The following is a 142,716-nucleotide window of genomic DNA, read 5'->3' as shown; positions in this document are numbered from 1 at the left end:
CCGCAATTGTGCAACTTCCCGCCCATTTCGAATTGTATAGTAAGTCGATACTTTTCCCCACATTTATTCACGCTGTATTTTTGGCCGGTGTGAGTGAATTTTTAAAAAAATTACATGTAATCACCGAAAGCTAAACTTCCACCCATCAAAATCAATTTCATATAATATCTGTTGCAAATTTTATATTCCTTTTCCTTTGCTTTTCTGTCAAGTCGTAATTTACCATTAAGATGTGCAAATAAAAAAAAAGAAAAGTTTTTTTGTAATAAATCAATTACGCTTCCCTGATAGCATAAATATTGGTTATTGAATTAGCAAGCAGCTGATTATTTATTAATGAATATTAACGATGCCAACTGCGTATCAAAATATTCGTAGGATGAGAAATATACCGTTTTTTTTTTTTTCTTTCCTACGAATTCTTTTTTACACGACCAATTAATAACCTGACGACTAATTCTGACCTGTATAATAAAATCGAAAGCGATGTTTACTACTCGACGATTCTGGCCTGCGCTAAACTCAATTATACGTATCAACTCGTTCTCTTCGCGATTTTTACAGCATAGCTGCGTAATTGATTTTGAATTCAATGCGCCGAGTGTGTAATAACGTTTCTATCGATGAGAAGCTCGTTTTTTTTTTTTTTTTATTCTTTTTCCTCAACGGAACGTATCAACGCTTCGCGTATATAAAACTATGATGACTGTTTTGTAAGCGCGTTAAATTGAATAAACTCGTACGTGTATCACATACACAATCAGCCGTATGTGTTTAAACATCGACGATTGGTAACCAGGAAAATTTAATCGGTTAATTGATACGTGCACAGATTTAACTCGGTTATTATACGACATTTTTAACATGAATAAAGTTGGGACGGGGTTGAAATTCCGAATTTGAAATGTTCCGAAAGCGGCGAAAATCCGAATTTTTTTTTTTTTTAAGGCGAAACTTGAAGTGAAGAAATCATTCTGAATTAGGCGCTCTCCGAACTTTTCAAATTCGGAACTTCAACACCACCCGATAAAATTTCGGAATTCGTTTTTCGTCCTCGAAATTCAAATTTCTCAACGTTTAACAATGCGCTTTGGATTACTGATATCAGTAAAAAATAGGCAATTAGTGAATTCTCTTACCTCGCGAGGATGATCATGTTGCAACCTGCAGGTACAGGATTCTTCCTCCATTGTGAAAACAGTACAAATATAGCAGACTATTGCGAGAGTCTTTAGATCGTGTTAATTGGAAACACAGCATTTCGTTTTGTTATTCATTTTATGATTATCATTAGATGGTTAACTTTTATAACAAACTTCACTCATGATCGCTTTGTTATGCAGGCTATTGCAGTTACCAGCATAGTAGGGAAAATCTGTAACAAACAAGAACAGAAAAAAAATCATTCGCAAAATCTGTCGTTTACTTTTTTCTTTCATCCAAAAAAATTGCCGAAAACTTGTTCAATAAAACGAATGATAATATATATTTAAAACACTATTCGGTGTAAACTTCTCAGCGTTTCTTTGATTTTTCTAATACTTCGTATTCTATCAACATTGTTTCAAAAACAGCAAATCTTCGATTGAGTTTTCGGATTCTCGTCTCGTGGCATAAAGTCGGTGCAAAGTTGTAGCATAAATCGAATCGAATGATGGATATACGCGGCACTGTTAAAGAGCATTGCAAAAATAATTCTTATCAAACGTCGTTAGCATTTACGATAATCGGATGCACGGATAATAATAAAACAAACATCCGATAAGCAGGTGTCCTACTTCTAATCCATTCGTCCCAACAACAAAGCAAAACAATTATTCGTGCGTATAATACAAGTGCATTCAGATTGTACGTAGCCCCGAAATTGCAACGTTGCAAAATTTCATCTCGCATCATCTTGTACCTTGTATTTTGAACCCGAATACGTCACTCTGCAACTCAACGTTTATCTATTTATTTACTCGTTCGTTTCTTCGATACCTTTCTGTCGCCCCCTTTTTTTATCGCACAAGCTGTAAGCGTAAATCATTTCTGAATCGAGTAGATAGATATTGCGAATCAAATATTGCTCGACGTTACGATGTAACGTAAATATTAAATCGTTGGAAATTTTCATTAGATGAAGTGGAAACGTCAATTAAGAGATAATTTGTAAAGGTATAGATATATTACCGGTACAGAGGCAGAAATGAAAAAAAAAAAAAACGGAAACGAAACTGACGTAATACGAAACAGGAAAAAGAAATAAACACGACAGTTTCTCTTATTGTATTATTATATTAGGTATCTTATCGTACAAAAGCGTGGCAATTAATTTCCACGTCTCAAGCCCGGCAGTGTCGAAGAAGCGTCAGAATCGTCGCAGCGACGAGGAAGCATAAAATTATTGATAACGAAAATGCGAGTAGATAACGAAAGGAGCAATGGCCCGTCTCAAGCTGCGTAGATATCGTTCTCTTCTCTAAAAATAAATAGAAAAATGATGATATTCCGAAAGAAAGCTCGTTGAATTTTCTTAAAATGAAAATTAATAAAAAATTACAGTATGTAATTTATTCACCGAAAGGAAAACAATGCATGCATAACCGAAGTTTATCATTTTAATGGAGGAAAATCCCAATACTTGGATTTTCAAATTACTGATGTCAGTTAAATTAATTAAACATGATAAATAATTTATATAACTGTTTGACCAACTACGCGCGAAAAACGACGAATCTCAATAGTTTTGTATAACTGTACGAGTATGAATACGATAATATATTATATATTAAATAAGTTTAAACCGATACTAATCAATTTTATACCGATAAACGAGACTTGTGTGATTTTGTGTGGATTGTTTATTATCTGCAGGTAACAACCGAGAGTTGTAATTTTCAAGAAATTAATTGTATGCATATGAATGGCCAATATCATTCTTGGTTGAATATATAGACTCGTGTGTTCCTTGTACGGGGAAATAATTTGACCACTGTGTTAAGTTTCTATTTCTTATGACGCATACAATAAAGAAGAATTTGAGGCGCTGAGATAAATCTGTTGAAAAAGTAAATTCGAATACTGAATAAAATAATGCAATAATTCAATCTTCGATCAATTTATAACGGATTGGATTCCAATAATCGATTTTCGTCGAATCAGCAGATTTTCTGACCTCTAAGCCGATTTCGACTCGTTGATTCGTAAGAATTAAGATCGTTTTATAGATATGAGAAACGCGTGCTGACCAAGGAGACTTTGAAATATGGGTGATCCTAACTGGCGGAGCAAAAACGAAACCAGGCCTCTTATCCGAGTCATCACATCCTGAAATTAGGTCCACGTAAATTACCGAAAGTAAGAGCATTCATCTTCACTCGGGTTAACGATCTTCCTAATGAAATTCGTTTCGCCTTATACACGAGCCGATTGATATATAATTTTTATCAGTTTTTCATGAATCCGTATATTCGTCTCGCTGTACATTGCGTGTAATATAAATTTAATACAAATTTTTATAAATTTATTAAAACATCGCAGTTCTTCGTTCAAACGTTTTTCGTAATTCAAACAATATTCGAACAGTTTTTTTAACGATACCTGGCTTACTGAATTTTTCTAGTTACTGTAACAATTGAAATTTGAAATTAAAATAAAAGGAAAATCGAACCGAAAGTTGGTGCTTCGTCTCGTATATAATACAGCACATAATTCGTATAATACAACTCAAATTCATTAACTTGCATTCAATTTAGTAATTTAAGCTGCATTGTGTACACATATTTACACGCTATGCGTACACTGGTACATGCGTATATGCATCGAAACTCTACGCGAACCGATTTTCAATCAATCGCCTCATGTAACCGGAGCGAGTGCATGCGTGTAATATCACATAGGTATATATAGATATATAGATATATATATATATAACCGTTTTCTACTACTCACTGTGTACTCGTTTATTATTATTACTGTTGAAATTGTCCCTTATACTATTTCACTTCAATCGTCCATCTCGCACTCTTGTCACGCTTTTCACTCCTATTTATAATACGTATGTGATGGCAACTTCCAATACACGATTTTATACCCTAGTATACCTCTGTACGTTGTATAACGGATTACTTTTACACTCCGTCACATTCTTCATATCATATTTGTTTTACGGTATATATATATATACATACATATACATTTGTTGATATATATATTCATATGAGAGAGACATACGGGTTTATGGATGAGTACCATATCTGTTTTCGATGTTTTCGTTCTTTACCGAATGTCAATTATTCTATTATTAACTTCAAACAGTCTGCACAAAATGCTGAAAATTCAACGATCGATTAGATAAACTTTCCACTATAAAATTTATCATCAACATCGTCGCTGGAATTGTGCTGTATTTTTTTCAAAACACACAAGTCGTAGTTCAAATACGCTTCGCAAACACAAATCGCGGCGCTGTATCAACAGGATACACATGTACCAAGTGATTGTAATGTTACAGGTATTCAAATTTACACGTTTCGTGCGGAATAAAAAAAAAATAATAATAACAAATACAATGTAAAAACAGATGCGATGCGAGCAATATGTGGATCATTATGTATGAAAATATTTTAATAGTTCACACCAGCTGATGATATCGTTAATATTGTATATATAATACTTAACATAAGTGATGCAATCGCCGCGCAATTGTGCTGGAAATTTGCACGATACTCGTATTAAAGAGAGAAAAAAAAAAAAAACAAGATGGCAAGAAATCAAAAAGTAAAATGAAAAATTATTAACGTGAAACGGTAGATTATTTATATGCGTAAATTATAATTCATTACTTTTGTACACATACATTCATATATATATATATATATATATATATATATATATATATATATATATATATATTTAATATTCTCGTATCTCTCGACAATTTTGTTCTCTGGATTCTAGAAAATCAACTACTTCCAGAATCTCCGTCTCTCAAAAAAAAAAAAAAAAAATAAGAGAATAAAACGCCAAAGTTTCAGATCGTTTCGTACAATTCTCATCATCTGTAACACAATATCTGTTAAAATATCAATTAATATAAAAAGATAATTGATATTGTAAGGCTGCGGCAATACATAGATTTGTGAATATTTAAATTCACCTTACGTATGTCAGAAGTTAATCTTTGTCGACGGTAAAATAATATGCTTATCAAATTGCGAGATAAGACGGATCCGGGCAATTCGCGTGTTCGCGCGATAAAGAAACGGCAATCATCATCATCATCATCATAATTTTCTTATTCCCTTATACACATATATATGAATATAATATATATATATATATGTATAAGGCGTTACATATATACCTACATCCAGATAATAGGCGTACATATATCTCATTCTTCTTAACAGCATCGTTCCATCTTTACTTTTTTGCCCGTTTTTCCGTTTTCCCCCCTCTCTCTTTCGTTCGCGCGAAACGAATTATATTCGGCGCGGGAGGAAATTGCTTATAGTTGGCATCTCGCGCGATGATCATCAAGCGCCGGTTGGGCTGCTTGCGAGCTTGCAATCACGCGATATGCTTCAGCAGCGGCAAAAGAGCCTCCGCTATAAGGCTACGTCATGGGGATCGCGATGAAGACGAAATAATGCGATAAAAACCGACGATATCTATTATGCGCTTTTTATAATACCAATCTATTTTACCCTCGTCCTTTCTCTTGTACTTCGTAAAAATCCGTCAAAGATAGAAATTGGCCTGAGGTATGAACTTCTTTCGCTTCTACCTAGCACAATTCGTTGTCTGATATGCATCTGAAAAATTTGTATACAATATGACTAACAAATCCGTGCAAAAGTTGCTTGAAAATGTTTATCAACTTGACTTGTCTCTGTTGGCGTAATTTAATTTTTTTTACATTTCTTCAAAGATGCTTCAACGCTCGGTTAAACACTTCCTTTTTGTTTTTTTTTTTTTAGAGATATCGAAATAATGACGATAATGATTTTAGTGAGGTTTCAATAAAATATTTCAATATAAAATGATAATGATATACAAAATAAAGGGTATGGTGTAATATCGAGTTGGCAAATAAGCTGTCAAATGGTTATAACTTATTACTAAAAAAATAAGTGGAGAAAAAACGATGAAAATACGCTTCAAAATAATATTTACACGTGACAGCAAGGTCGAGTAGGTATTATAAGATAGATGTGAACTCGATACCGAAAAAGACTAGAGATTAGGCCGATGGGAAGATTTTATTACGTATAATTTTCCAATAAAACTCAAGGTTCAACGATTTTATATAATATACTAATATGTATAAAATGTGTTCGTTGATTATTTAAAATAAAGCAACATAAAAAAATTAAAAAAAAAAAAAAATGTAACCGGAAAAGTAGAAACAGCTGTTTCGTGAATTGAACACTTTTTACTTTCCTCGCTCTTTTAGGCTACGTCCCCATTTCTGGAATTGAAACATATAATTAACGTGGATCGTTTGCTCGTAATTGCTTGTCCATTTGCTACGTATGCGCGTAATTACTTCTTTTCACTCTTGAACAAATTTTTCCACAAAGAACGTACAACTAATCAGGAGCAAGCGATCCAAGCTGAAAAATGATTTTGGTATAATATACATATTCATAAGATAGATAACAAGCGTTTGCGGTGCTACACGTATTGCATATATTATTATAGCATGCGTAAAAAATAAGATTACAAAGTCAAGACCGTAGTGCAAATAATTCAGATATGTAAACGGTACGTAGAATTTATAACAAAATTTTGGAATAAAGAAAAATACAACGAATGTCCAGGCACCTTTGGGATTTTATTCTTTTATTTTCTCCTGATGAATATATGATAATTTCATCGGTGTTACGTCGTAGCAAGCGTGATAAAAAATAATTCACCTGGGTAAATACAATGATCGACTACGTGATGTTACGATGATTGAAAATTTTTATTTCCAAACGATAAGAAATGGCGATCTTTCAGGTAGAGCATCCTAAACTACTAGTAACATCATCGTTACACCCTCGCGCATAATCATTTACCTGTTATATTATTTTGCATAACCTCTAATTGTGAGCTCTGTTCCGCCCCTGCACGGCTCCGCAACTTGATAGATATATAGATGGATAAATATGTATATAGATGAAAATGTAGATAAGTAGATAGAAAGTTCAAAGAAAAGATTGAAAAACAAGGTACACACGTACGTAGGTAGATAGATAGACGTATGCGTAGGTAAGAAGATAGGTAGAAGATAGACAGACGGATGGGTAGATATAGAGATGGACAGGTAGATATGTAAATAGAAAGATAGATGGATAGTTAGATGGGAAGGGGGGCGGTTAGGTACTCCGTATCTCGACCTCGCGTCTCTTACATAAGACTGTCGTTGACTGTCGGAATTAGAATTTAGCAACGACACTATTTTCGAGATTCTATTTCCAACCGCGAGATTCTCGTTTTTATACCTCTCTTCGCTTTTCGAAACCTCGGGGCTATCTTGTACTTTCCATTAGTCATACACGCGTCTCTTCCTCTCTATTGTAATTCGTAAATCATGCCCGAACCAGAATCATCACCATCTTGTCACGTACGAGTCTCGAAACATTTCCGGACGTGTTAAAAATATTTACTCTAAAATTCACACCCGCCGAATGATTATTTGAGTTTTTTTTTATGACAGGTTGGTCAGAAAATGGCTGAATAATAACACTGCGGTAAAAAAATTCCAACCTATGTATGTACCAAAACGAATTGGTCTTCACTCTTCGTCGTCGGACCCATCGCGGTAAACAAGTTATTGTGCAACAGTTGTGTATCTTGTATACAAACGTGGAGTATTACGATTAGACGTGTGTATAAGCTTGATTTATAGTATAAACATCGGGGTACATTATAGATTAGCGTCAGAGTCACGAACATCGTAAATTGAAAGTTCGGCTATCTACGCAACAAGATATGGCGGGAAATTTAAACCGGACCGACCGTGAATGATCGGATCGTTTAGCGGAAAATCGACACATGCCATAATATTCGAAGCAAACTCGTAGTTGAGAAATTGAAACAGATCATTGCTACGAATAACAAGGAAGAAACAAAGAATTTATAAAAGCAATTGAAGCAAATAAAACATATGCCAATTGTCGGTATTTAACCGCATGCAGGAAGACGCTACAGATTATTCGCGGTTATAAAAAATCAGGTTTCAAAATCGAATTGTGGACGTGCCAGATGCGCCGAGACGTCACCCAGCTTATACAGTGTTGCAACAGTCGCAATAGTGTGGAATATTTTATTCGAATACGTGATCGTAGGATACGACGACGGTAAGAAAACTCGCGAGGAATAGTCACGTATTCGAATAATACTATAATGCAAGGCGTAGAGGGTAGCAGCGTTGCTTTATCATGACGATAAATAAAGAGATAAAAAGAAAACATTCCCAAGAAATGTCAATATGTACCTGTGAAACAAACGAATCGCCACTTTCGACGCGGCAACCTTTTCACCACTGCAGATATATTTTTAACGAACGTACAAACTGTTGTTGGGAATCCTGTGTTGCACTGATATTTTCACCTATACACGACACGTGACGCACGTGGTCCGAGAGTTTTTTTGCAAAGTCGGCGCAAAGCCGTGCGTCTACCACAAGAGCTCGATGCTCACTAACTTCGCGGTGGCCGCCAAACCGACGTTCACCCTTCTTCCCCCCCTCCCCGCCCCTTCAATCGACACTGCGCTCCCGTCTCTACGCCAAGTTGTTATCGCCGACGCGCGGCTTGTCTACTTTCCGCCCCCGTGCTGCTGCACACTCTGTTACACTCTTCGACTAGCCGAACGTTACATCCTGCACTTTTCAACACAACCGTGGGTCTCTCGGGAGCAACTGGATGCGTCTACGTATAGGTATCCTGAATTTCGCAAGCCGAATTCTCTGGTTTTAGAATTTTCACGAAGGTGAAATTAACGACGTGTTATTCTTGCCGTCGTCTTCTTTCCCTCGATGACACGCTCGACAATTGGCACTTGATGGAAACTATGATGTAGCAGAAATAAAACTCGAAGCGTATGGTCAACGGTGGCCATATTGATTTTTTACCAACGGTTCAATCACGCTATTGGCACCGGCACATTTTTAATCAAGTTTACTTGCGGATTGCTAAATTTCTGTTCATGGATCATGTAAAAAACACGTTTATACTCGATTTGTAAAATAAGAATCGAGAAAGATAGATTGGTATTCGTACACACACGAATGCAGTTTATCACTGCGTCGAATTGGGCAAACTTGACGCCTGACATAATTCGTTGTAACGAATCGATTTGGGATTTTGATAAAGAGTAATCAACGTTTCGCTCACCTCGAATGCACCGTGTTACATGGTCATCGGTTCATTGCTCAGACGAGTTAAAAAATGTGATTTGCCCGTGTTGGAAGCGCCTCGATCAATTCACGATTTTCAGGGTCATGAATTTCAAAACATTCGTGCTCGGTGTTTATTAAGTTTAATTAATACGCATAATTAACGCAGCAGCGTACGCATGTACATGTGACGCACATGGTTACGTATATCTCCGACAACGGTAAAGCACGAAACGCTTCCACCGCGAGGATATCGCACGTTTTCGTAATAACACGTTCTAGGACGTGGGCGATTTGAAATAAACGCGAGGGGAGACCTGGAAGAAGGCAAGAAAAAATCGACTAGTCGGAAACAAAGCGATAAACAAAATAATAAATACACACGAACGAAAATTCGGCATTGCAGGTACCTATCATAGATATATACCTTCAGAGTCAAGCGATAAGTCTGAAATATACCACACGCGTGCGGTATCATGTTTCATCGAATGAACCTGTAAGGCTGTAAGTATTACACGCGACACAGCGGCTAATGAGAACGCGTGCATGTTCATGTATGGCCGTAGTCATAATTAGCAGGCTTTGAACTTTTGCAGCGGTGAAATAATGAATACATTCATGGCAATGTGAGAGGAGTTCAAGAATCTTTCATACAAATCCGCATGTATTATTCGCGACGTATTCTTCTCTGTTAATTCTGTAATCACAGTTGTGATATAAGTGAAAAGAAACGTTGTTGTTTTTTTTCTGTATATTTAACAATGCACAAGAATAAAAAAAAAAAAAAAAAAACAAGATACTTTCGCACGGTTCATTATCGTTGTATAAACAAAACTCCGTCTATTCATCAGTACTCGTGACACGTACGTTTTTTTTTTTTTTTTTTTTAAAAAGCTTTCCCGCATTTGTAATGATCGAAATGTTACTTGACGAAAAAATATTTCTATTACAATATACGTGAATAATATCAGCAAACTAAAATGTTCAAACATCTGATACGCAGAGGTTTGATGTAATTACACGTGGCAGCACATTGCAATTCGGGATTGACATTAAAATTTCGTCGAAACAACTCGGTTGTGGAACGGAGTGAAATTGCCCGTGCGACACGTTTTATACGTACAAACGGTGTATACCTATGTCCTTTGACCTGTAGGAAATTATTATATATCTTTCCTGCAGGTATAAAACGGAGAGACTTTCATGTATCCCTGAGGATTTCTAGTTGGGTTATACGCGTCCGGTGGGACAACTAGACATAAACATTTCCGTGTATGTATATATACGTACACGTAGTGTACAACACGTGTGAACAAGGATCACCTCGCAGCTTTAAGGCAATCCCGTACTAATTCTTCTTTACCGACTGAATTTACCCACATTACTTTTTTTTTCGTTTGTTAATAAGAGACCATTTCTACGGAAAATAAGACACAAAGAATTTCATGCCAGATTCCAAGACTCTATTTTTTATCAATTTAAAATAAGCCAAAGCAGGAAATAGGAGTAAAGAAACGGTTTAGCTTAAATACGACCATCTAACAACAGATCATCTTTTCTACATTTTCTGCCATCAGATGGCGTCCTTCTAGTTCTAATCTTCAGATATCCAATAACGCAAGTTCTAATAGTATAATCGCCGCTTTTAATTTATTCTGTCAATTGCACATAATCTTAGTTACTGATAATTAGCAGTAACTTGTCTCTCATTGTGTCATATTTACAAGACGCCTTAAGAGAAGTCAGTGTTTATCAACCGTGTAAAATATGACCAATTTACAGTGTTACGCATCACTAACGTGACGAAAACTGATATCTGATGAAAAATGTTATTTTACACAACAACAGCACTTGAAACTGTGTTTCTGTAATTGAACTATCCCTAATAACTAAAATGGATTTTCTCGCGATATTCTCGCGTGAAACAAAAAAGTTATTCGACATATTTGGTCAGCGCTATAATATACGTATACAACTGCGCTTATTGGCCTGCGCTATCGATACATCAATGCCGATTACGGGCTCCAATAATAGTTAAAATGAGCGACGCTCTACCCTGTCGATAAATACGAACCATAGCATCCCACTTAAGACTGGAAACGGAATTACATTGAAAGAAGTATTCGACACGTGGTGGCCACGTTTCTACAAGTACGACGATGCAGCTCGGCAGCCACGTTCGTAAGGAAAAGAATTTTCCTGGTTTAAGTTTGAAGGAAAATTTTCTTGTTTGCCCAAACGGAACTGAATACCAAGCAGCCGTGCCTTCGCACTTAAAGTCAAATTCTCTTACATACGAGCGCTGCACGTATGATTTAAACGTGATTTTCTCTTCTCCTATGTATTTTTTTTTTTTTTATTTGTTTTCACTCGATTCTTTATTTTCACTCGTCGTCATTTTTCATAGGCGGATCCTTTGACCAGGTGACCATGGAAGCTGGACGCGGTCTTTGAGGCCGCGTTTCAAAGTTGTTGATGCTCTCTTCAAGTCGCAATCTTACGCGATAAAAATCGCTTTGAAACGCAGCCCAAACGAAGCCGGGGACACGCCGAGGCTCCGACGGACATTAAATTGAAATTGCTCAGCTAGCTCTCATGCATACATATAGCATATATACGTTTATATACACAGCGTACTATATAAACATGTTGTGGCTTACAAACTGTTACATATATCAACGGGACGGGAAAACTGTAGATTTTACAGAACGTGTCATCAAAAAAGGGAAGAGCCTCCTCGCTATACAGCCATAAAACTGCGCGCCAAAACTGCTGTTCTTTGTTTTATACAAGTATCTATATCGTATGTATGCAAAACGTATTATGCCTGTTTATGTGTATTTATGTCGTTTTGTCTCTATTCGTACACTACTTTCAAAGAAAGTTTCAACGATGGTTATCCTCGTATATGCTGTACATCGCCGTTTGTCGAAATCTTGAATCTCGTATCTACTAAACTTCGATTTTCCCGTTGTATTCTTCAGGGATTCTGCACTCACGATCTTATCATTTTTTATAAAACTTCATATTTTTATACAGACTTACGATAAAACTTCTCCGGTATAAACCAAGTTTTAGGCTATCCAAAACTCATTCTAGTTTATTCGTTACTGACAGTTTGAACATAGTTCACTTTACGATGAACAAATGTAACATTTTTTAAAAATAATTATGCAAGTAAACAGTAATGTCTTTGAAATTTTCTCTGCAGTCTATATACGATAAAAGTTTTTCTTTTCTTTTTCATTTCGACGGATGCTTTGTCGTAAATTATAATTATGACGTTACCGAATGCCCATTTTCCCCAATTACTAGTCATTAAAAAAACTGAGGAAAAATTACTACATTCAAAACAGGGCAAATAGAAAAAATTCGATGTAGCCCGATCGAATATTGTTTGAATATTTAGGTAATTAGGAAATCGTAATAAAATTCTTAAGCCCGTTAATCCGACGATTTAAAAAATCATCCACCTTGACGAGATAGAGGGCAAACCGTGTTTATTATCGTTGATAAGAATCGTCAGTTATCTGCGGGATTTGCACTAAGAGACTGCAGTGCTCGTTACAACAAACCCGTAATTTTGTACGCAATGCGCCTGTATAACATTATCAACGATGAAGAGCTAAACATTGCGTATTGCAGCAACATTGCTATTGCGTGAGTGATAAAAAAAAACTATATCAAAGAGTTTGTAAAAAATGTAAGTATCTGGCACTTGAAAACTTTCGTAACTTTACGTGTAAACAGGGATCATTGTTCGATTAATATTTGATATTTCACCAGCTGTACAGTCACTGTATATCTAATTATTTCATATTTAAAGCTGAATGAGGTTAATTTACTTCCGGTTCAATGCTTTGAAGTAAAATTTCATAATATATGTCAATAAACTTGTAGAAAAATTGTTTCTGACAGTATCCAATAATATTTTCTTTACTTATTTTTATTTTTATTTTGAACCAAACTGCATAACAGATAAAAATGAAAAATCATGTCTTCATTAGCACCGTGTAAATGTTATTACAATACCGAACGGTATAACATAAATATACCCTATTGGGAAACCGTTATTACAGTAAAATTCTGTAAGTATGATGATAATTATATCCAGTAACGGTTACGACCGCGGTTCAGATGCAGAAACTCGCTAACTGCACCTTGGCGAAATCCAGGAACTATTAGAAGTCCCGAGAGCCGGATGATAATAACGACTTTTAAATAAATGGGGGTATTCATTTCGCCAAGTCGTCGCTGCTGCATCTGTTTCTTCTTCTTCAGCTATTTCAGAGTAAGCGGAATTGTCGTCTCGGGTACCAGACTGTGAGATGAATGATAAGTTTCATCCTCGATGATTTATTAATGAAGAAAATCGGTGCATGGATCTGATTTCAAATCGAAGATCCAAGACGCGGAGCGAGCAGATTTCGAGCCCGCGTTGAGTTAGATGGTATGCAAATATACGAAGATAGGGATCGTGCGCCACATGCGAAGCCGAGTGGAAGAAATAATGAAAAGTGGAGAAAAAGAAAAAAAAAAAAAAGAAATAAAACGGAACACAGAAGACGTAAGAAACAGACGCGGTTGCAAAATCAAACGGTTGGCATCACCGATGCATTAGATATACATCTTGAAAATCTATATTTGTTGTACAAGATGAGTACATGGTATATACCTGCGCATTTACGTAGATATATACACATTATACAAATAAATAAACATATACTCACGGGATTTGAAAAGATTCGCGGCGTGAGGAAAAGTTGTAAATTTCAAAATTATACATTCATGCGCTTTGTATCTAGGATATGTATGTATATTTCGTATGTAGATACGTGCGAAGTGCGACTGATCTATGGGTTGCGAAACGAGTGGAACTTGCAATCTTATTTCAAAGAAACAAGCATTTTACATATACCTTGACGTCTAACGTATATACATATACGTATATTTATAAACATAGCTTATACACGTGGTCCTCTTGACATGGCCATAAATATTTACCGTCCCGTACATACCTACGGACGTATAGATGCGCAGAACCGTTCCGCTGGTATGATCACATATTTTAACGATTTGCGTGTTGCTTTGCCGCGGAATATGTCATTTCACCGCGACCTGTTGTTTCGTAGATTCAAGTCGTACCCTGCAGCGTGACGGTTTTCGAAAGAACGCTTGAAAGACGTTTACATCGTTCCGATAACGTCCTCGTTATGATATTCCACGATTATCACATTGTTTGTTATACATATTCATCGCCATTCATGTACGCATCGCGCGTGTTAACCCGTTCGTTTGTTACACCAAGAAACAGTTGATAATTACCGGTTGCACATATCGTATGATTATGGTTAGAAGAATAATGAATTATTCTCGAAATAAAAACACCCGCACTTCACAATGCCTGAGCATACACAATGCAATCGTGTATTCTATATACGGTGTTACCAATCATTACGAATCTTGCGGTATAAAAACATTGTACACGTAATATCCGTATCGTTTGCAGAACGCGTACCGCTGACTGAAAATATATGTACTGGGTAAATAAAATTCAATTCACGGTAGACAGAATATCCCTTGTATGTAAACGCAACAAATCCGGTTAAATTTCACAATAAACATTGAACGGACAGGTGTTCATTTCGCTGTAGATTCAAAGAACGCGCTAAAACAAGGGTCGAACGTGTCGTGAGCCAACTTACCGACGGAAAAAAATCCCGCGATGTTTTTGATTCTTCTCCGCAGGTGCCGCCTGTGACTAAAATCAGTGACGTCACTGGCGTAGCCCATATCTTTGTCATCGCGGGACATGGATTCCAATGGGTTCATTTCGTGTAGTCGTCTGATGGCGGACCCGATGATTTTGATAGTTCAAAAGTCATTCTGAAAAAAGTATTCGGTTATAGCGCGGGTTAACTAATTGTGTAATGTTTACGATATTCATCTCTCACAAAGTCGCTTATTCCCAATGAAAGAAGTAAATACGTGAATTGAAAAACAAAATTATTCGTCATATATGAACTGACGGACGCACGTCAACTGATCGATATATAAGAACTTCGAATTGAGACCATGATGACAAACTTCCACTGACAGAACCTACGTACGTGCTCTAAGTAGCAAAGGTACTCATTTGTTTGGTTATTATTATGCAACCTTGATTGTACACAGAAAACCTAAGATTCGCTCACATATTGCATCCTCAGAATCAAACTATTACAATACTTTCCTTTATCAGGCACTCTTCACTTTACTCTCTTTGGATAATTTGGAAAAACTGCCTCTTTGAAGATTAAAGTATCTATTAAATCAAACGATGGGATCCGAGCAGAGCTCTCAAAGCAACGATATACCAGGATCAGAGAGCAGCAGAGCGCGAGCGGTTCAATTGCGGCGTGGAAAGAGCGTTCCGAACCGAGATGGAATCCCTGAAGACACACCACCACGATGTACGAGTCCCGGACCAAGCATTTGCTCGGATTCAGATCTGCCTTACATATCGTACACAGTGAACAGGCCAATAGGAGATTCACCCAAAATGACGAATAAACAGGCCCAATTGCAGCGAGGAAAGAGCCTCGGAACGCAGGAATTATCCAAGCGAAAACCAGGTATTGGTGCCATTGGGCACAGAAAAACTCTCTCGGACAAAGCACACAACATCGTAGTCGTCAAGCCAGCTATTTCTGAGCCGACTGCAGACATGGATGCTGATCTAGTTAAATTGCATAGCATACCGATGTTTCTACCCATTATGAGGGGAACTTTAAATTTGCCACCTGGAGTCAGAGACCCTGAAGTCTTGGAACGACTGGATCCCATCGGTTTGTTCAATCTTTGCGCCCGATATCAACACCACTTGAATACAAATGCACAAATGATTGCGACTGAGCAGTCCACACTCAACACCACCCTCGACGTCGAAGTTGTACGAATATTCAACATGGCTATAGACAGGCAAAAGAGATTCACAAAATTTGCTGAACAGCTGAATAAGATTCATCATATCAGCCAACAACTGGACAACTGCCACACCCAACTTAATTATACTTTAGAAAGCCTTGAAAAGCTCAATAACTACCTACCAGTTAATAATCGACTTGAACCATTTGTTTGGACAACTGGATAAGGATTTAACACCCTTTCATCAAATACACTTTTTCAAAACTATTTGCTGTCAGCATTTGATACCATATCAAGTAATCAGCCGTTTCGTGGCAATTATTTCATGCATTCTATAAAAGATAAGTTTAATTCTAGAGTAAAATTATAAGTTGCAGGACAGGAGAAGTTCGTTTGCGATAAAACTGTAAGTGTGGATAGTCTAAAGCACATGAATTTTCAGAAATCGTGCTCATATTTATGCTTGTCAAATATTTCAATTGTTTAGACATTTCAAAGGATCTAAACACTTGGGATTTCACAAGATAAGAGACTCTTATTACTTGTTTTGTTGTTTACAGCACTGTTATTTTATTTTAGATTAGTTGAAACCGTTTGCTTCATGTTCATCATCGTCATCAATAACAAGCAAAAACAATCTATGACCATTTAAATCGCTGTTTTACTGTAGCAAATGCTATTCATTTTGTTTCAATATTATCAATGACAATTTTAGCAAAGTGTAACCTCCCACAGTTTTTCCAACTACTTCTCTGCCAAAGTAGAATACCGTAAACCTTAACCTCTATATTATATATACTCTAATGTAATTAAAAAAATATCGTAAATAAATTGATCAATTTACACACACATTTCGTCCTTCTATTCTCTGCTAAGGCTCTCATATGTACAAATACTGATCACACGGCCATTGCCCATGGTCATAAATCAGCAGCTTTCCGAGACTTCAGGTTTCTGTATGCAGTTATGGCTTCTTTCTGTCGTTCCTCCAGTTGTCTTCTTTCCCCAACTGGGAGATCTTTGCGTTTTCCAGATCTATTGACAGACTTAACGCCTGTTGGGTTCTCGGCAGATTTGTCATGGCTCTTGAAAAGCGAATCAAGAAGAAGACGTCTTCGTCCAGGCTATCGGAAAATCATCGGTAAAATTAATCCAAAAAAATACAACGCACAACAAATCAAATATTGGTAAGGTTTTTACCCGTTCGGAGTGAGAAGCGTCTGCTTTTTTCGGTTTGATTTTTAGTTCTGGAGGAGCGTGGACAACATCTCCAAATTCAATAGTCTCCTTGAAGACCTTGAACTCGTCTATATTGTCCTGCAGTTTTTTAGTTTTTTTCAACTCGAGCTTGTGTTTCCTTTTCTGAGCTTTCGTCAGCCTAGTCGTCTCGGTCTCTTTCTTCTTTTTCTTTTTCTTCTTGGTATTACTGTGCTTCAATTTGAGTCTCATTAATTCATCTATCTCATCCTTCGATCTCTTAGACAATCCTTCGATATTACCAGTACTTGGATCTCGCTTGACTTCCACACCATATTTGTCTTCAAACGCAGTCTCATTTATGAACGCCTGAGTCTCCGAGTTCACTCGGTTCAAAAAAGCCTTTCCACATTCGTCTGGTCTTTGCGAAAAAACAGGAACAACTTTCTCCGGTCTTGCCTTGGGATGAGCAATCTGTGGATGGTGATTGCCCATCACGATCAGTTGATTTTTCAGCTTCGTTTTTTTCTTGGTATTTTTCTTCATCATCTTACCGTCCTTCACGCTTTGCTTCAGCTTCATCACGCGCTCAAGACTCTTCGGTATCGCCTGCTCATCCTTGTCCCTCGGCGGCGCGTTTATCACTTTGTTTAACCTAAAATTTGACACGTTACGATGATCAACTTAACCTATAAAATTCAATCACACAACTCCACGCAACGATATTTACTCTGATAAACGCTTCTTTTGTTGCTTAGTTGGGTCCTTCACTCCTCTGTGTTTTTTTCCGGGTATCTTGCGTCCCATTTTCACTTTATTTCATAACTTCAATGTTTCGGCTGTACTTATGTACTAGTTCCAACAGTACGCACGCTTCGAATTTGGACCAACCAAACTTATTGTTTAGCCACGGATCGCAAATCCCGACAGTGCTGCACTCGTGCGGAGTTTTGACGAACGATTTTTGTGCGGCAAAATTTAAATTTGGTGAATCAGAAATCTTGTAAGCCCCCACCGGTGGAGGCTCCGCCGGCCGCGGTGTTGAGGAAATATAACCTAACCTCTCAGCAATCTCATAACCTCGGTGTGTAACCGATATTACGGAATGGGATGTTAAACATAGAGGTTTTTCAAAGAATATCAATTACACATTGCATAAAATACGAATATCGTTTGACCGGCACGCGGATTTAAGCATTACGACTATGATCGTGCCTCCGTTAATTTGAGAAATACAACAAACCATTATACCAAGTAGCAATATGACATCGATAATAAGAAGATCGTATGTGTTGCTCAGGGTTTATCCAGGAATGAGAAAAAAGTTGATACTGCACGACCTGAAAAGTTACCGACCAACAACAGCTTTGCGTTGCATATCTGTGACCAGCGCTCATCTGTCTAAAGACAATAATAACAAAAAAAATGAAGGTAGCAAGGCGGTGAGTTTTTACGGGTTTGCACAGGTTAGAAGTAAAGAGAAAAAAACGTACTTAGACGTACTGCGAATGTTCGTCGACAGAGACATTCACAGGCGAGGTCACGTCGAATTCATTTACGCAGCAATGAAGCACATGGAGGAATTTGGAGTCGAAAAAGATCTAGAGGTATACAAAAACTTGATCAATGTACTACCGAAGGGGAAGTTCATTCCGGAGAATACGATACAGGCTGAGTTCATGCATTATCCAAAGCAGCAGCAATGCGCGATAGATGTCCTTGAACAGATGGAAAACAACGGAGTTATACCAGACAGGGAAATGCAGGATATCCTTCTCAACATATTCGGTAAGCTGGGATTTCCGCTGAGGAAGTATTGGAGAATGATGTACTGGATGCCCAAGTTCAAAAACGCGAGTCCATGGCCTTTGCCAGAAGTTTTGCCCAATGATTCTCTCGAGTTGGCCAAACTGGCCATAGAGAGAATTACTAGCATCGATTTGCTCCGAAAAATCACAATCTTCCAGGCAAAAGATCTCGAAGATTCCATCGACGATACTTGGATTGTTTCTGGAATGAGTATTGGTCAGAAAAAACTGCTTAACAAGCATACTTCCACAGCCCCCATATATGTAGAAGGGCCTTTTAGACTTTGGTTAAAAAACTTGACCATTAATTACTTCATACTGAGGGGAGATCCTGTTCCAAAACCTGACCTACCACCGCCTGACGACGATGGTAAGAAATATTCTTCTAAAAGTGATTTGTTGTCTTTTTCCTGAAACTCTCTTCGCCAATCTAATTAACAATAATGATCTTTTCCAGATGTTAGTAAAATTGAATTGCCATTTTTGAAAACAAAAAAATCTGTGGTACCGACTGAAGATGAGACGGCGATTCACGAGCAAGAGGATGGCACGATATTTGCTGTTTGTGCGACTGGAACCTCTAGTCGCGACTCTCTATTATCTTGGATTAGATTTTTACAGAAAGAGAATGACATCTTAGCTAATATTCCCATTATATTTAAGCCAAAGAGTCCCTTAGGTGACGTTGTATTGGCCAATAATAAATCTGACAAACCTAAAGATGAGGGAGTAGAAAATAAAGTTAATAAAGATTAGAATTTCATGTAAACAATTTCACCTGTACATAGTAAATAAAAAATCTGCGATCGTCGCTCAGCAATGCTTGAGCTATTTATTAAAAAAATAACATTGACTTGTGTGGTTTTTTAATTTTCCTGTAACTTCAGTTCAGTTTATTTTTTCTCTATCGCAATATTCTTCTAAATATTTATCAAGGTTTACATTTCAATGATAAAATCGTCGTAACTGAATGCGAAGTAAAGAATTTGAATGAATCGGAAAACTTACGCTGAAACTGTTGCCTGTTTAATTTCAATTACACGATCGCGCTGATCGAATGTCAGTTGAGCAGCGCTGTTTTCAACGAGAAAAAAAAATCAAATCCCTATAAGAATAAAAACCTTGTCGCGGACGTATAAAAAAAATTAAACGATTGGCGTGAATTAATTTTCTCCGAGTCGTAATAACGGTTTAAAAATCTGTTCAAAACAAGGATAACTATAACGGGCAATGAAAGTATTTCTATGCTAACTGTGATAGGTAAATATCACGTATGTAGAAAAATCACATCACCCCAGCAGCTGATAGGATAAGATGGCCGCATGTGATACAAACAAATAATGGCGAGAGATCCACAAAGTTCGCGGGAATAATGCGGGTGAACGGTAAGTGGCATCTCGTACATTAGGTTTAAAAATATTCCGTAAAAGTTTGACATTTCATTCAGAAATAGACTGTCAAAGATAATCCGCGCGCGGTCCTCGTTCACCGCCTTATCAATGTCTAGCTCACATCCTACGCACGTATCTTGACCTGCTCAATAACTTGTAATTGAAACGATGCTCAGGACTGCCTAATAAGGGTGGACACTGTACAGTTGAAGTTGAAATACTAGTATTTCATTATTATTTCGTACGGCGAACTGCGAGGCAAATTTTTATCCATATCGGCGTGTTTTTTCATCGATAGAAACGTTCTAATTTCAACGGTTTCGAATCTGATTAAATAATTACCTGTCTCGTTTCAATGTACATATTTTCACTTCGTACGCACGTAGGTATGTAAATATTCACAAGTACTATATGCAGCAAATAATAAATATCAACGCATTTTTCCACTCCCGTTTAAAACTAGATCTTTCTACGTAATACATACGAGATAAAAAAATGGCCACGAATTTATTTTCGGCCGTTCATTCTCACATAAGAATTATCAACACTTGCAATTTTAACCACAATTACTGAGCGTATCACCCTTTGCTTGAAATTCATGTCTTGAAATCGCGATTAAACCTGTCTTTGAGAAAGTTTGAAACGATCAATGCGAGGACAAACTTTCACAAACAAAATTTTTACAAATAAATATCAAATGTTGTATCAAAAGTTTATCTTAAGAATATTATTTCTTTACCTGTTTGTTCATTCCTTGTTTTTGACTGTCTTCAGCGCCCGATCTACGGTGGAAATCCAGATGCACATGAAAATGACGTATGTTCCGCGTAATGCGAAATATTTGACTGATATTCAATCTAACATGACTGGTTACACGTATCCTGGACATGCTCCACCTCTGGGATCCCATAATCAGAACACAGATGAAAACAGGAACGAGAATAGCTGTGGAAATAAGGAAATCTGTCAGCAGAATAATCAAAATGATACACAGCAATCGTCTGGGACGCAAACCGTACAAAAAGTAGACGCTGCTACCATGACCGATCCACTGCAGATCGACTTTAGACTGACCTCCGAGTACTTGGCACGATGTTCAAGCACCTTAGGTTTGCCTTATGTCTTTAAATATGAAGATAATAGCAACAACTCGTCTCATAACTTTCAAAATGTTCGGCCAAAGTTGGAATTTGAAGTTGAGCCGCAGCACATTAACGGTGATTTATCCTTTTAATAGTCATCAAGAACCCCTCTTTTCCTTTATACGGAAGTAATGTTAATGCTACTCCACAGGTATGCTAGTATATCATTGCCCAGAGTGTGCGTACAGGTTTGACAACCGAGATGCGCTGCACGAGCATCTAGAAGATCACAGGCAACGGCCACATATCTGTGATATTTGTGGAGCTAGTTTGAAGCGCAAGGAGCATCTGGATCGACACAAGCAAGGTCACAACAAAGACAGGCCTTATCAGTGCTCAATGTGCTGTAAGGCTTTCAAACGTAATGAACATCTTGCTCGACACATGATCATTCATTCAGGTAGTAAAAATCAAATTTGTACAGAATGTGGTAAGGCATTCTACAGAAAAGACCATCTTAAGAAACATCTGCAAAGTCATAGCGGCACTAGGAATAAGAGCAACTCAAGTAATTCTCAAAATAATCAAAATGCGCAGAATTCAAATGAAGAGGGACTCAGCAATTTTGCAATGATGATGAGACAAGCTGGACCGCCACCGTTTTCTATTTTACGCACTTAGCTGTGACTAGATCGCTTTTGTTCATTAGGCACATAGTTTACCTAGAATTCATGACTTGTATTTGAATGATATTTCTTTTTTCAATATGATGATGATTTTTCACCCTTATTCTGCGATTTTTTTTTTTTTTTTTTTGTAATATAAGAATTCAACCATGGTGCTGAGTACTGTTTGAAATAAATAGGATTATTCTCGTTTGTTATATTTGATTGTGATAAAATTAAGTAACAGGGAATTCGAACAAAACGCACTAAAGATACCATGAAAAAAAAAAACATAGTAACTAAAAACGTTAAATTATCTTTTTTCTCACAATATGTGGTAAATAAAATTTGTCATTGGGATCAAAGTAAAATATATCATAGTTATAATGTGTTACTAATTTTTGTTCTGAAGCTGTGCTGTTCGCACAATATGATTCTAATGAAGTGCCGAGTATGTGGATTAGTTCCAATCCAATTTTATAATCCTAGTACTCGATAATTCACTAAAGAATTCTTTTTCACCCATTGTAACTTGAGAGTGAGTACTTTTTTCCAACTCAGAGAAACAATGAGATGCTCTTCTTCTGTGTTGACTTATAGTGATGAGTATCATAAAATATTGGTATAATATGAGTTTCATCATTCTTTGTATTTAAAATTGTTAATTAAGGTTGCTGTGTGCTTTTATACAAGCAATGCAAAGCGTTATTATGTGAAAACAATTTTCTACCACACAGCATACACCTAAAAGTGATGCAGCTAATGCAAATACGTAGAAATTAAGGTATTGTTCTAATTTGTTAGATCACTTTGTTGTAATTTAAAATTTTCGAGATGAGTATGTACCTGTGACAGATAAATTTTCCGAAATTTTGAAAACTCAACGCAACACTTCTGTTAATCTATTTAAAGGAAGCATGTAAAGGTGTTGATTGTTATCGAGTTACACAGTTTCAAAATTCCAGTACTAAATATTTGTTATTTAAGGTTTGGCAGCGTTACTTATTATTATAATAATAACCTTTGTATGAATTGAGCTAATCATGGATCACCGTCATAGCGTGTGAATGATTATCCGCTGCGTATTAAATTATTCCAGCATGATAAACTTGATGCTGCAGTTAGTAAAAGAATATAGGACCCATGATGAAATATCAATATTTTAGCAAAAAACGATGCTTATTTATGATATTTGCATATATACACACACCCTCACACATATGTATATATAATAGATACAAAAATCAAATTACGTATCTTATCCACTAAAATTTAGTATGTAATATTTACAACCCTCTATAAGAGTATGGAGTTGCCACGTGTACCTTTTTTCTGGAAGGGGTGCATTATTGCAACACTGCATAGTGATTTTTATATTTCGTTAATTATTGAGAAAAGTGCCAGAAATTTTCTATACGTACGTGTCTTTTGGATAATTGTTTGCTATGTTGATAAATCAGTATGTTGAATAAATTAGCTTTTTGCTACGATAGCAAATAAACAATGCGACAACTTTGTTTGAGAGAATAAAGTAACGGCAACTCTATATCTGTCCGATTTCTATGTATAGCTATATATCATGTATAATATTATTCATACAAAAGAAATGCATGTACACACATTGTTGTCTATTCGATCTGTACATTATATTTATTATTGAAGCTAGACGAATTTATTGTATTGGTTCAACTTCAGTTTTTAAAAAACAATACTCACATATACTAACGTTTGTTATTTACTGTAGCGAACATATTTAAATTAATAAATCATTATTATATACAATTATACAATTAAAAAATATATACTATATATATTTGTCTACTCATTGATTAGAATTGTTCAGGTTTTTAATATCTGAGGAAGTTAAATTCCTACCAGCAATATCCTTGTATTGTGCACTGTTGATGGTAGTTTTTTGCAGAATGAGCTTGTCTGCTAAAAACTGTGAACATCGACCAGTCTACTTAGCTTGGAAGAAATTAAAGCGATATTTTTGCTTTTACTTACCTTTGGAAACACATTACTCATCATCTCACGAGCACCGCTTTCAAGTAGGTAAGATGATATTTATTGAACAACTTCTATCAATGCTGGGAGATGTTAAAAATTTGTTAGCGCTTCTTTTCATTTCGTGGCCTACATTCATTTATTTATTGTTTTCTTTGCTAATGTTAATATGTTTATGCAATCTAAACAAAAAAAAAAAAAAAAATTGAGAGCGCCAGAACGGTTAATTAATAAATTATAAAATGTTTGATATCAGTCAGAAAAGAAAACTAAACCAATATATTGTGTATCACTTATAGTTACACCTATCTATGTACCCTGGAAAAATGGTACATGATACAGTGATACACGAATGCTATGAAAGTGTAATAATAAAACGCAAAGTACAACTGACATAATAAATAGCGGTGCTTGCAAACGATCATTATTAGCCATGTACCAATAGGTAAGTTGTTAAGACGATAAGTTCCAGTTCAAAATAATTTATCACTGTACATACAAGCAAATATTTTTCGTGCATTAGAAACTTTCAACTTCCTGTAATATTATTTCGACAAAATAAAATCAATTTTAGATTTTTACAAAACGATAGTGTAACTTCTTCATTGACTATTGTCAAATTAAAAGGATGCAAACTTAGATGTGATCGAAACATAGGTAAGACATAAGTAAGTCATTTGCACTACTGTTGACACTCACTATCGGAAAAGTTGAAGATTTTGTACTATGTCGAGGATTTTGTATATTCATATTTTTATCTTTATTTAAATTTATTTTTTGTATTTTGCTTCTCTCTTCATCACTTCTGTGCTGGAAAATAAGTTTTAAATTGCTGCTTCACCGATTACCTTTACGCACGTATAATTCATTCACTTTTGTTCTACATAATTGATTGGTTTTAATACATGAATAATTCCTAATCACGTATTGAGATATTATTCAAATTCATATAATTTTAGTGTTACAAATAAATTTCAACACTGTAGAAAAATATGATTTTCGTTTATCATTTTGCATTTGATTACAAAGTTTTGAATTTCGTTCACAGATTGGCACTGAGAGACGTTAAGGTTTTAATATACGTATCAAACATTTCTATTAATTTTGATTCGCTACGTATCAGATGATATTTGATACACTGATTTGAGGTAATAAGACAAATTGATTCACAACCATGGGTTTTACAAATGTCAAGCATTACTGGACTTTTATCCGTTGCTAGTCGTATGTTAGATAAATTAAAACAAAAAAATTTGAGTACAAAGAATAGAAGAAGAAATTCATATATAGAATATTACTTCTCATTTTTGAGACCATTCATTTTATTTCGTCTATCAGTGTCCAATCTCCATGAATCAGAATAATATTCAGAAGTGTATCGAGGCATTGAGGCTTTAGCAAGAATGTTGTGTACACATATATACTTTAAATATTGCTTTATGCGCTTTTTCTGAAATAAAATTTGATAATTATTATTTTATATTTCATTTTAGGCGCACGAAATTATTATACGTTCACTCTACGTCGTCGGCAAAACTCATGTAATCTGTTCTGAAAATAACTAATATTTGGGTTTTCTTTTAATTACGCTTATACTCAAATTGTTACGAATACTAATTATATTTTGTGGATAAAATATAATATTAGCTCAAAGTTATATATGTATATATATACATATATATGTGTGTGTGTGTATATATATATATATATATATATCGATCATAATGTTACACTTACATATTTCCTTCGCTTAGGTATAGTTACATTACATTTTCATTACCATTAAATTTATTCTTTCATATTACTAAAAATATTTCTTTTTCTCAGTTCGAAGCATTCCTCGATAATTTTTTTCTCTTTTCATTCTTTATTATGTTTTTTTTTTTTTAAATCTTTCTTTAAAGTTAGCAATCGCGTTATACAAAATTGTTCAGCCACACTTTTCAGCACAAAACACTTCATATATGCTGAATTCATTATGGCGACCAAAAAGCAAGCCAGCTCAAGGCTTTACAAAACTTTCATAAATGAGTACTTAATTACTACAAAGTTTTAAATACCGTATCTAGTCAGCCTTAAACACTTATTGTTTGATTTCAATACGATTTCGGTAATAATAAATAACATTTGTGACAATTTTACTTCTACACAGAAGAATAAAAAAACTGACGAGACTAATAATAATTTTTTATGAAGGTGAATGAAAAAATTGAAAAAATTATTATCATTTATGCAACAGTACGTGTAAAGTCTGAGCGTATTTAGTCGCCATAGAGTTTTATGTGTAGCTATATAGATTTTAGAAGCCCTCTTCAATTATATCAAACTGTATCATTTGACAGACTTCGAACGTGCAGCATACTTTGGAAAATTCTTTATAAATCGTAAAGCTATTTTTATTTTTGCATAGTCTGAGTATCTTCTTAAAGACCCCAACTCCCTAATGTTTAATTAATTTTTTCTTTTTCTTTCTTCAACTTATATCTCAATATTTGTATACAAACTTACTCGCTAACTTTATCCTAGAGTGTACTTTTATGTTTATCATTATTATTATTTTTTTTTTTTGTCTTTACGATTACTAGTACGTGGCGGTGGAGTATTTTAATACAGTTCAGTTTGTTCTTGCCTTTTTTCTTGTCATGCACACGTATACTTATACTTACATACACACACGCACACATTCTCACTGGGTGTATTTATATAAAAACCACATATTTATATATATATGTCGTATATATTTATATATATATATATATATATATATATATATATATATATATATATATATATATATATATATATATATATGTAGTTTAGTACATACTGTATGGTTTAGTACATACTTATACTTGAGGTCTGATAAACCTGAATCTTCCTGTTACTTGCTACATATTTAACCAATAGTTACATGGGATACTGCCGAATACTAAATCAAGATGGAATACTTTGACGAAAATGATATCATGTGAATTTATTTGCTAATCATTTTATTTACTACCAATAATCATTTAGCAATATCTAATTTCATGGAAACTAACAAATTCATTGTATAAATCATTTAGTATTCAGCAATCCTTACTGCATGCTTAGGTTTACGGCGTAAGCTTTTGTTCATATAATCTACAATCATATTTATTGTTGCTTGCCGCTGCACAATATGACAGTCTCATAAACTGAATTTGAGATAATTAAAGATAAGACTCATAGAAAAACGTATGGCAAAATGCACAAACCATTTTTAGTAACGAAAATTATAAATGCGATTATGGCAAGAAATTACTCTGGCATGATTCAATCTACGTACAAAATGTAAAATCAAAAACCAAAAAATGTAATGGCACGCCTAGAAAAAAAAAAATTATACAGTAAAATCATAGCTGCTAAAATTATCACAACTAGTAAAATAAGAGATTGCAATATTTCTATTCATATTTCGTCCTTTCAAAAGGCTAGGATACCAAATCGAAAACAATAAAGATAGGTAATTTGTTTTTGTACCTAATAAAATCTACTCAATGGATATTACAAAGTGTTCGGATACGTAATTGGAATCCGAATTTACATAATTATACTAATAATGAAAAAAAATTCAACAGAATGTTTGCATAAATATAAAACAATCGTAATATTACTATAAAGCATTAGCAAGGAAAAAAAAATACAAACTCCAAAATTTGTCTATTGTAAATAGTACGCTTCCCAAATAATAATAATAATAATAATAATATTACTAATAACAACGAATTCACATAAAATAAATTTAGATTTAATGTATAAAATACTGATAACTTTGTTTAAAATTGAAATAAAATTCTTTCTCTCAGTATTGCCACATATTTCTATACAGTACAGTGGTTAAATGCCTTCTAAATTGATACAAGGATTCAAATTTTTATGAATCAAACTTATTATGCAACGGAAAGTACAGCTCAAAAGGTGTGTGAATTTATTTTGAAAAATTGCGGAATTAAGCATTATCCTACCATACTTTCTAACGAAAACATACGTTTATATTTGCGATTTTATTGATGTAGGCTAATCCATAACCAACCTTCAATGAAAAAAAATTATATTCTTTATGTAATATGGCAAGACTCTTGTGTCAGACGTTTTTCACGCCTGCGTTTTTCGACATAAAAAAAAATCGCTTTTTCATGCGACAAAGATTTTCTTGGACTTTCTGGTTACAAAAGCATCACAAACATAGATATAATTATTTCACAGAAATTTGATAGGAAGAAAATATATTTGTACGTGTACACATTATGCGTATTACGATTTGGTTTAAGAATTACTGGGTCAATAACTTCACCAATGTCATCAATGTCTTGACATCAACTGTCAAAACTTGTCAGTTTGAAAGTACACTACTTTGACTATCAACAGTTCGCCCAACTTATTAGTCAACATGTATTTCAGGACGATATATTTACTTAAAACTATTTGCAAACCAAATTAAGCAAAAACAGCAATCTATTATTGAAACTATGGTAATCGAATGGAAGTTAGGAGGATAATGTAAAATTTAACAAACCGTAATACGAAGAGAATACCTAGATATATAAATATTCTTTACAGACATTTCATGACATGTCCAACAGTTGCGTCATGATATTTTTCGTTTTGTATGAAAACGTGAATATTTAATAATTATGGCAATCTTCACTTGCTGCATATGGTACTCTACGCTTTGCGTGGTTGACTATTTAAATATCAAATCCAACCATGTTCTATGGTCACAGAATCCTATATTTCAACATATAAGTAAGTATATTTTATAATTTATAGAGCTTTCTGGCAAATCACATAGCGTTAAATGTGAAGGACTTTGATAAACCTCAACACAATTTAATTTGTGTGAAAAAAAATTACTAATACATCACATAGTTACCTAACAATAGAACGATTAAGGATGTCTCGAATTACTTATGCATATGTGGCAATTGTCCATGTTTCAATCAAGTCAATTTCCCATTTTGCAACACCTCTTTATCAATTTTGAAATGATAAGTCGACATAAACACAAATGTCTGTTCGTGATCATCGCACGAATTGTTGCCAATATTTTGAGACTCCTATGAAATTCATCCAACAATGCCTACCACAAATGAAAAGTTGAGAAAAAAAATCTCACATAGATCGAAAATTTAAAGGGCCCCCCCAAATGTAAGTCATGTTTTGATTCTACTATGTTTATCGCTCGACCGTAAAACCTGAAAAACACAACTGTACAATGTATAACAGCTGATCCCATCAAATAATACGTTTAATGTCATACAAGTCGTATTATTATGCAAAGAAAAAATCCGCACACACGTGAAACACATGGATCAGCAAAAAAAAACCCTACGATGTTCGCCGATATGCCACGACCATGTTCGAGTTACCTGACAGTACACATCCTCTTGACAGAGGTAGTCACCTTATCTCAGAAATCTTTGACATGTCCTAAAAAACTCAACTCATGTGCCTGGTAGTGGCTGGCAGCTGCTAACGGTGTAGTGCTTGACTGATGCGCTACATTAACAGCTGCTAAGTGGTGATGATGTAATGTGTGATGCGGAGTATGCGGGTGAATAATATTATTTGGGTGGGGAACCTGGAAGTTCCCAGGTGGCGGGGCTCAGGATAAAAGTGCACCTGGATGTCCCCCTGGAAGAACTGACGACGCTGTTACCGTTGTCGTCTGCATGTTAGATGCGTTGTTCTGCTGTTGGTTTTGTTGAGTACCTGTTAGAAATTTGTTCGCATTCAGTAATTATAAAGTCCTACATCAGAATTCGAACTCGGCTGGAAAATTCATCTAACAAAACCATACGAAGACGATAAATCTTATTGCTATTAAATGAACATTTTTTAGCAGCATATGATAAAATGCTCACTTATGAGCACCGAAACACGATAAACATTTGATAATGAATTCAGTTTCGAGCTCACCAGCGTTCTGACTGAGTTCAGCCTTGACTCGTCTTGCAATATGGCTTCTGGTATGCTTCCTAAGATGATCCTTTCTGTAGAATCCTTTTCCACACTCGGTACAGACGTGTCGTTTCTCGCCGGAATGTATTACAAAGTGTAGTGTGAGCTGCTCCTTTCTTTTGAAAGCTTTCAAGCATACTGTACATACGTACGGTCTCTCTGGATTATGACTCTGTTTATGACGGGTCAGGTGATCTTTGCGCTTCAAACCGGCCCCACATATATCGCAAACGAATCTTCGCTCTAGCGTGTGTCCAAGTAAGTGCTGCTCCAGAAGTTCTCTTTCGGGATACGCCATGTGGCATTCAGGACAACAATAAAGTGTCGAACCATCCAAAGCAGTGGTCAAACGAATTTCGCCCGGTTTAGGTCGTGGTTTTTTCTCCTTTGGTGCCTTCTTCTTTTTCTTCTTTTTATTGGTCGGTGACATCATGATGTTTGGTGTGGTCGTCGTCGCAACAGCCACGGATGTCGTCTGAGCCATTTCTGATTCTTTTTTGATACTTTCAGCGGAATACTTTAAAAAATGGTGCAGACTTAATGGTAAAGTACTTGCAGGCAAGTGACTCAAATAATCTGCAACCGTTGACCCAGGCGTTGCTAGGGATTGCCATGTGGCAGGCATCGTTGCTGGTGTTTGCGTGTGTGCGTGCTGCTGATGATGTTGATGCATCGTATAATCTTGTTGAGAACCGTTCGTAGTAGCTTCGCCGTTTCTTTGATGATCCTCGCTCTTCTTATCCTTGCTCTTGTCTTTGTCTTGAAGAAGATTGCACACGTCCTGCTGGTTTATTGTTTCTGTTGTCTGAAAAATGACCAAATGATTGTGGATCAATCACGTGAAAAATAGCAGGACGAATGTCAGATTTATCTCTAATTTTATTGGAGTGGCAATAAAATGACATATAATTATGTAAAGATCGATCAAAATCATTTCTTACCTGATGATAAGTACGTTTTTCTTGCATGCCAGGTGAGTTTGTTGGACGTTGTTGAACCGGCTGACCCTGGGAGTATGGAACGTTTGGATAATGGTGAACATTGCTATTCGGATAACTAGTCTTATTGTTCATCATAACTTGGGACTGTGAAGATTGAACTCCGTTAGCTTCTGATCTGTATTTTCCCATAACCGGCACTCCGATTGGAGGCTGGTTGGGAAAATGATTGGCGTAGCGAGCACCCGCGCCTCCTGAACTATCGGTAGCAAATTGATGGATACTCGGAATGGTACCAGGAAAATGGCCTCCAAACGGCGGGAAATTCATTGCAAATCGTCAATCCAATACCTGAAAAACATAATTGGCATTTTCTCAATCTAGTATAATTTCGATACATGTATGCAAAAACGCTTGGTAAGAAGTTGCAATGAAGGCAAATGCCTTGTCGCAAATTCAAGATTATCATTTACTACAATTTTTTTGAAGTCTCGATTCGATTACAACTTTGAATAGGTATAAATAGTAATTAATATCATCAATTACATCATACAATCCATACATTTTGTACGAAAGTTGATTATACCGATGGACCTAATATAGAGACAATGTTACAGTTGTAAACTCATAGAGATGTCCGATTATGTGTAGACAATGAAATATTACGGTACCAAAATAGATTTATAAAAAAAAGAATATTTCCGAAAGTAGAATGAGTTGAAGATCGACGACATAACAGACATCGAAAAATACGACAATAAAAATTTCGACAATTCATTTTTGAGTTTAAACCTATGTAATACGAATATGCAGATATAAACGCAAAAAAGGGAAAATCCAGTAATGCGATTACGAATGAAGTAGGGAAGATGTTTAAAAAAAAATTATCTCTAATTCCCAAAGGATGAGTTTGGTGCATAGTTTTATCAGAAAATTGACAAATTACCGGTAAATTTAAACTGTATGAATCGAAGCAGTACGTATCTGATGGCATACACACATACAGAGTAAAATTCGAACAATGAAAACGCGTTGACTTGTATTTCATTTTTAAATCGCTGCGTATCGGATGAAGGATTTTTTACCATAAAAACTAGACTGGCGGTAAATAAATGATCTGTGAATAACGTGTGGACAGAGCGGTAAGCCATAATAGTGAAGATGATAAAATTTTTGCTGTTCGCGAAGACTATAATTTTGCGTAATGCTTTTTCGCATGATACGATACGTAACACAGATACGTCAGGTACACGGATAGAGAATTTTACATGCTGTTTGGCTGTCACAATGGATATGTAGGTGTATTTAATGCGGATTAATAGAAATAAGTCGATCTTACTTACAAAAATCTCTCTTTCCCCATGTTTCGGGTCCTAGGGTTGATTATTCAGTGGGCCTTGTACGATAACACGCGATAAAAATGCAGTATTTCGCCTAAGCCGTCAGTATTTCGCCGATAGACGCAGGGGTGGAACGGGGGAAAGCGTCCTTTCCCCCCTCATACCACAGAGCCAGTCGATACGAGGCCGAATTCGCACGAATTTCAACATAAAATGGCCGTTCGACGGCTGAAAGGTCGGCCCCGGCATCCTCCGGCCCTCACAATTTATGTAATAATTATTAATAACCGCTTACCATTTATGATTTCGATGATAAATTCGGCCCCGACGAATAATCGTGTGTAAAGATTCGTGCCGTTGACACCTGTCCCTCAACTCGGCACCCCCACCCCACCGTCCGCCCTCTACTGTCCCAGCCTCTTAACTATTTTTTCTCGGGCTAAGCGAAAATGCCCGAATACCCGGCCATGCCGGGGTAACCGGGGTACACACACCGGTTCCAAATCTTCGTTTCAAAGGCTGCGCGGCAATGACAATGGGAAAAATAAATTGACCCTCCCCCCTCCCCCTGCCCCTCGCCCCGCCCCCACCAATCTCAATAGGCAGCATCGATATCGATCCCGATCCCAATTTATTCCTATTCCCTTGATAACCGGGCTCATTCCGTACCGACCATAGATCCAGTTTCGTTTTTACTTGAAAACCAAATCCATTGATAATTAAGGGGTGGGAGATTGAGAATCCCGAACCGGATTAACAACTCGTCATCTTAAATAAATACGTGTAGATATACATAAATAAACGAGTCGTCTTGAACAACGAGATGTATATTAAATGTACGCTTTATTTTAGATGTTTTTTTTCTTTTTTTTTCCTTTTTTTTTCTTCCAATATTTATGTAAGTAACAATGAAAATGACTTACAAACTATTCGTTATAACTACAATATAGTAATAATTTTATAATAGCTAGACCCACTGCCTTTAAAATGTTATACCTATGTAATTAAAAAATTATTTAATTGTGGGTATATTTTTTTTTTTTTCCATACACATTGTAATAACTTCCATAATCGTGTCATTTTAACGGCTTAGCTGCCGTTTTACTAAAGGGAAAATAAATTTTGAATTAACAGTTCCACTGTCGATCAGCATACATTTTTCGCGCTTTTGCGATGCATGGAAACGAGCCTAGAACCTTGAGATGATATAAGCTTGTGTGTCGCGAAGAAAAATTAAATATATTTATATTATAGTTAACGTTTGAATGAGTACAAATTATGCTGAAATATAGGATAATTACATAGAGAAAATGCTGGAAAAAAATGTTTTCAATTGAAAATCATATAATTACTACCATTTTGTTGGTTTGTTTTTTTATTTAGGTTTTAATTGTTTTTTTGTTGACTTTTTTTCTTCAAATATATCTTATTGATAACAAATTCCATACGTACAGCTATGTATTATTAAAATTATACTTTATAAATACCATCTCCAAGATTTATGAGAAATATAAGGCTAACTACCAGTTAGTTACTTAGATTGTACATTCGAAAATAAATTTATATTTAAGCGAGCCAAGTTCGCAGGAAGTCGAAGCTGAGTCTATTATTCGTTTAATATTTCATTACCTATATGATAGTTTACTTGATTTATGATTTTCAACATTACCAAATGTTCTGTAAAAGTTAATAACGTCATTCTATACGCGGAAGACACAAAGAAAAAAAGTACCCAATGTTTGACACGCTTAAAAAAAAAACTGACATCTTTCTCTAAATCTAAATTTTTGTTTGAACACAGCTCATGCTAATATGTACTGAAAAATATAAGCTATATAATTATCCTATATTTATTTGACATTCTTTATTACGTCAATATTATACTCATTATAGTTCAATATTATACGTGCCACATGTGTCAGATATTGCCTTTGTAAAAATATACAGCAATCTTTGATTTACAACGTGTATGCATGCATACATATATGTAAAAGTTTGACGTCGCAGAGTTATTATATATTTGTTTCTTGATGTCCTTTTTTGCAATTCAATGCAATCAGTTGAATTTCCTTACTGAGAATAAATAATCATATTTATTCTATATGCTGCAATGTTTTTTTTTTCAATTGGTACTTATTCGTGTTGATTATTTTTATTTTTTTTTTTTGTCAAATTTGTTTAATGAAAAATCCTGTATTTACAATTGGTTATAAGCATTTTTCTATCAAGGATTACCATGATTTTAATTCTGCAAGCTTAAATTCAATTATTTTTACCCCTAGTAATTCCAGATGGTGCTTTAAAAAATATATTCACTTTGTTTTAATCCTACTTGCACGTTAGAATTACGTCAGTAATAATTTAATTTTAGCCAGCAATAATAGCTCCTATCAATTTCTGTTTACATACTGCTAATCATTTATGCATAACTTATATAAGAAATGAACTAAATTTAAAATTATTTTTAGTATAATTTACATTTCGTATCCGATTTGCTTCAACAAAACTAATAAATTGTCATATTTCATACATATATTACTTTCCCTGCACAAATGCAATAAAATACAATCTGTGATGTTTTTTGCTAAGATTCAACAGATAATGGCAATCAACCTACGAAAACGTCAAGTGATACATTCTCACTGATCACATGTATTTCCTGTAGTTAACAATCCTCAGAAGAAATCCGATATAAGAGAAAACAAAAAAATGATCAAGGTTTGCGTAGCTCATTTGCTGATACCACATGATGATTAAATCATATAAAATGTCATAAGATAAATATAAATTGGGGAAAAATTATTGTTTTTTGCCCACTCAGGAAAAAAAATCATGCTCCCAAAACGAGTAGAAAAACTTATCATGATTGCTTACTATCGTCAGACAAAACGGACTGATTTTAATTTGGAGAATTTACATCCCATGAACCTTAACAATCCTACTATTGATCAGGTATATATGTGTTATATGGAAAATTTGAAAGATATACAGACTACGACAGAAAACGATGTAACGAAATTTCATTGTCAATTTGTAGATTAGATTGAAGCAGTAAAACGGCAACTTGCTAACCAAAATATTCTAAAATCTTGATGATGTTCCGATGTACCTGAAGTTATGTAATCTCAATTAGGATAATTCTGCATTATCTTACGTTAATCTTTTTAAAACCAGATACTCGTAATAAATGTTCGAAAAATTTTTATACATTTTGCTATTCAATTTATGCAGAAAGACGATCATAACCTCTGGTGTAGTGCCAGATACCATTGCATATGATACTGAGAATTGAAAACTAAAGATAACTTGGACTCTAAGTATTAAAAACCATTAATAATATTGGGTTGTTTGAAACTGAAATAACAAAATAATACAAAACACTTTCCATGGATGTAATTCAAATGCTACTGGAGAAATTCGTTTGTACTCAGATGTTAAACCAGAGACAAACAGCGTAAATTAAATACGACGTCTACATTGTTAAATTTTACAATTTTCAACACTTAGAGTCTTCTTTTATTTCAATTATTCAATTATTCTGTACGTTTTGCCTTACTCTTCCCTTGGCCTGCTCATGATTGAACCGAAAATACCGCCCCGTTTGAATATGGGCGGTAGGCTGTTGCTAATGCTGTTGTTGCTGATGATGCAGCATGGCCATGGCACCAGTTTCAGCCGCAGTTGGTAGAACAACTGTAGATTGTTCGCTAACAGAAATTTGGTGAATCTGGGCTCCAGATCCCTGACCAACTTGAATTTGAATTTGCTGTAATTCGGGCACATTATTTTGTTGCTGCTGCTGCTGCTGCTGTTGCTGCTGCTGTTCCTGGTGCTGTTGTTCCTCATGCTGCTGATTTTGTTGCTGATTTTGAGAATTGTCCGTAGTGTTCAACGGGTCGTCCTTCACTCTCTTAGCCAAATGGGATCTAGCATGTTTGCGAAGATGGTCCTTCCTGTAAAATGCCTTACCGCATTCCGTGCATACTTCTGTTTTCTGACCAGAGTGTATGACAAAATGAAGGTTGAGGTGTTCTTTTCGTTTGAATCCCTTCATGCATACAGAACAAATGAACGGTCTCTCAGGACTGTGGCCCAACTTATGCCGTTCCAAATGTTCCTTACGTTTCAGTCCGGCCCCGCACATGTCGCATATGAATCTCCTTTCGATTTTATGACCGATTAAATGTTGTTCTAGTAACTCTTTCTCTGGATAAGCCATGTTGCACTGAGGGCAACAGAACAGCGTTGTTCCATCAAGCGCAGTAGCAATCGTCACCTGGCCAGGTTTAGGTTTCTTTGGCTTTGGCGGCTTCTTCTTGTACTTCTTCTTCTTTTTTGGCTTTGTGCCAGGTTCCGCGGCTTCTACAACGTCCGGAGTAATCTCCGTCTCTGGACCCGCTACTGTAATGTGAACGGATTGTTCTCCAGAGGCTGTAGTAACTGGAACCTCTAGTCCGTCTGCGCTCAAGGGACTAGATTCAATGGTCTCCTCTCTCTTAATTGTCTCCGCAGAGAACTTCAAAAAGGAATGTAAGCTTAATGGTAGCGTGCTCGCCGGCAGTCTGGACAAATAGTCAGCTACAGTGGATCCAGGCGTTGCTAAACTCTGCCAACTAGCAGGCATCGAAGTTATCAATTCTTCGTTACTTTGGTTACCCTGGTTTTTGACAGTACCCCTCTTTATCAGTGCTACGGGCGTTGTACCCTCTTTGACATCCTCTTTTGATTCGTCCATACCTTCTCTAAGTATCAAATCCTGTGGAATTTGAGCCACTACGGTTAGGCCTTCCGGAGCACCAGGAAGGTGGACGGTTTGCTGAATCGTTTGCTGCGACGTTGTCGTTACAGCTGTCGACGTGCTCTGAGTCGTTTGATCCGATCTGTAATGAGAAAAACTTCAATTCAACATCACGGATATCAAGATCATTCCAAATATGAATTCAATTTATCATTATTGAGTAGAATTTACAACTTTCAGTAACTTAATTATTTGCCAGCCAAACTTTGGTAAATTTTACCAAAAAAGTAAATAAAATTCTTCGATTTTTTTTTACTCACGTTTGGGTTGTAGCAATGGTATTCTGTGGTTGAACCTGTATTTGAACACCATCGGCATCCTGCTGACTGTAAGCAACGGTCAATACGGTTGCCGCACCCTGAGGAAACTGGCCCAAAGAAAGAGGAGCCAAATGATACTTGGGCTGGTCCCCGCTAGTCCCACTTTGAGTAACATTCGGATTGACGACCTGGATCTGAACCGTTTGCTGTTGTTGGGTACCATCTTTGCCAGGCACGGTGATAGGTAAAGTAATGATTTGTGATTGCTGATTATTTCCACCCTGGGCAACAGTAGTGAATCCATTTGGATCGACGGGTCTCAGATAATGTACACCACCCTCGCCTCCAGACAACACGCCGACAACTTGACCCCCAGTGGTCAAATTTTGGGCAAATTTTGCAGTTGCAAATTGATGAACCGTCCCAGTGGGTATAGACCCGGTTGTAAACCCAGGAAACGGTGTGAAATTCATTTTACACAACTTGTCGTATCTGAAAATGGGCAAGAAGAATTTCAAAGTCAATTTTAACATCCTTGTTGAAAATACTTAATCCTATTCAAGATATTGATCATTTTTCTGGCTGCATGCACATGTACAGGGAGTTTCAAGGTTTGCGTCTGGATAATCGTTACAACCCCCCACCCCGACCTTTTTCCCGAATTTATCAAAAAATTCCGTCGATCGTTGTCGGTCAATCCCCCAGTTCCCTCCCCCCCCCTCCCCGTTCGCGTTTTCCCCCGATTTACTCGGAACGAGACGGATACAGCGCGTTGCCGTTTCGTCGCCCCTCCACTCTGCCCCTACCTACCAAACCCGTCAATCGTGTGCCGCATCGCGACTCAGGAGCTCCGCGGTGTGTATATATATATATACATATGCCTATGTACATTTTTCATTCTATTTTTGTTCCTCCATCTCCTTTTTTCGAACTTACAACCGAGCCGCCCTCTCAACATTTCTCGATATACAGAGAATTCCGTTCTTCGCGTGTTTACAAGCCTAAAAAACTCAGGTAGATACAGGCTTTCGTTACCAGATACAGAATGCGCATAAATTAAACATTCTCATATGAAAAAATATCAGAAGTATAACTTCGTCTCATATACATCAGTCTTATTCTTCTCAGACGAAAATAACAAAATTCGGAGATTTCTTTATTTTCTCTAAATTCTTGTGACAAATAGCAATTCTGATTGTGTCTGCCCCGAGGAAAAAATGGGGGTGAAATCGGGGGGGGGGGGGGGGCGGAGGGAGAGAAAATAGGGGTCAAGTAACCCGCCGACTTTGATCTTGACCCGACGAAGGTACAAGTCAAAGTGTCACAGCATGGATTCGGTAGATGTTCCGTGTCGAGTGGGGGTGTATGGTAACAGAGGGGGAGGCATCGAGGGGGGGAAGTCGGCGAAGCCGACTAGTGGCACGGGATCTCACCCCACTTAGACGCCCCCACTTGGCCGTGGGGGGGTTAAAAGGTGGGGAGTAGGGGGGGGGAGCGGTAGGTGGGAAACTGGGAACCCCGCGCGAAATAGAACTCGCGGGGCGACGACGATGGGGTGACGGGTACCGGGGTAGGGGTGAAGAGCCAAGAAAGAAGGGAGCCTGGAGAGATGAGAATAGAGGAGAGTAGAGGAGGAGAGGAGCGTGTATACGAAACGATGGGGGGAGAATTGGGAATGGGAATGGGAAGCGACTCCCGGAGAGCAAAGTGGGACAACGTCCCGCCCTTGATTGCCTTACGGGATAAGAAAAATGACGAGGGGGGCACACAGCAGTCGCGGACCCAACCAAGTGCAAGGCCACGCGCGGTCTCTTCTCGGGTGTCGTAGTATGTATATCAGAAATAGGTTCGGCGTTCAGGGGTAATATGCATCCGCAGCCTCAACTTCCTGCCACACACCGGCAACGAGGAATGTCATTGGACCATGTGAGTTTCTTACAAGTACGCAAGAGACATAATTGTGCCTTGTAATTATTTTTCAATGTTACATAACGCACGTAAGTTACGATATCGATATGATGTTTGTAACTACACACAGCTGTGTACCGAGGAAATAAGGTTGCACATATATGCATGTACATATATAACGTCTATGCATATATGCACGCGTGAAAAATTATATACTTATAACAAGTACGCGTATACACGGAGCATGCATGTAACGTGTAACACCGCAGAGTCGCGGTGATCCAACTTTTGTTACAACTCCCATGTGTGTTATTTAGTTGCATCTTGTGCGGGTACGCGGATTTACGCTTAGTCCCTTTTTTCCTTACTGTCGCAGTCCGATAAGGTGGTATTTGCAATTGCCTTGTAAATGGAAATAAAGAAGAACAAAGGAGGATAAATAGAAGATGAACTATTTTACTATTACAGTTGTTAGTATTGACTCGTAAATGACGCAGATTAGTGTTTATCTTCTTATACTGTAAAGCATATTTGTATAACAAACAACAGTTACGGCTTTCCTGCAAATCATATTTAAACGATGGTTTCAGGGTAAATAGAAGAGGGAAAAACATCTATCGATATACCTATATTGAAGAGAAAAATCGTTGACGTACGACGAAACGAGAAGAATTGTATTAGTGAAATAAAAATTGTTTAATAGAAAATCGTACGACCTTCGACGTGACCAGGGCGATGTAACGGCGTAATATACGATATTTGAACTCGGTAGTTTGGGTAATACGCAGGCAACGTCAGCCGGAAGTGACGCGGCATCGCGATCATGGAGAAGTAGACAATGGAAGTAGAGCAAGCAAAAAAGGAATGCGTATAAGTCTTAAAAAATGAAAGTAGAGATTTGAAAAAATCGAATCGAAATTTAAACCCTGTGACGATTTCGCAACTAGCGAGAGTCAATTCCTGGCGGATTAAACGTTTCAGACTCGTTCGCGTATAGCGATGTTCTCGGAGAACGCGGCTGGCTCGTTTTCTACGTCTAAAAAGTGACGGTGCTATTTTAAGCAAGAGAGAGGTGAGATTTCTGCACCGAGCTAAATTGGCGAATCGAAGAATCCGACTAGCGTTTGTGATTTTCATTAAGTAAATTATCGCACACCAATTCTAGCTATTTCGATGGTTAAATTTCAGCCGCGTCTCGGTAGACGAATTGGAAAGTCGATTGTAAACGTCGGATCGGTAATAATATGCGTGGAATGAATACGACTCGCGCCGGGCAGCGTCGAGGAAGAAGTTGGGCGTTGGCCGCGAGCGAGCGAAAAGCGAAGCGAAACGCGGAGCCGTCGGTTGCTGGCACTGCGTAGTCGGCCATTATTGAAACTCGGAAGCGAGCACAGCCTGTACCTGAAGCGTCGACGCGGGCTGAAACGGGTAAAATCCTATGCCGCCGAGTTTTTCGCCTCGGACTCGTTGACGCGGGTCCAACGTCGACGACGAGCGACGGCCGTCGACTTTACAGCGATACTCTGCGCCTCGACGGAGTCCCGACGATTCCCGTATCCCCCCACGTCCTACGAACGGTAGGCAGGCAGGCGGCACCAGCACCAGCACCAGAAGCAGAAGCAGGGCTGTTGTTTACACCCCCACTTCGTCGGGTTAGAAGCAGAGATGCCTCGGAGGGGCCTCGGAGACCACGGCAGGCAGGCACCCACCACCACGCAATTTCCAACCCCACCAAGCCTCAACCACTGTCCGTACTTCTAACCACCCCACCAAAGGCAGGCCCGAGCCGTGAGCCACGGCGAGGCTCTCGCGACGTATTTTAGTATCTTGGGGTGGGTGCCGTGTGACCACCAGCTATTTCGCGGTTTCTCGCCGTCGTCTCGCCGCGTTGTTGTCTCTACGAGATCGAATACCAACACACACATGTAACGTTATACACACCTCCGCGTCGGCTGGCTGGCCTGGTCTGACCCTAAGCCGGAAACCCGCGAGCTACGATATTCCTCCCAATTGAGCCAAGCTCCGATATATCCAGCGGGACCCGGTACGATAACGTCGGGAAATCCGTAACGGTATGGGATCTATCGTCGAAAACCGTTGTTGCCGAGGACGGAGAGACGCGCGAACCGAGTTCGGCTCGTTCTCCCGCTCGCCACGCTTAACGAGAGAGAACTACCTCTACGTTGTTCGACAAACACTCACTCCTGCCACGGGAATAAACGTTTCACACGCACGTCCTACTTACCCCGGTTAGTTGTGACGCGACTGGTATCCTTCGTGCAGTGAGCACCTTCTCGATTGTGTGGTTGGCCCGTTCCTCGGCTCGGACCGTGTGTTCTCGATATTCACAGCACCAACTTTCTCATTTCTACGGGTTAAGCGTTCCTCGTCGCCGAGGCTTTTCAAGCGTTCACTGTGCTTTGCATACGTCATAGACGCTGCTCAGGGCCGTGCTAACTCGACTCGGATTCCTTTCCGACGGTTTCAGCACCACCGCGCAACACAATTGTACTTAGCTTGTTAATGACGCTCACCACGGCGTCGTCGAACGTCGTTACTGCACTCGGCAAAACCAGTAATGGAGAAGGATTTTCAACTAACGGTACATAGCCACTCGCCACATTGAACGTCGCGTGGTTACGCGCAGGCAAGCAGGCAGCAGCGAGGCGACTTGTCTCTCTCCGTGTCACAGTTAACTTTCCCAGTTTCAAGCCATAACAGGTGCGACAATAACCGGTACTCGATACGGAGGCGCCCCGATAATATTCGCCCACTTCGCGAAGCAATAGCGTTGTCAATAATTTCTACATCGTAACAAATCGGTAAACAAATACATAATTCTTGAATGAATGCTGCTATTAATATTCTATCGGGTGAAAATTAATGATGGCCGCCTTCGACCAGCGCGCGCAGCCTCGATTTCTCGGTATTACGGCCACGTTTATTTCTGCTTCGTCGACCTGCAGCGTTACTGACAATTTTTAACCAGCTAACACAAGATACGGGAACTACAGATGATTATCAAAATTTGACAACAAACACCAAAACACCTGCCCTCCTGTCTACCTCCAGCACCGCAGCTCGAAGCGACACTGACGTGCGCGCGCATCTATCGACCTTGCTTGAGGTTAAGTCGAGTCTCGACACTCGGCCATCGTACTATCGCGCATGCGCAGTGCGTCTCGAGAAATATCTTTCAAAATCACGTTTGCTCACTTTTGCCAAACACAGTGTTAGCTGCGTCTTCTTTCAGAGGGAATAAGAAACGACGCTTCGCCACTCGTATTCCCAATTTTTAGGTCGTCATGTTACCAGAACTGTGAGAATTTATCAGCTGTCCCAATCTCGAATCTAATCTTTTGCGGTCATTTATTTACTATGTACACGGTACACTGATACGACCAGAGATTTGAATATACTAAAAAAAAATATTACCATGCTGAAAACTAGTTTTACCGGAAATTTTCAAGGAACAATGCTTTTTTTTTTTTTTTTTGCCATTTACTGATTTACGGAATATTTTAACAACAGTCAAGCCAGTTATCATCTTACTGCACAAAAGTACCTAACGCAACCGTACAAACATTGCGCCACATTATTCTTCGGAGATCCAAAATACGATACGAACGGACAAGATTATCTACTGTTCATACTTCTTGTAAAACGATTGCTTTATGGATTATTTTCTTTATACGAACTCAAAGGATTGCAATAACAAGTAGTAGTATACTTTAGGCAGTGCACAAATGTCTGAAGCATTGGAATAATGATATCATCAAGGTTTAATGCAGTCGCAGTAAAAGTCTGATTTGTTTAGAAAACCGTTGGCACATAGGCGCGGGAAAAATTAATTATAATATTAAAATAATTATTAAATATAATATTAAAAGAAATTAATGTACTTCATTTATTGATTTTCATTTTTATTATTTGTTGATTTATTAAACTAATCTTACATTAGACTGTACTAATAGCATACAAGCGCTTGTCGCACACCAGTCGGGACTTGACAAATTATATGAACAAAATAATCGTAAAATATGTCAGTATATCATGTAAGTGTTATAACATGATTTCAGACCGATATACACTGCGGTTTTAGTTGAGTAAATGTGAATTAATTTCTAATATATTTTTCCTTATCAAGATGTACAGGGGATAATAAAATGCAATACAACAAGTAAAAGGTTTAATCTGGCCCAAAATGGTTTGATGAAAACACGATTTGGCCTGAGGATAATTTGAAATTCTCTAATTGATTTTGATTTTATTAGTCTTATCGAAATAACTATTAGATATATAGTCATATGTTGCATGAGATTTCTTCTTTCAAAGCTAGCTGTATGCCAGCGAATCAGTAAAGGCAAAATGTAAATCCAAATTGAACAATGATTAGTATAGCTCAGATGCTCTCTGCATACGCTCCATGTAAAGTGAATAAAGTAATTTGTTATTTTCATAATAGTACGGATTGTCATTTGCGTCTAAGTTGGGCCTGTATTCGGCAGTATATGAGCTTCTGCTCGAACTACATCCATCCAGAGAACTCGAGCCTTGGGAAGGCTCGGAATGATTGGGAGATGGAACGTAGCTGCGGTTGCCCCATTCAGAGTCCATGGTTTCTTGGGAAGACTCGGGAGTTGGTAGTCCAGATAATCCGTTGATGTGAAGATTATTTATCCTTTTACTAAGCGGCATGAATTCACCAGCTTCATCTTCTATGCTGCGTCCTCTTTTTCTAAAGTGTAAATGCAAAATGAGGCATGAGCGGCGAGTTTAATACGAGATTGGAAAACGTGAAAAAACAATTAGAATAAGGAATAAAATTAGCTGCTAATTACGTTGTCGAATAAATTTACGTTTCATGGAATAGCTGATTTAAAAAACAACTGGGCGAAGGACAGTAAAGATATTTTTGTTTCTGGGTAAACACAACATCAACTGTTGGAATAAATATAAAATATTAAAACCGGGAAGACTCAAATTTTTTTCATCCGACAGTTCAAATCACATCGAGCCCAATTTTCTTCTGTCAAGTCAAAAGTGTAAAATTAAAGGTTATATCATCGTGAAACCGTTCGTTGTAAATACTAATAACTAACCTGTTGGCTTGTGTCATCGTCGAATTCGATACTCCGTATTTGGAGTATTTATTAACGATGCTCTGGTATTGAAATCATATTTTTCGCAATACCCTTATGGTCTATTAACAGTCGGTATTTCACAGGAATTATAACAATTCCTGGCTGTACAGCGTAAAATACATCTACGATATCTGTACTCTCGTCCCTGAAAAAGTGTCGATCGCAATAGTGGTTAGCAAAGATTTTCAATTTTTTGTTGCTCTTCGTAGTTCTTGCTTTCACCAACAGATGACAGCAGCGCTGGCTCTTGGAACCTAGAGCATGTTACTGTATATGCTCTAAGCTAAGGCTCTAAGCTTAGAACGTTTCAACCAGTGTCTTTCGCTGTCATGTAGTGGCACACTTTGGATGGAGCTAGGTTCTTTTTTATTAGGGAAATTTGAAACCAGGCTGCGCGTCCAGCCTATTCATAGCGGGAGAGTTTGAAATTAAAAAGAAAAATATTCATTAAAATTCTCTCATCAGGGTTTTCGATGTGATATTCAGATAGATATTTGGTTGTGAATTTATTCCGAAATCAAATTTTTTATAAGAATGGTAATCTAATTCAAATTCGATAGTCTTCTTGGAGTATTTTCACTGCAACGGATTTGAATCGATCGCTACTGCGCTCTATCGAGGGCCGCAGGAACTGTTTACCTCCTTTTGAATTACCGAAAATTTCGAACATTCTGAGTCACCAATTCTCGTAACACGTTATTCAAGACGCCCGATACTATTCTTTTACATCGAATGACTTTAGAAATTGAAAAATGTTCATTTTATACGCTCACGGATTGTTAAGTTACATTTTGCATCACGTTCCTGTTGGGTACATATTCATATACAGGCCTTACCCAGACTCTTGTCAGAATTAATACCAAATTGATTTCAATTTGACTATCAAATAACCGCCGAGTGCTGACGTCAGATACTCAACTGACGATCTTGGAATCAGGTTTCCTGTAACTGCGTGTCTCATTAAAATCTATTCAATCGATATACACGGGTACATAATCTACAGATGGTTTTTCGTTAAGATAAAATAATTAGAATTATTTGATCCACCTCATACCAATTTTTTTTTTTTTTTTTTTCGATCTTAAATATGATATAATTGTATCAATGCCACGATTCCGAATTGGCTTCGTACGTTTAATTGATTTAAGCTTAGACACGTCCATGTTTAGGTAATCACGGACGTGTGGAAAAATACACTTGTATTACAATCTAACTGTCCTTGTTTGTAGTTTATCTGCAACGTATCGTAATAAAGATAGTTTTTGACATTGAGGTAGAATGTTATTATTAATTTTTTTTCCTTACAGATATTAATACCACATGAACGTGCACCGACAAAGTGTAATTTAGCCTGGAATAATAGAAGGAAATTCTCGCCAAAATATCAACATTAAATATTTAGTCAAAAGATAGAAGATTGGCATGCATAGTATTGGGACTTTATATTCAAATCAAAATATTTACTTCTATTATGGGCAGTGACGTTAATTAGCATCACGTTGGAGGAATTTTTCCAACTATAGATTGTACGTGTTGACCTTAATTTCAACCGGAATTTCAAACACTTCAGGTTCTATTAGCTATATCTTATCTTACATTGCGTAATTCGGAGAAGTGAAGTATTCTTGATAATCGATCATCGACGATCTCATAACACCTATTTGTAACGTAAGTCACTGTGAGTTCGCTAAGAAAAAGATTTTCAAATAAAAAAATTATTTCGACGGAATCGCGAAGTCATTTTTATCGTCCGTCACGATTATAGAAAACATAACTCGCGGTTAAACGCCTTGTCTTGCCTTGGTATGTAATTTCTGAAATTGATTACATGACTTGCAGAAAATACGAGTACATGTGATTGTAGGAAGACCGAAGTTCAGTCAGAAACAAGAAGTGAGTGACATAGATTATTTGATTTTTTCCGATACATAAATTGATGTGAGTACACATACCTATGCATAATATATGCAATCTTTTTTCTACGATTAATTATAAATCGTCTCTTATACGTTGTACAAAATTTCTATAAGTTACAGTATCTCAAGGGCGATCGAAAACAATAGTTAATAAAAGCGTTCGTTCAAAGTCCCAAGATAACCGCGTCCAATTATCCATTTATGGTCATTTGACTCATTAAATACCGATGAAATCCATTCGCCGTATTACGATAACGACTATATTCTTATCGCGGTTCGTAATGATATGTATATATACATGGCATTCCCCGTATTCACGTTCAACTGAATTTTCAATTGAAATTGCATGGAGAAGAGAAGCAGAATACTAAGGCCGGTTTAGCAGCCCAATTGATTTTGACGATGTAAATCGACGTGCACAAATTGTAGAATGAAAAAAATCTACGGCAACGGAAAGAATCCGTTCGGATTCAAGCGACGCGATGTGATAAAGTCAACGTCTGTTTGGAGAAATTCTGTGCGAAAGGAACGCATGAGTGACAAATAAAACTAGTCTTCCGGAACGATATTAATATGAATCACGTATGAGACAGATGATCGTGAGTAAGGCAGCTGAGGTGTAAGCCTGAAAAGGGGGAGTCGCGGGATATTCGAGTGCGAGTAAATGAATCATTGGCCCGTAGTCATCCGATGTGTACCAACGTATAACGCCACCTTCGAGTGATGATTTCCTGGTAAACCAAGGAGAATACTTCGGAGATAGCGTGAATCACGAGGCAGACCTGCGGGCGGCGTGACTGCGAAGCGTATTGCTAATAGTGCGAATTGCTGGTCGGAAGTTGAGCGATAGGGTCGAACAGATTACGAGGACTCTGCAAGTCTGCGGATGCAAATCTGTAACTTCGTCATCTCTTGAAAGATGACTCTTCGGTTATTTTTTTTTTTTTACCACTTGTGCATCCGAATTTTCAATTCATTGGCCACGCATATATACGTTGAACTGATAGAAATTTATAGTTGTGGCCAGGTGATTATGGTGATAATACAGTCCTAAGCTCAGGATGGCCACACGCATGGAAATCCTGCGAAACCTGGAAAACCGGCAATTGTCAGGGAATTCTTATTCTGGTCGTGGAAACAACTGAAAATATCAGTTTTCTATCGTAAGAATTAGAAATGATTTTTTGAAGTGACAAATTTACTGTTTTATGTCGTGAAAAAAAAATTGGCTTAAACTGACTTTATTGTAGATTGTATATTTTTTCAATTTGAATTTTATGTGACGTGAATATAGAGCTAATAATGTCAGGGAAACTGAGTTTTGGGTCGTGGAAAATTGGGAAATAAGATGGAATTTTTTTTTTTTCTAAAAATTTGTGACTAGCCTGTGAACTATTCTCATATTTTACCATAACCGTAAAATGTAGTTCTGGGTTCTTTTCAGTTTCTTTCAGTTCTTTTCTAGTTACTAGAAAATCTAACGGACGTTACTACGGTTTTTTGATTATGCTTATCTCGTACCATGATATATTCTTGCAACTATATATGTACTGCGACAATTCGATATTTCGTTGCAGCAGTGTACTTTATTTAACTAAAAAATGTAGTAACGCCAGCCGTAATTTATTTAATGCTTTCTTTTCGGTTCAACGATACGCGAACAGTTATTACAACAAATGAATTTATTTCTGAATATTACAGGCCTGAGCCGAGATCTCCACATCGTAAAAACGCATAGCATTACCTATGACTCATGCACCACGCAAGGACCCCATACTCAACGTATTAGTCATGGCGGTTGTACCAATGCCGTGGAACTCTCTGCTTTCGGTCCACTGGCATGTGCTATTAGTACATGTTAGTTGGTAGTGACAAAATTCTTCCTTAGAGGCGATTATGCGCTACTGAAATAACCGCGGAATGCTTGTTAATTCATACATGGTTCGAAGAACCTACTATTAGTTTTTGTAACATTTTTACACGTACACGTTCTTATGTACATTTATCTCCAAGTACGGTTGAGAAAATAAATTAGAAAAAAGAAATCAGTAAAAGCAGGATGCGTGAGCGTTTCATTGTCAGCTCGACGATACGAATCCCTTAACTTCCTGCAACCGCCGCTCCCTGCTTGAAGTTATCGTCGCGGAATTAGAACGACCCAACGAAATTCTAAAAACTTCACATTACACCAATCAACGCACCTCTAAGCCATGAATGAAAATACTGAATTATTCACAGGTAAAAAAAAAATCATCTAAATCCTTCAAGATCGCAATAAGTGCCGATGAAGTATACGCCAAATTTAGGCACTTGTAATTATATGAACGCACCGACGTGACCATGTGTGTGACACAGCTTGTACCGATGTTACATATATTTTTTACTTCTCTCGTCTAAATTGTTGCCCATCCATTTTTAGATTACGTATATATGTCGTTGAACACATTTGAAACTGGGCTCATGTGTCTGTTTCGCGTCCATATTTGGGACGCCTTTAATGTTCTCGAGCTCGTTGTAAGCCACCGCTGACGGTTTCTATTATAATGAATGTCTGGTCTTTCTCTCTCTCTCTCTCTCTCTCTCTCTCTCTCTCTCTCGCTCTCCGACAGTTTTACACACGCACACAGATTGGTAGTCGAGAAAAGCTGGCCCCCGCACACAATCGAAAGTGAAGGCATTTGGCCGTCGCCCACGAGGATAACGAGAAGTAACAATCGGCAACAACCCAAATGCGTCAGGTGTCAAGACGAAAGAATTCTGTAATTCATGGCCTTTTTTACCCAGTGGTTTATCATTCATTTATTTTTATATTTATTCGCATTTTTCTCAAATTTTTTTTCACCTCTTACTGTTTTGCAAACTGCTGCATGTAAATTGCAATTTTTCGTCAATTTCAAATTGCTTATGATATATTTAATTAAAAAACTTGAATTCTTGCTTTATGACCCTGCAGTGTAATTTATTCGAAAGTAAAACGTATCTTCAGTTGCAAAAAAAAAAAAAAATAAATAAATAAATAAAATAACGAAATCATATACGTGGGTAGGTTTAATTCGAGTGAATTTCTCCAAATTTATACAATATTTCTATTATACCTACACGCGAACACGCGGAGTCAAAATATGGCCCGTAAATGGTCGACTGCCATTTCAACCCTGACATGCATTCGTATATGGCAACATCCTCACCCGCGCCTATATTTGGGTTGGTCGTTTTGCGTTACATGCTCATGTTGGACATAATGCTTACATAGCGAGTACAGTAAATAGGCATGTAACGTGATCAGGATTCGCAACGTGACCGTAAAAGATCAAAAAAAGAGGCCTGAATAAACGCATATCAATAAGATTCCGCGCAATGCATCCGTTTTTTCAAAGCAGAATACAGTCTGATATTCATTCTAGGACAATAATTGGTAGGAGAAATAAACTGAACGGTAGAAAAAAATTAAAATAACAAGGTGACAGCCTTGCAATGAGTACATCAACCATAGTGGCGGAAATGAAAACTTGTACCTTGATTTAGGCCGCAATTTTGCAATGAATCGAACAGTACGACACGTTACGACGCAACTTTTCCTTTCAAGGACTAGTACGTAATGTTACGTACAATATCTGTAATATACACGTGATAAAATCATACTTTCACAGAATTTTATGGCAAAGAAATGTGACAGATGTATTATACCACGTACATATTAAGCCCTGAGTAATGAAACGAAGTAACGCCAGGTCGAGTCCCTTCCTGTCCTGTGGAGAGAACCTGGAATATCCCACGGATGTGTGCGGTGTATAAAGAGATAAATAAAAGTTTAAGAAGATCACGAAGAGCCAGTTTACCATTTGAAAAAAAACAATCGCAACCTTTTTTAATTATCTTCTTCAACTCACAATGCAAATTCGACAACTATCCAGCTGCTAATTATTAATTCTAGCAGATAAAAATTATGATACGAATATCGGAGTATTGTGAATGTAAGTTGTGAGGAAATTTAAGATTATAAAGCTATATGATAATATTAAAAATTTGAATTATTCTTACTTATCTAGATTAAAAAAATTTTTACGTCTACAATCATATTTATTATTATTATTATTATTATTATTATTATTATTATTATTATTATTATTATGTGGATACTCAATTATACAGATGTTCAGCAATTTTTCAAATCATGCGGGCTTAAAATTTTCACCAGTAATTATGAATTAGTCCTTTACGAAACTTGAGATTACTTATTGTAACAAATTTATGTATTTTTTGACAATATTACTCGGTGAAAGAATTGAAAATTTGATAATTTAGTCATTCAAATTCCTTATACAGAAAATTATCGAAATAGGAACACGTGCAGGCAACAGGTATAAAAGTACGGATCAATGAGAACTATAAATATTGTAAATTTTCTAGAATACATAATGCGGCACCTTAAATCGGATCGGTTCGAAGAATTAAAGGTCACGGAACTCATACCAGCTAGACTTTGGGCACTGATAATTTGTACGCCTGTATAATATACGTGATATTATATCTAATTTCACGATGTACAATTAAAAGATGTACTTTTCGTAGGAAGAAGAAGGAAGCGCACGAGAGATGAACGGATGAATTAATGAATAAATAAATGAACAAGCTGTGTAAACGGAGGCGGGGAAAAAGAGAAATAGAAAGACACCGCGTTATATATCGCGCGCTAACGATTGTAATTAGTAAAACTAGTGGGCGTTAATTATTATTAAATTATTTACTGCAGGGATGTATGGACTACAGGCAGACTTCACGATTAGAGGAATTAGAGCGGGACTTATAAGGAATTAAGGTGTGCTCCACAGCCGCAAGCGCGCTCGTACATCGAACGTTTCAAGTGGTTAAGACCAAATATGGAAGTTTTATGGAAGTATTAACCGCGTGTCGAGCTATCGTCACTTTCATACTGTATACATGCCTGTGTACGCGACACGCGTGTACTGTGTGTATTAACGAACAAAAACGCGAACGTATCGGATGCTTTGACACGTGAGACAAGTGCAATCCTATTTATTCAAACCTCCGCGCCAAAATCGTCACGAGCACCTTTCTTTGTTTCACTTTTCACGAACACGCAGTACCGACGATGCGTACAGAAATGGGTTTCCCCGTTTTGAAATCCGTTTCACACCAACCGAGGCAAAAAAAGAAAAAAACATATTAATTGGTATAGCGATAGGAAATAAGAATTAATATTTAATCACAAACAATCAAAATGACTTTTGAAAAATCTAACATTGAATGACAAATGACTGTTCATTTTCGGAGAATGTTCCCATATTCATGTATTTTTTTTTTCTCATTTCGTAACTGACTTCATTCCATATTTCATTAGTCTAATATCCATACGTATATAATGTATGTAATATATTCTACACAGTTCGCTCTGACTGTATGAAATTCAAAGCCTCTTCTTCGTTGCGCAGATGCACTGTATGGCCATATATACATTATATAGCTAACTTTCATGTTTATAATTATTATGTAAAGTTTCATCGTAAGTGGGACAGAAACGGTTCACAGAAATAGTTATACCCACATAGCGTTGATGTACCTATTAGCATTTTCTTGGCTGTCACATTATGCCATATAGGTGCCTGTCGTTCGCTACTGCCTCCTTCTAGAGTTATGCTAAACTCGATTCCCAAATACCTACACATAATAAAAATAATAATAGTAATAATAATAAGTGTCGCAAGATAAAGTAATGAATTTGGAAAAAAACAAGTTAGGTATAAGTGTCCAACTCTCGTGGATTTTTACTTTGCATGAATGAAAAAAGAAACAGTGCTGTTCTGGACAAGATTTAGGAATAGAAGAATGAATAAAAAAAAAAATTGTGTATATCTTACGATAAATAAAATAAAATTATAACATACATAGAGAAAAATATGTTTGACGTAGGATTGAAAATAAAGAAAGAGTATAAAAAATGTGGAATAAGAGGACGCGCGTGCAGTGATTCTTTGACTATAACAATAAATGTAAAATGCACAAATCTTAATTATAATTACAGATAGAAATTTTTAGCTATCTTCATGCAGCAGGCAGCCAAATTTTGTTTGTAGAAGGAGAAGTGAAAGAGGAATAAAATTTGAAACTCTAGAGGAAAAAAAACGATTCCCTAAGGAGGAATGATTGCCCCGTTCGTGTTAAGGAGTCATTGACTCCGTGCTGGTTGAATTTAATTGACTTCATTGCCTGCGAGAGATCCTGACGGTTCGTACCGTGCGAATCAAGGCCAACGTTGTAGGTAGGTATAATGTACATATACATGTAACTACCGTAAGCGGCCTCGTTGCGCTCCTTCCGATGCATCGAATCAGCTCTTTCGAATTTCCCGCCGGCGGGTATTCAAAAGTTCTGAGAGAACGGTTCCCGGCTTTTAGCAAGCTGGCAGCCAAGAATTAAAATTTTTATCGCCAAGTAAAGCATCTTTCCGGCTCTTTTCATTGTGTGTTCGCATCCGCGAAGTCGAAATGGTTTTCAAGTTGATTTTATGTGACTAATAGTCGTAGCCTATAGATTGACCGACTGATTTCAGGGAATGGACACGCGTTAGTCATCTGCGGTTCTTGTCGATTTCAAATTAACGCTAGTTCCCCCCCCCCCCCCCCCCCCCCCCCCCCCGCCAAACGACAAAGTAAATCATTTTCAGACGGTATCAGTGCACAGACACTCATTATCGTATCACACTGTAATAACGTAATTACCGGGTAGATTGTTAATTGTATATCAGTGATCAAGTCGGAATAAATTTCACTGATTACAGAAGTGACTCGCCGAGCAATTTACAAATATCGAGAAAAAAATATTACGTCACCTTTAGGAACAACTTGATAAAAATTGTACAGGTCACAAGGTCGAACTTTATCGGCTGGAATAACCCAGTAATCAATGATCTGGTGATGTATAAATATGCAGATAATGATACAAATACGCTAAAGTGGTCGGTTTTTACTTAAAACTTCGTGAATAACAGTTCAATCATGACGTAAACCGTCGTGACCGTCGATTCGCTCTGGCTTAATTCGATCCCTTGACTATGAAAATGGTGTTAAAACATTCTCACCATTGTATAGCTATAAAAGTGTCACGGTGTGACAGTTGAAATAAAGGAAAAAAAAAAAAAAAACACGAAACTGTGTAAAACTTAATACCTGCAGGATATTTTATCTGCTGGCAGATAATCTTTCCTCCACGTATCAAGAACTAGATCAAAAATGCAGGATTGCAGCTTTCGCGAAATAATAACCTAGCCTAACATTTGGAAACGAATGCATCATCAAACAATATGGCGGCGAGAGCTGGACTATCAGTACATGACTTCAGCTAAATTACGCGATTATAAAAGTAAGGAAAACGTTGTGCAAGCTGTGAGGCCTCAGTTTTTTCACGTGGAATTAATATACAGCAAAAAATACAACGAAAGATGTATTTTAAAATTAAATATGACCCAGTCAAATCAATGCATTATTTTTCCACCAGATGTCACACCGTCACATTTTCTCTCCCATTATAGATTGCGGTAAATGCAGAACCGATCTGTGCAGGATACGCGATGCAGGCAGGAGCGGATGATTGCATGGGAAAAAAGAAAACACGGCCTGCGGCTGTAATAGATAGACACGTACCGAATTTCAATGGGGGTGCGTGAACTCGGCATGGGATGAATCATCGTCGTATAACCACCCCCGGCTTGGGCGTGGTGCAGGAGACGTCTCGCCCCATCGATCCTCTCTCTTTCCCCACACCAGGAACTCCCGGAGACTAAAATACACGGACACAGACTGCAGACACGGATGTATAATATTCAATTCGATTCCCGCGGCTAGCTGATCGCTGTTCTGTCGTTTTATGATCAATAGAGCTCGAATTAATACGTAAATGCATACTTTTTATTTAAATCATTTTCATTTCCTATTAGGTTTTCGTACATAAAGTATGATGTTTGGTCCCAGAAAATTCAGCTTCCATTGTCCATATTTTAGTCTTTTTTAAGTCTATATGCATACTATGTATTCGTAATTTTTAATACCAACGGTTTATCCGGGCCATAATGATCAAATATTTGATCGATGATTTAACCCTAGTCTCCGATCCCTGGATGTATTAGACAATCAGGGATGGTAAAGCTGATTTGGTCTATCTTCGATAAAATTATTACATTCGCGTTAACATCATATCTCCGAAGATAAAATCGAATTCATTTCAACGTTTAGCGAAAAGAAGCAATATATTAATCCCTTAATTATGCATAATTTTCAGTTTATCGATTATTTTGGTACAATTGTATCCAAATTCCGAGTTGTACGTAAATTCAACCTTGTGGAGTAGAAAAAAAACGTGCATTCCTGTTCGTTTTTATTAAATTTCATGTACAGATATAATTGATAAAGACTGCATGTTCGATTAGATTTTCAATTTGATGCCTACAACCCAGGAACGTTTAATCATCGCGTTACGTGGGATGACTCGGAGGTTCTCTTCCGTGTCTTTAATCGCGGTCGCATCCTTGATAATTGGTAGTCTACGTATATACCTAACTATACACAGAATGAAGTTGCGGGATTTATCGTCGTCAAACCGCGAGCGAATAATTCGAGCTAGTTTAAAACTAGACTCGCTCTACGAACATTATATTATTCATTTATACCGCGGGGATGTGATTAACGGTAGTTTTCGTTCCTTCTAATTATCCTAATTAACACGGATCGTCGGGTTGGCGATGGACCTTTTTCGCGATAGTGCGACGGGCCATACCCTGGTTATTGCAATCTGTCCCAGTTCACTGCGTGAAACGTGAAATTTACGACAGGTACGACGATGTACACTTGGGGACAATGAATCTGAGACGGCTAATTTTTTACACTAGACAGTTATGTTGGCAACACTGAGAAATCTACGGCGCCATAGTCGGCCGAGCGATAAACAAACTCAATTTCAATAAACATGACATAATCCATGACCGTCGAATCGTAGTTTCTCAGTGTTGCCAAGATAACTGTCTGGTGTAAAAAATAAGCCCCAAGTGTACATGCAACGTAATTCGGTTCACGTAACACGTAGGTAGGTTACGTTATGTATAAGCTTGAGATGTGTATCAAGATTGACCGTCGATCAATCTGTGACAGTCTGCCAGAGAGAAAATCAGCACGAGCATGAAAGTTGAAGACGTTCCTAATCCAATTTGCGTTTTGAACTCTACGTGAAACGTCGAAAAGTGCATAAAAATGGGAAATTTTAAATATTTCCATAACACGTGACCTAAGTCTGGATGCGGTGTAATTGAAATTTATACCCAATTACTGTTTTCGTAATATGACCGACGGCGATCGGCGAACACGAGGATTAGGAATGTATGCTCATTAGAGTGTTTCAAAAAAACCGACTATTTTTTTTTTTCGAAGAACATTGAAAAATTTTCCGAGTGTCCCTCAGAAATGACCTCGGTAAATCATGAGCTCTTAATATTGATATTTAGAGGTGACGATTCTCAATTTTCTATTTCCCATTTAAATAATATGGGAAAATTTTTTTTTAAATTTAGAATTTTATTGCTCGAAAACGAATCAGTGTGAAGATATAGACAAAACATATTCTTGTAGGAAATTTTACGTTCTACAAAAAAGATCTAAGTAAAGATTTGCGTAAGGTAAGTCGTTTCGGAGTTATCAGGCCTAAAACATCGAACCGTTTGGAATAATGATGTTATTAATTTATAAATGCTACAAAACTGACTCATATCACTTAAATACACAATATTATTGATTTCAAAATTAAAACTATAGACTTCCAATGAAATTTTAATTAATAAATTTCATTAATCAACGATATGAGTCAGTTTTGTAGCATTTATAAATAATAACATCATTATTTCAAACGGTTCGATGTTTGAGGCCTGATAACTCCGAAACGACTTACCTTACGCAAATCTTTACTCAGATCTTTTTTGTAGAGCGTAAAATTTCCTACAAGAATATGTTTTGTTTATATCTTCACACTGATTCGTTTTCGAGCAATAAAATTCTAAATTTTAAAAAAAATTTTTCGCATGTTATTTAAATGGGAAATAGAAAATTGAGAATCGCCACCTCTAAATATCAATATTAAGAGCTCATAATTTACCGAGGTCATTTCTGAGGGACACTCGGAAGATTTTTCAATGTTCTTCGAAAAAAAAAATAGTCGGTTTTTTTGAAACACTCTAATGCACATGTGGTACGAATGCGAAATTACGGTTCAGAGGTAAACCGCAACTCGGTTGTAGGCACAGGTATTATAAATGCCGCATCATGCACGATGACGGGACAATGTGTAAGCAAATAGATGCGGAGTGAAGCACACCTTCAATCTTCGTCAAGCTCTTTATAATAGCTACACACAGGCTGCCTTGTCTTACATAAATTCCAAACCATGCGACACTGTAATCATCCGCTTTTGAAATTTAATCTAATCGAGGGAAGATCTCGAGTAATTGAGTAACGCGTGTCACATGTTCAACGCCAATCATCGACGTGTAGGTAGGTATACGCTGCACTTAAGAATATAGTCGAAAAAGTGTAATGTGAACGGTGCTTTTCAATCGACTGTTTTAATTTTCATTTTTCGTCAAGTTTTCTGTACTTCTTCACTTCCGTCGTCTTAAAAACTGTTTTGTATGCTCGATCGGTCGCTTAGCTACTTCCGGTTTAGAAATATTACAATACCACGAACTCGGTGAAGCCCAAAGAAAGATATAAAAACGCACACGTGGTCAGAGAGAATAGAGGAGAGGTAAATCAGTCTTGGAAGAAGAATATGAAATATAATAATAATAATAATAATAACAATAATAATGACAACAACGACGGGTGGAAAACCCTCAGCCCACAGAGATAACTGACGGTGAGTACCGGGAAAGTGTCGAATATTAGACGAATGAGAACCATACCATGTTCCATCCGCTGTTTCGTTTAACAGAAGGAAGTTTATGGCGCATGTGGAACATATATACACGCAATGCGGAAACCAGAGCTATGAACGTTATACCCAACGGTTTATCGCTGATGTCTTGACTTCCATACATTTATAGATGTATAAACGATACTCTAGATTGGTGTGCGTCTTGCGGACGTTCTTATCGTTCTTATCATGATTTGAGACGGATTGTACAATATACGCACGAGTATCTAGTAATAATTTTTATTTTTTTTTATTTTTAGCAATTGCGTAACTTCGACTTTTTTTCTCTCTTTCCTCGTTCCTTGTTGTCAAAACGATCGATTCGATTGATCCCGGTTTATCATCAAGGCGATAGATTTATTGCAAGTACTTTTAAGGCGTGCTATCGATAGACTTCTTGTGTTATTGTTGTTTCCGATCATGCTGTACGAATCATTCGGAATGAACGCGATCGTTTTTTTACCATGTGATTTCTAACCACGTTCCCCAAAAAAATCCACATATGCATGTAACGTGGTGTTATAGCCTCAGCATGTGCGTCTACCGGATCTCTCTTTCTGTATAGAGGATCCCACGCACATGGATGACCGAACAACCGTAAAACATGAAGAATAATGAGGACGACGAGAAACATCACACGAAAAATTATACCTCTGATATTCTACTGCGAGAGGTTCGTTTTTGCATTCGTTAGTCGAGGTAATATCGACGATTCTATATTATATCCCCATAAAAGAATTTGAAGGATATTATTTTTGAGATTGAACGTTCCAAGTTTCTTACAAAAAAAAAGTATATTATTACAGGCTCCGTTATGCAGACACGCCGTAAATGAGTTTTTACACTGTATAAACGCCGAAAACGAAAGGGAGGGCTGATGTATTGCTAGTTTCGAATTAGGGACGACAGTTCATGGGGTGCGGATGTATACGTAATGCGGATATACCATCAGCTGACAATTCTCCCTCCCCAATTACTATAATACCGTGAGTCATAGGCGCATATATACCTATATATACCTATAGAAGGAATCTATAGAAATACGGAAAATCGATTCTTAAATCAGGCGACCATCTATAGCTCAATGCGAATTTTGCGAAGCAGCGATGCGAATGCACATCTCGAGCGCTCTGCAGGGACGTCCACCTGAAACTACGTAGACCCTAAACGCTCTGGAAAAAAAACGAAACCCATTAAAGTATTAGGAAATGCGAGCGAATGTAAATTTGGTTTGCAGATGTTACGAAAGAGTCGGCAGCTAAATTCCCATTATTTCAAAATTAGTTCCGACGACAAGAGGTGGATCGATCAGTTCGTACGGCACTGTCTTCAACCCCAGAAACAGTTTTGTTTGCTCCATTCTGTGTACTGTGAACAATGGCGCACTTCCCATAGCAATGATCCGCATTCTGCGCGTGCTCTATATGTGAAATTCATACCGATCGTGTGCATCGAACATGAACTTGGTTAACATGACTCGGTAAAAAACCGTTCCCTCTATATCGGTGTGAGAAGTGCAGGGTCGATCTATACTCCGACTCCTCGATATGAAACCATGATATTTCATGAGAAGCGCCGTTATTTTCTCTTACCTCCAAATCAGAGAAACAATGGGAATTGCCAGGTCGTTAAACGAATGTTGAAGCATCGCGCAAGTCTCGAGAAGAGATTGTTAGATCGTGCATGAATGGGAACGAAAGGTATTTTTTACTCGAATATTTGCGAATCCAAAAACCTTTTGTTTATTGAATTTCCACATACTCCGGTGAAAGTTCTCCGCCCGCAGTACCCTGGTGAAAATGATTTCTGCGATTTTGTACGATTTTTTCGGAAAATTCGAATATTTCGTATAAATGTTTACAATATATTGTAAATTTTCATAGAATTTTTATTTTTTCACTAAAAAATCTACAAGATACTACAATTTCTAACCAAAATTAACAATTCTTTAGGAAAAATTAAAGTTCCGTAAAAAATCGTTACAGTAGGTAGGAAATTTTCACCATGGTATCCATGAATGAAGGCTGTATAAGGAGATTGTGCGTGGATGCGTGCCGGCACTACTTCCACTACCACCGCGTTATAATTATACGACTTCTGATGTCGGTGGCGAGACGCGAGGCCGTCAGGTATGTTAGTATGTACAACCGGAAACGGCGTGTATACATAGGAACTCGTACAGGCATCGCGCTTTTTCTCCTCGCGATTGTCATTATTTTCTTTGGCCCCCTTAGGCCACCACCTCCGTCGCGACGCGGGCAGGTTATAAGAAGCGCGTTCGTGGACCGTCGAGGGACTCGTAGATGCTTGCAGCCTACTACCAGGATCGGGTATTCGTATAACGGGGCGACAGGTGGTGAGCAGGAAAACCAGACAAACGAGGCTTGAACGAGAAGAGAAGCCGCGAAGCGACGAGACCCGGCAGGTTCCTGAATCGCCAGCTTTATATTCGCGATCGCTGTTCTGCAGCTCAAGTGCCTCTGTGCTCCTTGTTCCTGCCCGAGATCAACGCACTCTTCATAATCCTCGACCGGCTAAAGCCCGTTTCACGCGGTAAAAACGACGCGGCATGCCCACGGTTTGCCCCAGTTCCACAATCAACGTGACTAAGTTAAGTGTACCAGTTATTGAGACGTTTAGACCCAATTGTTGCCCCTATTATTTTCCAAAATTACAAATTGACGCCACGAATTGCTACAGAGGGTTAGACACTGCTAATTTATTTGTTTAAACACTTTAGAACTAAGGATCGAACAGATACAACCGTAAAAAGTCAATAATTGGGACAGGGTCAATATGTGGTACACTTACGTTACCGTACGCGAGCGTCGATATTGGGTCAGACTTCGACCCGAGATCCTTTTACTTTGAGCAATGATCATATAAGGTGTGTAATGAAGATATCATGTGATGTCGATGTGGTGCACCCGGCATAAAGATGTCGGAAGATATCAGGCGCCAGGTATGCACGTCAGGTTTGTAAATCGCGATTTCGAGCAGTGAATTACGCCGTCTGAAAAAACTCGCGAAATATACGTTATATGGTTTACTTGGAATTGTCGAAATCGCAAACGAGTTTCGGTCGTGTATAAGCGTTGGCAGCGACTGGAAGACCGGACTTGACCTTAAAATATCCGTGCAGATGATTTATACCCAGAGCGAGAGAACGTCGATACCTGATAATGTCACCGTCGTTTATAGACACTGAAATACGCTGACTTGGAATATCGGTGTACAGGCTTGTATCTGCAGGGGTATTGATTCCCGTTTAGGAGTCTCAAGATCGAGACTCGAGAGTCTGGAGTCTGAAGAAATCAATACCGCGGTTGCAAATCCTGAGCTTCCGTTCATCGTATTCTGTAGATTTCCCGTCGCGCGTCGTTCGGTCTACCAAACAAGCAACGTTCATATGTGACAAGGTCGAGGGTCTTCTTCATGTTATTCATTTCCCGGGAGAAATTTCAGGAGCTTGCAAATAATTTGAGTATAATTAATTATGGAGATTCAGATCTTACAGTGTTGTAATTAATTGTACACCGCGTGCGGTAATGCAGACTTCGTGATGATCTGTTCCCTACTTGGAAGCGGACACGATTCGGTATATAATACAGTACATACTGCAGACGGCTGCAAGCGGTGTTCCCATACAATATCTGAGGAACTGTCTTATAGCCTCACAAGTCGGCGAAAATCCGAAGCCACAAGCCAAGGTGAAGGTGCCGCCTGACCTCCAAACGAACTTGAACTTGAAAGATGTGAAATGCTCACACATTCCCAGTTTGGGCTGATATTGTAAGCGGTATATAACGTTGAATTGAAAGTAGATATTATGTGCTTGTTCTATTCTCAACACCGGACACATTGTCTCTTGCTGTATGACAATGAGCTATCTGACAATCTGAGCTGTGTGTCTTCATCTGCATAGTGCGTGTCGAGTTTCTCGAAGCTCACCTACATATATTCACCATTTTCTCCCGAATCAGCTATTTCGTGTCTACCATGTCGTTTTTTTGTTTCTTAAATTTCTCTTCATAGCTCAACTATCAAACACCTGATTGTGAGTCGCTAGTATACTTTAGCCATTCTCCTCATTTATTTTAGTGAAGAATTCCTAATTCGTACCGGATACGCGATTGTAAATAGAGACAAGGTACGCTTCGATAATAGAAGTTAATATCCGGTTGGTCAAAATCGATTTGATGAAGCGGCGTGCGACGTTGCCGGACCAGTTCTATAAATATCCGTGAACCCGAATAACGGTTTTCATACTAAATTTAGTAAACAAATCGATTAGAAAAAACAAAAACACCAAAAAATAGTGGAGAGTAAAAAAGAATAAAAAATTCAGTTTTAAAATTGGCATGTACGTGATGTAAACCGGGAAAACGACTTTGATATTAGAACAAAAAATAAATTTACTGGAGCTCATGCGTCGTGCGCGGTTTTTGCGGGATTTCTCCATCCATCCCGTGTTACAACAGATTGTGGGGCCTTATCGCGGTTCGGCTCGGATATCAAGCCGTCATAATCTCCAGCATTCTCCTCTTTGCGGCGCTTCAAATGAAACGGGAAGACGTCCGCATTCAACGATGACTGTTGGCAATAACGAGTTACCATTTAGGGAAGACCAAACGCCTGATGTCTATAAGTATAATATTCAGCGAGAATAGATCCTCATTAAACACTTCCGAACGATCAAATTTGAAACGACCTTTACCGCCCAGTTCTCACCAAATTGGTAAAACCATTGTCACTTTCAACGAGCTCTCTTTTTGGCGCCGTACACTCCAAAGAATGCCTCTCAATTATCATATACCACACGTCTTATCGACCCGTACCGGATCCACAATTCCCGGCTAACGGTTGCGCGGACATCCGGCCTGCAAATACCGAGCTTAAATTTTCAAATTCCCCGACTGTTCCGGGGTTCTTGAAATACCCGAATGAGTCAATAGCTGATCACAGCCGTAGATTGTGCGGAAGGATACTCAGTTATAATAATTGTTGTATCCAAACCGAGCGTGTCTCTATGTAAAACTGATAATTAACAGCGCAATCGCTCTTCGATAAGCTGCACAGATCGTGGCGTGTTTCTCTCACATCAACGTATCTGCAACTCGCGTTGTTCGCATTGATATGTATAAACAAGAACAACCACAAGCATAGAGTGTGCGATGTTTACAGAGACTTGCGGTTCGCGGTGTCCCTGATACGTCTGCAACGCTTGCGGAGCACCGGGGCTGCAGAGCGCTCGGTAACCTTCTCATTGTCAACCCTGTAGCGTGTATTTTTAAATACCGGATCCTCGAAGAACCGCCGACATCCTGCGCAGCCCTTTTTATTCTTCTTTTATTTTAGCGTCGACCCTGCGTTCAACGGACAGCCAGTGGTGAATGCTGTCGAGTTCTGAAGTCTGATGCTGAGAGAATTTTGCACTTACTATAGTATACCGCGTTTCTAGTGCAGAGAGGTTATTATCGATCAGCAGTGGGCACTAAGCTAAATATAATCGATGCATCGATTAATCGAGTCGAGAAAAATAATTGATTAATTGGTCGATTGTTTCGTATTTCTTTTAAACGGTGCATATGAATCGAAAATTTCGTAAACTTCAGTATGTAGTCTTTCATTCAAAATATTTCTCAATATCAGGTGAAAACATTTGTATAGCTTTCACTTGTTATATCAAATAGATACTTGGTGAGTAAGACGATGGTAAAACTTTATTCGCATAAATTGATATTGCATTGCATCGTTCATGGGAGTAAAAGACAAAAACCGATTGTAAAATTTAGAAAAAAACTTCAATCGAAATTGTAGAATCACACGCCGAAGCCTGACTAACGCCGAGTACAACGAATAAAGAAATTTGAAAAAAAATTCGCATCAATTTTTTGCTTCGTTCTGTGGTTTCTTGGTTATATGCCATTGGTATCTGTGTTCAAGTCACACGATGATAATTACAGCAACATATCCTATCGCGTATATGGAATAACGGATCCGTTCGATTTCTCGTTATTTGATCATCTCTTGGCCAACTTGACTCTCGGGTTATATCCTATATATAGACGAGGATATTATATTTAAGTAGTTTTACCTATTGGAAAGGCCACTTCTCTCCTAGCGGTACATTGTATGTATGTGTAGATATTGCAGCTGCCAATTATACGCTCGGTTTACCTGCGCTATGTGTGTACTCACGATCAGCGACAAGGTTTTTACCTTCTATCACGTTATATCCAGATCATCATCGGTATTTTCTGCAATTGCATCTACAAGCATTAAAGTCTTGCCATAAATTTCCGCAATTCCCGTATAATTTAGTTTGCACATACAGGTATACTGTGACAGAAAAAAAAATAGGAGATTAGGAATATGAAAAGAAACCCTCTGAAACGTGCCGATGTCCGCAAACTGCGAATAAGTTAATTCATTAGAATTCTCTTTTTTCATATACAAAGGTATTGAGGTCACTGGGTAAAGTGCGGAATGTCACTTATGGTACTGTACATATATATTTACAGGAATAGAATGAACCAAATTGGACTGTGGATGATTTCGTTTTTATTTCTTCAATTTCGTTCGTTATTTATTTTCTTTAACTGCAGTTTATCGTCAGTTGGAAGTACTGCCGAGGCTAATTGACGCGAGATCGACAGACGCGTTACGTGCAGAGTATCATCTCTTGAGAATACCAAATTTCTGGGTCAAAATTTGCGTGAAATTTTTTGTGTATGGGTGATGTACATTGTGTGTTGTATGTAAGCTCTCGCACAGCAAGATTAACGGTATTGTATATCGTTCACGAATTCACGAATACGTACAATATAAAACACGGTACACACAGCCGCGAGTTTTAGTGCCTTTTTGGTCGCGCGTTACCCTCATCGGCGTGGTCCGCTTTTTAGAAACCTAATTAACGGTCGTTAGCTTTTCGGGAATTAACAGCGATTGTCTGTTCACGGATATTTTACTGCAACGCGCGAGTATTGGTATACAGGTACCTACAGCTCGAATCTTCTCCGGTAACCGTATGTATGACCGATACGTGTATAGATATACCTCGTACTCTTAGTCGGAGTTTACACGGTCTTTCACCTTTCTCTTCCTTATGCCCCTCTCCGGGTTTCGCCACTTCCTGATGATTCGAAGTCTTCGATTTAACTTTATAAGTCTTACCCACTTAATGGTCCCCAGCTGATAGGGGGTAGTCACACATCCCAATGATTTTTTTTTAAACACTTTTTTTCACAGTAAAATTTATTCAATAATTTCAAATTTCATGCACATAAAAGAGGAAGTTATAAAGTGAGAGGGGAATTTTTTTTGTCCGTTTCAGATGGTAAATCTCGCTGGTATGACCGCCTGAAGTTACCTCTATTTAAATCTGGCTGACACGATATCTCAACTTTCATACATCTGAGAAAAGAACAAAGTATTATTCTATAACTTCCTCTATTATGTACAAAAACTTTGAAATTGTTGAACAAATTTTACTATGAAAAATAAAAAATTATTAAAAAAAGTCATTGAGATGTGAGACTACGTTCTTCGCAAGGTCGTTTGGCATTAGTGCAGCCAAATAAGGAAGTAAAAAATATTACCCGTATTCATTTGTATATACTTAAATATTAGAGTCAGACGTGACAATTGGGTCCTCGTAACGTGTAAACAAGCTTGCATAACCGTCTACCAATGCTTATAGGTAACGCCTTCGGAGATTCAGAATTTCCTCTTTATGTATACGTTATAAATATATCGATTATATAAGGTATACCGACAAGAATACTCATCGCACCTCAAGGTCACACCTTTATAAGGATTTTTCATTGCCCCTGCTAAATGAGATTAGAGTGATCGTTATGTCATGGGAAGTTCCAGAACAATTCAAACATAAGCCACGCAATGATTTCTGCCTTTTTATATTTCTTTCCATTTTGTTGAAGAAGTATTTACCCCTTAATATTACAACCCATATCATATATATGCAGACCGGAAGATGAAGAAGTGGTTCCGTGAATTCGAGCCGTTAAATACTTTGCTGGCCTTTATTTTACATCTTCAATACTGCAACTGTCGTGTAAAAACTTGTAATCAATTGGGGAATTTATTCGAAGAAAGAAAAATCTCGTCGAACGTTTCTTGTTCGAGAGCAAGAATTCCTTTCCATAAACATGATTATAATAAATAAAATGGACCGGAAGCGTCGGATGCTGCAAGATTGCATTCAACTGGAATTTCCCGCGTGTATCATATTATATATCACACACAGCGATAACTACACACGTGAAATTAAAAGACATTTATAAATACCGAGATGAGATACTCAATGAGCATTACATGTAATACACAATTCATTAAGTGAGGAAACGTACAAAACAATTGAACATAGACGGTCGTAGAGAGAAGGACGAGGCGCCGCGACGACGTACGAGATGCGAATACGAATATGATACGACCATCCGGAGTATAAATCCTTGGAAGAAGAATCAACGGAATATAAACCGGCGATTTATTCATTCAAGAGAAACGATGCGTGATCGAGAGTCGAATAATCGGACAATATTTTTAACAACGTTAGTCAAATATCAAGGCACAGAAAATTGTACAAACTTCTAACCTCGTATTCGGTAACATTGAGTAAGTATACAACAAAAAAAGAATCCAATGTGAAACGATTTTTTTCATCTGAATAAAACTCTCTTCTAAGGAAGGTATCCCAGGTCGATCTCCCCGATTTGATTCCTTTTGTAATACGTTACAGTAGACTAAAAACTAAGCGATACGTATTTTTTTTTTTACCTGCCATTAAACACTTTAAGGGGGTGAAACAAACTTCCATACTAAGGCGTGTCAAAGGGCGATTTGGCAGTTTCACTCACGAGAACATAATATGTTTCAACTGATCCAACTGAAAAAGTTTTCCCATAACGAGAAATGAAAAATGTAATTTTCTCAATTTGAAAAACAATAAACTGCCAAATCACCCGTTGACACGTCTTACTTTGGAGGGTAGTTTCACCCCCTTAAGGTGTTTAATGGCAGATAAAAAAAAATACGTGTCGCTTAGTTTTTAGTCTGCTATAACGTATTACAAAAGCAAAAAAATCAAATCGGCGGGATCGACCTGGGGTACTTTCCTTATTAGTGCAGTTTGCTCTCCGCACGTCAGACGGTGACTTCCGATAAGTTGGATTCCTGCCTTACCTACCGCACGCATCGACGTGAGCCACGAAATATGCGTGCATGTGAATGTAAACGTGCAAACGCGCGACTGCCCGTGTATTATATACCAGTGCCGATTGTCAATTCCCTCGGTGTCTCGGCTACCACACCCTTCGTCGATCCCTCTCCTGCCGCTTCCCTCCCTCCAGCATCACGAAGCTTCCAGAACGGCGTGATCGTCTGGTCCCGGCCGTCCCGTCCCGTCTCCTCTGCTCCTTAGCTTCCTTTTGCTTCGGCTCAAGCGTGGCACCGTGGCCTCAGGATCCGTAATCCTGGCTGGGCAACAGACAGAACCGTCTCCATACACCGTTGCATCTCGCCGAATCAGTATTCGCAGTGCATTCCTCACCCCGTCGCCGATATTCTCTTTCATTCAAACTCTCCCGCGCTTTTTGTCTACCAATTCGGGCCTCCTTCTCTCCTACTGGGCCTACCTTGCTTCATTCATTCGCGTTTTTTGGTACTTGAATCTGCGGGATCATTCACAAGTTGGATATTATGCAATATCAAATTCTCAGACCCTGCAGTGACCGTTGATTCGATCGTTGGTACGGTATGTTGGGAATTTCGTAACGGCTGATGTCATTGCTGAAAGCTGGACGATGGGGGGGAGTAATTTGTTTGAGAATTCGTAGAAACTACACGCGTTATTCTCTCCGTTCAATCCATCTTTGACTTTAAATTTTAAAGAAGAAGGGAAACTGGGAACGCCCGTTCTGTACACCGAAATACACGTTTGTATCTTTTTTGTTGGTCCCCTAACTGGTCCGAGTTTTTGGACCCACATCTTGGGCCCGAGTCTGTGAATTAGATAGCAACTCGGCCTTCCGTTGGATGAATGTTTGTTGTGAAAGGTCCATTCCTCAGGCATTTATACGTATTGGACTCTGACGAGGGTCTCGTAATATTTTCACCCTGTGTGAAATGTTGGAACGTTGAGCCAACGAAGTTCTACGCTGTAGCTGAATGCGAATCTTTCTGAAGTAAAAAGTTACGACTAAAAGTTTGTAACACGTCAAAGGACACGCAGCTTTCGTTGAGCTATTCGAACGGGCGAGATAAGTTCTTGTTAATCCGTTTCTGCGTGTAGCGATGAAAAGGACGGCTATTTAGGGTAATCCTTGCCATTAGCCCCACTGCTGACCATGTCCCGATTCCTTGACACACACTGCCTTGGCAACGCGTTTGCACCTTACCTGCCTGCTCTGATATACCTGTTCTGGGTCAGCTGTATGTGCAAGGTCAACCCTGAAGAACTTGGTACCAATTACTCACTCCATCCAATGTCTCGTTCCGCGTACAACGATGTGACCTAGTACACTGTAAAAATTGACGGTGAAAAAATTAAGTCACGAACAAATCGAGCATTTCGCTATAAAGGAATTGTTCAATTATCATACATATATATACATGTTATACTATACCGGAGAAGTTTCGCTAAGCGGTAAAAAGCCGTCAGAGGATATACTGGTAAATTATTTTTATCAACAACAATTGAACATTCCGTAGAAAAGATATGTAACGCAAATGCGGTGACAATAAATTCGTGCCGATTTCTGCCGGTCCCGTGGCCGCTGCAGGAAGATAACATTAATTGCCTCCGTACAAAAACGGCGAAGGCACTTGGCTTAATCTCACATCCGCCTGTCAAACTGCCGAAAGTACCTAACACCCTAATCGCCGTGTATAAAACAGCTATCAGGCACGTTTTACAAGCACATTGTCCGCCTGCGCAAAGTACGTACCTACATACCCGAGAGTATATTAAACCAGTTACCCGAAGTACAATTTCTCGGGATACCTAGATTACTTTCACTCGCTCCGCGATACCGGGTTTCGAGTTTAACGATAAACTACGGTTTTGTGCGACCGATAAAACCACCGTTTCCCGGTCATGCGTCGTGCGGTGTCTGCGCTTCCCGTAAGGAAAATCCGTTCTTGACAAAAGCCGGATAAGGATCTAATCGGTAGTCTCTGGAACTGCGGCGATAACCGTGTAGCAATGTATTATATTACTCGGTAGTTACTTCATGAGCAAGAAAAAGTAAAAGAAAAACCAAAAAAAAGAAGTGAATATCCCTTATAAATGCCCACATACCGTAAAACATCTATTCCCAATCCGTTTTTCCGTTACTCATGCAAAGTCACAGGGTGGCCACTAAATCTCCATCACAAAATTCTCTGACTTTTCCAAATCTTCCAGAAAAAAATCTTATGATTTTCCCTGAACAATTTGAATAAATTGGTTATACCGAATTGAGAAAAGTTTCTTTTCTGACAAAAGTACAAGCTGTCACTCGGGTCTCACTGTCCAATTTAACCGATGCGAACAGTCGTTTGTAAGGTAGTATTTCGAAATATTCAAACTTTGAAGAGAACCTTCCGGTGATGGTAAGAAAATTGGTAATCCATCTAATTTATCTAGAGCTTAAAATAACTGTGGAACTTTTTTGTATGAAAAAAGTATATAGTAAACGAGTCCCTGACTATTCGAGAATTGCAGGATTCCATGACGCTTCCAGGTTTTCCAGAATTCCCTGACCAGTGGTCATCACCCTGAATTATAGAAAAAAATCGATCCAAAAAATACGAACACCTAACGAGGGTCCGATGTCCCGTAGTCGGAGGAACGCGAGATTAGCTCTGCAACGGCGGTTACTAACGCGGGCGGCGATGTTCAGGGTGGGAGAATACGTGTAGCTTCGGATCGCTCTTGGTAGTTTCCAAGCAACCGATCGAGCCGGGGGCTGCAGTGACCTCACTCAGTGACGGCAGCATTCCATCCTATACGGCATGTTCAACGTTTGAAGAATTCCAGTCGCGCTACTCGACTATAATCGCGGTGTAAATGCTCACCTATAATAATACGCATACAGCGGGAGCTGCTCTCCGCGCTCGTTTTGAATCATCGATGATTTCCGAATCGGCCGAGCGTCATGATGACCTACCTGCGCCTGCAGTGCGTAAACGATAACTACGATACTGAGGTCACGCGTACGAGCGACTAAATATAGCGATTATCGTACTCTCGGATATTGTCACAAGGCGAATAATAATATTATTTTTCCGAACTTGGAAACCGATCGAATTATAATGACACGGATATTAACACCAATTTCGTCGTGCGTTCTTCGCCGGAATTCGACATCCAAAATTTCACCTGAACCACTTTACGTTATATGGGTATAAGTCACGCGAATTTGAAGCTTATAAACGCCTCATTTTTTCACGTCGATAAAAATTCGCAATTATGTATATGACGGGTCTATAAATCACCCAGCATCTTTGGCTTCTACGTACGTACCTACGCGATAATAATCGCTCGCTCTGATGCGTATCTGTACAAGAATTAACTATACAAAGTCCGTGCTGCTCTCACTCTCTCCCTCTCTCTATCTCTGAACGAGAAGACCAGCCAAGTTACTTGCGACCAGTTGCTCAGCTGCATCGACTCCGTTGTCTAGGCTTTTCCTGCTACTACCCGATGTTACGTTACGCCATACTCGTCGGGGTTTCATCGTTCCCTAGCTTTTAACTAGCTTTTTTCAATAATTCACCACTCACACTTAACTCCATACTTTCGTCATCTTACACCACTCGTCTACTCTCTACTTTTTCAACATCTTCCCGCATTATTGTATGTATCAGTGGATTCAACTCACTTGTTGCCATTCACTCACTTACTTCTACCATTATTTTACCATTTATCTCTACGTACTTCTAAAATAGATCTGGGTAGCTACCTAAGAAAGTAATTTTATATACAACTCGTTATAACTTATTTATCGTATTCCACCATTTGAATGCTCGTTATTTTTCTTGGTTTTTACATACTTGCCATTTGTAATACCACCAGTTTGCCTTTTGGCTTATTTCAACCATCTAATTCGATCTATTCTAATCTCTCTCTGTCTCCGTCTCGTTGTCTTTCTCTCCTTTTCCTTCGATTCTCTGCAGTATTTCGCTGTAGAATATAATTCCGTGTACTGAAATCCTAAGGCAAAGCCCGATATTCGATATAATAGAGACACGCGATGATCGGCGGTGCCGTCGGGCGTGAAACGGCGGCTCTACCCCGGCGCTGCACGACCGGCCACCAACACTGTAAAAATGATGATTCAACTAACCGGACGAAGTCAACGGCCACCGGCTCGGTTACATTGCATGGCATGGGTAGAGCGAGGAAAAGATTGACTCGCCAGGTTGCGAATAGTGTATGTAAATACATGAACTAGAAAGAAATCCAGAGAAAAACTGAATCGGAATTATCGAACACGTTACGTAACGACCGGTCGAATCGCTGATGCGAGAGGCTTACAGCTCCTGATTATCCCGAGCGATCGCCTCGCCCAGCCAGGCCTAAAATTTATATTATGTCCATATAAAAGCGGGATAGCTCCAAATACGGGCTATCAGCGTGAGATAACTGTCCTCAATACCCATTGGCCTGCACCGACGTATCAACCTTGAGGCCCAAATAAGGCCCTGTCAAGGTCCCCGGCTGGACTTGCGCATCGTGTAGGTATAAGGCTGATCAACGCGTCAGCTTCGGCATAATAATTACCGGATTATTCAGTACTTGGCACGATCGGCGAAGTGCAAGTGCTCTGAAAGTTACCGATTAGTCATCGATATTATTAAACATAACTGTCTTAGCTCGGTGAAAGTAATCCCTCGAAATTTAGAGCCAGTTGCTACGAGCTAATTGCTCCATTTTTTTCTTTCAATTTTGCGTAGTTACAAGTCCAAGCCCCTTATTCCAACTTATCTTTCACTCGTGAAAAGAAGATTTTCCGTTTAAAGCTACCTTTTTTTGGTCTAGATGGCGGTTATCACCGTTTTCACGGCTTAAAAATAAGTCAGAATCAGGGGCTGCGCCGGGAATTTCCCAGCCTTTATTCTTTCGTTTTTCTTTCCTCCATGAGGGCTGTCTAGGCGCGGTCTTCGGCTTCGGGTTTTCGGAACGCGCAATGACGTGGCGGGCGATTCGGGTTGTCTACCCGTCTGTCTGCCTCCTTTCTGCCAGTATCCAGGAGCGTAGTTGGACCATTAGTCAACAAGGCGTACCTACCACCATTACATTGGTAGGTAGTGGTAGTCGCGACTCCGCATTGAAATCAATAGTGAGTCGGTATGTGCCCACGCCGAGATTCGGTCGCTCTAAGTTCAACGGACACGACTCCAACTGCTGGAAAATGCATTGTCCCCGACGCCAATGAAGATAGAAAAATATACCCAGATATACACGAACGTCAATAATGTGAGAACGAAAGTCCTCCGGCCAACTTAAGTTAAATTATTATACCAGCTGCAGTTATACTATACGTGGACGATGCGGAACTTTTTAATTGCCGAACGATTCTTCAATCGATTGGCAATCTGAGCACGTGGTGCAGGCATTGTAATTACAATCCTATATGTATATTACAGTCAACGAAAATTGATTAGTCAATATGTATATTAACGTTGATCCAGAAGTTTGAATTCTCCGAAGCGAATCGATTGACTCACTGTACCTAATCAGTTTTTGTTTATCGACGTCGACGAGGGATTCGTCATCGATTTCTCAGCAACTGCATTCCTACTCTCTAACAATAAGTTAAAACTTCGAATAATAATTCTCATGATAATTCTGATTGCAAATCGTACTTAATACTCATCGATTATAATTATCTTCCAAAAATTCTTCGAAATAGATAAGTCATGTTTTTAAAATTTATTTTCCGATCCCGACTGCAGTTGTACATTGAAACGTATCTGTAAACCAGAAATGAATAATCCATATAAAAAAAAATGAAGTAAATAAAGAGACCAGTTACTGCTCCTTTTATGGTATTAAATCAGTCATGCAAAATTATATCGTCCGACAAAGCATCGCACGATTTTCCGAGGTTGATAACGATCGTCCGCGAAGAAATAAAACTCAGAAGTCTGCTCTCTGAAGTTTTCCTCGCCACGTGGCCACCCGCCGCCGTCTGCCACTATACGCAACGCACCGCATGCGTATCGATTAGAGATACGGGGGGCTGCATTCGCATTCACATGCAGGCAGAGGTGCAGGACCAACACACGGAGATACGGTAACCCCACAAGCACGCGACAAGGAGGCTGACAGGACGCCCGTGTGACTGCAGCAGAGCCGCTATGATCGACCCTACGAGACGTGACGTTGTAGTATCCTACTGCAGTGCCCTATGGCCGTGGCGTTGGCGCCCTTGAATCTATATTTAGCTTGGCCACCTCGAGAAAGAGGTATAGAAAGAGAGTCAGAGTGAGAGAGAGAGAGAGAGAGAAGAGCGATGCGCGTTCTAGACGGCGAGTAATTAACTGGGTGAACACTCTTTTAGCCTTCTCGCAGATATTTTTGAGAAAATAGTCGTCACGGTGCGACGGCGTATCTACCGTCGACTGTTTTTTCGAGTAATATTATACGTAGGATAATGTATTACACTGTCAGACATACCAGCTGCAGCAGTTCGAATAGTCACTACGGTGTACGGTTATCGATCGATAACACCGTTGAATGCTTTTCGCAAACCGCAGCGATTAAACGCACTGCATACTCGCGAAAAGCTTTTGTATAAATTAACAACTACGCGGCAACCGATTGTTTAAGTTATCGTTGTTATACTTTCTGCATGCGGGGATAATAGAGTTATGCACTGCACGGTAAAAAGAGAGGAACGTATTCAGCTCCACGTTTAATGCTTTCGTATTCGTTTTTCCTCGATAATATTATGTTGTTTTTGTTTTTTTTTTATAGTTTGTTTTGTTATCTTTTTTTTTTCTTTTTTGAACCGTCGCTGCAAATTATGCTTATATCGCGTAAATGAGTTTGTACATACTTGTAGAGATAACAAACAACATGCGTGTATAACGATCGTACGATGATGCCTCGTTTCAAACTTCTTGTCCGGTTGGTAGAATCCCCCCCTTTACCCACGTACGCATATTTCAAGTATTATGATTCGCAATGCATTCTTTGTTCGAAACGAAAATTATTACTACTTTCGCATACCTTGTAAAATGCAACGCATTACGTATATTTTACGCATTGTACGCAACGACGAATAGATATTTCCTTCATTGTCTCGAGCACATACATATTACAGGTGGTGTTGTCGGGTGTCGGCGTCCGTTGGGGAGAACTTTCGAGAAAAGAAACCTCTCAAAGGGAGCTGTCGTGCGTCCCAATAACTATAAATAAAAAATCGAGTTTATAATCCATTCTAGCACGTGTTACACATATTTTTCGTCTAATATTCGGTCAGGCGGTTTAAGAAAGATTATTCGAACGCGCGACCGTTACTCGGTTCGAGGCTTGCTGAGATAGCCGTTCGAATGCTGCTGATACACCGATATTTGACGCGCATGTGTGTATCGCACGTACGTGTAAAACGTATGATACACATGAAGCGAGACGAAAAGTGCGAACGGAATTTGCAACAAACAAGCATAAGAAAACCGTGTTGAAAATTTCATACGAAATGGACGATTATAATGTAGCACCGCATATCCCCGCGCGTATTTAACGTTCCGACACGAAAAGCCGGGGAATGAGAAAAATACGGATCGGGCAAACAGGTATCATTCGAATGCAAATTGTCTCGTTCGCTCTCAAAGCTTCGCGGGCAATTGAGAGTCTGTCGATAAATTGATTTCTGAATAAGGAAGGGAACGAGACAAAAAACAAAAAATCTCGAAAAGAAAAAACGAAATTATCGGACAATGTAACATCGAATATCGGGCATGTTACGTCAGGAGAGACCCAGGTTACAAGGTCGCTTCAATCCTCGTACATACATACGTATTTAAAGCATGACACTTACACACGCTCGATAACATTTCGTCAACCGTTAGTCAGGCCGCAGGCCGAACTATACCGATCTATAGGTATGCTGTGCGTTGTATGGTATACGCTAGGCTACGGTTCGAGTATCGTACACTTTAAACCGACATTTGGAGAACCTAGCCGTCAGTCGGCGCGCGGACCAATCGGACGGCTCCATTCGTTTTATGCCCATATATGGCAAGGGCTGTTGATCAGGCTGGTGGGGGAACTCGGACGATTCTATTGCGGCTGCCGAGGGGAGTCGGGCAGGCCGTGCAAAGGTCTAAAACATGAAAAAGATGGGTTTGTTGGATAACAAATGAGCCGGGAAAGAGCAATTTCCGCTAAATGATTAGCCCGCGAACCGTCGGTAGCGAATTTTCACTCCTTGACAGAGAATTCCAGGGCAACTTATACCGGAGATCGGCAGCTGCCACACCTTTGGACGAGTCTACTTGGCCGAGGCACGATTTTCCTCAGTGGTCGGCGTCCCTCACTCACGCCATATTTCCAGTGTTGATCGCACGTGTGACGTTTCTCTGTCTCTTCAAGGTGAGTAAATTATTTTATTCTAACGGTGGTAAAAACAAGTTGAGCCTACCGGGGTCAACGAAACTATCAATATACTGAACGATTTCGCTGAGACCGGCGTATTTGGCAGCGAACTGTCAGAATTATCGGCAAATTTATCAAAACCCAGCACTAAATGCCGGCTCCGGCCGCCATCTTGGCAGGGCGTTGCTCTCTCCCTAACCGATAATATTCTACGTTTGTGAATTTTATTCTTAGAAATTTCGTTATACGGGGCACGATCATTTCGAGAATACGAATATCCCGAGCAGTCTAACAGGTTGCCTCGTCGCTCGGTGGTTTAATTCCTCGTTTACAGGTGGTCCGGCGAGCTTTTAAACCGCGTGAGCTATTTTTAACCTTACGACGACGACTTCGTCGACGCTGCCGGTGACGTTAGAAGCACTAACCTACCGCCAGATATCTAGACAGGCTACTTGCCCCACGTTTATTTTAAGATTTACTCTGTAAATAGCCTGGTTTTCAATGCCGGTCTCACCGAATTAAATTATTTCTAATAGTTCACCGGAAGTTCTTCGTCCAACGCGTAGCCGTCCGGTTCTGGCAACCTGGTGATCAGAACACGCATGCAAAGTATGTCGGACTAATAGCCTGTTGTAATGTCCACCTCTCGTCACGTAGCGTGTAAAAAACGTCGAAAGGATCTGCCGATTCGCACTTCTCGATACCCCGGTTTTGAGGTTATGGCAAATTCTAGTTTCGATGTTACGATACGCATGTACTCCGTAAATTTGTACTCCGTATTGCTCCAAATGTTTATGTATAGAAAATGAGTGTATTATCATTTATATATGAGTGTATAATGCGGTATATAGACCCTTAATATTTGTATCTCGAATGTTTGTTCTTTCCAACCGAAAATTCGTTCGAAATTACACATTCTAGACCAATCTCAAAATTAGGAACCCCAGAGTGTGAAATAAAGAGAGACAAAAACGGGATGAGAAAATTTCACGAGCAGAGTATTCGTTGCTGAAATAAATGCTTTCACGCAACTTATGTACCGAAAAGATCAGCGAATAATCGAGAATATAATTCGAACTATAGTTACCATTTCGTATAACAGTAAAATATCTAGAAAAGCGTGATATCTACCCGCGGATAGAATTTATACTGCAGAATATAACTGCAAGTGACGTGAAAGAAAATCGGTGGATTTAAAACTGCGGGTCGCAAACGATCTGATCCCTTTTCCACGTGATACTGATTGATTCTCTCCTGCACACGTGTCGCGTACTCTGACAGCGGTTACGGTGTTTTGACAGGTACCTACCGACCGACCAACCGATCCACCCACCTCCTCCCATACTCGGGTGTTTAAACATTCCACGAAAAATTGTTCAATTGTACAAATACCGGAAATAATGGACAACAACTACGTATTTCGTACCATAAGAAGAGCTAATCGGGGGAGGGATAGAGAAAAAATTCATTGACATTGGGTTCGGGGAAAATGCGAACGGCTAGGATGGGTCGGCGGAAAACGCGGCGAGGGAAGAGGGGGAGGGATTTCGGTGAGCGGAATGTTCGGAAGATGCGCCAGCGAGCTGCTCCTTGGTGGGGCGGTTCGAGGGGCAGAGCGGGGAAGCCCCTCCGTGGCAGAGTACTACCATATATGGTAAAGAAAGCCGGGATTGGCCGAGGGTGCCATGTCCTTATTGGCGGGGTGGCGACTGGTGGGGGGTCTTCTATACGCTCCTGTTCATATAATACACTGCAATTCGCCTATCGGCTACATTCTGTGTTTGGTGCTAGATTGGTCAACAGTGCGGTAGTCTGTAGTGAGCCGACACCCTCCTAACTTGTACATATTTTTTTACACGAAAGCGTAAGTTTTATTATTTAAAAGTGGAATTAAATACAAACGCGCCGGCGAAACGAATCAAGAATTAGAAAAGTAAAAAAAAAAAACACGTACGAATATCATTTACGCCCGCATTGAAAATTTTCTTCCTTTTAATTATTCGGAAAAGTTCGTTCGTTCCTTCGTTCATTACTAGGAGTATAACTCGAAATATCAGTGAGAGAATATATATCTATTTACGGGCTAGTAGGATACTCGGTAACAGTGCGTGGGCAGTTTTGCTGGAAAAATATATGCATACCTGTATAGTATGAACGTATTTTAATTTACCTCTGCGACTTCGAAGTGGGTGTGTTTCGAAGAGATACGTGTCCATATTTGGTGTGTTCTGTGACAGACTTCCGTCCCACGTTCGAATATTCGCGATTTTGCATGATTGTGCGTACGAAGTTTGTTATACGTGCCTGCCGAGACTTTACCGTGCGTTTCGTTGGCCGGCTCGAAGCCGGTTTTTGCATTGATTTGATTTGATTGAAAAAGTGATTTATACCGGATGAAAATTAGCAAATTGAATTATTCGGTTGTAATTTCACTTATTCCTCACTCAATTCGTTATCAATGTTCGTTACTTTTTACTCTGCAGTACAGTTTGTCAAATCCTTCCGTCAGACACACCGGCCCAACAGTTTTTCTCTTACGAGTTACCACTTTATAATCTGCTCATTTTTGTTCCGTACTTATCCGTTGTGAAGAAAATCATTTCCGTGATCGGTTTTTTCTTTGGCAAAGAAATCTGCTACCCGTTCTATCGATCGTTCTCGCCGGATTACTTGCCTGGTTTGGGCGGGGCAGAATACGCGTTATGGCGCTTGTCACTTTGAAGCATCACCGAAGTTATTTATAAAAGAATGCTTGCTCAGGTTTTTCGGAATTATTCCTCGTATTACTACGAATAATTGTCGGATAACGCGACGTCGTTAAAAATTTTATTCACGAAAAATTATTCGATTGAAGTAATCTACGCTCCGCCAACGGACAGCCGGGTGGCGTGAACATTCGAATTGGCAGCCATTTTGTAAATCGGTTAATCACGTGACAAGATTTTCGTGTTCGATTTGAAATTTGAATTACTGGTCATTCGAACTTATTTAAACATCAACGAATATTTTTTTTTTTTAACCAGGTTACAAATAACTGCGATGTAGTCAGATTATTCTGAAATTTGATTCTGGGCTTCTGGAATTTTACAAATCATTTTTTTTAATTGACACACCTTTGATAGATTGAATATTATTGCTCGTGTGGTTGTTGATCGAGTATGTTCATGGAAATCTGAAGACACTGTTTAGTGTCTTGTTTTCTAGAGATTATAGATTGAATATCCTGAATTTAAATCGATACATGCCCAAATGAAAGGGGGGTTTTTAATTGACGGTTCTTTTTTTTTGTATTACAGCTAACCCCACAACAGACTAAACATGTGTGACGAGGAAGTTGCTGCACTCGTAGTTGACAATGGATCCGGTATGTGCAAGGCCGGTTTTGCCGGTGATGACGCGCCCCGCGCCGTCTTCCCGTCGATCGTTGGACGCCCTCGTCATCAGGGTGTGATGGTTGGCATGGGTCAGAAGGACAGTTATGTAGGTGACGAGGCCCAGTCAAAGAGAGGTATTCTCACTCTGAAATACCCCATTGAACACGGTATTGTCACCAACTGGGACGATATGGAGAAGATCTGGCATCACACCTTCTATAATGAACTTCGTGTCGCCCCAGAAGAGCACCCAGTCCTGCTCACTGAAGCTCCGTTGAACCCGAAAGCTAACAGGGAAAAGATGACCCAGATCATGTTTGAGACATTCAACACGCCCGCTATGTACGTCGCCATCCAGGCCGTGCTCTCCCTGTACGCTTCTGGTCGTACCACCGGTATCGTGCTTGACTCTGGAGATGGTGTTTCCCACACTGTCCCCATCTACGAAGGGTATGCTCTTCCCCACGCTATCCTGCGTCTTGACTTGGCTGGTCGTGACTTGACCGACTACCTCATGAAGATCCTGACCGAGAGGGGATACTCGTTCACTACCACCGCTGAGCGTGAAATCGTCCGTGACATCAAGGAGAAACTGTGCTACGTCGCCCTTGACTTTGAACAAGAAATGGCAACCGCTGCTTCGTCTTCCTCATTGGAGAAGAGCTATGAACTTCCTGACGGCCAGGTCATCACCATTGGAAACGAGAGATTCCGTTGCCCCGAGGCTCTCTTCCAGCCTTCATTCTTGGGAATGGAAGCTTGCGGTATCCATGAGACCACTTACAACTCGATCATGAAGTGCGACGTCGACATCCGTAAGGACCTGTACGCCAACACTGTACTGTCTGGTGGTACTACCATGTACCCAGGAATTGCCGACAGAATGCAGAAGGAGATCACCGCCCTTGCACCTTCGACCATGAAGATCAAGATCATCGCACCACCCGAGAGGAAATACTCCGTATGGATCGGTGGATCTATTCTTGCATCGCTTTCCACCTTCCAGCAGATGTGGATCTCCAAACAGGAGTACGACGAATCCGGCCCATCCATTGTCCACAGGAAGTGCTTCTAAGCGCATTATACTGATAGTCATTTACCCACATCTTCGCTATCACCACACGAAAAAGAAAAGAAAAAAAAACAAAGATAGAAAGACAAAGAACAACACCGCCAACTTCTATGAGTCTCTTTACAACCATGTGTGCTGGACAACACCGCGATCGATCAATGGTATATATTTGCGTTTCATCTGATACAAGGTTTTTCCTTTATATTGGATCAAGTGGATTAATTGAGAGAAGACTACATCCTTGGAGGCTCCTTAAAGATCCTTGCTCTACTCATTTTTCATCATTTAACTAGACACCATTATATCTTAAAGTGCTCCTATACCTTACCCCTGAACCCCTTCTCCCCTGATGCCCCTTTTCTCCTCATTCCCCTACTCCCAGTTGTATTATATATCAAAAATAACATACTAGCCTACGGTAGTGTGTACCTAACATTCACTGCATATTATATTTTTCATTGCGATATTTTTTATTCGCGAAATTTAATTGTATTATTATTATTTTTTTCTCCGCCGCATTCTATACAAGCATTTCTATTATCAACATCTCCTTCGCGAGTATGAGTATGAGTATGAGTATGATATTAGTCATATTGTACAAGCTGAATTTGTAGATGGAGTGAGTGCAAATTTTTAACGGGGAATAGACTCCATTGGAAAGTTGCCTTGTTTTGATTCTACAAACCGACAGAAAACTCTGGTACGAATATACCACAACTATGATTACTCTGCTCTTGTATTTAAATATATGATATTTCTGTTGACTTAGAGGGCGCATCATTCCGGGCAGGCAGGCCTCTATCTTATTTTTTAATTATTACTGTTATTAATTATTAATTAAAGAAAGGATTGAAAGACTCTTGTAAGGAGAGACCGCCGGCCCAAAGTAAAATATATCCCACATGCTCGCTCAAAACATTAAACCTGCAAGCTTGATACATTGTGTTGATTCGACAATTTGTAAGATATTGATATAAAAAGAAGAAAAACGAAAAAAATGCAAAAATACTACTTTTCGTAATATTTAATATTATAATAAAATGAGAATAGAAACGAATGAAAGGCGTAACAATTTTGTAATACTGTAGGACAACGCAAATTTTTCAGATGAAAATTTTTCCATCATTGTACGAACATCATTTCAATGTTCTTTCTTACAAAAAAAAAAGAGAAAAAAAAACAAAAAAGAAAACTTAAAGACGGTTTCTTGCCTTAGTGGGCGGGATCCTGCCAAAGTGATTATTAAACACTAGCCAAAGTATTATAATTTATTCCCATTATATTGTGCAAGACCACTCACGTACACAAACTTAAGAAGACTACTTTAGACTTATGGGATTATAAAATAAAAATCTTAAAAAAATTTAATATTCTATTGTGTTTATTGAACCTTACATTTACCACCTTTTCCCGTCTTCGAATAATAAAATATAACATTGCATACTAAAATTTAAATACTTAACATTATTTCACTATTGTCTCATGGTATTCGTTTTTAAAATCTTTATCTTACGAATTGTTAGAATCGCGAACACAAAATTAACAAAACCCGTATCATTTGTATCTCCAATCTTACTGTTCCAGCCTGTAGCTTTGTACCGTATAGACTAATTTTTGTATCTTATTATTACTATAAACTACAACTATTATTCTGTAAGTATTAGGTTTACGTTTTCAGCCCAATAAAGTTATTTTCCATGAATAATACGGTCTCACCTGTTGTTTTGATGATCTTCAATTCCATTGTACCAAAAAATATGTTACCTATTTGTTCGGATAATATTCAAACTACCAGGTTCAAATCGATTATGCTTTTTTCTTCGAAAATACGAAAATAGGGATTTTAAATTTTTTATGTACTTTGGTCTCTTATTAACCCAGGCACTGAATATAAAATTACAGATACTTGTGAATCGTGGAATACTGATCGGAAATTCTTGTATTTATTTTATTATCAAGAACTTACGTCATCTGTAAAACAAGAGCAACGCAACATTACAATTTCATAATTTCGAAAATCGCCACAAGTTTATCAATTTGGATAAAATTTAATACATTATGAAGGTGATACTATATCGCAAAAGAATAAATCAATAAATGTGTGCATAACGCGAATTACACGATATGCAATGAGCTGATTTTGTGTACTCGAATTTCGATCACACTCTACTACGATTGAGTTTGTGATTGCGATTTGGAATTATCCTCAAACCTTAATAAGGAATCAGTTCCAAAATCCTACAGATATTCAGCAATTCAGGAATCAAAATTCTAGAAATGAAGATCGCGGTGAAACGTTGAAGCCATACGAATTTTCCCGCTGGGCTGAAGATAGCTGCAGATGAGTTAGCTTTGATTCGTCGTGTTGTCCAATAACGCGATTAAATCACAGCAATTCGCGTGATGCTGAATCCACGTATAACACAAGTGATAGTAGAGAGCATCTGTTCACTGTTCAAAGTTGTATCGCTTTGTTCGGATTTACGAATGACGCCAGACGCAGTCATTGACATGTGTCACAAATGTACAGACATCAATTTTGTCAATTAAATAACAATTTATTTGTTTTAATCATAGTTCAGTCATGCCCGAGGCGAATCATCCTTCGGACCAATATTCGACATGGGTAAGTTGACCTTCTGTTTACGTGTTTACATTTGCTTTCTAAACAAACGCAGAGCTGTCAATGGCGACTTAACCTTATTGGTCAAAAAATTTCTGCACTAATATACTGTCGAAATTGAGAAGACAACACGCTTGCGATAAATAACTATTCTTAGATATCTGTTATTACTAAACATATGTTTTCTGTTGGCGGTGTATCGTTTCCATCATTTCTCACATGTGTGTTATCAGTCCCTATTATTTTTAATCCCTCATTCTCAGGTGGGACTTATATACATTTTCAATCTCATCGTCGGCACCGGAGCCCTGACACTACCTGCAGCTTTCAGTCGGGCAGGATGGGCGCTAGGTCTGACTCTCATCTTGATATTGGCTTTCATAAGGTATAGTAGAAAATTATTTACAGTTTGTCCCACGCACTTCATATTGACCCTCTTTTCAAACGATGCATTACACAAAATAGTATGGTCGTTTATATTTCTTCCTAGAATATTCTTAACAATACTCTAGAGCTTAAATTCAATGTGTTCTGGTTTGCACTGGACACTTGATCTGATCTTGAAGATGTGAATTTATTGTGGATCGTATTTTGTTGTTGTATGGATTGTGTCTTCTTTACAGCTTCGTCACTGTAACATTTGTTATCGAAGCCATGGCATCTGCAAATGCTGTTGTGACGTGGAAGCGGATTCAGCAACGCAAACGTGTAGGTGTTATTCATAAGTGGTCAATTTCGCACTCAATACTTTACTCGCCACAGTAATAACTGTGCATTTAACCACAAGAATTTCCAGTATTCAAATTGCTATTTGTCAATTATGAAATTTTTCTTCAAACTCTAGACGCTGCAAATGTCTGGCGAATCAGCTGCGTCAAACTCTGATTCTGAAGACACTCCTTTGGTTTCGACAACAGCTAGCAGCCCCGAACGGCATTGCACAAACTATCGTTATTATGCTATACAGGAAAAAATAGAAATGGGAGAAATGGCTTCGATATTTTTCACCAAAACTGGTGTGATGCTGTTCTATCTCTGCTTTGCTGTATACTTGTACGGTGATCTAAGTATCTACGGTGCAGTGGTGGCTAAATCGCTCGCTGATGTGGCCTGCACTTATCAGCCAGCTAATTTAACTTGCAACGATACAATACCTGATACAGAGGCTTGTTGGGAAGGCGTTGAGACCAACAGGCTGAATGCCTATAGAATATTTTTGGTACGTTTTTTTATTTCATTATCTTACGTTAAATTGTAACAATTGAAATCCCAGATTTTTATTGTTCAAATCGATACGAATGTACAATTTTTAACCATATTCTCAACTTATACTTGGTTTTTTATTACTTTTAGACAATATTTGTAGCTGTGCTTGGTCCATTTGTCTTCTTCAATGTTCAGAAGACAAAGTACCTTCAACTCCTGACATCTGTAATGCGCTGGCTTGCATTTACCATTATGATTGTCTACGCTGTGCGAAAACTTGTAATCGATGGACCGCAACTTGATACACCAGCAGCAAACATTTCTGGTAAGTAATAAAAAATTAATACTTCTTTAATTCATTGTATAATTTGTGAGGCTACAGATTGCCTTATTTACTACTTGCACTCTGTTATATGTCTGTGAACGAATTTATAATGATTTTTGTGTAATGGGAAATAATATTGTCCGTGAGATCGTTATATCGATATTCAGTTTACAATTAGAGAAACCTCAGGAAGGTCAGAAACTAATGGAACTTTCCTTACAAATATCAGGAGTTCCTGGCCTTTTTGGCGCTTGTGTGTACTCGTTCATGTGTCATCATTCGTTGCCAGCATTGGTAGCTCCGATAGCCAACAAGTCAACATTAAACCGTTCTTTATTTTTGGATTATATTCTGATAGCAATATTTTACTTGCTCTTAGCATTAACTGGTGTATTTGCATTCAAACACTTGGATGATTTATATACCCTCGATTTTGGACCCAGAGGTTCAGGCGATTGTTCAAAGAGTGACAACATTTTCATAGTTCTGCTTGAATATTTCCTTGCCTTATTTCCAGTTTTTACCCTCAGTACAAGTTTTCCAATAATAGCTATAACCCTGAGAAATAATTTACAATCGTTATTCCTGAGCGATGGTACTAGCTATAATCTCTGTGTTCGAAGGCTGATATTTCCCGTTATGGCGATATTACCGCCGTATTTAATCGCTTTAGCTACTAAGGATTTGTCGGTCCTGGTCAGTATTACCGGTTCCTATGCCGGGGCAGGCATTCAATATTTAATTCCAACCTTGCTTGTTTATGCAGCAAGACAACAAACAACTAGAACCATAGGTTCTGGTGTTATGAATAACTTCGCAAGTCCATTCAGGACGAATTATTGGCTAATATTTGTTGTCATTTGGTCAATTACTTGCATGGCTTTTGTATCAGTGAATTTAATGGAAAAACATTTATTAAGATCTACAGTTATGTAGACTACCACCCATACTCCTGATAATGATAGGCTTACAAGGCTGATGCTAGCAACCAGGATTCGCAGCCAAATGTTCTAACGTTCATTCGAATAAGATAGCTAAGAACGAAAATCTAAATTTGTATAGTACCTTGAATTCCCGATACGTTTATAGAATTATGAAGATGAAACTGAACTGCATTTTTATAATTCTAAAAAGTTTAACACGTTTGGCTGGTAACTCTGACTGCTAGCTTCAGCTTCATGACAGGCTTCACATTTGTTGAATATAGACTTCATATCAGCTGTATATATTTATCATTTTTTCCGCGTGGCAGTTGTCAATCAAAAAGCTAAAAAGGAGTTTTGAGTATGCATCGACGCAATTTTAAATCCCTTATTTACTGCCATTCAAATTTTCATTTGACAAGAAAGTATTAGGTGTGACTCGTTTACAAATATGATTTTTCTTCTTTGAAAAACTTATTCATGCGTAATACAAGTCCTAGATACATGCTATCTACAATGCATCGAACAGTACATTTATACTTTTATTCAAGTGTTCATAATTCGCAGGATTACTGGCTTTGTATCGCAGTTTCTATAGTCGTTTTGTTTTGAACTGTCGTGAGATTTATTATTTTCAGTTCGTTAGGTATTGTAGAAACATTTCGGAGGCTTTTCGAATTAAATAATTAATTTTATTTATTGAGGAGAAATATTTCTGAAAATCAAATGTGTTGTACTGAAATCGTAGATGTATGTTCACATTACGCTTGCAGAGTGAACTAGAATCCAATTACAGAGTGCGGGTAGCAAACGAATTTAATATAAATGCATTTAGACTGGATTTATACTTTATTTTATTAATTTTAAACCAAAGAGAAAGAAAACTTTAAAAAAATATTAATTTCAGTTGATCTTTTCGTTGTAATACATTTACATTTCCGATTGATTTACCAAATGGTTTGTTTGCAATTTAAAATTACTCTAACAATATTTCTTTGATCTTCCTTGAATCTGCTCTAAAATGTAGCAATTCGATTTTCACGTTATAAGTGAATATAAGTTCCTCAAAATTCCCAGATTTCATTCTGTAACCATAATAAGAATAATTACTGATAATCGCGTTTCGTTATATTTAATGTTCACTTTAATTACTAGGATTATATGTTAATTATTAAGCACATAAGTAATTACTGAACGATTTCTTATACGTATATTATAAAATATGTGCAAACAATCAACATGTTCATGAGACAATAGCAGATGAGTGTCAGACAATAGCGTATGTAATTGATGGCAATAACATATTTGTAAATTGGCTAAAATATTAAAAAATATTGGCCAAAGCCTTACACTATGAGTTAAAAAATGTAGCTAATATTTTTATTATATATCTGAGCACATTGCACGGGATAGAGTTCTTAACAACGCAGTGTCTTCGAGTGCTCTATGCGTGTGCCGACTTTATTTCTTATTTACTTGGAATATAATTAGGAGTACGCATCACCAATACAGAGTTTCAATTCTACTAAATTTAGTGCTTGGTGTGACTAAGTTCACAATCAGTTGAATTATAATTGGCTTTAGTTAATCTATTTGCCAATTAAAAATGGGACTAATATTTTTAGGATAAACCTTTGTGCCACGATGTTTACGGATTTTGAGAGATTTACAATTATCAGTTTTTTTTTCTATCAAGTATGGCATGATAATGCTTTCTACAAGCGTAATTAAATTGCCCACCCTCCATGCGCACATGTTTTTACGATTGGCATAACTAAAATGGCCTCTCCCAAAGTGATGTTGAATAGTATTTTCAGCTAAGGAGTTTGTAAAATTGTAAAAAGAAATTGTTTGATTTTTATATTACATATAATGTATAAGTATATTGATATTAATACAAGATTATAATATGATTACCTAGCCGGTTGTATACTTAAGATGTGTATATTTATAAAAATAAAATGTATGTCTTACTGTATCTCTAATGTGTATAACGGTCAAGTACGCAATAGAAATAACCGTTAGACTATTATCCATAAATTGGAGATCTAAGTTCACCATTTCATTCATTTGAAAGCAGCATTCTAGTTCCATAAATTTATGAATCCATTCATCGAAGCTGTAGGTAGGTATAGTCTACATATAAATCATGAATTTAAATACCTACTTACCTTGCGCATATGCTGATAATTTGGTAAAATTATTAATTACATTCAATCTGTTGTTGCAGAAAATGGTGCGAGTATACTTGATACCAAGTTCGATATCGATACATTTACACAGGTATGTATAATTTTGTGTACAAAATTAATCCCAATCAATCATAATATATTTTAGAGAGAATTGAAGTTTTTATTTTTTGAACTATAAACTGAAATTCTTCTTTAACGTTAAATATCTGACAAAAATACAAAGATGCGAAAACAAAGTTTCCATGTAAATAAATAACTGTAACAATTAGCTGTGCCTTAGATAATTTGTAAGTTAAAAATGTGGAGCACAAGGATCCACGTATATCCATATAATTTTTGGTAAAACTAATTTGTATTTTTGCACGTGTTTTAAACATATTTATGAGTTGTTATTTTTCGATTCTTAGAGATAGTTCAATTACGATATGTATCGCGTTTGTTTGGCGGGTAATAGGGCGATAATTTTGCCGAAAACTTATTTTAGTTGTCTTCAAGTATTGCCACTGGTAATATAATATGCAGTTATAAATAATTTTAATATGCTTTAGGATGTGCCTCGTTTTTGTTCTCAATAATTTTCACTATAAGGGCATGCCGCCGCTCCATGTCCCACACATTCTATGACAGGATTATGACTACTGTCCCACATCCCTGGCCCACACTGTCGACAAAGTCCGGCCAATGCGCACGGTAACTGAACTAACTGACGAAAATGGTGTAACAAGCCCCTAGCTTTTCTTATTATCACATGCCCATCCATGTACATAGCTAGTGAACTAAAGTGCAGTAGCATTTCATCCGTTTTCAAATCCTGCGCTATCACGTCCTCAGCATAAACACACATTATTGCCAAACACAAGAATAAATGAAAATGATCTGTTAGGTAGTTCACCCAACAAGCTTCCCACATCACCAGAGCAATTTCTGTTGGAAATTCTCGTTTTAGGCATCTGTAAAGAAAAGAATGGGTTGATTTTTAAGTGTCTTGTGTTATTGGTTGATCTGACCATGAGTTATTCTTGATTTTCATCGCTAACTTACAGTAATATCCAACGATGGCAGAACAGCAACTCCAAAGCATCGGTGTGCTTTTCTAAATGAGCATAAAACTCGGGTACCATAATTCTGATTAACTCCCTCAGGTAACACAAATTCCTATCCATGTCTGTGTCTGTTGGCGTACATACAGCGACTGACCTTTGCATCAGGCCAGCAAAACACCAAAATGCTTCAGCTTCGGAATTCAATTCAGCTAACAGGGGTGCCAAAAGATCAGACATTCCTTGCGTGTATCCCAATTGCGGATTGTAAACGGCATAGTTCAATAAAATGTTTCTAGAATCGTGAATCATATTCATTACAAATTGCTAATCTACTGAGGTGTTTGGTACTGTGGAAAAAAAGTCTATCTTACTTCATAATCTCAATGTTTGGATTATCTTCTCCAGCATAATAGGGATTACCCCGATCGGTTCTCACAACATCTTTTTCTACGATGCAGACCACGTTTCTCCAGAAATTCTCTGCCTGTTCTGGGCTCATACTTTCTCTGCGCCTTTTGATTTCTTCATATTCTTCCTTTCTTATACAATCGACTTGTTCACGCTCTTCGTAGGTGCTCTGGTAAGAATAGCAGTGCAAAAGGAATGGCCAGACGATTTTTCGTAGAGCTGGTTCCAAACCACCAAAAAATATCCCCTTCCTCAGCGCCAAGTCATCTTCTACTTGTCCACGTTCGTTTAACAGGTCTTTCCATGCCAGTGAAGTTATCATTGCGACTTGACCTTCTTCGGGGTGCAACTCGTCCTGACTTACTTCAGGACGGCAGACCATGAATTGTCTGAAAATGTTCACACAAATTTAGAATAATCGGATTAGGCCAGTCAAAGCGAGAAAAAATTGCTCCATTCAAACCTGTACGGCAACGCCTCGTCTGTGTCTGTTCCCAATCTCGGATACAGAAGCTGGTGCCACTGGTACAGAGTTCTGGCAAGTCGGTCCAATCCGCCGTGATGAAAATGGAGTATTTTATACTGACTTTCCCTGCTGGCAACAACCAGCTGTCCACAAGTGCATCCAGGGTCGGAAAAAAATAGTCTCAATGACCTCATTTGGCTTAAGTCAGCTGAGAATCTTCTGCAGCGATGAGCTCTTCTCAAGGTGACCGGAGATGCCGTAGCACTTTCAGGAAACATCAAGTTGTGCTGCAGTGCCAAAAGCTCTGGGGACCTCATCCATGTTGGAAATTCTTCAACTGTGCATACAGGAGTTTGAGTTATAGTTTTTCGTAATAGTAATTCGTCACCATTGAATAATTATTTTAAACTTATTATTTACCATCAGTTGGAGCCATTATGTTCAAACTGCATGTTGAAGTTAACGACATACTTCGGCTCTTCATGCTGTCATCGTCACATCCCCATACTCTTATTTCATTCTTGGTAAATACCTTGTCGTCATTATTTTCTGTCTCGAATTCAGTCTTAGACATTCCAGTGTTTACAAACTCTATGCTCTTCGCCCCTGATTGAATGCTCTTTGTTTCTTTTGAGTTTACTGCGTGCATAGATCTTGAATTATCTTGTCTTTGATACTTTTCTTCACACTTTGTATCGTTGCTATCTAAATCCGAATCAGTACTTTGACCTTCCTCTTTCGAATCCCTATATTTTACAGAGTTTTGACTCTTAGGTTTAGCATTATCATTATCTAAGCTTATAGGGTTTTGAGTAGCAGATTTTGTATAACTAATAATATTTTCTCTTGTTTTCTCTGAGTTCTGATCATTGCACTCAATGTCTACATTTGCAGTACATTTTTCGGGATCGACTTCGGTGGTTTTAAGTCCATTTTCTGTCTTTCGGTCAACATCAGTTTGTACTTTAAAATTCCCACTATATCCAGAAGTCAATCGAATACCATCAGAGTCTCTATTCTGTGAGAATCCATTGCCTCCTTTAGAATATCCGCCAGAACAAATTCGTTCACAGTCCCCGCAGTTAACAGGTTCCTTGACTTCGAGGCAGACGTCAATGTTTCCTTGAGCGGTGTCATACTCTAGTCTAGAATCACAGCTTTCTTCAGAAATCTGTCTTTGGTATTCAAGATCCAGTTCTTTCAAAGTTCCATCCAGCTTCTTTGAAAAATTATTCTCCAAAGTAGTTGGATGTTTTCGAAGCGTACTGTTTGGTATCCAACTCAAATGCAACGTAGGAACTGTAGGGTTTTTAACAAATCTACAGGTGACCGTCAAGTAACCCGGATGATGTACGACATCGCAATGTTGTCGCATTATCGTCGGCGGATGAACGCATACATTGTTTTTGCAAAACAACACCTCGCCATCCTGGTATAGCGTAGCACGCGAATCGTGGCCTCCGTCACCCAAGATGTAGCTGCTTGCCTTTTTTAGAATATTAGGTAACGGCATGTTCGTCATGTAATATTTCTCACTTTACATCAAATTATGTGTGTATAATGGTGCTAATATCCCCAAGTTAGTCACTGTGTAGCTATCCAGTTAGCAGGTCATGCAGATACACTTTTTACGTTGAGTTAGTCCCAAAACCAGGTCACAAGGTAATTGACTATTTGAATATCTGCTCTTGAATAACTCGTTTATCACAGTTGGTTATCATTTTTATTTATATTATTATTTAGAATTTATTACAAGAAAAATTATTTTGGGCCGTTTTAAATTTATTTATAGTTTACACATTAGATCAAGAGCCGCCAGTCTGCTCCGTTATGCAGCAACCAATTGTAGCGCATCGTTTAACACTGACTTTGGATTACCTGTTTATGTTATCAAACCTGCAAACTCATTACGATGGAAGTGTGTTATCATTCAACTAGCTGTCGTATCCTCACAGCACAGGTAAGAGATACACGTTTACTGTTCTTTGGAATATGTAAGTTCACATTAAGTCAAAGACTGTTCAGTACGAACTTGTACTGTTGTATTAAACGATTTGAATAACTTATATTTTTTCATATAACTTGCGATAAAATTTGATTGAAAACCTGAGTATTTTATATAAAGCTCCCAAATTTACTATTCTTCACAATCGTGTCTGGTTTAAAATTCCGTTTAGATACCGTCACACTTATAAGAGAAGTTGGTTGTTGCTAATATTATTCAAAGTTTCAAAATTACTCTTTTATGTAAGTAAAATCACTTTTGCGAATAGAGTTATTAAGGCTGTAAAGGCATTGTTCAGTTACATGCGAATGGGTGCGGTGCACATTTGCATAGTAGAGAGGCTAGTATTATTATATGGTTCGCAGGAACATTGTTTGGTAAAAGATAGTTTTGTAGATTGATTTGAAATGTGTACCAGTCACTAATTGTCAATACAACTAACACAGTATCATGGACAAACTAACGACAGGTAATTACAGATCGTATTTCACTTCGCGAGTGCAGTGAAAGTATTTATTTGAATCGATACAACTTTTTTCTTCAAAAAACAGTTTAAAATATGTTTAAAAACTTGTTCCAAATTGGAAACATTTAATGTCTTCTGGGTATATTGGTATAAATAAACACACTGGTATATGTTACAATAAATAAGTTATTAAAAACTACTTAATACTGTAAGCGTAAAACGCGAATGAGGTAAATTAACGTATAGTTTAGTTCATAGTTAGGTCGAAGAATGTTATTGGCAACATTAAACAACACAGATGTCCAATATTTGGGATCAATATGCCCCATCTGATCCTTAAGACCCAGCTGCTACCGCGGTACTACTCAGGTCACTAACATCTGCTTTTAAATATAGTTCTCTCTTATTGATTTTTCTGTCAAATGAGGGAAACATTTGTCTCAACATACCTCGCTCAGCATTTTAGTTCATTTACCCTTGCTATTTGTTTAAGGATTATGAATACAGTGTAGATACATACAAAGTTACTGTTCAATTATCACATGTTTGATAGTTTTCAATTGAAATATTGAGGGATGCGATGATGTTTAAAAAAAAACTGGATTGAAAATGTTTTTTACAAACTCCGTGTCCTTATGAAAATCGAAATACATTACCATCAAAGTTTTCAGTCTTCACAATCAATAATTGCAATAAATTGAAATACTATTTTACAGTTATGATCAATTTTTTTCAGCTAGTCTTTTGTTTTTTACTGCAATCTTCCTCATCGCTCGAGTCGATAACGTAAACTTTCCTTTTCTCGCTTACTCGTTCACTCGCCATAGTTACATCCTGTATGTTATCTGACCTAGTTTTCTCTGAAACTGAATGTTTATTCTCTGTATTACTACTTTTATGTTCGGTATGGTTATTTTTCTTAGTATTACGGCTACTTCTTTTATCGTCCAAACCGATTTTATTAGATTCTGAGCGCTCAGGATCTTTAGAGTTGTGCTTATTTTTACTCGACTTGTGTTTGTCCTTTGTGTCACTTTTTTTCTCAACTGGTTTTGAATTGGAATCATATAGTTTACCGCCGTTCTTTTGCCGTTTTGAAGAAGCGTCCGCGTCCTCGCACGTCTTATATTTACTGTTACTCTCTGGTTTTGATGGCGATGCAGTTTGACTTTGTTTCCTAGAATCGGTGGATTCCTGATATTTTTCCACCAAACTATCGCAGGTAGATTTGATCAAATTTCCCTTCACTCTAAACATTATTTGATGACTTTTATTCAAAGCAGCACCAGATTTGGGACCCCGTTTCAAGTATGATATCGTAGAGTATGCGGTGAAATGAAAATCCTCCTGTAAATAGCCTTCTATAAGTAAATGAGCGACGATATTTTCCGCGACTTCCCTGGAATGTTTTGGAATAGATACCGACGGTACTCTCAAACTAACAGCACCCTTGCCAAACCAAGAGTCAATCAACTTTAGTGCAGTCAGTCGAGTGTCGCTCTGAACGGCTTTAGTCATAATTTCGTACAAGGCCCTGCAGCAGGAACCGATATCAATTTCTTTTTTTTCTCTGGGTAGCCGACAGTTGTCGCACATTTTAGCACAGTCACTAGCTGTCCAAACCTCCTCAAAATGTGTTGCTATCAGACTTCTACGGCATGTATTTTGATCAAGGCAGAAAGCGATTACTCTGTATAAATTTTCCAGTCCAACTCTATCTTTGAAAACCATTCCACTCAGCTTAAACACGTCTGCCAATCTGTACAGCACAATGCATTCAGCCTTCTGACCATCCCGTCCGGCTCTTCCGCTTTCCTGATAAAAATTTTCCATTGACTTTGATATGCAGTGGTGAATGACAAATCTTACGTCTGGTTTATCGATGCCTAGACCAAATGCTATCGTTGCTATAACTGCTTGATATTCGCCGGACAGCCATTTAGCGTGCACCTTTGTTCGAAAGCTTGCCTCAAGCATTGCGTGATAGCAGCCGACCCTCAAACCTCGCGATCTTAAATCCGAGGTCAATTCTTCGGCATCTTTAATGGTCGTCGTGTAAATGATCCCAGTCTTGTTTGAAAATCTATTTTTGAGCAGATCCTCCAGCATCGACATACACTCTTCTTTGAGTGCAGGCTTGCATCGCACTTCGTAATAAAGATTAGGTCTATTGAACGAGGCTCTGAGTACGAGACAGCCCTCTATGTCCAGCATCTTTTGTACGTCAACAATGATTTTAGCCGGGGCTGTGGCGGTCAGTCCCAATATCGGTACATCAGGGAACATGGATTTTAAAACGCCGAGGAATTTATAATCTGGTCTGAAGTCGTGGCCCCATTGACTGCAGCAGTGTACTTCGTCAATCGCTATTCTATCAAAACGATTCATCGTGTACGCTTTCTGCAGCTTGGCCATAAACCTCTTGGACTTTGCCATATATTCTGGGGTAATGTATATCAAACGCAGGGCTGATTTTGCATCGGTCATAGAGTTCATGATTTCCTTGACGTCCTCTTTGCTAGCGGTTGAACTCAGCATCATCGCCTTGACATTGACTTTACGCAGGCCGTGGAGCTGGTCCTCCATCAGCGATACCAATGGAGAAACGACCACTGTTATCCCGTTTGATATTACAGCTGGCAACTGGTAGCAGAGACTTTTACCACCGCCAGTTGGCATGATGAGCATAACGTCTTCCTTGGACATGATTGCGTTCATGGTCGGCAATTGTAGCTTCCTCAGATTTTTTATCTTGAAAACATTGTTCAGTTTCTCCATCAGCTTCGCGTACCATGGGAAATTCTCTCTGTCCCAGTTTCTGTTCGACAAAGATATGCTCTTTTTTAGCAGGGCGTCATCCCTTAGTTTCTCCTTACGTTTGACCAGGACCTTCCGCCGATCGTTCAGTTTTTGTAATTCAACGTCTATCTGCCGCAGCTCGTAATCGATCGCCGCAATCTCTTCTTCCTCTGTAACTTTAAGACGCATAAAATTATTAGAAAATATTATCAGGGGAACAAGAACTAAAATTATCTGAAATATGGGTTTGAAAATGAAAATGAATACTCAGGAAATACGGGTGCAAGTCCGTTTCCTTGCAGAGAAAAAAAAATAAGTTTCAAACTTTGAAATCGTGTAAGTGGTCTTTGTATTGTTTACCTTGGTAATCATCGACGTTAATAACCGGCTTATCATCCGGCATCGTGGATGAAATGAAAATCGTGATCAAATGTACGCGAGTAAATACATTGGCCTTGAGAACCGGTTGTTTCCTTTTATCGTTGAGTAAATGTAAACGGCAGCCTACGGGAGCTGTGAATTGGCATGGTTCATCTGCTGGAGGTGAAATATAACATAACCTGCAAAACTCCGGTCAGTGGCAGTCAGCTGTGCTTTCTGAATAGGTATGTTACGCGTATATTCGCATAAGTACATACATGCAAAGCCATGCTTAACCACGCACTCACACAACTTCCGAATCGGTATTGTAATCCGTGCGTGCACGTACGTTATTAACCAGTGTTAATGACAATACTAATTATCAGTAGATATTTTTTCATCTTTCCGTAATGTTGAGCGCTGTTTTGCGGGCCTGCCCAGCTTGGCTAGAAAACGGACTTATATCAGCTTATTTCAGGGGTATTTTTGGCCAAATTTATAGTCGACCAAGCCAGGATTGGGCCTCTGGGTTTTCTGTGCTTTGGATATTCGCATTTATGCACGATATTGCCCATTTTTTTTTTATTCAATGTGTACATTCTCAAGATGTAATAATAATCGCCACAATGGCCGTTACTTGAAAATTTATATTTTCAACTATTTTACTGCTATTTCAACTCCACTGCTCATCTGCTGTGTTGTGCGTATCACTCGAGTATTTTTCTAGCTAAATACTCATCAATCTCATAATTTCAGCGAAAAGCTTATCGACAAACGGATTTTCTGGTACGCATAGTGAGTCTGTAACGATTGATCAGTCCAAGATGAAGGTTCAGATCTTACCGGCTCTTCAGGACAATTATATGTACTTGGTGAGTCTTCTTTTTTGATACGAATATAATTTTCTGGAGAATAATTTTATTTGATAGATTTAGCAGAAAATTTTGTTTTCTTACCATACCTGTATTCAAAGATTGAAAAAAAAAAATGTCCCAAATATTAATCAACCGAAATATTCCTATCCTTGACTTTCGCAGCCCTTTGAAATGCTCAACCATGTTTTCAGATAATCGATGAAGCTACTAAAGATGCAGCTATTGTAGACCCTGTTGATCCTGATGCAGTTTATAAAGCGGTCCACGAGAATCAGGTGAATTTAAAAAAGGTCCTAACCACTCATCATCACTGGGATCATGCCGGTGGAAATGAAAACTTAGTAAAGAAGTTTCAACATCTAGAAGTTTATGGTGGCGATGAAAGAATTGGGGCCTTAAACAGGAGGGTGAAACACGGAGACTTGTTCAAAATTGGTAATATCGATGTAAAGTGCTTGGAAACTCCATGCCACACAACTGGGCACATTTGCTATTACGTTACTGCAGACCAAGATACTCCGGCTGTTTTCACTGGTGAGTTTCTATTCGATCGACAATTATCATTTAAAACCTTGCCCTGATAATTTATTTCTACAATCAGGTGATACGTTGTTCGCTGGTGGTTGCGGGAGATTCTTCGAAGGTACTGCTGATCAAATGCACAATGCCCTTATCAATGTGCTGGGCATATTGCCAGATCAGACGGTGAGACCAACATAAATATTTATTTTGCATTTGCAGAGCTGATAAGAAGTAACTTTTCACACTTTTACCTAAAGTCTAGAGATTTTTTTCTCACAAAATTTTCGTTGCAATCAGGATAATATTATTGTAATAAATTTGCTGTAAATCTTAGTCGTCAAGTATACTCATGGAAAATACTTTTTTGAAAGCCAGTTCTGCACTTGCGTTCGAATGTTTGTTTTGTTTGAAATTGAGAGGAGATGGATTGACAACTATAATTGTACCCAATACCGCAGAAAGTCTATTGTGGGCATGAATACACGGAGAGTAATCTCAAGTTCGGACTACACGTTGAACCAAACAATGAGGCAATAAAGCAGAAGATACAGTGGGCTCGTGAACAGAGAGAGAAAAAGCAACCAACAATCCCCAGCACCATTTCCGAAGAGAAAAGCACCAATCCATTTATGAGGGTTAATGAACCTTCCGTTATGGATCACGCGAAACAAAGCGATGCAATTGCGACGATGGCAACTATTCGCAAAGAGAAAGATGGTTTCAAGGGATAGATAAATGTTGTACCAAAATGATTTAGTACTCATGCTACGTTAATGGTGACAAGAATCAGAACTCATTATCCTCTGTCAATTTTACATTAAACATTGAAACAAACCTTATGCTATCTGTACAATTGAATAATTGGAATATAATACAAGGGGTTGAAATATTCAACATTTCATCTAGAAATAGACTTGCCTAAAGATTAGATTTGATGGAAAAAAAAAAAAAAAAAAAAATGAACATTCTCAAGTTATATTCAACGGCATTTGAGGTGGTGCGTCCTCGGACTTCTTATTATAAATTTGCATTTCCGCAACGTACTTTTCTTTCGAACGCTCGTACATGTCGTAGTAAACCTATAACAAGAAAAACCAAAATTTCCGAAACATGTTATCGGTTTTTTTTTTGTTCTCAATCTTCAAAAAAAGTGTATATTTTGATTTCAGTTCAATATTGTTCCAAATATAAGTCAAGGTTTCTTGTTGCTGACTCGACCCCCAAGAATCATCCCCAAGTGGATTTATATTCGGGAATTTTAGGAAATTTACGTTACGCACTGAAAGTCTTTTTTATGAACAGTTCAATCATAAAATTGGACCAATGGAATTCAAGCTGTGATATTTTAATCTACCTAAGTTCCATTGGTGATTGTACCTACTTTAAAAAATTGCAATTTATAAATTAATATGGTCATTAGGGTGGTCCTTATTTAGGGTGTTTTCGAAAATTCCTGCGGACAAGGCGGGAAAAGTTTGCAAAAAAATTTTAAAAAAATGTACGCGAAACTTGAAGCCTGTAGGTCAACTCTAAGAACTGCCTCCGAGGCAGTGAAATATCCCATTTAAATAACATGGGAATTCGAGCTTACTACATTCTTTTTTTTTTCCCCGCCTTAATATTGCTTCGAAAAATCTGAAATTTGGTTTACGTTTTCCCTGTAGTCATAGGTATTTAAAAAAAAATTGGCCGATTTCCAGTGATAAAAGTTTCGAAATCCCACGAAACACAACTTTGAGGTTGTTCAGGCTTCAAGTTTTGCGTACATTTTTCTTGATTTTTATGCAAACTTTTTCCGTCTTGTCCACAGGAATTTTCGAAAACACCCTAAATAAGGACCACCCTAATGGTCATATAGTCTTGTGACCTGTGTACCTAAAAAAAAGTTGTGAAATGCAGACTGAAAACTGAAGGCTGACTTGTATTCGGAACAATATGGTACATAGCCGAAATTTCTGTAACCTTTTTGTCCTCTGAGGTGAGCGATTTCCAGGTTGTTGCCAATTGCCTGGTAAGTTCTTGTTTGCTAGGTTCTGGTTCCCCGGCTAGTCTTTCCATGACTCTTGGTCTTTGTTCTTGACAGAATTGGAAGAATGGATTAGCAGGTCTCTTTGGAGCATTTGGATCTGCCTTGCCTCCTTTCCGCTTTGTCACTTTCTTTGGTTTATCTTCTTTCTGATGATTGGCGGTAGATTTTGAGCCTTTCTCTTGCTTGGGTGTCGCTTGAGACACGCTATTTTCTTCTAAGACCCCCATCGGAGCTTCGCGCCATTTATCTCCGTGCTGATCTAATCGACCGATTAAAAATCTGTGAAATTTTCATCCATGGTTTCAAGTAGGAGATAAACTACAATTTAAATTAATTCCAGCAAAATCTGATCAGTTATTTAATGGTGATGTAGTACTAGTGGTTTAAAAACTTACTTTTTTTCTTTTCGGGTCCGCCTCAAAAGTTTTCTCACTTTCTGAATCCGATATACAAGTCTTTCATTGTCCTGTAATATGAAGCGACGATAAGTCACTGGAAAAAATCGATAAATCACACAAATCCGGTGGCATACCTGTTGTAAAATTTCGCATCTTTCGAGTAGAAGTTGATATTTTCGCTTATAGACATCGTACTCCTCTGTCTCCATTTCATATTCAGATTCGTCAGACATCATTCTCGTTACGTAGAAAACCGCGTATTTTTAAGTATTATTCAAATTTTCATTCCCGTATTACTCTCGTCTTGTCTTTCAATCTTATTTTTCGTCAGAAATATTTTGATTTTGAGGTTAGAATTCTCACAATACTTGACAAGAAGTTTTAGTTAGGTTTGCGTTAATTTTTTTTCAATGTAACAACAAATACTTGACGCTCGATTATCTTGACGAAACTTTTTACAAAAATATTTTATCACATTCTTGACTTTATCTAATGTTGTCAATATTTTATTGAAGGCAAAATTACATCACTGACATTGTTGATAGTTCCTCGAAGACACAAGTTATCATCCGAGATCCTTCTCGTTTTTTTGTTTTTTTTTTATTCTTTTTTATTTTTGCTATCGACAAATCAGCGTGAGATGGCACTGTATGTTTTCTAGCGTAAACATTGTCGATGATGCAGACTTAAACGCACAACTGTTGTGAAACAGTAGAACCCTCTGTGCTGTCTACTATTCTTTCGCTGTTATACTTGCAATCGCAATTATTTACTTATCTATGCATGTATACTGTAGCGAAAATATTTTTATCCGTATTATGTACTTGAATCTGAGTTCAATTTGCTAATTGTAAGGCAATGTCAGCAAGCTGTTACGTCCTGGTATCGAAATGAGTAAAAAATTTATAACTCTCCAATTTAAAAATTGAACAGAATTCATCAGTTTGAAATTTAAATCTAAAACACTTTAATATTCGTTGAATTTATGCCCATTTCAAAATCTGGAATATTTGTATATAAATGACTGAATTATGCTTTCTGACCAACTGAATGCTATATCGTTTCACAGCGTGATACCTTCGTTATCGATTGAACCAGGCAAGTTAACCAAGGTTTCACAAGTTGCCCCGTTTCATCGCGCAGGGCATCGCGCTACACGCATATATCTCTATATCTAGGGCTAGGGTATTTATCGGAGTCACGTATATATACGAATCACGTGTATGGATGGCATATGTAACAATAAATGTCGTGGAACATCAGGCAGATATCCAATATATGATAATCGCATACGAGCGATAAGGGGGGGAGTAGTCCAGACGAAGAGAAATCGATCCTCGAAGTTTCCGTTTTACCGAAAAGCAGCGATTGATAAATAGCGCGGCGCGAAGGGGGGGGGGGGATAAAGTTGTCCTCTGTCCAATCTCGAAGGCATTCAATTGGGCTGACAAAGGCGCCACGGCACGGTGCGCAGCCACCGCATTGAACTGCAACGTGGGCCAGGAAAAGCATACAATCGTTGTTGCCGCTAGCAACTCATCGTCGCGACAGCAGCCGGCTTCAAGGCGCGGCAGGTATGGGGCGGCGAGGTGAGGTGTGAGTCTGGTGTAGAGACGAGCGCCCTCGACGAGGGGCAAGCAGAGTGGCGGGGATAGATAATGGCGGCGGCGGGAGGGGAGTTGCGGTTCGGCGCAGGCGCACTCTCCGAAAACTCGCCCTCTGATGAAAATATTCGCCGATCGTGAAACGTCTCAGGTCTCTGCAGTCAGCCTTCGTGCCAGCTCCGTACGTATTGTTGATGTGCCACGTATCGCCGGTATAACACACTAGATGCGATATCGGTTTGTTTTCTAGTTACTCGTACCTATTGTGATCGAGAGTCCGCCTTCTACTTTCGGCGAGCACGACCTTTTCCGACAAAGCGTCGCGCTCAATTTACACATTTTATATTTTTATTATACATCGGGATCTCGCGGTGTCCTTCGGTCGTTCACGCGTTATTAGCTGCCCTCTCAAGTCGCTCAAAATCCCCCCCTCTTCGCCCTTTACGAGGCTGCATATTTTACGAGGCTAACATGCAGGGTTCGACTGTTTTTTAGCATCCGGTCAAGGAGGTTCTATTTCAGCGGTAAGTAATCGGATCACATATATTTTACGATATCGCCCTACTAGCGGGTTGCAATACTAGATAATCCATGTATGCATGCAAATACATACATCGTATGTATCTACACAGCGAGCGCGTGTCGCGCGACTGCAAGGTGCGCTCATTGTTGACCCTTAACGAGCCGAAATTGTTCCTGTTATTACAATCCGACCGATATCCTCAATTACAATATCACATTATCAAACGTATTAAACCGGTCGGATAATTAATGTGTGTACCACGGCATGATGCTGAAAATCGATAAGTCTACCGTTGCTTACGTGTCTGCGTGTATGTATGTTGAGATAAACAAAGTAAACCGCGCGTCGAGCAGCTGAGCGGCTTTCTAATACAACGTATTTACCACACACTCTCGCAGTCATGCGGGAACACACGTTGTGGAACACTTGTGTGGAATATATTTAGCGAGACATTCGTGCTGCGAAAATCACACAAAACCCTGACGAAAATGATTTCTACAATTTTCTACCAATTTTAGGGAAATTGGGACATTTCGTGAGATTTTGTAAAAATAATTATTCGTGTACAAAATTGTAAGTATTCATAGTTTCTCATGAAAACTTGTATTTTTCTAATAATAAATCTACAAGGTACCACAATTTTGAAAGAAAATTAACAATTTTTTATGATTAAAGTATACATATTTACTAAATAATACGAAATGTTTAAATTTCTGTAAAAATTCCTAGTACTATAAATTTTCACCAACGATCCCACTGTAACTATGAGCGTGCTGTACACTATCGTCGAAATCTACTTATAGCATTCTATTCCTCTCTGATTTTAAATGTGTCGACACGCGGCCAGGAGGCAATGATTCAGCAGAACAGATGCAAAACGTTCGCGAGGACGAAGCTAGTATCGTTACTGTAACGATGCATGTTTAGGGAAAATCTCTAATTCGCACCTTTGAGACTTTCCGAAGTTCCTAGTAAAACATTATAAACAAAATATACACTGAATAGTGACTTTTTCTCTCCTGATGTATCGTTACGTTAACGTTAATAACTTCAGCCTCATGAATGTTTCTAGGTAACATAGTTCGTGCTGAACTCCGAATTCGCAATATTGCGTGGCCTTTGGTCTATTTGCCTCAGTTAGTCGATTCGATTGTCTGATAATTGGTCAACTCCGACTCGTGTGTATTTGTAAACGAGTAAGATCGCGTGCGAAGTGTCAATTGTCGCGATACAGGCTTGTAAATAAGTCGTTACCCTCACAGCTGATCGGTGCTATAACACGGGTCCTGTTAAACGGGTAAATTTCATCGTATTGAAGTTAGTAACGTTATCGTAACGATTCATACTGAGGAAAAACGGCCATTCCGCTATTTTGGAATTGTCTGAAATTCAGTAAACCGTAATAAAACAAATCACACTCATATTTAGAGACGAATAGTCGAATAAAAACGTGTAGTATTTTGATTTTTCTCATTTCGCGTCAATCGCGATTACATTATTTTTTATAACGTGTATAACCAAACACGTTCGTTTTCATGCTCTGACTCTATGTCAAGGTCGGCATTCATTTACTCTGTTTACTCTCAACGTTTACCTATGCCATTTCTCTGTTAAATACTTGTGCGCACAAGTGACTCGACGAAAATTTGGCAGACGACAAGCGATTATGTCGCTGGATTATTTACTCCTTATATAATTATTATCTATTGAATTTTCCGGAAATATTCCCTCGACGAAAAGGGGGGAAAAGATAAAAAAAAATACCCATCGACGAGGCGCCGAGGTCGATTTAAACGAAATTAAACCACCCTGACGCATGACGCTGAGACAACTGCATCGCATACCGGGAACTGATCGATATGATGCGGTGTAATTTTATCGATGGACATTGTTTGAACGAGTAATAGCTTATCATCGGGTGCAGCAAGCTTGCTCGGGCTTGTACGTAGAGTGGTTCTTAGTGAGGTTGTTTATTAATTTTTACGCTCACAGGGGATTAAACGCTTACAAATTAATCAAAGAAAGTTCCCTGAAAATTTGAGCTCTCTAGATCAACTCTAAGATAGACCGCTTTGCGATCGAAGTATCTTGTGGAAATAACGTGGGAAAAACTTTTTTTTCTCTTTGAAATTTTATAAGTCGTTGAGAGATGTACCGAAAGTAATGGAAAATTGAACGCACTACAAAAAACACCTCATACATAAAATTCGTAAATGATGATAATTAATTAACGAATTTGATTAAACTTTGAACGTTAGTTAACATATGAATTTTACGCATCAGAGTTTTTTTCGCAGAGCATTTAATTCTCTACAAAAATAACTATTTTTCATTATATTCCGGTTTATTTGTTGAGGACTTGTAAAATTTGAAAGAGCAAAACATGTTTTTTCCCACAAGGAAAAAAGAAAAAAATATATATATTTTTGTCACAGATTGTGAAACGATTATTCAGTTTTATTTGTCATTAAAAGTATTTTACAGTTACAGTGTAATTTATGCATTTAACAGTATGGATTTTCACTCGAGATTTTACGCACTTTGTTATTTATTTCTCGTCTTGCGTGTTATTATGCACATTTATTCAGCTAGTTATTGTTCGTGAAAAACCGGTACTATGAACAAAACAACCAGTCTCACAATTTAAAGCCCCACTTCATCTCTATACTACAATTTGAAGTGAATATAATACAACGGGGTGCGCAACTTCGGCGAATTATAAGTGGAAAAATACTGGATTATATGCGTAGATCATACCGCCTCTATAAATAAAGGTAGAAAGAGAAACGGCGACGGAATGCGAGAGAAAGATTTTGTGTTAGATTAGATCGCAAATATTTTCTTCATGTAGTTCCTACAAGTTGCGAGGTGTATCTGCATACAGATCGATAGAAGTCTGAACAGTGAAGTTGAACCTAATTTTACCGATACGAACATGTATCGTCGTAAAAAGATGTTTCAAACTTACGAATCTCAAGCAAATGCTTCTGTCTAGTGATTATAAATACCGTTAGATTTAATTCAGTGTATAGTTGTTCAATCATTCATTGGAATGACTGTTTTGCTGACTGTAGTCTCATATTGTATGCCTACGAGTAAACAAACGTTTTGGGAGAAATAAGCTAGCTTTTTGTCAGAACGATGGGAAATTGGGAGTTGATGGGAAATGTATACGGGGCACTCCATAACACTTCGGCCTGGGTCTGACCCTTGACCTCTCGGATTGGGCCCGCGATTTTTTATGTAATTGTTCTCACTTTCAACGACACTCGGTTTTTTTTTTTTAAGTTTTTGCGACTCTATTTGAATTTTGTACAATCTTTCAAAACGGCTTCAGTATGACGAATCCAATTCAGAAAATTTGGTGTAACCTGATTTCAGATTCGTAATCGCCGACTCCAAAAGCCATAGAATACTATCTTGTTACAAAAGTTGACTCGGTACAATAATGTGTGACTCTGAGGATTAAGATAATCGATAATTCGTGAAAAAACAAGCATTGATTCATTAAAGTTGGAGAAACTCTATTAACACAAATTCAGTCCCCAGTCAACGTCAGTTCGATCGTTTAAACTTCGAGATTTCAACATTGTTTTATTTTTGTTAATTTAGTTTTTACTGGAACTTCAATATTGTGAGAGAATAAAAATAGCATTATGAAAAGACTAAACATAGAACGACGAGAAATTCGAAAAACTACGCAACTGTTCCTCTTTTTTCCCCCCCGAGGATTGACGTCACCTGCAGAGCAGAGGTCTTGTATTTAAGACCGAGTAAACTTGGGCTCGCAATATTTTTAGGTCAGTCACACGCACGTTGTACTATCTATAAAACAAGCGTGAGAATACGCGAGCAGCAGAAAGGTCTTCCAATCGCGCGTTGACGCGGAAATATTTCGCGGTAATATCAGGGTTTCGAATTATTCGGCCGATCCGATTTTTCCGTACAAAAGAAAAAAAAAAAAAAAAAAGAAAGTGATTGTAACGAAAATGGAAAATCGGTGATAGTCTTAAGGACGTATCAAGCGTACGGTCCGGTCAAACAGCTGTAAAAATAGAAGTGTGATGTAACGATGATTCGAAAGTGAATCGAGTTGAATTTAGGTGATAAAAATATTGTCTTAATTTGGTAAAGAAATTTCAAAAAATCGTCACTAACAAGACATCGATTTTAATGAAGTAGGGCTCATTTTGTCGGTAAATGAATTCTCTGCAAATTTACAAAATCAACTTTTGGGTATGGATGGAGTATTTTTTATCAAGGCAATGGTTTGCTGTTCATTACTCATAATTATTTTATTAATCCTTTTCTTTTGATCAACTAAAAAGCTTAATAGAACATATGACTTTATTGATTTGTAGAGGAAGCATTCGCGGTCAAAATGAGAACTAGTTCATTGAAATCGTTGGAACGATCCAAGCTTTTTAGAAATGCTTGGAATACTGGCATCTCTTTAAACTCATTGATAGTTATCATACTGTACCTGTAATTTATAGATTATGTATCATATATTTATGTTAAAAAAAAATATTTTCTGTTCTAAGGGAATATTATTTCACCTAAATTTAAGTCGGTGCACCTTCTAATCTTCGTTACCTGCGATCGGTAAGTACGGTGCGGAAAAAACGCGGCGATTTAAAAGCAAGATAAGAAAAGGTTCGGCTAGATGGCGCGGAGCTAACTATGGCATACAAATCTTATTCAACGTCGCATAATGTGTTTGCTCGTTGATAAGGGTTTCTTTTTTTTTTTACACGACGACGCTATGCGGTACTTTTGTAAAATTATGATAAATGTTTAAGAAATAAATTGATTCAATTCAAGTCCGCTATAAAAGTCGGAGTTCTGAAGCTTCGGGATTTTTTTCGCTTCTTTGATTGGAGCAAAAAAAGAAAGACTGTATTAATTAACGGATATGTGAATCGATTTTTAAGCAAAGTTCGTAGTCCTCATAATTTTTGTCGAATTTTAAAGTACGTGAAGGATGAAGATCGGTATACCTGAAATTAATAAAATTCAGCAACATTGAATGTCTTTGATGTACAGTTTACTATTGATAACTTATTCTAGTTGTAGAACATTTACTTGGGAAAAGAGGTTTAATTTCGATTGTACGAAAGATTGTAGGATTGTAATCAGCAATTTGTATGAAAAAAGAAATTTCATTTTCTTACGCTATGAATCTTTTTGATAAACTTTTTTTTACCAATAAAGAAATACTTTAGGAGAAATTACGATGCAGAAAAATCACTCCATTCTTTTTTATTCATAAGAAATTTCAATGTAGCTGGTGAAGTAAAATAATGCGGCAGAAGTTTTTTTTAAATCTTCCATACGACGTATTTTTTCGTATAACGACGTAATTATATTCGTATAAAGATGAAGAATAGGAAAGAGATGCAAAAATAAATTAAGCTATAAACCTATAAAGCTTATGGAAAATCATTACAGAAACAATAATCATCCGGCGCTAATTCATAAATACGTATGCATACAGGGTGGGCGAAAAAACCAAACCAATTAACACACGAATAAAATCCAAACGCGACGATGGATTTTTAAAATCTTTTCTTTTTTTTTTTTTTACTTGAAATTAGAAAAATAAACCTTTCGTTCCGCGTTTGAAATTTTGAAAAATCATCACTTCTTCCTAAGATACACAAAAGTCGCTGGGAGGATGTAAAAACGATTTATTAAAGAATGTTCAACTTAATTTCCAACGCGTTCGGATTTTATCAGTGTTTTAAATCGGTCCGTGTCTTTTTTTTTTTTTTTTTTTTCTGGCCCGCCCTGCACGTACACAAAACGTGTGAATTACTGTGATTAGGTCAGACTGTGCATAAATTGGACCTTACATAATTGGTTCCGGCGTTTTGGCCTGATTGAGACCCCGCCTAGCTCTCGGCAAATTTTGATCAGCATTCATTCGTCGATCCACCTAGAATGTAATCAAAAACGCGGAAGCACTGCGGTGCGGCACTTGACGTCTTTTTCTCTCCCCTTTTTTCTCTTGAAACCACATTGTTTTATTTTTCATTCGCATCCATCTTACGCAAAATCGCAATTATCGCTCATCCATTGTATATTAAAATTTCCGTTTTTTGGTTATTTAACATTCCTTATATAACACCGGATTTCAGGTATGTAATATCTATGGCAATAATAAACGTAACAATAACATCAAACATGACAGTAATTTAACAATACGAAGAAATAAAATGATGAAAAACAATAATAATAAGTTTAATTGAAGGGGAGGTTGGCGTTTGGTTATAATAATATTGTGACAGCCTTAGAGCTTGAAATCTTTAAGTATTTCTGAATGGTGCTGACGCAAGACAAGCTTAACTGCTTTTATTCATGTCCAATTATTGTCTGTGCGTATGAAAGGTCAACAAAAGTTGGGCTGGTAGAAGACTCGCCATATACTGACCATTCTTAAAATATACAAGCACAACTTCCCTTGGTCATATATATATATATATATATATATATGCATATATATTATACACATCCTCGACATTGATATTCGACCTTAGACCATATCTCGAATTTGTTTGAAACGGATACGTGCTGTGACGATCTTGGGCGAAGTATTCAATTTATTGGAAATTCGATGGATTTTTATCTACAAGTTTTTCAACCTTAGAAATTTTTTCTACCCCTGCGGTACATAAGAGAGAATGAGAAGAATTTTTCTGATTATGTATGTTAAACTACGGTAAAAAGTTTCGAGTATACCGAAGAGTTGACATTTCACAAGTTTGAGAGTTTTATTTATTTATTTATTTTTTTTTTTTGTAAGAATTTACAATCGTTACGTGAATTTTCCATCACGGGTATAAGCTTCGATGTTTCATTTATAGTATGCGATAACTGTGGAAGCTAATCGTCACGTGTATTATTTGAAAGTGAGGAAATATTATTATATAAGAATTTTCAAGCATCTCTCCTATAAGATGTCGTAAAATAATAATTACTACTAAAGCGTCGTGTACAAAAATACCGTACTTTTTCTATCATCTTCTTTTTTTTGCAAGATTTTCTATCACACCTCTAACGAGCACCTAGTATTGTACAGAAGAAATCTTTTATAATACTTATGACCGATGTAATACGATACGTCGCATATCTTCTAGAAGAGACGCTTAGACCTCTCGGTGACCCGAGAAACGCCTGGCCCAGATAATATTCGGCATAATATATACAACAGTGTTATTATATATGTACAGAGTAACAAACTTAGCCTCGAGTTTATTCGTTGCTGTCCTCTTCGGTTGTTTTGCGATTTTTAACAAGGTCTCGGGTTCTCCACTATCATCGCAAACTTTCGCGGAAAAATTCATCGCAAACGGCATTTTATCAATTTTTCGAGAGTCTTCGAAGGAACAAATTTTTTCACTTTTTTCTTAGCCTTTTTTATACATTTCCTTGACAGTGAATTCAATGATATATAGCGTTATACTTCATACAGAGTCATAAACCACCTCCCATGCAGAGTTACCAAAAGTGAAGGTTTGCACAAGGATCGGTCAGTATCAACTGTAATAAGCGACATAAGCGACCTTAAACTGGCCATGAGCCAGTCCTTGAACTTCCCCTTCTCACACTGCAGGTTCCAAGTTCATAGAGAAAAATAAATAATAATATCAAATTAGAATTTCGAACTACAAATTGAGATTCGTGACTACCGATTTTAAAGCCTTCGAATACCATGTTACATGAAAATATGACGAGTTTTTTTTTTTTTTATTCCGAACCACTGTAATGGATCCATCATCATAAATTTTCGAACTCTGACCTTGGATTCGTTATCGGTGACTCAAAAAAGCTCCGCCTATCGATTTCTACCAAAATCGGATTATTTTTTAGACTTTTTTTCTACCATATTGGATCGCCAATAGAGTTGATTCTATAGACCTTTAAACTTTGAGATCTAGTAGGAAATCAGCTTTTCATCCTCGGGGTGGTTACAATAACTTGCCTTTTTTTTTTCACTGAAACCAGAGAAATGGTAAGTTCAAAAGAGAGAAAAAAAAGGAAAACATTATATTTCCTTGTAGGAGGATCCGGATCACCATTTTATCATTGAACTTGCGGAATCTGAAAACTATGTACTCGATGAAGTCTATCGCCGATGAAGTAATTGCCTTGTTTTATCTTCAGGTACTTTATTTTTATCCGACGAGGGTAGGTTGCATTACATGATAATACAATGTAAGTAATGGCAGGTTACAAAGATCTTTAGTTGAATATTATCTCATCATGAAAACGTGTTTTATATAATGCAGGACGGATTAGACCGATTTCAATTTTTTCTCCAACATCACGAATCCTGTTCAGCCTTCGTATCAGAGAATTTAACACGTAAAAGTCGCAGAGCCAACAAGAACAAAATTTGATTAACTCGTAATTCCCGGATTGCCTTGGGCAATGGAATCATTAACGTTATGATACCTCGGAATCTCGTGGATTTCTGTATATCTTAGAGTTGTATTATTACTGCGTAAAAATTGTTGTAAATTGGTAGAGATTCAGCTTCCAGAGAAATTAGAGTTGTTATTTTATTCCTAACCGTGATACTCCGTGTTTAAACTATGATAATCGACGGTTCACAATTCGACGTTTATACTATACACTAATATTCGTGGTAATTCAATTACCGACTGGAGTTGATGATCTGCAGCTTTTACTCGTATCATCGTGCCAACTGCTGTAGGAACGACCTCGTAGGCGTACTTAATGCGAACGATGGATGTCAAGCGGTTATTCCACACTCGAGTTGCGAGTAACTACTTACTCGGGAAATATTTTAATGATTCGACGAAAGAATGATGTGAATTTTAGAGAATTAGATTAACCAACAGCGTCTGCTGATAGGAAGTTGAAAAAGAGAGGGCGTGCGTCTAACGAAAACTAGCTCTTGGATGTATCTGTCTACGTAGTAATAACGCACGCTGGAATGATACGCTGAATTCGTTTTAGGTTAATTTGAAAATCGGCTTTTCAGCGATTTTCTCTGTTTTTCTACAACCTCTGTACTTACGCATAACATACACAAAAATAAACAATAGTATACTCGTGTCTTATCTGCCAAAAGAGATAGTGTAATCAGCTTTTGTTCTTGATTGAACTCTGGTCTTTACGTCCGTTTACCAAGCGATGCAGTTGCTGCTGCTGCCGGGGATAAGGTACGGTAATCAAATGTTGCGTACTGCGCGTTTCTATCTACAATACAACGAGCCAAAGTCATTGCTTCCGATGATTGTATCAACAATAGGGTTCGTTATCCTCGAACTGGTTGTCCAGGGTGTAGTTACTGTTCAGAGGCATTTCGGAATGCCCGAAATTATCAATCGCAAAGTTGGAACTGGTTCAGGGGAAATATCAGGCTGAAGTTTGCACCATTATCGTAACGATGTCCCCGTAGAAAAAATCCTGGGATTACCTGAAAGTTAACAAACCGTTGATACAGCATCGACAAACTCGGATTTTGTAAATTTAACTTTTTCAGTTATTCCAAATGTACGAAATATAATTGTTTTGATTCAACGTTTCGATACGTTAACGTTGCTAGTTTCAGCCTCTTGGGGAAATGACGGATTTATAATTTACGGCCTTGGTACAACTTGGGGAATACCATGGATGGTGTTTTTGCGGACGTGAATCAGCAATGAACCGAGGAACGGCAAAACCGATTATGGCTGTAAAGGAAGTACAGCGAATGTAATTCTGTTATTATTGTATAATTCACTGAATTATCGTGAATTATTATATAATGATATAAATTATACATACCATACGGTGGCACAGTACTTGAGTTGTCAAGTCCAAGTTGTTGCAGATCTTACAATTTTGTTTTCACACATTTCACACGGTTTGTACACGAAATAAGAAATGATGTTGAAGCTACATTGCGACAACAGTGAAACTGTGTTTATTTGTTTGCTGCTGCCTCATATTCTTTACGTAAACAATATCGTGTTTATTAACCTAATCAAACAATAAAAAATTCATGACAAATGTAACAATGTTTTTTGTTTCAATACAAACAGTGAAGTAAAATTTATCGTTTCTTTCTTCAATCACAGATTCATCTCAAATTTTTAACACAGATTTCTTGGATAAATTATTCTCTTAATCTGGATATCAGACTGTTTTATAATCATCGAATATTGCTTACCGGCGAGTATAAGAAAAAGTTGGGAATTTTATAAAAAAAATTTGAACCTTAACTTTAACTGGCGGTTTTCCATTTCATTTTTATTCTTCTTCCAAACATGAAATCGAGGCCGACAGGATAAACTACTCAAGAATATTGTATCCAAATTTGAAGTTAGTCGGTTTATCTGCTCTCGAGATATAATCGTGGTTAACGAAAAGCTTGTCACATAGGGTTGACGTCGGGCGGAATAAATTTCCATAAAAAAATTGGTAAAAGCAAAGAGTAATTGAATCAAATTAATCGTTATCTATAATAGCTGTAAATTCCCGAACTCCATGCCTCTGGCCAATTGACCAATTTTTTCACCATGGGAAGAAACTTCGCCCCGTCCGACACCCTGCTAATTAGGAATATTCGATTCTGAATCGATGTTTTGTACCGATTCTCCAACATTTGATTTTCGCGAGGGTCGATTTTTATGGGTGGAATCGGTTATTTTACGTACTTCCGTGTTGCGTGTTGCGGGTTCCAAGGCAACATCACAATGAAAAATTTTATCATACCGAGGCACGTGAAAATATTCGAGTGCGAGAACGCTGCACTTAATTCGGCCAATATTTGCGGGGCCGTCTTAGGGTTTGTATTTTGGTTATTCGCTTGGCTTTACGTTTCGATCATTTGCTTAGTTTGGAGTTTGGCTTTTTTGGGGCACGTGTCATGAAAACATGAATTTGCAACACGATCTTTATTAGAATCGATTTTCACACGTCGATTTCTTACAAAAGATTCGAATATTCCCATCCTGCTTAGCTTCCCGCGTCTGGAGATGCGCAACGAAGATGCGCAGACGCGTGAACGTGCACGCGCTTTTACTTCGACGGATCGAAGAACGACGCGAAGAAGTGGGGCGATTGAGAAGCGAGTGCAAGCGAGTGAACGCTCGCGCGGCCGCGTGCGCTGCTCGGCTATAATCCAACGAGTGTCAGTATTCGCCGCGCAGTCCTGACAAGTGTTCACTTTCTTCGCGCGCCGTAACCGCAACTTTCGTACCGTCTCTGAGACGACTCTGTTTACGATTTTCCTGCCCAATTCCGATTTGCAAAAACGAAGGGACGGGGCGTGTGAGGTGTGACGTATTTTCCGGCGATTCTACTGGATAAGAATATTTCGAAAATCAAGCAAGAGAAGTCCCGTTGGTGGGCAGACTTGAAACAAGAATTAACTGCCAAAAGAACGCGCCGTGTTGTCAGACTGTATACAAACGTAAAAGATCCAATGTGCACAATCGTTCGTTGTCTAAACTCGACGTAACGGCATCTGCATGTTGACGCAAAGGTGAAGAAGTATCGGTATTATTAACTGGTTCAACCGGTCGCTGAAATCGTTTTACCAAGTGCAGAAGTTGGAGTAAGGCACCTTTGGTAGACCTTGTGGACCCATTCCAAGGAGACGATACACCCGGCAGAGTAAAGTTTTGGCAAGCTTAGACGCAACCTCTTCTGCCCAACGACTTACGGCATAAACATTCTACCGACTGTAACCAGTTTCGTGAAAGGATTATAACCGTACAGTAGTTACCTTATACCAACTTTTCAAGTGCTTCGCATGTATAAGACATCGGACTACCTTGCGGCAGTGATTATTGTCGTTACGTACCGTATACGCGCATCGCGATGCATCTATGAACAGTTACGGATTCACCACGACAACTGCTGCATCGACGGGTTTTGATCAAATTTAAGTATCGCTGCTGTTGCTGCTGCTGCCCCATAATGTTTGCAGTGTTAAAGTTATGCGAATCGGATTGTGTATTTTGCAGGACGGTGGATCTAACTTGAAATGTTGCAACAACAGATGTTTTATTATTTATGTTTATTAGTTGTCCGTTGAAATTGGATCGGACAAGTTCCCCTGAACAATAATTCCGCCACCCTCTCACCCTCGGCATTTAGCAAACGGGTCGTAACCTGCGCGGAGGATACTGGTTTTTGGCGATCTGATTCGCGTGTGCAGCATCGCGAGTTCCGAACAGTCTTCATTCCCCGATTCGTGCAGCCCTGAAGAGAGACTCAGGAAAATTATTATCACCGACTTTGATAGCACGTGCACTCGACGAGAAATGGTTTGTTGTATTTTTTTCACTCAATTTCAAACTCTCATTATTAATTATCAAATAAAAGGGTTTCTCCTCGCGATAAATCGAACACTCCACGACAAAGATTTGACCTCCGCGAGAAAGCTTGTATATTATCCGAACGTGTGCTGTACCGGCGGCTAAACCATTGGCACTTCTCTTTCACGATGCCGGGAGACCGACGGATTGATAAAAGGTGACGATATTGTCTGCCGCTACTGTTGGTTCATTTTGTTATCGCGATAAGAGGACAGCGTAATGTGTTTGTATACACGAATTCACGTCTTTGGTAAACCGTTCGCGAAAATATCCTCATCTTCACTGTTTCGGCATCTGAGAGAAGGCAAAGGCGTAACTTTAGGGTATTCAACGGATAATGCGTGATGGAAGTTGAAAGTCGTTGACACGATTTCTTCGAACATGTTAATTGAAATGATTGTGTTGATTTGGTTATCATTACGTCTGGAAGCTCGTGAGTATAATCATCAACATAATTCAAACACGACGCAGAACGAATGTTGATCACAGAAAACTATATTTGAACAGGACTTGGCTGACTTCGGAAATCTTCTTGTTTCGGTAAAGTAGGCAATGCCTAACGTTCTTACTAACAGTACCAACTGATATTGTGTGTATTTCGATCGAGGTAAGATACTCTTCGCACCATTCGATCTTTCGAAATATCCTCATATGCAGACTCTGCAAGGTTTCACCGAACGATTTGCAACAGTTTGCCACACGGCTTGTTTCAAGAAGGAAACATCGTCGCGATCTCCGATATCAAATGTCTACGCGTGTCTTATCTCGAAGAGCGAGACGACAGCGTGAAAGCCGAATGCCTCGAGCTTATTGCGATCAGTCCTGTTCGCAAGAATTAACCTCATGCATCGGAAGGCAACCTGACCTTATTCGATGACTCGATATTCTCTCGAACACATCGGGAGGTTGGATTGGTTACGAAAATTATTGATTATTGAGGTCTGGGATCAATCGTGCATGTGTAAGGAGTTGCGGCTTGTTGCGTTAATTACGGCACCACGTGAGCGTAGTTTATCGATTGATACTGATGATTGCAATGGCGGTGACGAGATTCATTTATATGCGTAATAGTACGCTTTCAGCGCAGATAATTTTAAAAGATCGTTTGTCGTACGCGGCAAGTCGAACGCGCTGACGTTGATACTATCAGCTCCGTGGAGTACTCTCGAAATATGTCTTCTCACTTATGATAAGAAGCTTTATCGTTGGTGTTGTATTTGACGCGATATGAAACGACTCTACGAATCATATCAAATCCCCACGTTTCTCGATCAACGCCGAGACGAAGAGAGACCATGTCCAGAGGTGGAAGAAGTTGAACTATAACCGGACTTTGTGGCCGGCTGACTCTCTTTTACGCGTATGTTTCGTCTGCTCTTTACAGAACCATCGGAAACCATTTGCCATAGAATTTTGTGCACATATTCGTAGAAATAAGAAATTTTGCTTAGATTGTGTTCAGGCACTATGACAGTAAGGTTCTTTTGTTTCGTCGTGCAGACGTGTGAACCCAATGTAGGACATTGTCTTCGACATTATCTTATTGACCCCGACTGATACTTACTTTGTTATCTTTGGCTTTTCGCCACGTGGTACTTCAAGGCCAATGGTCAACGGTACGCGAAGACTTGAATTATAGATAGAGAGAATATGGTTCGTTTGGAGTCTTTTTATTTTTGGTACTAGGATCTTGACTTAGGGACGAGTTGTTGCAATCGTCATTTCAAGCCTGGTTGTTTAGCCTCGAGTATTCGGTTTTCGATTTCTCATATATTCACTTCACTTTACCAACGATCGAGATAGTTGCAATAGGTACTATTTTCCTTCGGTGTCTGCTATTCTAAGCATGTAGCTTGTCATCATAAACTCTGGTAGACAAGAGATTGTCCAAAGCTCGACTGATTCGGTACGATTTTAATAACTTGGGAAACTATAGAGAGTAAATAGGTATGTAGACGTATATAGGATTTTGGAAACAGGAAGCAAGGCTTGTGTGTATCGTCAAATGACTAATACCTAAATGTTCATCACACTTGCGTGGGTTGAGTCAAGCACGCATTTGCCGTCATAGTAATCGAGGAATTACCCCGTCGATCTTCTTCGTGACCGGAAGTATTTAGCTGGAACTTTTAACCAGCCTCGTGCGCAGAGTCGAAATTTAAATGACACAGCTGCTGACATTTTTTACAGCCATATTTTCAAGAGTAATCTACTGCTGAAGGTTGGACTAATTAAATAACAAAATTAGATTCGACTCAGTTTAAAATTGAATCTTGAAAGCATAAGGAAAGACCTCTGGTTAATTATCGGACGAATTTGTGACGTGATGAGATATGACATAAAGAGGAGGTAAAATCTAAGGAGTACGATACCGACGTCAAGATGGCGTGAGGCTTGCAATGTACGTCCGTGTTGAGTCTGCAGCCCGAATGGTTAAATCCTTAAATTGGTAGCAACTCAATCACAATGAAGTCCGCTTACAATCGCCAACTCTAACTACCCGCAACCACTGACTGACCATACTATCCGGAACATCTATCGTCCACTTACTTTATACATAGATGCATATAGTTGTGAATCAACACTCAGAGAATGAGCATGTGTAATCGCAATGTTCGTACAATATTTATTCGCATAAGGTACCGTAGAGGTTCTCGCAAGAACAGCATCTGTTCATTTTTCCTTCACAACTGTTATCATCCCTTGCGTGCCGACGTAAATAGGGAGAGGATCGCGCTGCTATTAGATGGTATTGCCATTTGTCGATTTGTTTCGTGTCTTCGTCCAATCTCTCGGGAGGAATGCGGAATACTTGTCAATACCTGCGGAAATGAGTCCCCAAGGTCTTCAACCGAAGAACCGTTCTTGGTAGCAATCAATGCAAAGATCGCTGAGAGAGTGTAAATCATTAAAACTTGTTACTTGTACCATGTATCATATGTGCCTGCGGGGATATCGCGATCGAGATTATAACAAAATACTGCTTATCGTTCATCGTTGACATACCTAGAATTTGTTCTGTAGTGGAATTTCGTTGTGAATTGATTATAATTGTGTTATTCTGTATTTGCGATAAAAGACCTGGGTAAGACCGGAGCGAAGTAATTGGTGTTGGTTAAGAGTTCCGAAACAATAAGAACGTTTTATTATTATACACCTGCGGCTGCTTATACTTTTTAGGTAGGTACAGGTGCCTTTTGGTCCAAAGCTAGCGACCCGAGTGCTCATCCAAATTTATTTTCGTCCCCATATGTATATGTATAATTATATATATATATATATGTATAAATACGATCTCAGAGGTTCGATTCCACCTGTAGGAACTCTTTTTAGTATACGATTGAAACGTATTACTGATTGAAATTTGTTCACTAACGATCGCACGTCTCGTTTCTCATGGTGTGTGCTTATAGCTCCTTGAGAAATTTTTTCTAAACGATATAATAACGGCGGCCTTCTTGTTGTACGCGTTATAATTATTTAGCGGTATGACGACTTTTTCAGGTATATCCAACGTACGCAGAAGCGTTTATAACGAAATGTTAAAGTTTGTCTAAATCGCCAATGCCGGTTTTCCATCTAACCTACAAGACCGATGCGTGCTTGCACGGTGGACATCTCGATATTTATTTATGTCGGTAGGTACCGACCATGACCGCAAGGAATCTGTAGATCGTTAGAATCGCTCGGGTTACATGTGCCTGACCACTATAATACCGAGCGAGACGAAGTGCGGTGTACAAATAGAAATGGATAGATACTACCTTATGGTTTATTGATCTTTTAGCAAGGAAGGAAAAAGGTAGAAATAGACTGAGAGAAAGTGAGGTTGGGATTAGATTAGGCTGTTGGATTTATTATACGCTGATTGACTCGGAACCAACAGTGTTGAAATTTTATTACGATGAGGTAGACACAGTTTTATCAACATTTTATTGGATACTTACCCTGCAGCTCGTTCCTCGGATCCAACTCGAGGTTTGCATGTAACGTTAGGCTTATACCTGTAGATAAGAATACGATTCAGTAAAAATATCACGCTAGAGGCGCGGTTTTTTGTTCGAATCGAATCTTGAAATATTGTTAAAGCGTTATACGATTATTGTTTTATTTCAGTGCACGTCTGCAGAGAAGCGAAAGTATTGTCCGCCGTATGGGTGCCTGGGATAGAAATTGGTTCGAGGACGTGGGCGTTGGAACGACTCGTCGTGGGTCCGAGAACGTCGGGGTCTGCAGTTGCGATGGTGGCGGGAGCCAAATACAGGATCTACTTCCATCATCACTGTTGCTGCTGCGTCGTCAGTTCACCAGGGAGTTGTACGAGTGGCCGATTCAGCCGTTGTTTAGATCAAGGACGAAATTAAATAAAAAGAAAGAATAAAGGGGAAGATCTAAGAAGAGAATAAATTAAAGTTCTAGAACAAGTAATCCTAATGTTGATAGTAATGGTATGAAGTTTCGATGTTCTCGGTTACAATCGATGTTGACGTATTGCCTTTAACCCCCGAACGGGTAAGAAGTCTGGGTATATATAACTGCCTTATTTTGAATGAAGAAGATAATGAGTAGGAATAATAAGAGGAAAAAAACGGATACGGTTTGACGATATCGTTTAAAGTATTATTAATCGCGACAAGCGGGTGCGATAATTATTTGGTGCTAACGTGCGACCGTGTGCGTAGAAGGTATTAAAATAATAGCAGAAGTTTGGTAAAGAAGACAAAACAGAATTAATCCAAATATCGTACAGTACAATACTAGGACGGGGGAACAAGGGTGCTGGAAGAGAGAGAGAGAGAGACAGATCAAAATATACAGAAAGGGAGATAGACACACGGTGATAATAAAATTGCGATACGATTGCCATGGCTGACTGGACGCAGCTCAACGGTCAAACAGACACCATATCTTACGACTCGTCGAACGACAACGGTATACCCAATGCCAAAAATAATCTCGAGGCATCGATCAACGGGGATTACCGATCACAAGTGGCCAAGTATAATGGAAATGTCAAAGCTTCCAGCGAACCGAGCGAGGTGGACCATGAAAAGGAGGATGAAAACGACCCTGCGTGTCGCGACGCCGGTGACAATCATCTGGCGGCGATTCTTAACGAAAAACCGTTCGAGAATGAGGGGGTTCGTTACAGTTTCGAGAACGGTGTCACATCCGACAGCGAATGCGAGGGAATCCTGGATCAGAACGATGTCAAGCTGGAAGAATTAGGTGGGATAATCCGGGAGGAAGCGAGGCTGGAATTAGCCCAAAACTCGTCGAAGCGACCGAACAGTCTCTTCAAGGATGAGGTTTTCAGCCCGCGTCACCAATCCCTGGACGAAGCCGCCAGGATCTGCAATGATAAGAGTCGTTCGTACCTCGACAGTGGGGCGGTAACCAGACGGCGTGCTGGTAGCGCGGAAAAATTGGTCAATCGTAAATCGCCCAGGGACGACAAGCAGGTACACCACGTCCAGTTCAACAAGGACTCGAAGCAGTGCTCCGAGGACCCCCATCCTAGCCCCAGTGCTTCGATATCGACATCCAGCTCGAGCAGTTCGGAGGACAATTCGAGTTTGGCCCAATTCTCCGAGGCCAGACCGCCGGACGGTGGTTGGGGATGGGTCGTGGTCGCGGCGTCCTTCGTCGTGAACCTGATCGCCGATGGTATCACCTTCTCATTCGGCGTGATATACGTCGAGTTCCTGAATTACTTTGAGGAGGGTAAATCGAAGACCGCATGGATCGGGAGTCTTTTCATGGCGATGCCGTTGCTCTCCGGACCGATAGCCAGCTTTCTGACGGACAGATACGGGTGCAGGCGGGTCAGCATAGCCGGCAGCGTACTCGCTACGAGTGGCTTCGTCATCAGCTCATTCACCAACTCGATGGGCTTGCTGATATTCACCTTCGGTGTTATCGCCGGCTTCGGGTTATCCCTGTGCTACGTTGCCGCGGTCGTAATAGTCGCCTACTACTTCGACAAGAGACGTTCGTTCGCCACCGGCCTTTCCGTCTGCGGAAGCGGCATCGGAACCTTCATATTCGCCCCGCTGACCCAGTACCTGCTAGTCGAGTACGGCTGGCGCGGGACGACTCTTATACTAGCTGGACTCTTCTTCAATCTAGCGGTCTGCGGGTGTCTCATGCGTGATCTTGAGTGGACGACGACAAGGGCCAAGGCGAAGACCGCCGAGAGGCGGAAAAACCGCGAGAGAAAACGCTCCAAGATACAGAGTTCAAGCGCTGACTCGTTCTCTGGGACGAGCTCGGCCAAACCGAACAACAACCAGACCTCCCATGACCTCAAACGGAACTTCGCCTCGGCCAGCGCGGTCGGCATCTCCATTGACAATGAACGGGATGATGCTCATGGAAGGAGGTTCTCCAGTCTAGTCACTCTGCCGACCTTCGTTAAAAACGGCGAGAAGGTGCCGCTCGAGGTGCTCGAACTTTTGAGCACCCATAAGAACGTTTATAATGTTATACTACAGAACTATCCCAGTCTTCTCATATCGTCGAGGAGCTTCAGCGATTCAGGCAGACTTCACGAGCAGATCGACACTGTACCATCGGAAAGGTTCGTCGCTGGCTCCAACGAGCAGATGGACTCAAAGGACTCAGAGACGGCCAAGTCCACCGGTGTCCTGCACGTCCACCACGACCAGGTCACCGAGAACTCTAAACCAGCCAGGGACCAGGAGACTACCGCCAACCAAGACCAACGGCATCATTTGGACGCTGCGTATCTCTGGTGGCTCAAGAAAACACATCCAGATTGTCCCTTCCAGAGGGCAGCTATGCTCGATCATACCGCCTCGCGGAGACTGCCGACCGCATACTTCAAGGACATCAGGGTTCATCGGCACAGTCTTACCTACAGAGGAGCCATGCTAAACATCAAACGATATCGTCTTCGCGCCTCGAGCTGTCCTGACATTTATAGAAACTCGATGACTACCATAGCCAAAACGAAAATGGTCTGGTACGCCGGACTCTGGGAGTTCTGGGATCTCATTGTCGACATGCTTGATTTTTCACACTTTGCTGATCCCAGGTTTCTTCTATTTGCTATTAGCAATTTCCTGCTATACACTTGGTACGATGTTCCCTATGTTTATCTAACCGACAATGCTATCGAAGTTGGATTCAGCGAGAAGGATGCCTCCTATCTCATATCCGTTATCGGGATTGTCAACATGGTTGGCGAGGTAGGTTCTCTCGATTCCAATATCTTTTTTTCCTATTTCGTTCACTTCCCATCTTTCAGTCCTGAACTGATCAATCAAACGCTGAAATCAGAGTTGGCTCTCTCAATTCATTTACCCAATTCCCCGCCATTATCCGATAGTAACGATTGTCAGTTTCATTGTCAGACGGTAGATAAGAACCGACGGTATATGAATATTTGAATCTGTTGATCTTCCGTCAATCACGGAGCCGAGGCAAAGCTCTGGACGAATCATTTCGCCCGTTCTGAATCCGGAATTGTGTTTTTTTCATTTTATCGGAAAAGTCAATAACTCTTTTGCTCCGTCTCAACAGCCGAGCTTGTTTCGTCGTAACCCCAATTGGGAATTTTGAATTATTAAGTCACTTTCCTGTCCGGTCTCCAAGCGCGTTTCGGTAAAGCACATGGTGTGTAAGCTCTGTTCCTTTTAACGCTTTGGAAGACCCGAGGCTACTTTTAAAGTTTGCCGGATCCCAAAAACCAACTTCCCCAATCCCTCTCCTGGCGGAGTCAAACAATGTACGTAATTCCGGTTTAATGTTTTACAGATAATCCTCGGCTGGGCCGGAGATCGTGCTTGGGTGAACGCATCCCTGGTTTATGCGGTTTGTATGGGTCTTTGCGGAGCCGTAACCGCGCTGATTCCTCTGGTGGTTCACAATTATTACGGCCTCTGCGCAATAGCCGGTGCATTCGGGTTGTTCATAGCGGCAAATTACAGCCTCACCAGTATAATCCTCGTCGAGTTGATCACCCTGGAAAGGTTTACCAACGCCTATGGTCTTCTGCTGCTCGTTCAGGGTGTCGCCAATCTCATCGGTCCTCCACTTGCTGGTAAATTTTTTCACAAGGTCAAAAACAAAAGTTACTTTACACTAAAGATCGACATTCATTCGAATCTGTTTTTCATAGGTTGGCTGTACGACATCACAGGGACTTACAATCTCTCCTTCTATTTATCCGGATTCTTCATCGCTCTCAGCGGCGGTCTTCTAGTTATCGTACCGTTGATTGAGAAATATCGCGAATGGAAGGCTGAAAGCTGGGAGGAAGTTACTCCCGAAGTGACGAGCCAGGACTTCGAGAAAATGAACAGCGTTTAGAGCACCTTAGCACACATTATATAGTAATTTTGTTCCGATTAATTTATTATTTTCTTTTCTACAATGCATTTGCAGCGTTCTCAGTTTATGATCCACGATTCATGACGTATAATCGCTGCATAGAGCGAAATTGTAGAGATTTTCGATTCGTTATAGAAGTGATATGTAACGAATATCACAAAAGCCTTGATACTATGTCGTCAAAGCAATGAGGAAGCCGAGTCTTCTTTATTTTTTAAAATTTTTTGTCCACGTATTTGTATACATATATAATAGTAGGAAACCTTGTAATAGACGGAATTGATGATAACTGAATGATTACTGTTATTATTGTTGTTATTATTTAGGTACGTACTAGTATGCTGATGTAGATGATGATTTTTTTCTTTTCCTTTCGATAATAATGTCGCCCTACATCCTATGAAAACAGAGGTGCGTACCTGCACGTAATGTTCTATGTAGCCTATATACATACCCCGTAGACATATTGTACGTTCGTTACGTAGAGAAAAAAAAGTGAATCACAGTTATTATATTATCATGTATTTGGTTCAAATTGTCGTATATCGAAATGGAAGCGAATAATGCCGTTTCGAAATACATTGTCATATACACACCTAAATATATACGTGTACCTAATTTTAATTAACAATAAGACGATTTTGCGAGTATTCGACGCGACCGGTTTGTTAGTTAGTCCGTGTCCGCGATTATTCACTTGATATTGCTATCGTCAATTTCAATACTACAATATGTATATTCTGATGAAAAAACAAAAACAAAAATAAAGATAATTTGAGAGAAAGAAAAAAGAAGCAAAAACAAGAAAAAAAAACATTTATCACTACGTAGCTGATTAATTTATATAATACAGAATAATGAAGCTTTCACGCAAGATTTATGAATTGATTAACTACATTCAAAATACCGATTTTATTAAAAATCTATATATAGGGTACAATATGTCATATATTTCTATTCGGACAATCTATATATTAGATTTACGTGTATTCGTTCGCGGAAAAAAAAGAATATTGATAATAATAATAATTTTTCTTCCACCAATTTTTATAACGAACAAGTCTTAGAAAAACACGGTTGAACATTAAGATCTTAGTCGAATATTTGATAGATTCGAACTTACGAAAGCTATGGATATATCTTACAGGGTTTGTAGCATACATAGCGTAGTTATCGATTCGTATTTTGTTTCATTTGATTTCTTTTATCCATATTACATACCTATATCCAATTCCATATACATAAAACATCATTGCGTACCTTTCTATATTCATAGACCGTTCTTAGTGATATGAATTTTTTACCGTAGTTGGTTACATACGTAGCGTGAAAGAAAAATGATGCATGACAATTTCAGCCGTTTAGCTAGCCTACGGCTTTTTTTTACGTCTCCGAATATGTACGAGAAAAGTTAATCGTATAGTAGTGGTAATAGTAATAATAATAATGATAATAATAATTACAAGATTCAATTAAATACAAAATTTATATAGTATTATATGTAAATACATACACATTGAATTCAATCCTATTGCGAAAAAAATTGGAAGTATAACACGTTACTCATAAAGTATACATATATATATATATATATATATATATATATATACACATACATATGGTAACTTTTTAATATAATAGCGAGTAGGTGTACACATGATATTATAACGTTAAGTACGTAAAAATACACAACAGTAGTATAAGGAGTTGCTCCAGTGACCACGTAGAATAGAAAATCGAAGTGGGGAATTTTTCAAGGTTCGATCGTTCGCTCGTCGGACCGCGTAGGGATTCATATCCTCAATCGAATACTGCGTACTTGTACCCTTAAATTTCTCATTCCTCTATATTATTCATTTAAGGGTTGCAGGATTGAAGATTGCAATCGATGCATGACGTGTAAACTAATGGGAATCAAGATAGTACGTAGATAGTATTGTACGCTATTGTAGGTATCGTAGAAAGAGAAAAAGGGAGAAATTAACACGAAAAAAGATAAAGAGAAACAGGAGAACGCGGATGCGAAATCCGAATGGTGTGATGCGTGTAGACGGTTAGCCGATAGATAACTGATATTTCATCGATATAAGACCCTTCTGAATCTCAGGTTTATTAACTATACTATGTATTGTATACATCACTATAGATATTATGATACGTGAGAAGGAGGAGGAGGAAAATTCTCTGTAGCTATGTAACATGATTAATCAAGTCACATTACGAAAATTGCTAAATTATATAATCTACTTAAGTATAGATACACATGATATACATCGGTTTATTATTACCGGAGGCATTGATTAAAATTTAAAACGCATTGCTTTGTTACCGAGCTATAATATACATATTAACAAAGCAAAATAACGCGAAGGAGAAAGAAGAAGACAAAGATCCAATCATTTTTTATCGCCTATTATTATTGATCAGAAATTCAGAGGTTGTACGAGGATAATAATGGTGATGATGATAATAATAACAATGGTGATTCTTTTAAGTTGTTAGTTTCTTATGACAGAAAACCTGTATATTTTTATTGTATGTACGCGATATACATACACGTACCGAAATAAGTACGTTGTAATTATGTTTGGAAAAAGAAGAAGAAGCGGAAAAAATACATGCGATTGCCAATATTATTTGCGCTCTCTATTATACAATATATACCGAACAAAAATTATGGCTTTATGTATTTCTAATCTATAACCTTGAAATTATATTCGTTATATTTATCTTTACAATTAACTTTATAAGTTTCATTCCGTACTTATCTAGATTTTGGTCAGGTGGTAACCAAGGCAAAAAAAATTCTCCGGGGCAAATGGATGGTTATATGAACATTGCGATTATATACGAAGGATAATTGGATCACATAGAATAGAAGGAAGGCTACCTCGACATCAAAAATCTTGAAGGAACGCGAATTTTTATAAAATGCCTTAGTGAAACTATCATCTAACAATTTCTCTTCCTCGTTTTGCAGGTGCCTGATATAGAAATTGAGACTGTTTGCAGCGAAGAAACAATTAATATTGAAAGAAAGTTCTGTGTGAATTTCCATGAGACTTGAATTTGAAAGGACATCTTTTGAAATTATATCTTTTCACTTCAACGCAATGCTTTGGTATTTAACGGCGACGAAGTTTCAGACATGCAGATGTATGCAGTCTACATAAAAACAGTCACAAGATTTTGTAAGACGAATAATTGAAGTAGATATCGCTAGAATTGTGAAGCATGCTTGGAATTTAGATTCACAACGTGAATTCGAGATTCAGATGAAATAATAGCATAACCCATGTTTGAATAATTGTTAAGTTAGACGATATTTTATTCCATATGCTTCTATAATGAAATTCAGCAGTAAGCATTTCGAACCTTGTATAAAATTCAATAGTCTTTTGACAAATTCGTTGATTGGGGTGACATTAAACACCCGAAATCCTCAGATGCCATAACAGTGAACACAGGGAAATCAAAAAGCATAGAAAACGCGGAAGCGAAATATTAAAAACGTGAAAGTTTGCTTTTTGAGGCAGTAATTGGATGCGCTCAGATAGATTTCTTGTGATTTTTTTTCGCGGTTTTCAAATCCAATGGACAAAACTAAAAGTTTCCTTGTTATTACAAAACTTTCCAATTAGCCGAACTTGTTTTGCAAAATGGTTAAACTCGAGTTGATTATACATTATAGTTGAAGAAGTCGACGGTGTTCAAACGTTATCTGACAGACGGTAAACAACGGATAAAAACGAGAGCATGTTTAACAGTAAGTTGCTAAAAAGTATGCAAATAAGTTTGCTCGCGTATTTTAATTTCGTGAAATGATTAACTTACTAAAGATTGCACTAAATGGATTCAAACTTCACTCCGAATTTTTCTTTTTTTTTAAATCTCGTTGTTGCGGAATCGAAACTTTACTGCAAATCTACGGAACCACACATTAATGCAGACACAAAATTTCAGGGACGCTCGAGCTTCTCCAGCCAATTTGCCCAGTGATTCTTTGTTCTTTTCTTCGAAAGTATACTTATCGACCACCTTTTACCCCGCCAATTGCAACGTCCGGCAGTGCATCATGAATAATCACCGACAACCGTTTGTGAACTCACACGTATCTGTAACATGCTCCGCAAGTAGTTGTACGACCAGTGAAGATTTATTGATTTGTCCGAGGAATTTGCAACCTGTTTCGCCACGGAATTTTCTCTAAATTTCAAGTTTGTTTATTATTCTATATTTCCGCGAGAGTTTCTATATGACAAGAAAAAAAACCACACGGGTACGCGGATCGATTTCACGACCGACTTTGTACAAAGAAAGCACGTTTTACGCGTTTTTCCATGCGTGTTTTCCTTACACGAAGCACCCTTTTCTATGACGGTCGAGCGAGTCTGCGACAGCGCATGCGCGGAGTACAGAAAAGACCACTTTTATGTCCTAGGAGTTTAAAGAGATTTTTTTCTGTACTGCGCGCATGCGCTGTCGCTACCAAATCTGACGTTACGCGACCCTAACCTCAATTTCGTACTTTGTGAAAAACGCGTAACATACTCTTGCTGTATTAAGAATCGTGTGCAACAAGGAGGCAACGGTCTTTTCGCCTCGCGTATTTTCAATATTCGTCTTCGGCTGACCTACGACTGATATTGCAAACTCACGCTCGGTTCGAAAAGACCTAGTTTGCCTCATTGTTGCACAATATATTTTTTCCTTCGAGTTTCAGGGGGGACGTCAAGGTCTTGAGGAGAGATCCTATCGCTCGGAAGTAATATGGAAGAGGCGTATATTCGTAAGTTTTCATCGATGAAACCGGCACGCGATTTTCTTGCCGGCAATACTGGAACGTGGTTTCGTGTGAGATTGAAGAACCTTCTGCTGGTTAGATTCGGTGTTTACATTGTTAGTTGAATTGAACCTTGATGAAAAAAAATTACCCTCACCTTCCCCCGAAGCATCGGAGGACATTGGTCTCGTTATTTAAATGAGGATTCGAATCAAGCCTCTTATCTGAAGCTGTAAACCTCCGTGACAATAAATAACATAGATTCGAGATCTGCGCAAGGCTATAAATGGGCGGTGTGCGCCTACAGTCAGGTGGTTGCTCGTCTCTTTCAGACTCAGTGTACTTCTACTGGTCTCGCACGTCGAACCCCCGGACTTGCAAAAACGTGGTCTTCTAACGGTCAAAACATTGGCAGATGAAAAAATAACGTACCCACGAATTCGCGTAGGGTAATCGATTGCAAATCTGAGCTCTGCTTGGAGAAAAATTGAAAATTTTTACACACTGCGTACAGCAATCGAATAATAAATTATACGATATTAGTATAGTAGCTTTACATCAACGGAAAACTCGTTGGCCAATTGATACGGTTGCCTTTCCCTCAACTCTGTGAGCAGTTGTTGAGAATCACTGTGATAAAATTAACAACAAAGTAACGTTAATAATAATAACAACAACAAAAAAAACCAACAATAATAATAATAGAAACAATAACATACGTACGTAAGCTTAAATAAATTTGAAAAGTTGAACAATTTTGAGCAGTTCGAGAAAAAATAAACATCTACTGCACGGTAAAATAAAAGAAGTTTTGTGAATGTCCTGAGAGTTGATTATACTGTCAGTTGAATCACTGGCGGATAGAAATACGAAAGGGATCCAATCCAGGCTGTTTGTGGTAAGTCACAGAATGTTCATATGATTAAGAGATCGATAATAAGATTGGTGAATAAATTGAGCACTAAGTGGTAATGCCTGCATGTTTTTTTGATCATTTTCATTTTTGTTTTTCGCTTTACAGAATCCTATAAAGACCCGTTTAGCGGAAATTATGAGGTGATTATTACGTTTGAAATTATTATTTTGCATGACATTTGTACAGTTTCATTTATTTTCAAGCCATGTTGTATTTTTTTATTTTTTTTTTATTTTCAATAATTGTGCTAGATCGATATTTTCAAATTCAATCATTGTTCCGAAAGGTTGTAAGCTTGCAATTTTTGAATAATTCAACGTTCTAATTAGTTTGAATGATGTGCTCAATAATGAAAGACGTAAAATTGTCTGACGGCTGACCATCCGTATCGTCAGCCTTGTAGAGCATTCTATAATATTATGTGCAAAATTGACATTTGCAAGAAGAATTTTTTATCGACGTCGTAAAAGGAGAGATAGACAGTTGATTGTTCGAGACGGAGGAGTGATTTTGAGTTGGCATCGTACCGTAGAGTGATTTTATAATTCTTCTAGATTTATGGACGATACGCGACGCCATAGCCCGTATCTATGTAAGATAAGGGTTCGCAGACTACTGGTTTCCACTTTTGACAGATCATATGTAAACCAAGTCTCAAGGCTCGTTAACGACTCTTCGTGCCGTAATTATCGCATCCTCGTTTACACTAATTGTAGAATAATTTTCGTTTTACTATAGGTATGAATTATTTTTCTGCCTTATACATTACAGTGAGAAATTGCAATTGACGATAGGGAAAAAGGTCATCTGTGGTACCGATGGAAAGTCTCTGCATTATCACCACCGTTTTACTCCAAATTTGATTTCGATCAATAGATACTCGAACGCTGATCAGGGATAGATCAGAAGGATTTTCTGAAATAAAAATTTGACAGAATTAATTGTGGATTCACTCCAACTCGCGGTGTCGAATTTCATAGCGAGACGTGGAATTGACGATACCATTGAACAGTGATTTGGTATTTGCATTGTTAAAAATGGTTGTGAATTTACTACATATTTACTGTACAGAAGATTTATCAAACTTACAAATTCGATTGAGCGACGTGAATTACTACGTGTTTGTCTCAAATTTGCAATGAAAGTTTTTAATTTTACTAAAATTTATAGGAAAAACGAAAAAATGCCTTTTGAATTTCGTAAATTAGTCGTGCAGTAAATTGAATAAATAGTAAATATATGGTGAATTAACCCATACGTATCTGAATAAAACTTCCAATACAGTGTAGAAAGTTCCGTACAGAATTTTTTAACAGCGTGGTTTACACCCTGGCGCTGACCTATTCCTCACGGCATTTTGAAACATCACCTTCGACGTTAAGGCATCTAAGGCGAGACAACGCATCGATTTTGCACTCATATCACAGCCTTTCATTTCGTGACCCTGATAAAAATATCCCGAGTTGTTGTAAAATAGCAGGAAGTAAAGCGAAAGGTCAGGTCAGGCGTGCAGAAGGGAGGTTCAGAATGGAACAGGGCTAATTATAGCAAAATCAATTCCCGGATAGTGTTTCTATACACAGGACTAACAGAGGGGGAATGAAAATCGCGCATCAAAGTTTCCACATTTTCAAAAGTACTTAATCTAGGCTCAACTAGTTGTCAAACGAATTTCCGAAATGGTGAATAAAATCCTCTGATCCTCGATTTTTACCGCAGGAATTTAACGATCCTGAGTCACAGCTTCCGAGGATTCTCGTACGAAAGCTCGCAAAGAAAATCGAAAATTTCACTAGCCGTGATGTTTTTATTTCCATTTTTTTCTATCGAACTGGAGACGTGGAAATCGACCAGTCGGTTGCCATGACGATGTTCTCCACCCACTTTTACCACCCTCTCAACCTTACTGATGTCATACTTGCGTAACGAAGCGGACTGCACGTATATCAAGACTCACTGCCCGCAAACCTTAAACGCAATCGGAATTTATCCTAGTCAATTTTTCCTACCACAAGGTTCGAAAACGACGTTTGAACTAATTGACTCCCCGGAAATCGGCTACCGGACACGATTGCCGGTTACTCCCAATCTCCTCCCTTCACTTCGGCTCTCCCTTGATAAACAGAATCGTTTTTACACCCCATTATTCTTTTTTCCCTGAAGGGTGTGGACGAAGGTCAAATTCCATTAGTGACCCTGAACGGGCAGCACTTTGCAAATGATCATTGCGTCTAAGGTGATTAGAGCTTACAATCAGTCACGGGCTTTCATTGGCCTAAAAGCTTTCACCGATAGAAATTGCGTATTGTAGTTAATGCACAGTCCTTGACTGTTTTCATATTTGTTCTATAAGCAAGGCGATATGTCTCTGGTTAAAAAATGATAACAATTAAAATCACCAAATAACATATCACTTGTACCAAAATTTCTTCCAATTCCAACAATATTTAAACCGTTACCGTAACGACACCCGTTCTGCTGTAATTTTTTTTACCAACTATAAGTAATGAAATATTTCCCAGCGATGTAGGTAGTCGAATTATCGTAATGCAACGCGGCTAATCATCTTATATCTTAATGTGCCTTCTTCGGAGGAGTTTTTCATAGGCGTCGACACCGCATGAAGAGACGTAGCAAATCAATAACGACGTTGTGGTTGCAAAGGTCAGTCGGATGCACGTGCTGCACCTGTCGCCATTCGTTCATTTTTTCTCTCTACTTCTTCTCACGATCGAATTTTCTCGTAATAGACAAACAGAGGCGGAGTGATAGGTGCGTCAGAAACAGAGAGAGAGAGAAATCTATTTCCCACAATTACTCGCTACTTGTTTTCACCAGATAATTACAACCGCGCGTTTGATGCCAACTCGTAAATCGTTCCCAAGTTTGTACAATCCTGATTATCACACCTTGGAATAAATTTCGGCAATTATCTTCGTTAATGACGACAAACGGCCGTTTGTCTTATCGCCCGTTCGAATCACGCCAACTAAATTCAGCCCACGCACGAAGTATCAAATGAATGACGCATTGGGTGGTTTTAAATTGAACAAATTTACGTAAAACGACAATGGAGAAAAGGGCAATCTTAATACGGTTTAAGCCATTCTCGTAAATTTTTTTTTTCATTTTCATCAAACTGCACATATTTGTACAACATTTTCAACTTTTTATTCCATCCATGATACACCTAAGGATTTCGACTTCAGGGTCACGCACTCGTTCACCTATTTTTTAATACGTATCTTGCTCATATTTACTCGACTCAATTTTCTTCATGTCCGTTATGTACGTATAAATGTATATATATTTTTCTTTTGCAATTTTTTCTTTTCCACAGCTTCTTCTCATTTTTCAGCTACAACGCAATTTTTACTCAACACACTGATTTAATCTTGTAAACCAGGTTATATTTTACATTATTCCTTTTTCAGCGAATTTTTTTTTTCAGCAGTATATGTTTATTAATTTGGGTTTTATATTTTTACTCTTATTATTTATTTCTCCTATGGTTTTGCTCACGCACTGTCTGTACCGTACGCACTTTCCTGAACTCTTGCACGCCCCATTCTGCCAAGTTTCATTTGACATTGCCTCGATGGTGAGTAAAGAGTTTTTTTTAATCTTAAGCTTGCAATTTGAATCGTTTTATTTGTATTTAAATATGCGCACTTTATCCTTCGTAAATACCGTATATAATTACCCGTGTAAGGAATTCCACGCTATTTCACCTAACGTTTAACCCTCAACTCATTCGATTTCGAGTTTGATTTTTCACGATGTAGCGTTACTCGAAGAACCCAAGATTTTGATGACTTTTTTTTAGATATCTCCTTCAAAACTGATATAAAAATAAAGTTGTAAATATAAAAACGCTTATAATCCACACATTTTGTAGTCGGTTGGGAAGGAAATTTCTCACTTCTAACAATAAGCAGCTTAGTCATGACGATTGGAAAAAAAACTACTGAATTCAACAACTTACAATTAATGGGGAATGTTTTTGTATTATTACTTTTTTTTTTTTTATTGTAGGCAAACAAATTATATTTCCTAAGGACTTTCTGAGTAAAAATGACCAAAAATAATCGATTTATTATATCAAACTCGATTCATCGACCGATTCGATTATTTTTACACACAATCGGTTTTTGTTTTTTCCTCCCATGAACGATGCAATACAATATCATTTTATGTGATGAAAGTATCAATTATTATCATTATCTTACTTACTGAGTACCTACACATTTGACATAATAAGTGAAAGATGAATGAATATTTTCACCAGAAATTGAGAAATAATCTGAAAGAAAATGTCTATTATCAAAAAAAATATCCGCTATTAGGATTACCTTTCGTATTTACGAAATTTTGGTTTCAAATGCACGGTTCAAAAGTGATTAATTGATTAATTTTTACCGATTCAATCGAGTCGTGTTTGGTTATTTATCTGGACTCGAATATTCGATGCATTGATTATTTTTAGCTTAATCGTCACCTCTCAAGTATTTATTACGATGTCATGTAATTACGTTCACGTCATTTGCTTTAGCATAAAGTTATAAATGTCTGAATTTTCGGTACGTTCAGATTAACCACTTTTTGTGAGGTCTTAAAATTTCTGTCGCTAGCTACGGTAGAAGTTTCCCTGATCTTTTGCAAAAGTGAAAGGTGTGCTACGTAGAAGATAATGAAGTTTTATAATTTTTTATTGGAAAAAAGTTCAATTTCGACGGTTGAACTGAGTTTTTCACGTTCGTGGAAATAGCTGTTCAAAGGTGACAACTTTATTGTTATATGACTTTTAACCATATGATGTAGATTGCAAGCTACAGGCTAGAAACTGTGACGTTTGAAATGCTGAAGGAAAAGATATTTCTTGCTTGAAGATGGAAGATGGAGGTTACATTTTGACAGAAATCGTGGCTTCTTATTGCATGTCATGCTAGATAACACAGAGAACTCAATCTCGAAATCGAAAAGTCTGGGTCGGTCGTATCATGGAATAACACGTCTTCCTGATCAGATTGGTTTTTCTAGGGCACGGCGCGTCAAGAAGTGTGTATGCTGAAGCAGCCAGGTGTCTCGAACTGCGACAAGGCCCAATCGCAGGGCCTTATGGTAGGTGACGAAGTCCTGCGTGTACTGGCAATAAAGATACACGGCCTGAAAGGCTGGCCGCGGCGTTGGTCCCACTGAAACGGAGCCACAATCATCTAAAACCATGGCTGACAAGAATCAAAACTTCATATCGGAATCGGCGAATCCATCTTTAGTCGAGACGACCCAAAACGGACTGTACAAGGGTAACAACAATGCTGGTTTGTCCGGTGGTGCGAGGAAAGAGGGACTGTACACGAAGAAAGATGGCGGCGGTGGGGGTCACGGCTATGCTTCAAGGCACGCGAACATGGTTAAGGACTCTTATCTGTCGAAGTCGACGGAGGAGAAAATATGGAACAACAACGCCGAGTACTCGGGAGAAAAGGGCTTTGCCCCAATCGTCGGCTGGCAGAACGACAGCCCGACCGTATTTCCGAGCTCCCCGGTAAGAGGCCTAGAAAAAATGGTGTCAGCGGGGGGATTGGACGGCGAGAATCAGAGCTTGACGTCCAGGAGCTCGGGCATCCTTCAGGATAGTGGTCGGACCGAGGACCTGCTCTTTCCCTCGACGCCTGCCCTGACCATCGACCCGAGCGCTGAATCCTTGGGGCTCGACCAGGACTCGGAGAACAAGCCAACCCTCCTGAGTCCCGGAACCGACAACACCGAGGATCGAGTGCCACCGACGCCGACGCAGAGCTTCACTGCTTCGCCGAACCTGACAGTGGGACCGAGTCCAACGGGCCCTCAGAGCCCCGAGGACGGCGAGAAGACGAAGGGGGTTGAGAAAACGCAGGGAATCCTGGTGCACAGGAAGTACTCGGAGCCGGAAACGACGGTGACCGGGAACCCTGGGTACCTTGACTACGATCCGGGGGACTTCGACTCCATAGACGACTCGGAGAGTATTTTGGAAATATACGACGAAGATGGGGACGCGGTGCAGACCAAGTCGAAGATCCCAGACGGGGGCTGGGGCTGGGTCGTCGTGGTTGCGTCGCTACTGATATCCATGGCCGCTGATGGTATCTCCTTCAGCTTTGGCCTTCTCTACATCGAGTTTCTCCACGAGTTTGAGGCGTCGAAAGCAAAGACAGCCTGGATCGGCTCACTCTTCATGGCAGTGCCGCTTCTTACCGGGCCGATAATGTCCGCCCTGGTGGACAGATACGGGTGCAGGCGGATGACCATCCTGGGTGGCTTCATTGCTGGGATAGGATTTGTTCTGAGCTCATTTTCTCAGTCCATCGAGGTAATGTACTTGACATTCGGGGTGCTGGCGGGCGTCGGTCTGGGTTTGTGTTACGTAACAGCGGTCGTGAGCATCGCCTATTGGTTCGACAAGAAGCGCACTTTAGCGGTAGGTTTAGGGGCCTGCGGTACCGGTATCGGGACCTTCGTCTACGCTCCCTTGACCACCTTCCTAATTCGAGAGTACGGATGGCGTGGGACCACTCTTCTGCTCTCAGGAACCTTCTTCAACCTCATTGTATGCGGCGCCGTCATGCGGGATCCAGAGTGGTGGATCGAGGAACAGCGGAAACAGGGGACCATGGGATCTCCCAAGAAGTCAACGGGTTGGTCTGAACTCGGCGGCTCATCCGGCAGCCCCGTGGATGATTTTCCCGGCGTCGAGGAGCTCAGGAAGCTCCTCAAGAGCGGTCAGGCGCCCGAATATCTTCTCCAGAGCCTCAGCACCACAACTCAGGCCCAGCCGAATGCTCGGGGTGGAAATTTCAGAAGCGTCGTCAACCTGCCGACCTTCGTGCGTCAGAGTGAGAAGGTGGGCTTCTTTTCCCCGTCTCACCGTCGTCGGGATATCATACCAATCATGTCTAATCACGTTTTTAGGTACCGCTCGAAGTCCTCGAATCACTTTCGGGGAATTCAAGACTCTACAACGTTATACTGGAGAACTATCCAAGTCTCTTATTGTGCCGAAGTTTTTCTGATAAGAAGCTGATCGATTCCAACGGCGAAGTTTCCAACACCAATAAGACTGGCGTCACGATGTCCATGAGGTTACATACCTGGTCTGATATCTGCATCCTGCACAATTTTTTATTTTCGCTAACACTGTTTTACTAATCTCGACATTCCAGGTAACGACTGAACGCTTCTTACGTTTTCTTTGGATTTTTATTTGGCTATGTACACTTTTTTTGGGCCCCCTAAATGCGCCTCGAGTCTTCTGCGATTTTTAATTCAGCACGCATAACTAACGTACTAACCGTCACTATGGCTGAGTTAAATTACCCTATATCATGGTTTACCTGTTTCTGCAAAAACTGCATCGCTAGTAAGAACAAGCACATTAAGTAGTTATTTAGCCTTGTTTAGTAAATTGCACGTCAGTAAATCGATACTCTAGTTGAACTTCCATTTTGAGTATCAAGTAAACAGCATACTTCTTATTCCTCTGAAAAGGATCAAGCAAGCTACGGAAAGAGCCAAGCCCGTTGCACCGACCAAGGACTCTCGTCCCGGATCCACGCATGCGTCAACAAAGTTATTGGCAACTCGACGAATGTCCAGGAAAGATTTGGAAGAGACGAACCCGTTACTTGCCAAGGAACTTGCACATGCGGTGAGAAAAAGAGCCGAGTTTGGTGCTGCCAAGTGCAATCCCTCACCTTTTCACTCCCTCATTCCGATTCCAATTTTTCTCCAGATGGCTGAGGCTGAGAAAGCGAAAACGCACTCGAGGCACCACCTGCCAGGATTTGGTGGTACGGTCGTGAGAACGGACTCGATTCCGTGGCTGCGTCGGCAGTTCAACACCAATACTCATTACTTCAAAGACATTCGGGTGCACAGGAATTCGGTAATGTACAGAGGGGCGGTGTTGAATTTGCACAAGTACAGATTGCGGGCCAGCAGCTGTCCCGACATTTACAGAAACAGTATGACGACGCTTGCCAAAGAGAACGAAGAGGTTCGTAGACATGCGAAACGGATGTTCACCAAGAAATATCCGTCCTCTATCGGGAAACCAATTTTTACCGTTTCAGAAATGGTACGGCGAGCTGCTTGAGCTCCTCAAGGGAATGATGGACTTCTCGATGTTCTTGGAATTGCACTTTCTCATGCTCTCCTTGTCGACTATCCTCCTTTTCACATGGTTCATTGTGCCTTATTTCTACCTTGCCGATCACCTTACGAGAAACGGTTACACCGAAGACGATGCCGCGAAATTGCTCAGCATAATCGGTATCACGAATACTATCGGAATGGTGAGTGTATTCGTCACCAGGCAGGTATAACTCACTTGTCGAGATGTCGTTTATCATTTGAGTGATTAATTCCGGCGACATAATGTTAACGGATGAGAAATTTGTTACTTGGAATTGTTCTGTGCGAACCCTATACCCACGTGTGTCCTTAAAAACCTCGAGATCAGGACAAGGTCAAAACAAGAACCAGATGCCACATGGAATTGTGAAAAACGAGTCGACCGAGTGTACATGGATTCCGTTTGGTTCTTCCTCAACCCTCGTCTTATGTTTGCAGATTGGTCTTGGATGGGCCGGTGATCAGCCTTGGATGAACGTCAGCAAAACATACACCTGGTGCCTAATCGCCTGCGGTATAATGACGATACTGATGTCGATATGCACCGCGTACTACTGGCTACTCGTTGTCATATGCGCGGCGTTCGGTCTCTTCTTTGCGAGTAATTTCAGCTTCACGCCGGTTATACTGGTCGAGCTGATACCTCTTGAGAGATTCACCACCGCTTATGGTCTCAGTCTGTTGTGTCAGGGGATCGGGAACCTATTAGGACCGCCGTTGGCTGGTCTCATTTTCGATATCACTGAATCTTGGCACTTGTCATTCCTCTTGGCTGGTTCATGGATCATAGTTTCAGGGGTTCTCATGGGCGTCATACCCTGCACGAAAAATAGACGAATCTGGGGCAAGGGTCCGGTAGAAATGGACAGGGAAAGAGACCCCGAAGCCTAGAGGTCACTTCTGTATTTCCATGAAGTCTGACGGTAGTAAAATCTTGAACCCATCGCCAATTTTACAACACTCGCACTTACAGGGGATGATTTGAACTGAAAAATCGTGATCAGATTTTACATTCCCATTTATTCAATCCTGTATCGTTTTTCAGAGGGGGTGAATTTCAGTCGTGATCTCATACGGTGTCTTGACGGTAAGACTTGATAGTAAGCATGCACCAAAAAATCGAATAAAAAATCAACATTAGCTCATTTATATTATTGGTTAACGAATAAATGAACTTTTTCAGGCCTGCTGCAAAAGGTCAATCGATATGTAAATAAAATAGGAGTGGTTTAGAACGGGGCATATTAGTATATATTACTATTGATAGATTTTATTATATCAAATTCTTGATTGGTTGTAAATATTTCGTTTTACTATTTTACAACTCAATCGGCCTATACTCATGTGTCTTAACCTCTGATCGGTAATTTCCGATTATACAATAAGCATCGATCAATTATTATTATACATTTCTTACAATTTCTTATCTTGTGTTTCATTGAAAAAAAAATTTCATGTCTGCGCGGATATATAGAGATGTATACATATAACATTTGAGTGAGTGTTAATTAATTTAAGTACATGTTAACGTTGAACGGTGTAACTTTTTTTGTACATGCCTTTATCTGGCAATCAATTAAAGAAAGTGATTTTTTCCTCTTCGAAACGGTGCAAACGAGAACTGATCCAATTATACGCTTATAGCGATACCGAAATACAGTAATAATTAAAATAGAAGAGGATACGAAAGGGAGTGAATAATGCATCTGCCTTCGATCTATTCAATCATATATATATATATATGTATATATATGTATTTAAATATTACCTATACATTGTACACGTATAATTATATTGTATTTCATATACACAAATTTCGATCTATACATATTTCAATCTTATACCGTGAAAAGAATCTTCCATTCCGGAACAGATAATTTTTTAAATAGCAAATTATTTCTAAAAGCTCGTTTAAGGGGTCTGGAGATGAATAGTTTTTCGAATCTTCATTTATTTAGCTTCTATACGTACATTTTATTAAAGTGTCGTTGATACATGTTCCATTTTCGTCTTTTTAAACAGACTAGAATTATAAATAAAGTTTTTGAAACCTTACAAACGTTATGCCTTAGAAAAGGAAGAAAAAAAAACAGTATAAAATATAATAAAAACTAAAACCACTATAACAAAATTCAATCTATTCACTAATTAATCAATCAACGGCGAACAGATTGTTCATTTAATATCCAAGCATAATGTTTTATTTCAAAACTCGTTCAATTCCTTAATTTACCTCGTATGTACTCAATGCTGTCGATAAGGTATCATTGCCAAATAATGTCCATATTCAGCTCGAGAATATACACAAGGCTTAGGTTGTGAGGTTATAAGTTTCCTGTACGTAATGGATTATCCATAATCAGAGTTTCGCCCAGCGTTGCTTCTAAAACAGGTTGTGTATTTCATTCCAAACAGATTGACATAAACTGTGTAGTTATACCTATATAATATATTAAATGTATTGCCGAAACAATTTTGCCATAAATTTTATGCATAAATATAGCAATTTGTCACCGTGTTGTCACCAAAAAAAGTAGCGTGTTATTAACTAATTAAAAAAGAAATAAAATAAAAAATGATCAAAAGTAATGATAACAAAATAAAAGTTGAAATTCATCATATATTTACCATGTGAAATGAGTCAAATAATTTGTTCAATAACGTGTATAACAATATTGCATCTGTGAATAAAATATCACACATATACTAACTATTATGACGATAGAATTGGTATATATAAATTACAACCATGAATCTTGAATATTGTAAAAAACTGCATTACACAATTAGAGTTTTAGGATTTTTCGCTGATCCCATTCATAATGTTTATCGACCAGCGGCACCTGCAGCGTTGATAATTTTTCTTATAGGTATACTCATTAAAAAATTGTATAATTCCCATTATTGTACTATACGGTGTAAAACTTACGCGATTATAGTCACGTATAAAAAACGATTGTTTTCTCAATTTTTATTTCTATTCGTAAACTTAACGTAGGTACTACCATGCCAGTATCCAATTTATATACTTATACAACAATATCAACCTCCTGAAGACAGATTTTAAATTATCCCAATTTCTGGTGTGTAAGAAAAAAGTGGTGCTTCGCTTCACGTTACAACTCACAGCCTTATAGCTCAGTACCAATTGTAAATTCGAAAATGGAAGATTCCACATGCGGAAGCAAGAATTAATATCGACGGTGCAGGGATCGTTTGAACCCGTTTCTGATCCGTCACTCAAGATCGGTTATCCCCATCCTAATTCCTAACTGACCATTCTTTGACCTAATACCCCGGAGATGTGGTAGGACTCGCTGAACCCAGCGGACTGGCTGGACTTGGACTTCGACTCCTGCTCGGTGTCCTGGGAACTCCAACGGTGACTGCCAACTCTTGGACGCTCCTCCGGAAGGCCTTTGTGATGAGGAAATGGTGCGGCCCGATCATCGCGTCGCCAATAACTCCCAGTCGAACTCCCCCACCGTGTCTGTGCAGCGTAACCGACATACCTGCGAATGGCGTGATAACGTCAATAGAACAGCGATGGAAACGAATCCCAAATGTAACTCCGGTGATCGCTTACTGCAGTATCCTTGAGGAGGTCGCCAGTACATGGCGGCGTCGACGCCTTCGACGGGAAGATCGCCGTCCACGTGGGTCAGGGAGAGGGAGTACCTCCTCGTGAGGTAAAGCAGAGCTAGTTTGAGGAGGATCGAAGGTACGTAAGATGAGACCAAACCGGTCGACGATTCGGCGGCTGAAATGGCGTAGGTGGCTTTTTGTTTGGACCTGGCCTTGTGGACGTTCTCCTGAATCACCTGTTCGATAATCGAGAATTCAGCTGTACTCCTCGTCATTTCGTAAAATCGATAGCGATCCTTACCTGCAACGTCTCGAGCGGATTGTCATCGAGGAGAGGTGTCTTGGTGGGAAGTCCGAGGCACAGGACACCTCTGGTCTCCTGATTCCTGAGGAAGAGAGCTCTCTGACTGACGAACTTTGCTGTGACCAGTATTTCCGCCGGTGTTTGTAGTCCCGACTGTTTGAAGTACTCCTTGAAGGACGCAGCGGTTGCAGCGAGGAGAATCTCCGCCTCGGATGCTCCGGTCACGCTTGATATTTTGCTGATCGTTTCGATCTCCACCTCCTCGGACCACGCAACGATTTTTCTACCGCATAGTGATATCGTCTGCAAGTGATTCGTCTCCGAGGACTTGAAGAAGAGCTCTTCCAGAATGAGCTTCGGGGCTGTTACAACGATCGCGGCTATCGATGTGAGCTCAGCGATCGTCTGGAACACCAGCGGCAGGTAGCAGGCCAACACCGATGTCAGGGTGTCGGGGTGAAAGTGCTTTTGCGACGAACGCAGAGCGTTCAGTTCTCGGACGAGGAGGATGGGCGTCTTCAGGATGAACGTCACGCATATGTACCACATCCAGTGGATGCTTGAGTAGAAGATTTCTACGGGATTAACGACGTTCATGAAAGCCCAGAAGATAACCGAGGTCCGGAAGTTTCTCTTCGAGGCTTCTCGTCGCAGGATGGCGAAGACCTCGATGAAACGGAAGCCGTCGACCTTCTTGTAGCACCTGGTGACCTCCTTGACCGTCGATACCCACACTATCACCCCGATTTTCACGCATTGGAAGCCGCCGATCGACTTCTTCAGTATCGCCGGATTCTCGGCCGGGTCGTTGTTGCAGAGAAACTCGTTCCAGTAGTTGCTGAAACTCTCAGTGAGCATTTGGTGCAAACGGGGCAAGGCCGATGGCTCGGAGTAGAGATTTGTGAGGGGAGAATCGCTCTCCTGGTACTCCCAATTTTCCGAAGAGTATTTCAGCGGCAAGAAATCGGCCAAGGTCAGGTGCTCGCGTCTCAGTATCAGATGGTGAACTCTAACGATGCAGACCTTCGTTTCTTCGCCGTTCAGGAAACAGGTCGCGACGAATACTTGCCAGGGTGAGAAATTTGGCGAGAGAAACTTCGACGTCACGTCGTTGACAAACTCCTGTTCAAACAAATTCATTAAATCTCGGATTTCGCAATTAAAAACTTCGCTCTTCGCTCACCTGTAAATTCGACTCTGTGATCGGTCTGCCTTTGAACGAACACGAAGCATTTATCAAGTGATTCTCGACCCTGAACTCGTCGACTTGTCTCCAACCGTAAAATCCCCACATTTTTCGCAGAACCGATCGCAGCATGGGTCTCGTTGACGTGAGCTGCAGAAGGTGGCTTCTAACTCCGTCTGTGATGGACTTTCCTTGCAACAGCAGCGTGTAAATACCCTAAGCAGGCAGTTCGATTATTCATTCGATTAATTATTAATCAGGTTAAATCATGTGCTGGAATATCAATAATTCACGGTATGTACTTTGTTCAAAAGTGAGATGAACCGGAGTTCATCCAGGTTTCGTTACCTGATTTCTTCCCTGGTCCAGAATTCCTCTGACGGATACTTCCTCAACGATTGTCCAGTTCGGATATCTCCACTTGACAAACCGTAGCCAGCTCTTCCTCGACCATTTTGAAACTGTACGGTATAGGAATGAAATGGTCACAAAGTATGAAATTTGAGGCAGTATGAGATTTTAGAATTAATTGGTTTAATTAACTAATATTCGGAGTATTTATACACTGTTTACATAAGTTTATAACGAGCAATTAATAATTCTGCATACAGTAATAGAATGAAGATAAGCGTTTTGAAATTATAATTTAGCGGTATCTTTTCTTGGATTCGGCCATTTGACCTGGATTATCGATTATTATATTACAAGTTGATGAAAGTGGTACAAAGTTCTGTTGTCAGTTTAATATACAGTCTCGGAAATGTCCTAGATAAAACCTTTGATCAGGTTTTAAAATTCACGGAAGGTAAATTGAATCGTTTTCAGTGGTTTTCTAAAATCATTTCTCGTTTCTTATATAGATACGAGCTGAGGAGGTCAGATAAAATGTAGATTAATTTGTTCACTTACAAGGATAGTAAATTAGGATCGGTATTGCGACGGCAACTGATATGAAAAATCCAACCGCGGTGTAAAAGAAGAACCGGAAACCCAGGAAATCTAGAAGATTGAACGAGGCCGTGGCCATGACGAAGTGCAGAACAGTCGATAACCCTCTTTTTCTTCCGAACTTCCGGTAGCTTAAGAGAAAAAAAGAAACAAACAAACAACAACCTTCAACGATCACACTCAAAGTTGGAACGAGTCAATAAATAATTATCTAATGGCATTGCAATTCAGGCAAGCGACTGGCACAGACTGAAGCGACATGCATTCGATGGTGACCCTCGATCTTGCCCTCACTTACCCGCCTATCTGGAATGTGTATAAATACAAGTACAGACATATATTTGGATAACGAGCGATAACATTATATTATACTTCTGCCACGATAAACGGTCCGCAAGACAAAAAATGTCCGTCCGGGTAGCTGAACGGTCATTAATGGCAAATGTCTATAATTATAAACGATACTTATGGTCTCTATAATTGTAACGCATGTGCATGTAGGCTGTAATTCACACGTTGTTAACCCCGAGGAGCGTTGGAGGAGCTTTGGAAGAAACTTGCAATTTTTTGGAAAAGAGACGAAGAACGAAAAGAATATAACACGTACGACGTTAATTGATACGATAGTAAGTCATGCCAAGCGATGCTCGAGTATAGTGTGTTAAGTAAGAGATAAGTGTGCGCATACTTACATCACCGCCATGCCCCCGAATTTGATTTGTATTTTTACTTCTTCTTTCATATATGCGAGACTTTTATCGGCCAATGAGAAACCGCTTCAGGCATAATTGACAAGCTTTGAGAGAGTGCGGACGAATAGCACGAGGTAAAACACGACCAGTATGACTTTGAGTACACACGGGCTTTTCCCTGTCGGTACAATTTCGTTTTGCCCACTCATCGCTGGAATTCAGATAAGACTGTAAGGAGAGAAAGTGAGGATAAAAAGAAGAAGAAGAAAAAGAAGAAATGAAATGTCACGATAAACGTCTCCGGTCACTGTCAGCCCTCTACCGTATATATAATTGCATGTTTAGATTCTCCTTGTAAATACGATTACAATGTAGAACAGATAACGAGAGTTGACGGGTCAGCCAAACATGAATATTTGTCATACACAATAAAGGTCGGGCACGTAATTCAACAACACGCTTATATGGATTTAGACCGTGGCGGTACGAGGTTCTTGGTATTTGAAAATTATTAAACGTACCTTGGTCACAAACTTATCAAACGTTACGAGGTTCGATATTCCAACCACTACATGGGTTTGGTTCTCGCTGCCGCGCTGGTCGTGAACACCGACCAAATTACAACTGCCTACGGTGATTACGGGTGATCATTATTACGGTAAATTGGTAACGGTGTCTTATGGAGATTATTAGTTGTGCAGCGTGTGCCACTCATCCTTCGGCATGCTCGCGAGTTTGTCGAAAGGAGGCTACTACAATTACCGAAGTGACTTGTCTTCAGAATTATTCACTTTTCGAACAAACCGTGCATCACTGAACCGAGTTGATCTCTTTCCAAAACTTGAACGTTTCCAAAGATTATCAGGATTATTGCATCGTTTAAACACCGTTGAAGTATTCTCCAGTAGTAAAGTGCAAGGATCCAAA

The 142,716-nt window shown here is 38.8% G+C and overlaps 14 protein-coding genes and 1 long non-coding RNA gene across 29 annotated transcripts; 7 read left to right on the top strand and 8 right to left on the bottom strand.

Annotated features, from left to right (window-relative positions):
* The first annotated feature begins 15,166 nt into the window (after positions 1–15,166).
* On the top strand, positions 15,167–17,125 carry LOC124296875 (BLOC-1-related complex subunit 5). Its single transcript, XM_046747253.1, has 2 exons — positions 15,167–15,498; positions 15,612–17,125. The coding sequence occupies exon 2, from the start codon at positions 15,690–15,692 to the stop codon at positions 16,500–16,502; it is 813 nt and encodes a 270-aa protein (XP_046603209.1). The 5' UTR covers positions 15,167–15,498; positions 15,612–15,689; the 3' UTR covers positions 16,503–17,125.
* On the bottom strand, positions 16,779–18,400 carry LOC124296874 (coiled-coil domain-containing protein 137). The gene is made up of 3 exons (XM_046747252.1): positions 18,204–18,400; positions 17,477–18,128; positions 16,779–17,400 (listed from the first exon to the last, which is right to left on the bottom strand). Exons 1-3 carry the CDS (start codon positions 18,278–18,280, stop codon positions 17,197–17,199), a joined length of 933 nt encoding a protein of 310 aa, XP_046603208.1. The 5' UTR covers positions 18,281–18,400; the 3' UTR covers positions 16,779–17,196.
* Positions 18,401–18,520: 120 nt separating this feature from the next.
* Positions 18,521–20,128, top strand: LOC124296873 (evolutionarily conserved signaling intermediate in Toll pathway, mitochondrial). 2 transcript variants are annotated; one of them, XM_046747251.1, is made up of 3 exons: positions 18,521–19,651; positions 19,739–20,002; positions 20,044–20,128. In XM_046747251.1, exons 1-3 carry the CDS (start codon positions 18,736–18,738, stop codon positions 20,067–20,069), a joined length of 1,206 nt encoding a protein of 401 aa, XP_046603207.1. In that variant the 5' UTR covers positions 18,521–18,735; the 3' UTR covers positions 20,070–20,128. The 2 variants fall into 2 exon arrangements, with proteins under 2 accessions (XP_046603207.1, XP_046603206.1); XM_046747250.1 differs by having other exon boundaries at positions 19,739–20,128.
* Positions 20,129–20,376: 248 nt separating this feature from the next.
* On the top strand, positions 20,377–24,679 carry LOC124298423 (zinc finger protein 343-like). Of its 2 annotated transcripts, none has more exons than XM_046750397.1 (3): positions 20,377–20,666; positions 21,447–21,889; positions 21,966–24,679. In XM_046750397.1, the coding sequence occupies exons 2-3, from the start codon at positions 21,472–21,474 to the stop codon at positions 22,433–22,435; spliced, it is 888 nt and encodes a 295-aa protein (XP_046606353.1). In that variant the 5' UTR covers positions 20,377–20,666; positions 21,447–21,471; the 3' UTR covers positions 22,436–24,679. The 2 variants fall into 2 exon arrangements, with proteins under 2 accessions (XP_046606353.1, XP_046606354.1); XM_046750398.1 differs by lacking the exon at positions 20,377–20,666 and adding an exon at positions 20,840–21,058.
* A 736-nt stretch (positions 24,680–25,415) lies between these two features.
* On the bottom strand, positions 25,416–42,820 carry LOC124299237 (uncharacterized). The gene is made up of 6 exons (XM_046752301.1): positions 41,898–42,820; positions 37,745–38,236; positions 36,313–37,566; positions 31,350–31,680; positions 30,367–31,213; positions 25,416–30,159 (listed from the first exon to the last, which is right to left on the bottom strand). Exons 2-6 carry the CDS (start codon positions 38,215–38,217, stop codon positions 30,053–30,055), a joined length of 3,012 nt encoding a protein of 1,003 aa, XP_046608257.1. The 5' UTR covers positions 38,218–38,236; positions 41,898–42,820; the 3' UTR covers positions 25,416–30,052.
* A 738-nt stretch (positions 42,821–43,558) lies between these two features.
* Positions 43,559–45,132, bottom strand: LOC124298424 (uncharacterized). The gene is made up of 2 exons (XM_046750399.1): positions 44,755–45,132; positions 43,559–44,390 (listed from the first exon to the last, which is right to left on the bottom strand). The coding sequence occupies exons 1-2, from the start codon at positions 44,769–44,771 to the stop codon at positions 44,045–44,047; spliced, it is 363 nt and encodes a 120-aa protein (XP_046606355.1). The 5' UTR covers positions 44,772–45,132; the 3' UTR covers positions 43,559–44,044.
* Positions 45,133–51,755: 6,623 nt separating this feature from the next.
* LOC124298425 (uncharacterized) lies at positions 51,756–74,864 on the bottom strand. The gene is made up of 4 exons (XR_006906801.1): positions 74,738–74,864; positions 73,927–74,105; positions 54,374–54,509; positions 51,756–52,391 (listed from the first exon to the last, which is right to left on the bottom strand). It is a non-coding gene; the product is annotated as an uncharacterized LOC124298425 (long non-coding RNA).
* Positions 74,865–77,019: 2,155 nt separating this feature from the next.
* LOC124298422 (actin-5C) lies at positions 77,020–81,108 on the top strand. Its single transcript, XM_046750396.1, has 2 exons — positions 77,020–77,158; positions 78,591–81,108. Exon 2 carries the CDS (start codon positions 78,613–78,615, stop codon positions 79,741–79,743), a length of 1,131 nt encoding a protein of 376 aa, XP_046606352.1. The 5' UTR covers positions 77,020–77,158; positions 78,591–78,612; the 3' UTR covers positions 79,744–81,108.
* A 1,004-nt stretch (positions 81,109–82,112) lies between these two features.
* Positions 82,113–96,844, top strand: LOC124297120 (hydroxyacylglutathione hydrolase, mitochondrial-like). Of its 6 annotated transcripts, none has more exons than XM_046747773.1 (9): positions 82,123–82,366; positions 82,627–82,748; positions 82,987–83,071; positions 83,208–83,582; positions 83,717–83,894; positions 95,313–95,428; positions 95,623–95,965; positions 96,033–96,136; positions 96,329–96,630. In XM_046747773.1, exons 1-9 carry the CDS (start codon positions 82,325–82,327, stop codon positions 96,488–96,490), a joined length of 1,527 nt encoding a protein of 508 aa, XP_046603729.1. In that variant the 5' UTR covers positions 82,123–82,324; the 3' UTR covers positions 96,491–96,630. The 6 variants fall into 6 exon arrangements, with proteins under 6 accessions (XP_046603730.1, XP_046603729.1, XP_046603728.1 ...); XM_046747772.1 differs by having other exon boundaries at positions 82,126–82,366; positions 96,412–96,844; XM_046747774.1 differs by lacking the exons at positions 95,313–95,428; positions 95,623–95,965; positions 96,033–96,136; positions 96,329–96,630 and adding an exon at positions 84,124–85,162 and having other exon boundaries at positions 82,113–82,366.
* Positions 86,208–90,448, bottom strand: LOC124297123 (TBC1 domain family member 16). Its single transcript, XM_046747779.1, has 5 exons — positions 89,347–90,448; positions 88,924–89,263; positions 88,424–88,849; positions 88,051–88,344; positions 86,208–87,959 (listed from the first exon to the last, which is right to left on the bottom strand). The coding sequence occupies exons 1-5, from the start codon at positions 90,437–90,439 to the stop codon at positions 87,578–87,580; spliced, it is 2,535 nt and encodes an 844-aa protein (XP_046603735.1). The 5' UTR covers positions 90,440–90,448; the 3' UTR covers positions 86,208–87,577.
* Positions 92,129–94,689, bottom strand: LOC124297119 (ATP-dependent DNA helicase Q1-like). Its single transcript, XM_046747771.1, has 2 exons — positions 94,557–94,689; positions 92,129–94,372 (listed from the first exon to the last, which is right to left on the bottom strand). The coding sequence occupies exons 1-2, from the start codon at positions 94,597–94,599 to the stop codon at positions 92,130–92,132; spliced, it is 2,286 nt and encodes a 761-aa protein (XP_046603727.1). The 5' UTR covers positions 94,600–94,689; the 3' UTR covers position 92,129.
* Positions 96,755–99,445, bottom strand: LOC124297121 (high mobility group B protein 6). The gene is made up of 4 exons (XM_046747778.1): positions 98,515–99,445; positions 98,378–98,448; positions 97,916–98,261; positions 96,755–97,032 (listed from the first exon to the last, which is right to left on the bottom strand). The coding sequence occupies exons 1-4, from the start codon at positions 98,614–98,616 to the stop codon at positions 96,922–96,924; spliced, it is 630 nt and encodes a 209-aa protein (XP_046603734.1). The 5' UTR covers positions 98,617–99,445; the 3' UTR covers positions 96,755–96,921.
* A 688-nt stretch (positions 99,446–100,133) lies between these two features.
* LOC124297257 (uncharacterized) lies at positions 100,134–123,833 on the top strand. 2 transcript variants are annotated; one of them, XM_046748082.1, is made up of 4 exons: positions 100,134–100,508; positions 116,962–120,056; positions 120,625–120,910; positions 120,989–123,833. In XM_046748082.1, exons 2-4 carry the CDS (start codon positions 117,711–117,713, stop codon positions 121,177–121,179), a joined length of 2,823 nt encoding a protein of 940 aa, XP_046604038.1. In that variant the 5' UTR covers positions 100,134–100,508; positions 116,962–117,710; the 3' UTR covers positions 121,180–123,833. The 2 variants fall into 2 exon arrangements, with proteins under 2 accessions (XP_046604038.1, XP_046604039.1); XM_046748083.1 differs by lacking the exon at positions 100,134–100,508 and adding an exon at positions 111,622–112,794.
* Positions 123,834–126,252: 2,419 nt separating this feature from the next.
* LOC124297108 (uncharacterized) lies at positions 126,253–137,586 on the top strand. 3 transcript variants are annotated; one of them, XM_046747739.1, is made up of 8 exons: positions 126,253–126,881; positions 127,005–127,039; positions 131,940–133,785; positions 133,854–134,035; positions 134,430–134,589; positions 134,674–134,937; positions 135,014–135,235; positions 135,513–137,586. In XM_046747739.1, the coding sequence occupies exons 3-8, from the start codon at positions 132,124–132,126 to the stop codon at positions 135,963–135,965; spliced, it is 2,943 nt and encodes a 980-aa protein (XP_046603695.1). In that variant the 5' UTR covers positions 126,253–126,881; positions 127,005–127,039; positions 131,940–132,123; the 3' UTR covers positions 135,966–137,586. The 3 variants fall into 3 exon arrangements, with proteins under 3 accessions (XP_046603695.1, XP_046603696.1, XP_046603697.1); XM_046747741.1 differs by having other exon boundaries at positions 126,254–126,881; positions 133,854–134,023; XM_046747740.1 differs by lacking the exon at positions 127,005–127,039.
* On the bottom strand, positions 137,006–142,427 carry LOC124297109 (uncharacterized). 5 transcript variants are annotated; one of them, XM_046747742.1, is made up of 8 exons: positions 142,311–142,427; positions 141,790–142,017; positions 141,059–141,228; positions 140,498–140,610; positions 140,147–140,365; positions 138,961–140,085; positions 138,661–138,895; positions 137,006–138,586 (listed from the first exon to the last, which is right to left on the bottom strand). In XM_046747742.1, exons 2-8 carry the CDS (start codon positions 141,837–141,839, stop codon positions 138,363–138,365), a joined length of 2,136 nt encoding a protein of 711 aa, XP_046603698.1. In that variant the 5' UTR covers positions 141,840–142,017; positions 142,311–142,427; the 3' UTR covers positions 137,006–138,362. The 5 variants fall into 5 exon arrangements, with proteins under 5 accessions (XP_046603698.1, XP_046603700.1, XP_046603701.1 ...); XM_046747744.1 differs by having other exon boundaries at positions 141,790–142,000; positions 142,311–142,418; XM_046747745.1 differs by lacking the exon at positions 141,790–142,017 and adding an exon at positions 141,396–141,403 and having other exon boundaries at positions 142,311–142,408.
* Positions 142,428–142,716: the final 289 nt, after the last annotated feature.

This window comes from Neodiprion virginianus, chromosome 2, assembly GCF_021901495.1.
Source record: "Neodiprion virginianus isolate iyNeoVirg1 chromosome 2, iyNeoVirg1.1, whole genome shotgun sequence".
NCBI classification, from domain to species: domain Eukaryota; kingdom Metazoa; phylum Arthropoda; class Insecta; order Hymenoptera; family Diprionidae; genus Neodiprion; species Neodiprion virginianus.
The sequence above is the reverse complement of the archived record's forward strand: the minus strand, read 5'-3'. Positions and strand labels throughout refer to the sequence as shown.

What these genes read in the sequence shown, in the direction of transcription:
- LOC124296875 (XM_046747253.1), top strand. Translation starts at nt 15,690, where the DNA reads ATGGGATCCGAGCAGAGCTCTCAAAGCAACGATATACCAGGATCAGAG.
- LOC124296874 (XM_046747252.1), bottom strand. Translation starts at nt 18,280, where the DNA reads ATGGGACGCAAGATACCCGGAAAAAAACACAGAGGAGTGAAGGACCCA. An exon ending in CAAAAGAAGCGTTTATCAGA is followed by an intron (nt 18,129 to 18,203) that starts GTAAATATCGTT and finishes GTCAAATTTTAG; the next exon opens with GTTAAACAAAGTGATAAACG. An exon ending in ACGCTTCTCACTCCGAACGG is followed by an intron (nt 17,401 to 17,476) that starts GTAAAAACCTTA and finishes ATTTTCCGATAG; the next exon opens with CCTGGACGAAGACGTCTTCT.
- LOC124296873 (XM_046747250.1), top strand. Translation starts at nt 18,736, where the DNA reads ATGACATCGATAATAAGAAGATCGTATGTGTTGCTCAGGGTTTATCCA. An exon ending in ACCACCGCCTGACGACGATG is followed by an intron (nt 19,652 to 19,738) that starts GTAAGAAATATT and finishes GATCTTTTCCAG; the next exon opens with ATGTTAGTAAAATTGAATTG.
- LOC124298423 (XM_046750397.1), top strand. Translation starts at nt 21,472, where the DNA reads ATGCACATGAAAATGACGTATGTTCCGCGTAATGCGAAATATTTGACT. An exon ending in TGAGCCGCAGCACATTAACG is followed by an intron (nt 21,890 to 21,965) that starts GTGATTTATCCT and finishes GCTACTCCACAG; the next exon opens with GTATGCTAGTATATCATTGC.
- LOC124299237 (XM_046752301.1), bottom strand. Translation starts at nt 38,217, where the DNA reads ATGAATTTCACACCGTTTCCTGGGTTTACAACCGGGTCTATACCCACT. An exon ending in CATCAGCAACAACAGCATTA is followed by an intron (nt 31,681 to 36,312) that starts GCAACAGCCTAC and finishes GGATTGACGATT; the next exon opens with TGCAATGAATTTCCCGCCGT. An exon ending in AAAAACGTACTTATCATCAG is followed by an intron (nt 31,214 to 31,349) that starts GTAAGAAATGAT and finishes GTCATTTTTCAG; the next exon opens with ACAACAGAAACAATAAACCA.
- LOC124298422 (XM_046750396.1), top strand. Translation starts at nt 78,613, where the DNA reads ATGTGTGACGAGGAAGTTGCTGCACTCGTAGTTGACAATGGATCCGGT.
- LOC124297120 (XM_046747772.1), top strand. Translation starts at nt 82,325, where the DNA reads ATGCCCGAGGCGAATCATCCTTCGGACCAATATTCGACATGG. An exon ending in AGGACAATTATATGTACTTG is followed by an intron (nt 95,429 to 95,622) that starts GTGAGTCTTCTT and finishes CCATGTTTTCAG; the next exon opens with ATAATCGATGAAGCTACTAA. An exon ending in TACTCCGGCTGTTTTCACTG is followed by an intron (nt 95,966 to 96,032) that starts GTGAGTTTCTAT and finishes TTCTACAATCAG; the next exon opens with GTGATACGTTGTTCGCTGGT.
- LOC124297123 (XM_046747779.1), bottom strand. Translation starts at nt 90,439, where the DNA reads ATGCCGTTACCTAATATTCTAAAAAAGGCAAGCAGCTACATCTTGGGT. An exon ending in GACGAGGCGTTGCCGTACAG is followed by an intron (nt 88,850 to 88,923) that starts GTTTGAATGGAG and finishes GAACATTTTCAG; the next exon opens with ACAATTCATGGTCTGCCGTC. An exon ending in TGCCATCGTTGGATATTACT is followed by an intron (nt 87,960 to 88,050) that starts GTAAGTTAGCGA and finishes TTTTCTTTACAG; the next exon opens with ATGCCTAAAACGAGAATTTC.
- LOC124297119 (XM_046747771.1), bottom strand. Translation starts at nt 94,599, where the DNA reads ATGCCGGATGATAAGCCGGTTATTAACGTCGATGATTACCAAG. An exon ending in TAACGTCGATGATTACCAAG is followed by an intron (nt 94,373 to 94,556) that starts GTAAACAATACA and finishes TGCGTCTTAAAG; the next exon opens with TTACAGAGGAAGAAGAGATT.
- LOC124297121 (XM_046747778.1), bottom strand. Translation starts at nt 98,616, where the DNA reads ATGATGTCTGACGAATCTGAATATGAAATGGAGACAGAGGAGTACGAT. An exon ending in GATGCGAAATTTTACAACAG is followed by an intron (nt 98,449 to 98,514) that starts GTATGCCACCGG and finishes TTCATATTACAG; the next exon opens with GACAATGAAAGACTTGTATA. An exon ending in TCACCTCAGAGGACAAAAAG is followed by an intron (nt 97,033 to 97,915) that starts GTTACAGAAATT and finishes TTCTTGTTATAG; the next exon opens with GTTTACTACGACATGTACGA.
- LOC124297257 (XM_046748082.1), top strand. Translation starts at nt 117,711, where the DNA reads ATGGCTGACTGGACGCAGCTCAACGGTCAAACAGACACCATATCTTAC. An exon ending in TTGTCAACATGGTTGGCGAG is followed by an intron (nt 120,057 to 120,624) that starts GTAGGTTCTCTC and finishes AATGTTTTACAG; the next exon opens with ATAATCCTCGGCTGGGCCGG. An exon ending in CATCGGTCCTCCACTTGCTG is followed by an intron (nt 120,911 to 120,988) that starts GTAAATTTTTTC and finishes TGTTTTTCATAG; the next exon opens with GTTGGCTGTACGACATCACA.
- LOC124297108 (XM_046747740.1), top strand. Translation starts at nt 132,124, where the DNA reads ATGGCTGACAAGAATCAAAACTTCATATCGGAATCGGCGAATCCATCT. An exon ending in TCCATGAGGTTACATACCTG is followed by an intron (nt 134,036 to 134,429) that starts GTCTGATATCTG and finishes TCCTCTGAAAAG; the next exon opens with GATCAAGCAAGCTACGGAAA. An exon ending in TTGCCAAAGAGAACGAAGAG is followed by an intron (nt 134,938 to 135,013) that starts GTTCGTAGACAT and finishes TTACCGTTTCAG; the next exon opens with AAATGGTACGGCGAGCTGCT.
- LOC124297109 (XM_046747742.1), bottom strand. Translation starts at nt 141,839, where the DNA reads ATGAAAGAAGAAGTAAAAATACAAATCAAATTCGGGGGCATGGCGGTG. An exon ending in TCACAGAGTCGAATTTACAG is followed by an intron (nt 140,086 to 140,146) that starts GTGAGCGAAGAG and finishes TTGTTTGAACAG; the next exon opens with GAGTTTGTCAACGACGTGAC. An exon ending in ATCCGCTCGAGACGTTGCAG is followed by an intron (nt 138,896 to 138,960) that starts GTAAGGATCGCT and finishes ATTATCGAACAG; the next exon opens with GTGATTCAGGAGAACGTCCA.